This window comes from Pleurodeles waltl, chromosome 4_1 (assembly GCF_031143425.1).
Source record: "Pleurodeles waltl isolate 20211129_DDA chromosome 4_1, aPleWal1.hap1.20221129, whole genome shotgun sequence".
Lineage (NCBI taxonomy): Eukaryota > Metazoa > Chordata > Amphibia > Caudata > Salamandridae > Pleurodeles > Pleurodeles waltl.
The window spans coordinates 28,361,807-28,505,985 of record NC_090442.1 but is presented as its reverse complement, the minus strand read 5'-3'; the positions used below and the strand labels follow the sequence as shown (position 1 = coordinate 28,505,985).

Genomic DNA, 144,179 nt, shown 5'->3' with positions numbered 1-144,179 from the left:
CCTTCTCGACTGTTTTCCTGCTTGTGCATGCTGTGGGGGTAGTCTGCCTCCTCTCTGCACCAGAAGCTCCGAAGAAATCTCCCGTGGGTCGACGGAATCTTCCCCCTGCAACCGCAGGCACCAAAAAGCTGCATCTCCGGTCCCTTGGGTCTCCTCTCAGCACGACGAGCGAGGTCCCTCGAATCCAGCAACACCGTCCAAGTGACCCCCACAGTCCAGTGACTCTTCAGCCCAAGTTTGGTGGAGGTAAGTCCTTGCCTCACCTCGCTGGGCTGCATTGCTGGGAACCGCGACTTTGCAAGCTTCTCCGGCCCCTGTGCACTTCCGGCAGAAATCCTTCGTGCACAGCCAAGCCTGGGTCCACGGCACTCTAACCTGCATTGCACGACTTTCTAAGTTGGTCTCCGGCGACGTGGGACTCCTTTGTGCAACTTCGGCGAGCACCGTTTCACGCATCCTCGTAGTGCCTGTTTCTGGAACTTCTCCGGATGCTACCTGCTTCAGTGAGGGCTCTTTGTCTTGCTCGACGTCCCCTCTCTCTGCAGGTCCAATTTGCGACCTTCTGGTCCCTCCTGGGCCCCAGCAGCGTCCAAAAACGCCAAACGCACGATTTGCGTGTAGCAAGGCTTGTTGGCGTCCATCCGGCGGGAAAACACTTCTGCACGACTCTCCAAGGCGTGGGGGATCCATCCTCCAAAGGGGAAGTCTCTAGCCCTTGTCGTTCCTGCAGTATTCACAGTTCTTCAGCCTAGTAAGAGCTTCTTTGCACCAACCGCTGGCATTTCTTGGGCATCTGCCCATCTCCGAGCTGCTTGTGACTTTTGGACTTGGTCCCCTTGTTCCACAGGTACCTTCAGACAGGAATCCATCGTTGTTGCATTGCTGATTTGTGTTTTCCTTGCATTCTCCCTCTAACACGACTATTTTGTCCTTAGGGGAACTTTAGTGCACTTTGCACTCACTTTTCAGGGTCTTGGGGAGGGTTATTTTTCTAACTCTCACTATTTTCTAATAGTCCCAGCGACCCTCTACAAGGTCACATAGGTTTGGGGTCCATTCGTGGTTCGCATTCCACTTCTGGAGTATATGGTTTGTGTTGCCCCTATCCCTATGTTTCCCCATTGCATCCTATTGTAACTATACATTGTTTGCACTGTTTTCTAAGACTATACTGCATATTTTTGCTATTGTGTATATATATCTTGTGTATATTTCCTATCCTCTCACTGAGGGTACACTCTAAGATACTTTGGCATATTGTCATAAAAATAAAGTACCTTTATTTTTAGTATAACTGTGTATTGTGTTTTCTTATGATATTGTGCATATGACACTAAGTGGTACTGTAGTAGCTTCACACGTCTCCTAGTTCAGCCTAAGCTGCTCTGCTAAGCTACCATTATCTATCAGCCTAAGCTGCTAGACACCCTATACACTAATAAGGGATAACTGGGCCTGGTGCAAGGTGCAAGTACCCCTTGGTACTCACTACAAGCCAGTCCAGCCTCCTACAGTCACTACACAGGTAACACATTCAGGCACACTTATGAGCACTGGGGCCCTGGGTTACCAGGGTCCCAGTGACACATACAACTAAAACAACATATATACAGTGAAAAATGGGGGTAACATGCCAGGCAAGATGGTACTTTCCTACACAACCCCCCCCCAAACGAAGGACAATAAGACTAGCCATGACCTGATGAGTCTTCATTGTCTAAGTGGAAATATCTGGAGAGTCCATCTGCATTGGTGTGGCTACTCCCAGGTGTATGTTCCACTGTATAGTCCATTCCCTGTAGGGATATGGACCACCTCAACAATTTAGGATTTTCACCTTTCATTTGTTTTAGCCAAAGTAGAGGTTTGTGGTCTGTCTGAACAATGAAGTGAGTGCCAAACAGGTATGGCCTCAACTTCTTCAGAGCCCAGACCACAGCAAAGGCCTCCCTCTCAATGGCAGACCAACGCTTTTCTCTAGGGGTCAACCTCCTACTAATAAAAGCAACAGGTTGATCCTGGCCCTCAGAATTAAGTTGTGATAGGACTGCCCCTACTCCTAATTCAGATGCATCAGTTTGGACATAGAATTTTTTAGAGTAACAAGGGCTTTTCAGGACAGGTGCAGAGCACATGGCCTGCTTCAGCTCCTCAAAAGCTTTCTGCCAGTTTGCTGTCCATAATACCTTTTTAGGCATTTTCTTGGATGTGAGGTCATTAAGAGGGGCTGCAATGGAGCCATAGTTCTTAATGAACCTCCTGTAATACCCAGTGAGGCCTAGGAAGGCTCTCACCTGAGTCTGAGTGGTAGGGGGAACCCAATCAATAATTGTTTGGATTTTCCCCTGAAGTGGTGCAATCTGTTCCCCACCAACAAGGTGTCCCAGATAAACCACCTTACCCTGCCCTATCTGGCACTTTGAAGCCTTGATAGTGAGGCCTGCCTTTTGCAGGGCCTCCAAAACTTTCCATAGGTGGACTAGGTGATCATCCCAGCTGGAGCTAAAGACAGCTATATCGTCCAAATATGCTGCACTGAAAGCTTCCAGCCCTTGCAGGACTGTGTTCACCAACCTCTGAAAAGTGGCAGGTGCATTTTTCAAACCAAAAGGCATTACAGTAAACTGGTAATGTCCTCCAATGGTAGAAAATGCAGTCTTAGGTTTAGCATCTTCTGATAATTTGATCTGCCAATACCCTGCAGTCAAATCAAAAGTGCTTAGATACTTGGCAGATGCCAGTGTATCTATGAGCTCATCTGCCCTGGGTATAGGGTGAGCATCAGTTTTGGTTACCAAGTTGAGACCTCTATAGTCTACACAAAACTGCATTTCCTTCTTTCCATCTTTGGAATGGGGTTTTGGTACCAGTACCACAGGAGAAGCCCATGGACTGTCAGAGTGCTCAACTACTCCTAGTTCTAACATTTTCTGGACCTCTTGCTTTATGCAGTCCCTGACATGGTCAGGCTGCCTATAGATCTTGCTTTTGACAGGTAAACTGTCTCCAGTATCTATAGTGGGCTCACACCAAGAAGTGGTACCTGGCACAGTAGAGAAGAGTTCAGAGAATTGATCTAGGAGATTTATGCAATTATCTCTCTGCTCAGCAGTAAGACAATCAGCCAAAACTACACCTTCCACAAGAGCATCTTGTTCTGTGGAAGAGAAGAGATCAGGTAGAGGATCACTGTCTTCTTCCTGTCCCTCATCAGTTGCCATGAGCAGGGTGAGATCAGCCCTGTCATAGTAGGGTTTCAGGCGGTTGACATGGAGCACCCTAAGGGGACTCCTGGCAGTGCCTAAGTCAACTAAATAGGTGACTTCTCCCTTCTTTTCAACAATTGTGTGGGGACCACTCCATTTATCTTGGAGTGCTCTTGGGGCCACAGGCTCCAAGACCCACACTTTCTGCCCTGGTTGGTACTGAACCAAAACAGCCTTCTGATCATGCCATTGCTTCTGGAGCTCTTGGCTGGCCTGAAGGTTTTTACTGGCCTTTTTCATGTACTCAGCCATCCTTGATCTGAGGCCAAGTACATAATCCACAATATCCTGCTTAGGAGCTTTTAAAGGTTGTTCCCAACCCTCCTTTACAAGTGTGAGTGGACCCCTAACAGGGTGTCCAAAAAGAAGTTCAAAGGGGCTGAAGCCCACTCCTTTCTGGGGTACCTCCCTGTAGGCAAAAAGGAGGCATGGTAGAAGGATATCCCATCTCCTGCGGAGTTTTTCAGGGAGACCCATAATCATGCCTTTGAGAGTTTTATTAAATCTCTCCACCAGTCCATTTGTTTGTGGATGATAGGGTGTTGTGAACTTGTACGTTACACCACACTCCTTCCACATGGCCTTTAAGTATGCAGACATGAAATTGCTTCCCCTGTCTGATACTACTTCCTTTGGGAAGCCCACCCTGGAAAATATTCCCAGGAGGGCCTTTGCCACTGCAGGTGCTGTAGTGGTCCTTAAAGGAATAGCTTCAGGATATCTTGTGGCATGGTCCACTACCACCAAGATAAATCTATTGCCTGAAGCAGTAGGAGGGTCAAGGGGGCCAACTATGTCAACCCCTACCCTTTCAAAGGGAACCCCAACCACAGGCAGTGGAATAAGGGGTGCCTTTGGGGTGCCACCTGTCTTGCCACTGGCTTGACAGGTTTCACAGGACTTACAAAATTCCTTTGTGTCCTCAGACATCCTAGGCCAATGAAACAATGGAACCAATCTGTCCCAAGTTTTCATTTGACCCAGGTGTCCAGCTAGGTGAATGTCATGTGCCAGGGTTAGGAGGAACTTTCTGTACTCCTGAGGAATCACTAATCTCCTGGCAGCTCCAGGTTTAGGATCCCTATGCTCAGTGTACAAGAGGTTGTTCTCCCAGTAAACTCTGTGAGAGTCACTGACATCCCCATTAGCCTGCTTGACAGCTTGCTGTCTGAGACCCTCTAATGTGGGACAGGTTTGCTGTGCCACACTCAGCTCCTCTCTGGCAGACCTCTCTTCACCCAAAAGCTCAGCAGTGTCTGCTTCCAGCTCCTCTGGTGTAGGTTCTGCACAGGGAGGGAATTCTTCTTCCTCAGAAGTAGAATCCACTGTAGAGGGAGGGATAGTAGGAAGTGGTTTGCTTCTACTAGCCCTAGCTTTAGGGAGCACTTGGTCCATTGTTCCAGGATCCAAGCTTCCCTGTCCTTTTTGCTTTTTGGCCTGAGCCCTTGTCAAAGCAAAAATATGCCCTGGGATGCCCAGCATTGCTGCATGGGCCTCCAACTCCACATCTGACCAAGCTGATGTCTCCAAATCATTCCCTAATAGACAGTCTACAGGTAAATCTGAAGCTACCACAACTTTCTTTGGACCAGTAACCCCCTCCCCAGTTGAGATTTACAACAGCCATGGGGTGGCTAAGTGTGTTGTTGTGAGCATCGGTTACTTGGTACAGGTGACCAAGTAGGTGTTGTTCAGGGTGGACCAGTTTCTCTATGACCATAGTCACACTGGCACCAGTGTCCCTGTAGGCCTGAACCTCAACACCATTTATTAGGGGTAGCTGCTTGTACTTATCCATATTAAGGGGACAAGCAACTAAGGTGGCTAAATCAATAGCCCCCTCAGAGACTAACACAGCCTCTGTGGCCTCCCTAACAAGGCCAACCCCAACTAAATTACCAAAAGTGAGCCCAGCTACTCCCTTGGATTGGCTATTAGTAGGTTTGCTCCCACCACCACTGCTTTTAGTAGGGACACTAGGTGTAGCAGTAGGGGTTGTAGTGGTAGGAGCATTGGTGCCTTTCTTTGGACACTTGGGATCTGTTGTCCAATGGCCTTTTATTTTACATAAATAGCACCATGGTTTCTTTTCCTTGTTCTGATTAAAAGAGGATTTGGACCCACCACCCCCACCAGAGTGTTTTTGTGGGCCTGATGAAGACTCATTTTTAGATTTGTCCCCACCCTTGTCTGAAGACTTACCATCCTTCTTTTTGTTGCCATCTTTGTCACCCCCTGTATGAACTTTTCTGTTCACTCTTGTTCTGACCCATTTGTCTGCCTTCTTTCCCAATTCTTGGGGAGAGGTCAGATCAGAGTCCAACAAGTACTGGTGCAACAAATCAGACACACAATTATTAAGAATATGCTCTCTCAGGATTAAGTTATACAGGCTGTCATAATCAGTAACTTTACTGCCATGTAACCACCCCTCCAAGGCCTTCACTGAATGGTCAATGAAATCAACCCAGTCTTGTGAAGACTCCTTTTTGGTCTCTCTGAACTTTATCCTGTACTGTTCAGTGGTTAAGCCATAACCATCCAGGAGTGCATTCTTAAGAACTTGGAAATTATTAGCATCATTTTTTTTTACAGTAAGGAGCCTATCCCTACCTTTTCCACTAAATGATAGCCATAGGATAGCAGCCCACTGCCTTTGAGGGACATCCTGTACAACACAGGCCCTCTCAAGTGCAGCAAACCACTTGTTAATGTCATCCCCCTCCTTATAAGGGGGAACTATCTTGTGCAGATTCCTGGAATCATGCTCTTTTGCAGGATGACTATGGGGAATACTGCTGCTGCCACCATGGGTTTCTAAACCCAACTTCTGTCTTTCCTTCTCTAGTTCAAAAGACTGTCTATCCAAATCCAGCTGTTGCTTTTTAAGCTTCAGTCTGGTTTGTTCCACCCTCAACTTATTGAGTTCCCTCTCTAACATTCTGTCATCAGGGTTGGTGGGAGGGACATTCCTAGAAACAGAGGTATGATGGGAATGAACAGAAGGAGACCTGTCCCTTACAGAAGCCACCCTAACAGCTTGGCTGACAGAAACATTACTACCAGTATGGTGAGAATAAATGCTTTTGCTATGATGTGAGACAACACTATTTGTATGGTGTGGCTCATCATCATTACCAACTATGCTAGACTGTCTAGTAATGGGCAGGCTAGGAAGTTTCTTTCCTGAATCTTTTCCTGGGGGAGTCCCTGAATCAGATTGGGAACTATTAGGTACTTTTTCAACAGATGAGGCACCTATGGCCTTATCCTGTTCTCTAAGCATGTTAAGTAACAGTTCCAAGGAAGGATTCTTCCCTACACTCAAACCTCTCTCTATACAGAGACTCCTTGCTCTTTTCCAGCTAAGGTTGTCATATGCAAGTTTGGACAGATCAACATTTTGGCCTGTGCCAGACATTTTTAGAGAGAGTTAAAGTGATAGTAAAAGATAAAAAGTTTGTCAGAGCTTTTAGAAAGACAGAGAAAAAAAACTTTTAAAACTTTTTAGAACTTTTTAGAAAGTTAGAAGTACTTTTCAGCACTTAGAAAAGAGTGAAAAGAGGAAATGCTAAACTTTTTGGCTATGTGTATATACACTGACCTTGTTTTCTATATTTTTCTCTTATGAAAAGTACAATGACAAGAGTGGTAAGTAGTCTCAAAGCACTTATCCCACCACTGCACAACCAATGTAGGAGGCTGGACTGGCTGGTAGTGAGTACCAAGGGGTAGTTGCACCTTGCACCAGGCCCAGTTATCCCTTATTAGTGTATAGGGTGTCTAGCAGCTTAGGCTGATAGATAATGGTAGCTTAGCAGAGCAGCTTAGGCTGAACTAGGAGACGTGTGAAGCTACTACAGTACCACTTAGTGTCATATGCACAATATCATAAGAAAACACAATACACAGTTATACTAAAAATAAAGGTACTTTATTTTTATGACAATATGCCAAAGTATCTTAGAGTGTACCCTCAGTGAGAGGATAGGAAATATACACAAGATATATATACACAATAGCAAAAATATGCAGTATAGTCTTAGAAAACAGTGCAAACAATGTATAGTTACAATAGGATGCAATGGGGAAACATAGGGATAGGGGCAACACAAACCATATACTCCAAAAGTGGAATGCGAACCACGAATGGACCCCAAACCTATGTGACCTTGTAGAGGGTCGCTGGGACTATTAGAAAATAGTGAGAGTTAGAAAAATAACCCTCCCCAAGACCCTGAAAAGTGAGTGCAAAGTGCACTAAAGTTCCCCTAAGGACAAAGAAGTCGTGTTAGAGGAATAATGCAGGAAAGACACAAACCAGCAATGCAACAACTGTGGATTTCCAATCTAGGGTACCTGTGGAACAAGGGGACCAAGTCCAAAAGTCACAAGCAAGTCGGAGATGGGCAGATGCCCAGGAAATGCCAGCTGCGGGTGCAAAGAAGCTTCTACTGGACAGAAGAAGCTGAGGTTTCTGCAGGAACGAAAAGGGCTAGAGACTTCCCCTTTGGTGGACGGATCCCTCTTGCCGTGGAGAGTTGTGCAGAAGTGTTTTCCCGCCAAAAGAACGTCAACAAGCCTTGCTAGCTGCAAATCGTGCGGTTAGCGTTTTTGGACGCTGCTGAGGCCCAGGAGGGACCAGGAGGTCGCAAATTCGACCAGCAGAGAGAGGGGACGTCGAGCAAGACAAGGAGCTCTCTCTGAAGCCGGTAGCACCCGGAGAAGTGCCAGAAACAGGCACTACGAGGATGCGTGAAACGGTGCTCGCCGAAGTTGCACAAAGGAGTCCCACGTCGCCGGAGACCAACTTAGAAAGTCGTGCAATGCAGGTTAGAGTGCCGTGGACCCAGGCTTGGCTGTGCACAAAGGATTTCCGCCGGAAGTGCACAGGGGCCGGAGTAGCTGCAAAGTCGCGGTTCCCAGCAATGCAGCCCAGCGAGGTGAGGCAAGGACTTACCTCCACCAAACTTGGACTGAAGAGTCACTGGACTGTGGGGGTCACTTGGACAGAGTTGCTGGATTCGAGGGACCTCGCTCGTCGTGCTGAGAGGAGACCCAAGGGACCGGTAATGCAGCTTTTTGGTGCCTGCGGTTGCAGGGGGAAGATTCCGTTGACCCACGGGAGATTTCTTCGGAGCTTCTGGTGCAGAGAGGAGGCAGACTACCCCCACAGCATGCACAAGCAGGAAAACAGTCGAGAAGGCGGCAGGATCAGCGTTACAGAGTTGCAGTAGTCGTCTTTGCTACTATGTTGCAGGTTTGCAGGCTTCCAGCGCGGTCAGCAGTCGATTCCTTATCAGAAGGTGAAGAGAGAGATGCAGAGGAACTCGGATGAGCTCTTGCATTCGTTATCTGAAGTTTCCCCAGAGACAGAGACCCTAAATAGCCAGAAAAGAGGGTTTGGCTACCTAGGAGAGAGGATAGGCTAGCAACACCTGAAGGAGCCTATCACAGGGAGTCTCTGACGTCACCTGGTGGCACTGGCCCCTCAGAGCAGTCCAGTGTGCCAGCAGCACCTCTGTTTCCAAGATGGCAGAGGTCTGGAGCACACTGGAGGAGCTCTGGACACCTCCCAAGGGAGGTGCAGGTCAGGGGAGTGGTCACTCCCCTTTCCTTTGTCCAGTTTCGCGCCAGAGCAGGGCTAAGGGGTCCCCTGAACCGGTGTAGACTGGCTTATGCAGAATTGGGCACATCTGTGCCCAACAAAGCATTTCCAGAGGCTGGGGGAGGCTACTCCTCCCCTGCCTTCACACCATTTTCCAAAGAGAGAGGGTGTAACACCCTCTCTCAGAGGAAGTTCTTTGTTCTGCCATCCTGGGCCAGGCCTGGCTGGACCCCAGGAGGGCAGATGCCTGTCTGAGGGGTTGGCAGCAGCAGCAGCTGCAGTGAGACCCCAGGAAGGGCAGTTTGGCAGTACCAGGGTCTGTGCTACAGACCACTGGGATCATGGGATTGTGCCAACTATGCCAGGATGGCATAGAGGGGGCAATTCCATGATCATAGACATGTTACATGGCCATATTCGGAGTTACCATTGTGAAGCTACATATAGGTAGTGACCTATATGTAGTGCACGCGTGTAATGGTGTCCCCGCACTCACAAAGTTCAGGGAATTGGCTCTGAACAATGTGGGAGCACCTTGGCTAGTGCCAGGGTGCCCTCACACTAAGTAACTTTGCACCTAACCTTTACCAGGTAAAGGTTAGACATATGGGTGACTTATAAGTTACTTAAGTGCAGTGTAAAATGGCTGTGAAATAACGTGGACGTTATTTCACTCAGGCTGCAGTGGCAGGCCTGTGTAAGAATTGTCAGAGCTCCCTATGGGTGGCAAAAGAAATGCTGCAGCCCATAGGGATCTCCTGGAACCCCAATACCCTGGGTACCTCAGTACCATATACTAGGGAATTATAAGGGTGTTCCAGTAAGCCAATGTAAATTGGTAAAAATGGTCACTAGCCTGTTAGTGACAATTTGGAAAGAAATGAGAGAGCATAACCACTGAGGTTCTGATTAGCAGAGCCTCAGTGAGACAGTTAGTCACTACACAGGTAACACATTCAGGCACACTTATGAGCACTGGGGCCCTGGGTTACCAGGGTCCCAGTGACACATACAACTAAAACAACATATATACAGTGAAAAATGGGGGTAACATGCCAGGCAAGATGTTACTTTCCTACAGGTGAGCAATTGATCATCTTAGCAATGATATGTTTTTGATGGGGGTTTTAAATATTTCACTGCATTCTTTAAACAGAATCTGCTGGTTCAGTGGCTTCATTCTAGTAAAAATAAGAGCTCGGCAAGTCACAAAATTCATGGGGGGAACCAAGCCGGAGCAGAGCTAAGGGTCACACTTATTTATAAGGCCCAAAGAACGAGCGGAAGCATCAACGGATTCAATGTGTAAGTAATGCGGAGCTAAGGGTCAGACTTAGTTATAAGGCCCAAAGAACGAGCGGATGCATCAACTGATTCAATGTGTAAGTAATGCAGAGCTAAGGGTCACCCTTAGTTATAAGGCCCAAAGGATGAGCGGATGCGTCAACTGATTCAATGTGTAAGTAATGCGGAGTAAAGGGTCAGACTTAGTTATAAGGCCCAAAGAACGAGCAGATGCATCAACTGATCCAATGTGTAAGTAATGCGGAGCTAAGGGTCAGACTTAGTTATAAGGCCCAAAGAACGAGCGGATGCATCAACTGATTCAATGTGTAAATGATTCAGCAAACATTATGTAAAAGCAAGGTATACTCTTTTGGATTAAAAATAGGCTGTTTCCTGAACACCTGTGCTTCACTGTAGGTCAATACATAAACTGCATCAGCATTTGTTAATAGTAATGTGTACATTGTACCAATGGAGTTTCCCATCTCCAGAGCCCTGACAAAACGTCCATGAGTACATGACAATTTGTCATTTGCACTGTAATTATACTGCCAATATTTTTGTATCTGGGACAGTCTTATAGCATGGTAAACTTCATGAAACTGAACTCACTATGTGTAAAATGTTAAAATGTCTATTTTGAACAAGGCTAAATGTGAGATAAGGCAGGATACAATACTTTCTTCACTGAAAAAAACAAAGGTTACAGGGATGTTATACTTAGAAAATAGAATAAAAAAAATCTTAGGATTTGACTGAAAAAACAAATGTTACAGGGCTGTTGTATGGCTGTGGAATAGCTACATAGTTTGTATTTGCTAGAATTTTAACAGTGCACGTTCTTACTGGACTCAGAGGCACAGCCTCCTATATTATGAAAAAAAGCACAAAAAGCAGAGTTTGTTTGAGACATAGGAAGAACAACGTTCTAGATGTGATCTTTGCAGGTGCGTTTGCACAAAAATCAGACCCTCAGACAACCATAACTTTATCACTGCTCATTCTTCACCTGTTCATCGTACTCATAGTTTTATGAGAAACTCTTTGTACTGGGCTCCTTCATTCCACAATAATTTCTATCAAGAATTGTGCCATCATCCTTGATTCTGTCCTTTACCCAATTAGGATTTGGTTGAATGATTCTCTGTAAATAAAAATAGCATTGCTTTTTCCATGTCAGAGATTGGGTGGTAAATATCGTGCACTGCAAGCATTAACCCTGAGAGTTACAGCTCACATTCCGCTGCTTTCATGTCTTGTGCTTTTGGACACTGTTCTCCAGCCTCTGCCACTGAATCATTAATTTGTATGAAAATGACCAAACACCACGATCAGCTGTGATCATTCACCAGCGTGTGCTTGTTAAACTAGTTCTTCTTGCAGGGACTCAGTCGAGGTGTGTTGGGGTTATGGGTTTTATCACTAATCCATAACGTCAGCTGAAAGTACCCTTGTTAGTCCCAGTATTGTTCAGAGTGCTGCCTTTACAGGTAGCAGGAACAGGTGTGCTTGGATATTTGTATTTGCAACTGAATAAAAACCAACAAGGTTTCTTTAATTTTAGTCAACAATGTGCTAGTCTCCCAATGTGCTTCCTGGTATGTCATGTTGTTTTGTTATGAGTGCAGAAGTGAACAATCACTGAGAATAGACACGTTTTATAATTCTACAGGTATCGTTATTTGTGTTTTTTCTTTTCTGCCCAGCCGGTTCTTTTATCAACTGGTATTTGAATGTCTTACATAATTGACATTTTTTCTCTCTGTAATTCCTTCATGTCAAAATAACTGCACTTTTTTGTTCCTTGCTATGTCCTCAGGTGGTTCAATATTATTGTTAATCTTCTTAAGTTCTTTCCAGACTCACTGCACCTCTAGGATTATTTCCATGTGAGTTCAATAAAGGTGTGTGTTCGCTGAGGGCTGTGTAGGATCGAAAATTGACAAAAGCTCTTCACACTTCCAGTGCACTTCTAGGTCTTCCCGCTGTGTGTTTGCTCATGACTTCAGAGAGCTGATAATTGACAAAAGCAATTCGGACATTCATTGCAATGTTTTTGTTTTTCTTCAGTGTGTATTTGCTGATGTACCAATAGGTTTAATAACTGACAAAAGCTATCCACACATTCACTGCACCCGAAAGGCTTTTCCCCAGTGTGTGTCCACTGATGAATCCTTAATGTTGAAAGGTCACTAAAACTATTTTCACATTCATTGCATTTGAATAAAGCTCCTCACACATTCACTGCACTTGAATGGCTTTTCCGCTGTGTGTGTGTTCCTTGATATGTTTGTAGACCTGGTAAACTGAAGCTCTTAGCACATTCAGGGCAATTGAAAGGCTGTTCCCCTATGAATGTACACTGATGAATCCTAATGTTGGCAAGTTCCTAAACCTACCTCCACATTGATCGTAATAGTATTGTTTTTTCCCAGTATGTTTGCTTCATAGTTTTGATAATCAACTGATCCTCTTCACACATTCACTGCACCTTTATGTTTTTCCCCAGTGTGTATTTGTTGATGCTTTTGTAGGCCTGATAAGTGACTGGAGCCCTTCATACAATTCACTGCACTTCACTGTTTTTTCTCCTGTGGGCATTCGCTGATGATTCCTTAATGCTGTAGAGTCACTAAAACTACTGCCACATTCACTACATTGTTAAGGGTTTTCCCCCGTGTGTGTGCGCTGATGTCTATGTAGGTGTGATAACTGACTAAAGCTCTTCACACATTCACTGCACTTGAACGGTTTTTCCCCTGTGTGTGTTCGCTGATGTCTTTTTAGGTTTGATAAGTGACTAAAGCACTTCTCACATTCACTGCAATTGAATGGCTTTTCCCCTGTGTGTGTTCGCTGATGACTTTGTAGGAATGATAATCGACTAAAGCTCTTCACGCATTCACTGCACCTGAATGGATTTTCTCCAGTGTGTGTTCGCTGATGAAACCTTAATGATGAAGAGTGAATAAAAGTGCTGTCACACTCACTGCACTTGAATGGCTTTTCCCCTGTGTGTGTTCGCTGATGAATACTGAGTTGTGAAGAATCACTAAAACTACTTCAACATTCAGTGCAATGATATGGTTTTTCCCCTGTGTGTGTTCGCTGATGTTTTCGTAGGTGTGATAACTGACTAAAGTTCTTTACACATTCACTGCACTTGAATGGTTTTTCCCCGGTGTGTGTTCGTTGATGCTGTTTTAGGAGTGATGATTGACTAAAGCTCTTCATGCATTCACTGCAATTGTATGGTTTTTCCCCTGTGTGTGTTTGCTGATGTCTCTGTAATTCTGGTAATTGACTGATGCTCTTCACACATTCATCGGACTTGAATGTTTTTTTTTCTGTGTAAGTTTGCTGATGGTGCTTCAATTGAGATGAGAAACTAAAGCTCTCGCTAAATGTGGATGATTTGTTTTTCTTGGTTAGTGTCTGTGGGTCCGGTATATATTTGTCTACATCCCAAGACTGTGTTTCCTGATGAGCCATATAGCTCTTGCACGTTTGATTTCTAAATTAGCACTAACATGTAATAGCCATTAAATATGTGCCACACCCATAATATGTATAGAGCATGTTTTAAACGACTGTGCCTTTAGATTTATGGCTATGCACGCTTGTGGGTAACGATTCATCCTTCTTCTGGCCGGTGCCAATTGGAACAGTCTGTTGTATTGTAGACAGCAGAACTCCTCTTCTCTTCTACCCTTCAGTTGTCTGGCTCCACTCGGTTGTGCTTTTCTCTGGTTGCTGTGGTTTGGTCAGAAGGGGTTTACAATACACCTAGAGCACTGAATGATGGCCTATTATCGCTTTAGAAAACAAAGCACTGCTGTAACCACATCATACCGATCCCATGATCAAAGCTGGTGTTGGACACCTGTTTATACAAGAGGTGGTTTGTTATTGTTGTTGTTGCTGCCTTCATTTTCAAGCAGTCATTTCTTTGCCTTGTGCCGTGGAGGTGCACAGCTCAGACTCTTACATCTACGTGCCATGGAGGTGCACAGCTCAGACTCTTACAACCACAGAATTGCCCTTGACGGCTTCTTCCAGGATCAGTTTATGTGCAGGTTCCTCTGTCGCTGACTGCATTGATGTTTTCCTGAATACCGAAGCGCATTGCTGGTGACTGTTTTTTTGCAGATTTATCTTCATTATTCATCATAATTTCATGCATTCAAGGCTTGTTTTCTGCTGGATGTAAAGATATAAAAAACATGTAATTACTAAATGGAAACATAATGGAATGTGAATACAGGATATTTATTTGGTTGTAAATGAAATTTCTTCTTTACCTTTGATGAAACTTAGCAAGGAATACTTCACCATACACAGATATTTAACTAAAAGCTTTGTTGAATATGTCACCTCTTATTAACGTCTGAAAAGGAGGTGATTTACCAGTGTTCACAGAGGATGGATGGATTAAACCCAGATCTGTGACTGGGGGTTAATGTTTGGTTTGTTCCGTACTCCGTCCATCGTCTGTTCTTTTTGCTTTTGTCGCCCTAAGTTGCCCTTCAAAAAACAGGAATTTGATTTCTTGTCTTCTGTTGGTCCTGAAGAGGCCTCGAACTCTTAAGGTCAAAATGCGTCAACCTATCTTTTGTAACAGAGGCATTACTGTAAGATGAATGACGATGCAGATTTCATGAGGGAAGGTCTGAACCAATTAATAGACTTTGCTATTGGTTTCACCTATCCTCCCTTTTTTGCTACGTCCAGATGGACCATAGACTCGAAATATATTTGATGTACCACCTTTTCTAAAAACAATGAATGTTTGGAAAGACAAGGAATGGTTGTATACGTAAGAATGTGCAAATAACAAAAGCATTAGATGTTGCTTTGTCATTGGTTATTCATGTACATGTAATTCTTTTTATAATGTGTTTGTTGTTGTGTCAATTTTATTTATGTGCTAATAAAAGTAAATCAATAACAAGTACACAAGTGATTGAACAGAGAGACATGGGTTGTATCAATTATGTGGTTGAATAATTTGAGATGATAAATTCATAGTAACGCAATCAAATTAAGCACGATTTGCAACCAAGTCATTTGGATATTTTCCTCACACTTTCCACATTACCTGTTTGTGCTAAAACAAAGGAGCAGATCCTTCCATGTGTGGCTACCATTTGCCCTTCAAAGGCGGCTTCCCTGTTGAAGCTTGCCTTTTGGGCGCTCACCTACTCTGGCCATCCTGTCTGGAGGAGGTTACACCTCTTTCCTTGGCAGGTCCTTTGTTCCTCTTCCTAAGAAGGGGAGAAGGCTACCTCGAAGACAGCATCTTTTGTGCATCAATAACCAGCTACTTTATATTATTATATATTCACATTATATTCTACTCGAGCAACCAGTCATTTTCATACAATGATTTGTTTAATAAGTTGAAGTACCATATTTAGTAGTATCATTTGGAAGGTAGCACTGCTGAGTTGTTAGAGTGTAACTCCACACTCGCCAAGGGTGCTACGGGCCTTTCCACAGTGAAACAATCATGTGGAGTTTTTACTGTCAGGACACATAAAGTCCACTTGTATGGATGAAACATGTTGGCTGTCGTTTGCTGTTGATTTCTGGTGTTTTTAAAGACAAAAGGAAAATAAAGTGAAGCACTGGGCATAACTGGGAACTTGAAAAGGACTCTTTTATCTATAGGGTGCGCCTCTAATATGTATTATGTTATGCTTCACAACAAGGTTGCACCTTGGTAGCAGGTGTTTTTTAGCGAGTGCACATGAATCGAAATTATCTGAGTACAAATTTTGAAAATGCAGAAGGGGAGATAAGGAGAAAAGAAACCCCGCATCTCTAAGGGATCAGTCTTAACAAAGATAGAATCTAGAACTTAGATAAGTGGCCCTTTTGAGTTCTGATTTGAGCACTTACAGGGAGAGGGCTGGTCTAATATGAACTGCTACTGGGTCCCTAATCGTCAGGGTACTGCGACATAAGGACCTTTTGAGGGTGGATGTCTTTGTCAAATTAGGGGACTTGATGCAACAACTCTCAACCTAAAGTTCTGTTCTTGCTGGATAGTTCAAGCCTTCTTGAAGGGATGTGTTGGACCCGACATCCTGAGGATGCTCTTCCCCCAACATTTTGCCTACCTCCTCCATTTTTTCTGACCTCGTTTTTGCTGGAATTAGGAATGGTATGACGATTTTCGTTGATCTCCTGGCATATCTAATTTACTTATAAGTCCCTAGTAAAGTGCACCACACGTGCCCAGGGCCCAAAAATTAAATTCTACTACTGGCCCTGCGGTGCTGTTTGTACCACCGACTTAATTAGCCCTTTAACCATGTCTCAGGCCTGCCACTGCAGCCTGTGTGGGCAGTTTTACACTGCCATGTCGACCTGGCAAAATAACCCCTTTGCCTGGCCCAAACCTTCCCTTTTTATACATATAAATCACCCCTAAGGTAGGCCCTTGACAACCCAGAGGGCAGAGTGAAATGTATTTAAAAGGCAGGACATGTAGTTTTATGTTTTACATGTCCTGGTAATGAACCACTCCCAAAGTGTTTTTCACTACTGCAAGGCCTGTCTCTTACATAGGATAACATTGGGATTATCTTATTACCTCTTATAAATGTAATTCGCAATCTGGAAGAGATAAAATGTTCGGGTTTGGTGTCTCTGGGACCACAATTTGAAATCACTTATGGTGAAGTAGGATTTTAAATTGCAATTCTGGACATGCCACTTTTAGAAAGTAGGTGTTTTCTAACTTTAGCCAATTTGTGTCTGCTGCCTTTCTCTCATCACTTTTCTGTGGTGGGTGATAGCTGGGCTTTGTGTACTCCCAGTAGACAACCACACACAATGGAAGCTTAGGTGTGACTTGATGTGCCATCCTGGCAGGATGGGTGGGAGGAGCTGGATCCAGCCTCACATACTCCCGAATAGGCAGCATCCTGTCCCCACACAAAGGGCTGCATAACCCCCTGTAGTAAGTCTGGAGCCAGGGCAGGAAGGGAGGACATCTGTGCACTTAAAATGCCTATCTTTGAAGTCTCCCCCACCTCAAAGGCCCCACTGGGTACAGGTACTGGAACTCTCACACCGCCAACTCACTACTCTTCTAGACCTGTGTATACTCTGCCAGGAAGAAGCACTTCTGCGCCGCTGAAGGACACCTGCTTTGCAGGACTCCTGCCCTGCTGCCTGCTGTAACCCTGCCTGGGTGAGAAGGACTGGACCCACATCACTTGAACCCAGAGTGACCCCATGATCTAGCTGAATAGTCTCCTGATCTGAAGTCTCTGAGACATAAGACTTACAACCACCCTGCTTCTGCACCTGGACTCTGCCATCTGTAAGTCTGCCCTGCCAAGTGGTGCCACGCCAGTCCAGGACCTTTGGAAGTGGGCCTAAGGTGTTTGCTCCACTGCGACCGATGCGTCCTCTGATGTGGGAGCAGAACCGAAGCATCGTTGCTGTTGCGTGAAACAGAACTGGTGCATCATCACCACTGTGTGCGTCGGAACCGATGCAACAGACTTGCATTGTAGCATCTTGAGACCAGCACGACACCTTCAGAACCATACTGTGCAATGTTTTCCTCACATCCCTTGTTGACAGCAGCCTCGACAATGACTCTACAGCTCCGCAACGCAGCCTCAGTGCTAATCGGAACTGATGCATCGCCTCAGCTGCACAACTCATCCTCGACAACGGCCTTCGAATCACAACACTGGTGGCTGATGACTTGAGAAAGTGGTAGGGTGTGAACAAAGTTTTTGATTTTGACTGAGCAAGACAGCAAAGAGAATGAGCTAAATTGCTAGGCCACATATAGGGTGGGCATTACAACAGACTTCCCTTTTAGTTCACTAATCGCTTTGACATCAGACAGGAAGGGTATATGTTTCTAAGTTAAAGGCAATGTTGCTTAGTGGGTACAGCTGCCAACCATGCGACACAAGGAAGCAGTTTTGAATCTCTGCAGATCTCTCTGTGCCAAACAATGGAAGGTGGCCTATACTTTTGGTGACGCGCTCCTCTGCCCTTGGGCAGGGTTTGCTCTATGCAAAACAGCTGTTGCATAAGTGTTTTATCTATTGGTCCATAATCAGTACAATGGCCACTGAAAAGCGTGGGGTAGATTGGTGCACTAAATAAAATGGGTAAGGCACAAGTGACAAGATGGTCGATGGTGGTAGGGCTGGTGGTAAGCTCAACTGAGTTAAGGCAAGCGTGACCTGGTGGTGTATGGTAAGATGTATTAAGTGTTGCTACTGACCATGGATGGTATGCTGTGGGTGGTAGTTGGTGGTTGGGGACTGTGGTGGGGGAGACAGGAGACAAGAGGGTTGCAAGGAGAGCGAAAGTAGAAAACAGTGACTAGGTGACAGGAAGGGAAACCTTGGTATCAGGGTGGAGTTAGATGTGAGAGGGGATGAGAAGAGCCCACATGAGGAAGCAGAGTAATCGACTGTGACACGAGGGTGGTGTAATACAGAGGAGTTCATATGATGAGTAGGAGCTGTCCGAGATGCTGCAATGTATCCACATTCTCAGGAAAAGAAGCCTGGAGACCAGTTGTGTTCAGGTATATGAAGAGCTCAGCTGCGTGGGACTTGATGAGCTGCGAGACTCTGCGTTAAAGAGCTGGGAAGTGCGTCTGAGCAAATTTAGGAGGCGAGGCTAACAAGGAGATGGAGGAGGAAGATGAAAGTATGAAGAGGTGAGAGAAAGTGGTGGGCAGAGTAAGAGGAGGAAGTAGTGAGGTTATCAGTTATGTGCCACTGTCGAGTAGGCTCAGTGTGTGTATAGATCAGGAGTTATGATTTGGTTTCAAACAGCAAGAAGAAAGGAAGAGCAGAAGATTATGGAGTCACCAAAGGAAATGGTAAGTAATTGGTGGTGACAGCAAGAAAGTGAAGGAGAACAAGAAAGTGAACAAGACAAAATGCAAGACAAGAGAGTGGAGAGATTAATAAACGAGGAGACAGCTATGGAGAATGTCAGCAAAGAGAAAAGAGGGAAGTGGGGGAGGGGATTAAGGATGGGCCAGTGGCAGGGAGAGAAAAAAGGAGAGGAAAAAACGGTAGAGGTGTTGTAATTTAGTAGCGATTAGATTAAGCATTAGCAGAAGACATCTTGTATTTAGCAACTATTGTGAACATTTTGCGGAATCCATTTTGTATTCATAGCTGCCATTATCTCTGCCACATGCTGCCATGTGCTCGCCATGTGCTCTGTCCTACTTTCCTGTTAACTACTCTTGAAAATCTGTCTAGTGACAAGTTATATTTAGCATCTCCCACTTTGCACATGCCCAGTAAGGTCTGCAGCTGTTAGTAATTAGTAACCAACAGTAATGTGTCTACTAGCCCTTGAAAACTGTTAGCTACCTGTAATGTGCATTTCCATATGACCTTATACCTATATGTCTTGCTTCTATATTTGTACCACCTTCTTTTAGCCCCTGCGTGGGTATAAAAGGACCATGCTCTCTTAGTTCACTGTGCTACTTCAAACATTACCGAAGGGTGGTGTTTGAACTGTAGTACCACTTCATGAGGTTTAATAAACTTTGTCTTTTATTTCAGTTTCTGTGCCAACTTCTTCCTATATGGTCTGAGGACTTTGTGCAGAGAAGGGCGAACCCCTTGCACTAGTAAGCCTTGCTGAGGCTTACTTTGACAAATTGGCGCCCGAACAGGGACTCATCGGCGACTCGGGCGCCCGACGGATTGGTCGCAACGAAGGATTGGGATCTCGCTGCAGACGATCAATGCCTGAGGAGACCCAAGTCTTGGCAACCACGCCGTTTTTCCCTTCTTTCTGATTTGACCATCCAGGTGGCACCGGTCCTCGACTGAGATCCTTTTTGTTCATTCGTCGTGCAGTGACCATTTGGTTGATTTTAGAACTTGGCAGTTGGAACCTGGACGCCCTGTGATTGGTAAGAGCCGTTTTACGGCACTTGCTGTGGGTTTTGATGCCTTTGTTTCACCACTCACTGTGGCTCTCGTGTTTTGGGTGACTGTAGGAGGCTGGACTGGCTTGTAGTGAGTACCAAGGGGTACTTGCACCTTGCACCAGGCCCAGTTATCCCTTATTAGTGTATAGGGTGTCTAGCAGCTTAGGCTGATAGATAATGGTAGCTTAGCAGAGCAGCTTAGGCTGAACTAGGAGACGTGTGAAGCTACTACAGTACCACTTAGTGTCATATGCACAATATCATAAGAAAACACAATACACAGTTATACTAAAAATAAAGGTACTTTATTTTTATGACAATATGCCAAAGTATCTTAGAGTGTACCCTCAGTGAGAGGATAGGAAATATACACAAGATATATATACACAATATATATATACACAATAGCAAAAATATGCAGTATAGTTCTTAGAAAACAGTGCAAACAATGTATAGTTACAATAGGATGCAATGGGGAAACATAGGGATAGGGGCAACACAAACCATATACTCCAAAAGTGGAATGTGAACCACGAATGGACCCCAAACCTATGTGACCTTGTAGAGGGTCGCTGGGACTATTAGAAAATAGTGAGAGTTAGAAAAATAACCCTCCCCAAGACCCTGAAAAGTGAGTGCAAAGTGCACTAAAGTTCCCCTAAGGACAAAATAGTCGTGTTAGAGGGAAAATGCAAGGAAAACACAAATCAGCAATGCAACAACGATGGATTCCTGACTGAGGGTACCTGTGGAACAAGGGGACCAAGTCCAAAAGTCACAAGCAGCTCGGAGATGGGCAGATGCCCAAGAAATGCCAGTGGTTGGTGCAAAGAAGCTCTTACTAGGCTGAAGAACTGTGAATACTGCAGGAACGACAAGGGCTAGAGACTTCCCCTTTGGAGGATGGATCCCCCACGCTTGGAGAGTCGTGCAGAAGTGTTTTCCCGCCGGATGGACGCCAACAAGCCTTGCTACACGCAAATCATGCGTTTGGCGTTTTTGGACGCTGCTGGGGCCCAGGAGGGACCAGGAGGTCGCAAATTGGACCTGCAGAGAGAGGGGACGTCGAGCAAGACAAAGAGCCCTCACGGAAGCAGGTAGCACCCGGAAAAGTGCCAGAAACAGGCACTACGAGGATGCGTGAAACGGTGCTCGCCGAAGTTGCACAAAGGAGTCCCACGTCGCCGGAGACCAACTTAGAAAGTCGTGCAATGCAGGTTAGAGTGCCGTGGACCCAGGCTTGGCTGTGCACGAAGGATTTCCGCCGGAAGTGCACAGGGGCCGGAGTAGCTTGCAAAGTCGCGGTTCCCAGCAATGCAGCCCAGCGAGGTGAGGCAAGGACTTACCTCCACCAAACTTGGGCTGAAGAGTCACTGGACTGTGGGGGTCACTTGGACGGTGTCGCTGGATTCGAGGGACCTCGCTCGTCGTGCTGAGAGGAGACCCAAGGGACCGGGAATGCAGCTTCTTGGTGCCTGCGGTTGCAGGGGGAAGATTCCGTTGACCCACGGGAGATTTCTTCGGAGCTTCTGGTGCAGAGAGGAGGCAGACTACCCCCACAGCATGCACAAGCAGGAAAACAGTCGAGAAGGCGGCAGGATCAGCGTTACAGAGTTGCAGTAGTCGTCTTTGCTACTATGTTGCAGGTTTGCAGGCTTCCAGCGCGGTCAGCGGTCGATTCCTTATCAGAAGGTGAAGAGGGAGATGCAGAGGAACTCGGCTGAGCTCATGCATTCGTTATCTAAAGTTTCCCCAGAGACAGAGACCCTAAATAGCCAGAAAAGAGGGTTTGGCTACCTAGGAGAGAGGAAAGGCTACTAACACCTGAAGGAGCCTATCACAAGGAGTCTCTGACGTCACCTGGTGGCACTGGCCACTCAGAGCAGTCCAGTGTGCCAGCAGCACCTCTGTTTCCAAGATGGCAGAGGTCTGGAGCACACTGGAGGAGCTCTGGACACCTCCCAGGGGAGGTGCAGGTCAGGGGAGTGGTCACTCCCCTTTTCTTTGTCCAGTTTCGCGCCAGAGCAGGGGCTAAGGGGTCCCTGAACCGGTGTAGACTGGCTTATGCAGAATTGGGCACATCTGTGCCCAAGAAAGCATTTCCAGAGGCTGGGGGAGGCTACTCCTCCCCTGCCTTCACACCATTTTCCAAAGGGAGAGGGTGTCACACCCTCTCTCAGAGGAAGTTCTTTGTTCTGCCATCCTGGGCCAGGCCTGGCTGGACCCCAGGAGGGCAGCTGCCTGTCTGAGGGGTTGGCAGCAGCAGCAGCTGCAGAGAAACCCCAGGAAGGGCAGTTTGGCAGTACCAGGGTCTGTGCTACAGACCACTGGGATCATGGAATTGTACCAACAATGCCAGGATGGCATAGAGGGGGCAATTCCATGATCATAGACATGTTACATGGCCATATTCGGAGTTACCATGGTGAAGCTACATATAGGTAGTGACCTATATGTAGTGCACGCGTGTAATGGTGTCCCCGCACTCACAAAGTTCAGTGAATTGGCTCTGAACAATGTGGGGGCACCTTGGCTAGTGCCAGGGTGCCCTCACACTAAGTAACTTTGCACCTAACCTTTACCAGGTAAAGGTTAGACATATAGGTGACTTATAAGTTACTTAAGTGCAGTGTAAAATGGCTGTGAAATAACGTGGACGTTATTTCACTCAGGCTGCAGTGGCAGGCCTGTGTAAGAATTGTCAGAGCTCCCTATGGGTGGCAAAAGAAATGCTGCAGCCCATAGGGATCTCCTGGAACCCCAATACCCTGGGTACCTCAGTACCATATACTAGGGGATTATAAGGGTGTTCCAGTAAGCCAATGTAAATTGGTAAAAATGGTCACTAGCCTGTTAGTGACAATTTGGAAAGAAATGAGAGAGCATAACCACTGAGGTTCTGATTAGCAGAGCCTCAGTGAGACAGTTAGTCACTACACAGGTAACACATTCAGGCACACTTATGAGCACTGGGGCCCTGGGTTACCAGGGTCCCAGTGACACATACAACTAAAACAACATATATACAGTGAAAAATGGGGGTAACATGCCAGGCAAGATGGTACTTTCCTACAGTGACTAGTCAATTTGTGTCCTTTGAATTGATATATAAATTGCAATTTATATAGGCAGGTAATGAGGAGAATTTTCTCCAATTTAATTTTGATTTTAACAGCACTTTAAGTGCTACTTTGATTATAATACTGCATATTCTGCACTATTTTTGGCATGCCTGTTTTTAGCGCACTTCGTAGGATGTGTTGCTTTTGTAATGGTACCAATTTGAGACTGGAAGAATCGCAACCGGCACCCCCAGAGGGTACGCCCAATAGAGATATGTATGTTAAACATGGTCTTTCTTCTATAAAGTACAGCACATTATGGAATAAATACACTTGTGCGGATCCTGAATTACGTTGGCCTATGCATGGGGCATTTGATTTGCGAAAGATTGAGTATGTGGAACAATGTATGTGTAAGCGAAGGTCTCGGCAAGATATGTTTGACTGTGTACGAATGTGGGAGAAAGAAGTGCGTGGACGAGTGAAGCGTGAGCAAGCCTTGCTTGAGAAAGAGCAGTGGAAGAATGTATATGTGAAAGCATTGGAAATGAGAAAGAAAGAAATAAATGACTTAAAGGAGATAGAAGAGAAAGAACGTAAATTACAGGTAACTGGCCAATACACTGTTCGGCAACCTCTCTATCCTATCCTTAATAAACCGCACAATTATTTTTTGTTCCTAGATCGCCCTCCACCTCCGTATGTCGTTCCTTCAGCCCCTCATGAGTTAGCTGAGGTCTCCGGTTCGGAGCAACAGAAGATACGAGACAGTCGCTCTATGTTGCCTGCTGACCGTGCGTCTGAGCTTAGATCTATTGCTCGTAAAGCAATTCATAGCATTGTCTCTGCTTCTGAACTTTTAGACAACATGAAAGGGTGGACGGAAAAGGAGCAGCTATATTTTACTGAGGCATTTGGCACAGAAGTTATTGAACTATTTCGGAAATATTCTGATGAGTTAGAGCCCGATGATGTAGCAGCTGATCGTAAGCAAATGCGTGATGGTTTTTTTGTTTTCTCCCAGGTGGCTGATGCAATCAGGCGTTTGGTGAAATTATGTGTTGCGGCAGACCGTTTGCGAGAGGAGAAAAGGGCCGTGGACGTAGTTGCACGGACATCTCAGACCGGCGGGGTGTAAGCTTCCATCTTTGGAACAGATAAGACTATGATAGTTCATGCGAAACCAATGCGGGAGGCCGCGCCTTTGTATGTTCCTCCTAAAGGATTGGGTACAAGTGAATATAAAACTTCTGTTGATGCTAAGGGTTATTTTATTTATAATTGGGTGTATACTCCTTGGAATAGGGCAGATGTAATGGCACTTAAAACAGCATTACCTGACCCGCGGAAAAACCCAGCCGCCTTTTATGAGGAAGTTGAGGGAGCAATTAGTTCTTGTACTATGACTTTGGCTGACATTGATTTATTTTTTGGATTGATATTACCAGCAGATATGTGGAGAACTGTTCGTAAAGTTGATGATCGTGTAGTTTTTGGGGCGTCATGGAAAGAATTATAACAGATGGACGGGGATAGGGAACGTGCGAAAAAGCCGTATCAGCTGATTCTAGATCTTCCCGCAGCCATATTAGTTAAGTTAAAAACGATTATTCCCCCTGAAAAGATAGATTGGACTGTTTTAGCGTTGTAAGCAAAAGGCAGATGAATCGGTCTCTGATTTCTTTACACGCCCTGAAGAAGCATTTCATGATTTTAGCGGCCAGTTATTGTCAGATGATATGGGCAGACATTTGTTTGTCGATAAATATGTCGCAAATCTGTTACCAGGAATAGCTAGTCGTCTAAAAGCTAGTGAAAGTTCATGGACTACCTCTACTTCGGGTTCTCTTTTGACTATGGCTAGGAACGTATTATGAACATCAGGAATTAGAAGCAAAAGGTAGCGAGGATAAAAAGATAAAAGAATTAAAGACGAAGGTTATGTTGGCTCAAGCTTATGGTCCGCCTTTTAGAGGTAGTGATAGAGGTGGACTTGGATCTTATGGTTCTTCTTACACTCGTTTGAATTTGTCTGTTGATCAGTGTGCGTATTGTAAGAAATTAGGGCATTGGGCTGCCGATTGTCCAGCACTACGTGTTCAGCAGTGTTCACGTGGTCGGCGACAAATGAGAAATCGCTCAGGATATTCAGGGCCTAGAAGAAGCACGAATGATCATGCTAGGGTTGATGCTAATGTACGAGGGCAGGATGAGTTTAACACTTTTGATAGACGGAACCAATACCAGACGTCTAACTATGTGCAGCCTGATTTCCAAGATTCTGCTTATGCATAGGATTGCCTAGGATAGGGTAAGGAATCAGTTGAAGTTCCAGTAGATCAGAGGGGTACCTATGTTACAGCACATGTTTTGGGTTCTACTGATCAGTTTCTGGTTGATACAGGAGCTACTCGTAGCCCTTTGTCTAAACAATTGGTTCCAAGGGCTCCGCTATCTGGCTTAACCATTACATCGATAGGTTTTGATGAACACCTTCCCCTAGCCCATTGTCACAACCACTTGCATTCCATGTTGATAAATTTACTGCTCCATGTCCGTTTTTGCTTTCTCCAAATACACCAGACAATATTGTGGGTCTTGATATGCTCAAGTATTTCAGGGCTACAATATGATGCTCTCCTGAAGGGGTGCGTGTTATTTTGAATGATAATCATCCTGTGATGGAAAGAGTTTGTCTTGTTAAAGAGGATATTGCATTAGCTTCACTCCCTAGTACTTTGTGGGCTACTTCAGATACTGATGTGGGACAAATGATTATTCCACCGGTACATATTAGTGTCAAGGAGGGAGCTGTATTGCCACGTTTGCCTCAATACAAAATTGCACAGGAGGGCGAAGAAGCACTCACACAAATTGTGCATGATCTTATTGCAGTTGGAGTTGTTGAGCAAGTTCTGTATTATGTTTGTAACAGTCCGATTCTTCCTATTCTGAAAAAGGATACTGATACTAGGATTTACCGATGTAATGATATTTTGTTGGCAGCTGATACCCCTGAGCAATGTGAAAGGTGCACTTTGTCCTTACTTTCTTTTCTTGCTTCACACCATCATAAAGTGTCACAAAAGAAATTGCAATATTGTAGACCAAAGGTAACCTATTTAGGTCACCTTTTGTCTGAGGAGGGCCGGGCACTTACATCAGATCATATTCAAGCAATTTTAGACACACCAGTACCCTCTACTCAGAAAGATGTTCGTGCATTCCTTGGTCTTACTTCTTTTTGTAGGCAATGGATATTAGGGTTTTCACACATTGTCAAACCTTTGCTAGCACTTTTGACTAAAGATACTCCAATGCCCCTCCCATGGACAGGTGAATGTGAGACTGCTTTCCGGCAGCTATGACAAGCCCTTTGTTCAGCACCAGTGTTAGGTACTCCAAATTACACGAAGCCTTTTGCACTTTACGTACATGAGAACGATGGATGTGCATTGTCAGTTTTAGTACAGAAACATGGCGATAAGCAGCGTCCCTGTGCATATTTTTCAGCAGTACTTGATCCTGTCGCTCGAGCGTTGCCTGGGTGTTTTCGTTCAGTTGCAGCAACAGCTGTGTCAATACGTCAGAGTGAAGGGATAGTTTTGTCACATAAGCTGTTGGTGTTAGTACCTCATGCGGTTGATGCTCTTTTAAATCAAACAAAGACGCAACATTTAACTAGCGCTCGCCTGACAGGATATGAATTGACATCGCTGGCTCCTCACATTACACTGAAGAGATGTGCAATACTAAATCCAGCCACTTTGTTGCCATATCCGGTGACTCAGCCTCAGTCACAAGAAACACATGATTGCATATTCCTTACCGAAGAACAGACAAAGGGTTGTATTGATTTGCAAGATACGCCCCTTCCAGATGTAGACGGGGAATTGTGGGTTGATGGATCTTGTTTGAAGTTGCCAGACGGTACGACGTCAGCTGCATATTCAATCACCACAATACACACAGTAGTAGAGACAACTTGTATACCACAGAAGTCAGCTCAAGCAGCTGAACTAATAGCTTTGACACGAGCATGTGAGTTTAGTACTGACTTATGTGTGAACATTTATAGAGACAGCCGCTATGCTTTTAGAATGGCTCATGATTTTGGTTTGCTTTGGAAGGAGAGAGGCTTTCTCACATCCCACGGGATGCAGATAATGCACAGAGAATTAGTGCATAACCTCTTGACTGCACTGACATATCCAAAGAAAATAGCTATTGTGAAATGTAGTGCACACAAGAAAGTGATCGATAAGATAGGGCAAGGTAATGCCCTTGCGGACCGCGTAGCACGTGAGACTGCGATGCAGCGAAGTACTACTTCTATGTATGTAGTGAAGTCACAACCTGAACGTTGGCATAATGATATACAGAAATCTGCTTCTGTGAAAGAACGTGAGCAAGGGTCTGAAGAAGGAGAATTGGATGATGAGGGCTGTTGGTGGAATAAGCAGATGGCAAAATTGAAATTGCCTATAGCTTTTGTACAACCTGTGGTTCAGATGGCACATGGGCTGGCACATGTTGGAGCTTCAACAATAACGAAGTTGCTTACGCAAGTTCCGGAGCATCCAGAAATTTCCAGTACAGCTAAGAGAGTAGTACAGTCTTGTTTGATCTGTTTACAATACAATCCTGGAAAAGGGACACAAACTCCTGCGGGAGGGTTTGCTACACCAACTGCACCTTTCGAAGTTCTACAAATGGATTATATTCAGCTTGAACGCTGCAACAATTTAAAGTATGTCTTGGTGGTGGTATCGTGGTGGTCGTATCTTGCCTTTAGTAAATGGATAGAGGCATACCCCACAAAGGATAATACTGCCATTACCACAGCAAAGGTGCTTTTGAAAGAATTGTTCCCTAGGCTTGGTGTTTGCAGACTTTTATGGAATGATAACAACCTCATTTTGTTGGGGAAGTTATTAAGAGTATCCTGAAAAGATTAGGGATCAAACAGAAGTTCCATGCGGTTTTCCACCCACAATCAGCTGGGTTGGTGGAAAGGTATAATGCTACTTTGAAGCTGAAGTTAGCGAAGATATAGGCTTCCACATCTTTAACTTGGCCGGATGCATTACCGTTGGCATTATTGTCTATTAGGTCAGTGCCACACTCTCGAAAAGGCCTTACCCCCCTATGAAATAGTATTTGGAAGGCCAATGAACATTTGGGGAGTTCCTAAGCCAAATTCTGTATATGATGTACCTTGTGTCCTGATGAATGATTATTTGGCACAGTTAACCGACAATTTGGTTTCTATTCATCAACAGGTTCGAGAAGCACTTCCTGAAAGATCTACATGTGAAGGCCATGAACTCCGACCTGGTGACCAGGTGATGATTAAGTCCTTTGAAAGATCAAGCAAGCAGCTTGGAACCAAGGTGGCGAGGCCCAGAGCAGGTGCTCCTTGCGACCAGGACAGCAGTTCGAGGGATGAACCGAAAGAATTGGGTCCATGGTTCTCACTGCAAGAGAGTGCTACCTACCTTGGTGGAATCTGCTGTACTGACCGATCATCGAGAGATCTTGACTACGGAGAAAGGCCGTGCTATATCACCTCACGAATTTACAGAGTTCTTCTCGGACCATACGATTTCTGGGGTATCGCAATATAATTTGAGACTGACGAAAGAATATGTAGTGCTGAAAAAAACTGGTTGAGCTACCGCCCTGGAATAGTGAAACTGAGAGACAATGTGGCAAGGGGGGGGATCAGCCATGCATTAGAGTAGTGACACCCGTCTTGGCACGTGGTGAAGAAATCAGCGGCTGCCCAGGGATAAGAGCTCCAATGATTGTTTTTAATTCATTTCTGGAAGGGTCGATTATCACTGTTGCTAAAATGAATAACAAAGTGATCATTAGTACTATGGGGTTTGTTGTTCTTTTGGTGGTTATAGCAATAATCACCTGGTTTGTTGAAAAGATGGCTCCTGCTCGTGAGTTTTTTGTTGCCACTACTCCAGTACCAAAGGATCACTATTACTTTACGCTTCCCTATCAGGAGCAGAAGCACCGTCAATCGTACTTCAATAATACTTTAATTCAGATGTTGCATCATACTCATAATGCCACAAATTCTACTAACTGTTGGGTATGTGGAATGATACCTGTGCATCAAAAGAAAGGAGGAACACCTTTCATTCCTCTTTCTTTTTCACACAATGGTTCTTGTCAAGCTTGGTATACGCTTTTGTTTGCATCTGGGAAACGTACAGAGGGCGGACTTCTTTTTCGCCTTAATAAAGTATGCTACCAAGACAAAGATGGGTATCCCCAAGCCAAAGGAACTAAATGGGAAGAGTATCAACCGGACAATGTTTCAATACCATGGGGGTCATTACAACATTGGTGGAAAAAAGCCGCTTACCGCCGTGCAGAAGACCGCCAATACACCGCTGCGGCCGCGGAAATCCGCCACAGCTATTATGACCCACATCTCGGAATCCGCCGAAATTCAGACATCCACACAAGTCCACCACACCAAAGGGCAGTGATAAACTGGCGAAAACAAATCCTCCACCGTCACGCCAACAGAAACACGCCCATGCTATCACGACCCACAAATCCACGCGCTCAAAATACACAAACGTCTCCAAAACACCGCCACATTGGACAATTCGAAATGCACACACCTGATACACACACAAACACCACTCCCACACACCCAACACAATATAAAACACACACCCACATCACCCACAAACCCCTACGACCAAAATTATTGACGAAGGCCAGAGAGACTGCACAGCATAGACAGCCCCACCAGACAGAGGCAAACAACACCATCACCCACACAACATCCACGCACAAAACCCCACACACCACTACACATCACCACACTCATCACCACATACACCACCCCACACATCACCTACACCACCCCATGGCACGGCAAAGACACCTCAGGTTCTCCGAGGAGGAGATCAGGGTCATGGTGGAGGAAATCGTCTGGGTAGAGCCACAGCTATTTGGATCACAGGTGCAGCACACCTCCATAGCTAGGAAGATGAAGCTATGGCGAAGCATAGTGGACAGGGTCAATGCAGTGGGACAGCACCCAAGAAATCGGGACAACATCAGGAAGAGGTGGAACGACCTACGGGGGAAGGTGCGTTCCGTGGTCTCAAGACACAACATCGCGGTACAGCGGACTGGCGGCGGACCCTCACCTCCTCCCCCACAACTAACAACATGGGAGGAGCAAGTCTTGACCATCATGCATCCTGAGGGCCTCGGAGGAGTCGGTGGAGGAATGGACTCTGGTAAGTCAAATCTTAACTATCATATCCCCCACCCTACCTGCATGCTATCACAGACCCCCACCCTCACCCCCTCCCCTCCCCTATCACTCCAACTCCTCACTAATGTACTAATAACACAAACCACCCTCCCAACACCAAGCCCTGCATGACACAACAAAGCATGGACACCCCTCACTAAAGCATGCCCACTGCACATACCCATAACACCCCCCCAACCATCATCACACAAGCCCCCACACAGGAATGCTAGCACTGGGGTACAGGGTCACCCACCCATTGCACACCATGACACACACAGATGCAATAATCATGCTTTTACACCCCTGCAGGACCACTACCCAACGTCACTATACAGGAGGGTCCAGACATCTCTACCCCACCCACAGAAGAGGTCCACAGTGATGACAGCAGCTCTGGACAACTGGATCCAGATGACCAGCCCGGACCATCGTGGGCCTTTGGACAGTCGGTTTCCTTCTCACAGGCACAGCCCACCACAGACCTTCCACCCTCTGGTAACACCAGCACAGCACCCACCCAGCGGGCCCATACCTCCGTCCCCAGGACACGTCAATCAGCTGTGTGTCCACCACTACTGGGAACCCAGGATAACCCACCACCCCAACAACATCAGGGACCTGGGGGCAGTGGTAGTGGGCACATGGTCCAGGGGACGGAGGCCCAGGAACACAGGGGAACTGGGAGGGCTGCTGTGCAACAGGGGGCGGACAGGCCAAGGGAACCCACTCTCCACGAGGCCCTCTCCTCTATCATGGGAGCATACCACCACTCCCAGGAGACGATGGCTGCGGTCCTGGCCAAGTTTCAGGAGACCCAGTGCATGCAGGAGGAACAGTATTTGGGGTTCAGGGAGAAACTCAGAACCATCAGCTCCGCCCTGGGCACCATCGTAGGGGTGCTGAAGGACATACTGAACACCATGAGGGACACCATGGCACTCCAAGGGGCCCCTGACACTAGCATGGACGATGAACTGCCCATCACCTCCGCCGGCGCTAGTGGACAGGACGCCCCACCACAGGACCACCACACCAGCACCCCACCCCCTGCAGACGGAGAACCACCCCGCAAGCGGTCCGTGAGATCCAGGAACAGGACAGAGCACGATGCCAAGACTCCCGCCAAGAAATGAGACCACCCTGATTGTCATCCTACTGTCCCACTTTGTAACCCTGTCCATATTGGAACTGCCCCAGCTCCACTTCCTATGCCCATATGGGCAGTGCACCTGTGAGACTAATAGACTGGACTCTGCCATGGACGTTCCTCCACCATCACCCCTCACCATTTTACCACCCCCTCCAATATTTAGCACTTCAATAAACACCCTTGAAGCACAAAACAATCTGGAGTCAGTCTGTGATTTTAAAAATGTGTATTAGCTATGACAGTGACAAAATCCGTTCTCAAATGTAATGTCAACATACCTATGTCACACATCACAAGTCCATGAAGAATGTAAGCAGATGACACACGTTGGTAACCACACCTGTGAAACCGTAATGGAAATGTACAACTCAGTTACCAAATACTGCTTGAAATTGACAGGCAGTATAGAGGTAGAAGTGTGAAAGTACTTGTAGTAGGCAAGAATGTGTTCTCACCTGTGTGTCACTGGAAATATTGCTGGAAGACTGAGTCCCTGTTGTCAATGTCTTCTTCCTCTGCTTCCTCCTCATTACTGTCCACAGGCTCCACAGCTGCCACAACATCGTCATCTGGACCATCCTCCTGCAGAAAAGGCACCTGGCGTCGCAAAGCAAGACTGTGAAGCATACAGCAGGCGATGATGATCTGGCACACCTTCCTTGGTGAGTAGAATAGGGAACCACCTGTCATATGGGGGCACCTGAACCTGGCCTTCAGGAGGCCGAAGGTGCGTTTGATCACCCTCCTAGTCCGCCCATGGGCCTCATTGTAGCGTTCCTCTGCCCTGGTCCTGGGATTCCTCACTGGGGCCAGTAGCCATGACAGGTTGGGGTAACCAGAGTCACCTAATAGCCACACACGGTGCCTCTAGAGTTGACCCATCACATAAGGGATGCTGCTATTCCGCAGGATGTAGGCGTCATGCACTGAGCCAGGGAACATAGCATTTACCTGGGAGATGTATTGGTCTGCCAAACATACCATCTGTACATTCATCGAATGATAACTCTTGCGGTTCCGGTACACCTGTTCACTCCTGTGGGGGGGGGACCAAAGCCACATGGGTCCCATCTATGATGTTGGGGATATGTCCAAGGGCATAGAAGTCACCGTTAACAGTAGGCAAATCCTCCACCTGAGGGAAAACGATGTAGCTCCTCATGTGTTTCAGCAGGGCAGACAACACTCTGGACAACACGTTGGAAAACATAGGCTGGGACATCCCTGATGCCATGGCCACTGTTGTTTGAAAAGACCCACTTGCAAAGAAATGGAGCACTGATAGCACCTGCACTTGAGGGGGGATCCCTGTGGGATGGCGGATAGCTGACATCAGGTCAGGCTCCAACTGGGTACACAGTTCCTGGATTGTGGCACGGTCAAACCTGTAGGTGATGATTAAATGGCGCTCCTCCATTGTCAACATGTCCGCCAGCGGTCGGTACACCGGAGGATTCCGCCATCTCCTCACATGTCCCAGCTGACGGTGCCTAGGAAGGACAACAGCGACCACAGAGTCAAGCAACTCAGAGGTATGTACCCACAGCTACACAGAACACAAAACATAATCAAAAAAGTTGTCTGTATGTGTGTTGAGTCCAGGCCTAGGTATGTGTGACGCAGTTAAAAATGAAGCCATATGGGCCCCTGAAATGGCGGCTGCCTGACCTCTAAACTGGGACAATGGGATGTGAGGTAACTGTGCTGGTGTTGTACACCGTCGCAGTAGGCGGTCGAAGAACCCTGCGCAATGCTGTATTGGTTAACATTGGACCCTATGGGTCCCAGGAGCCAATGAAAAAGTGCGCGGGTGGTGATGATACGCACCGCCGCGGATGTCACTGCCATTTTCTATCTGTACAATCACTCGATACCTGATCTTCGACAGGAGAGGACCTACACTGCAAGTGCTGCTGTGACCTCGGTCTGGAAGAGACAATGGCTTGTGCGTCTGGGGAAAGGGCCCGTGCCTTCACTGCACAGGAGTTGGAGAAGCTCGTGGACGGGCTCCTCCCCCAGTACACGCTACTCTACGGTCCTCCAGACCAACAGGTGAGTACACAGGGAGCAAGTTGTATGGGCTATGCCTGGGTGGAGAGGGCTGGTTGTAAGAAGGAAGGGGGCAGAGTTCTGCGAGCATGAAGGACTGTGAATGCATGTGCCACATGGCAAGTGTAGGGATGTGGGCCACTCACTTTGACGGTGCAGTTGGTAATGACTTTTCTTCTTCCCCTGTACATGTCATGTAGGTCAGCGCCCACCAGAAGAAGGCTATTTGGCGTGCCATCGCCAAGGACGTCCGGACCCTGGGGGTCCACCAGAGACGGAGCACCCACTGCCGTAAAAGATGGGAGGACATTCGCCGCTGGAGCAACAAGACGTCGGAGGCTCAGCTGGGGATGGCCTCCCAACTTGGGAGGGGTGCCCGTCGCACCATGACCCCCCTGATGTTCCGGATCCTGGCGGTGGCCTACCCTGAGTTGGATGGGCGCTTGAGGGCATCACAGCAGACACAAGGGGGTGAGTACACTCTCATTCAGCGGACTTTGCGCGCAGTGAAGGTGTCTGGGTGGGGGAGGAGGGCTGTGGGTTTCCCTAGACCAGGGCGATTTCCGTAGGCTAGGCCCCTCCGTAATGCAAGCCATGTGCCACTCCACCCCACCTCTATAGAGTGGTAAGTACAGGTATACATGCCCCTGTGTCATCTATGTGTGCTGATGTCCACCATAGCCATGTAGACCATATCCCAGGAACTGCATCAGTAGAGCCCAACAGCGCGGCGTAGTGCAGGGGGCTGCTGTGTCTGTATTGTCCGCCAACGGTAGCAGTAAGCCATGCACTCAACCTGTCTTTCTTTTGTCGTCCCCCCCCTTTTTGTGCTCTCCCTGTTCTTGTGTGCCTCAGCATCATCAGGCAGAGGTACAGTGGCACCGGAGCATGAGGGAGCTGCATCCCACATGGCCATGGAGGGCCACACCACGGACTCTGAATACACCAGTGGGACGGAGGATGAGGGGAGCTTCACGGCGGTCACAGGATCAGCAACCAGCGACACAGACTCGTCCTCCGATGGGAGTTCCTTTGTGGTGGCGGCAAAATCTGTGCCCCCCACTTCTACAGGTACAGCCGCCACCCCCCCCCACCCAGCACTGCCCTCCCAGCAGCACCTCAGCCTTCGCCCCGTGCCCGCTCATCCAGGAGGGTGGGCATCACCTTGGCCCCAGGCACCTCAGCCCCTGCCCCTGTCACCTCTGCTGCCCTCAGTGAGGAGGCCATTGACCTCCTCAGGTCACTCACTGTTGGGCAGCCTACCATTTTGAATGCCATCCAGGGTGTAGAAAGGGAGTTGCAACACACTAATGCATTCCTGGAGGGCATTCATTCTGGTCAGGCTGCCCTTCATCGAACCCTGCAATCTCTGGCCTCAGCACTGATGTCAGCCATTGTCCCTGTCTCTAGCCTCCCCCCTCTAAATTCCTCCACCCAGACCCAATCCCCTGTACCCCAGCTTATCCCAAGCACACCATCAGACCAGCCTGCACACACGTCAACACACAAGGGAAGCTCAGGCAAACATAAGCACCACACATCCCACAGGCACTCACACAAGCATCACACACATACAGACACAGCAACATCCACTGCCTCCACTGTGTCCCCCTCCTCGTCGTCTCCCTCCTCCCTCCCAGTGTCCTCTACACTCCCACCTGCAAGCACTACCACTACAGCCACTAGGTCTCGCACCAGCACACCCACCACCACACCCCGCTCACCTGCACTCACCACCCCCACTACCATTTACACGTCCTCTGTGTCCTCGCTCAGTGTGTTTGTGACGCCCCCTCCCAAAGTACACAAACGCAGGCACACACCCACCCAACATCCATCCACCTCACGACAGCCTCCAGCGCATGCACCTGCACCCAAATCAACAAAGGTTACACCTCCTACAACCACCTCCTCTTCCTCCACTCCCAGACCCCCTCCAGCTACCCGTCCCAGTGTTCGTAAGAAACTTTTCCTGAGCAACCTTGACCTCTTTCCCACCCCCCCCTTCCAATTCATAGGTCCCGTACTAGCACCTCAGCCAAAAAATCGCAGGTACCAGTGGTACCTGTTAGAGGTATGTGGAGTGCACCGAGCACCAGGGCAGCCAGTGTGACACAGAGCCACAGCACAGCCAGTCCCCCCCCTGTGAAGCACCAGACGTTGGACAGTGCCCAACAGGAGAGGGGGACTGTCCACTCAGCTGTGACTCCTCCCAAGGTGGGGAAGGGGCAGAAGAAAGCGCCAAAGTCTGGGAACAGCAGCACGGCGGAGAAGCCCACCATGATCCCCGCTGCCCAGGAGGCCACCGCCAGCCCCATCGTCACTGGCCAGGAGGCCACCGCCAGTGTAAGTGCCCAGGAGGGCAGTCCCATCGTCAGTGGCCAGGAGTCCACCGCCAGAGTCAGTGCCCAGGAGGGCAGCCCCATCGTCAGTGGCCCGGAGGTCACCGCCAGAGTCAGTGCCCAGGAGGGCCCCGGTAGCCACAGCCCCGCTGGGCAATGAGGGAACACCATGGCAAACACCGCTGCACAGGTCAGAGACAGCAAAGTCAAGCACCGCTGAACAGGGCAAGCACCGCTGAACAGGGCAAAGACCGCCATGGCAAGCACCGCTGAACAGGTCAGAGACAGCAAAGTCAAGCACCTCTGAACAGGGCAAAGACCGCCATGGCAAGCACCACTGAACAGGGCAAAGACCGCCATGGCAAGCACCGCTGAACAGGTCAGAGACAGCAAAGTCAAGCACAGCTGAACTGGGCAAAGACCGCTGAACAGGGCAAGCACCGCCAACTCAAGCACGGCTAGCCCTTGTGCGGCAGGGGCAGTGACCGAACTGGGACCGTCACGGGGAGAGTGATGCACTCTGGGCACCAGTCTCCCTCCAGAACCAGTGGAGACATGAATCCACTACCTCAGTCCTTAGCAGGATGAAGCACTCTGGGCACCAGTCCCCCTCAAGAACCAGTGGAGACATGCATCCACTACCTCAGTCCTTGGCAGGATGAAGCACTCTGGGCACCAGTCCCCCTCCAGAATCAGTGGAGAACAGCATCCACTTCGTCTGTCCTTAACAGGATGAAGCACTCTGGGCACCAGTCCCCCTCCAGAACCAGTGGAGACTGTTATCGACTTGAGAGACTGTGGCTTTGCACTCCCCAGGATTGAACAGTGGGCATCCCACCCACTGTAGAGACTTGAGAGACTGTGGCTTTGCACTCCCCAGGATGGTACAGTGGGCAACCCACCCACTGTAGAGACTTGAGAGACTGTGGCTTTGCACTTCCCAGGATGGTACAGTGGGCAAACCACCCACTGTAGAGACTTGAGAGACTGTGGCTTTGCACTCCCCAGGATACATCAATGGGCATGGAGCCCATTGTGGATCTGGCGTGGTGCAGTCATCCAGCTGAGGTGCCCCCCTTCCCTTCCCCCTGAGGTGCCTGTTGTATTTCTATCTGATGCCCCAGCAGTGTTATTTCCATTTTGCTCAGGTATCGTGTGTGGGCCTCGCCCATGCATTTTGGGCCCAGTGGTCCACGGACATTGAATGGTGCATTACCTGCACTACTAATCGTGATGTATATTTCGTTGAATGTGAAATTATATCTGTATATATTTGCTTACTGTATTTTGATATATTACAATGGTTGCACTCATTTCCTTTTGTCTTTGCATTCTTCCGGGGGGTTTTGGGGTTGTTACTATAATGTTTGGATATGCATTGGTGTGTGTGTTGTAGTGGGTGAGGGTCAGGGTGGGGGTGGGGGTGTTGCGTGTGTGTCCCTGACTTTTGCCTCCCCCCTCCCCTATGTCGTAGGTGCAGTACTCACCGTTGTCTTCAGCGCCGGCGTTGATGATGATCGTACAGGAGCAGTAAGACTATCTCAGGGTGTATTTGGAGTTCCGGTTCCATGGTGTCCTCCTTCCTCGTGGAGTGTGTAGAGGTGAGTGTTTTCCCATTGAAATGGCTGTTTCCGCCGTGTTTTTATCCACGGTGAATCCGCCCCGGAAAGGGTGGTGGATTGGTAGGTTGTGATACTGTCCCGCGTGTCTGTTGGTGGTGACCGCCGCGCTGTTTGTCTGTACCGCCTTGGCGGTCGGAGTGTTAAAGTGGTTGTCTTTGTTGGCGGTTTCCGCCACGGTCATAATTCCCTTTTTTTCGCCGGCCTGTTTGCGGTCTTACCGCCGCTTTGACACCGTCCGCCAGGGTTGTAATGACCCCCCATATGTCTTCACAAATATAAGATACTCTGACAAGAAAGAACAATTTGTGATTTCTGTTACAAAAACTAAAGCAGATTTATGTATACGTAGCATTGGGCGAATTCCAATGGGGACAAGCGATTGTACCTTGATTTGAACTATTCAGGGTGTAAATAATAGTAGTTTTACAGCTTCACATAATACATATTTTGTTTGTGGTAACTATGGATATTACCAACTACCTGTTGGGTGGTCAGGTGTGTGTTATGTATCTTTTCTATTACCCCCTGTGTTTTTGGCACCTGCATCATATCACCAAGATTTTAAACTGTTCAATTTATTAAAAATAAATATAAAAGGACAATAAGTACAAACGAGGTAGACCAAACGGACACTAGCCTGCAACAATATGTTGATTTTAATTTAGGGTTGTTCTCCTTTGTGGGTGCTGTGTTAAACAGTAGGAAAGTGAGACGATTGACTAAGGTTGTGGAAGCTGTTACCAATCAGGCAGCTCTGGCACTTGGGAATATTACTGAGGAGCTCCAAATTGCGAGGATTGTAGCGCTCCAAAATCGTATGGTACTAGATGTGATATTAGCTGATCGAGGTGGTGCAAGTCGCATCATCGGTAGTAGTTGCTGCGTTTTCATTCCAGATCACTCACCTTCAGTATATGATGCAATATCTAAATTGCATAAAATTGCTGCAGAAATTCACACAGAGACTGGTACTTGGACTTTTTCTGGATGGTTTTGGGCTCTTGTTTCCGCTTGGGGCTGGAAACTACTGACTATCGTGTGTGTAATGATTGCAATATTTTTCACATGCTGCATCTGTATTCAATGTGGTCCAATGTTCTGCTCCATGTGTATTACTGCTTGTATGCCTACCAAAAGAAATATTACAGAAATGAAAGCACAACACATGTTAGATAAGGAAATAGCTGAAATGATGAGCATAAATATACAAGATGAATATTTAGATTATCCCAGAAAGACGAATGTCTTCAGCTAATGCTCAAAGGGTCGTCTGTTGTAATTTAGTAGCGATTAGATTAAGCATTAGCAGAAGACATCTTGTATTTAGCAACTATTCTGAACATTTCGCGGAATCCATTTTGTATTCATGGCAGCCATTATCTCACCCACATGCTGCCATGTGCTCTGTCCCACCTTCCTGTTAACTACTCTTGAAAATCTGTCTAGGGACAAGTTATATTTAGAATCTCCCACTTTGCACATGCCCAGTAAAGTCTGCAGCTGTTAGTAATTAGTAACCGACAGTAATGTGTCTACTAGTCCTTGAAAACTGTTAGCCCCTCCTACCTGTCAACTATGCATTTCCATATGACCTTATATGTATATAAGTCTTGCTTCTATAATTGTACCACCTTCTTTTAGCCCCTGCGTGGGTATAAAAGGACCATGCTCTCTTAGTTCAGTGTGCTACTTCAAACATTACCGAAGGGTGCTGTTTGAACTGTAGTACCACCTCATGAGGTTTAATAAACTTTGTCTTTTATTTCAGTTTCTGTGCCAACTTCTTCCTATATGGTCTGATGAATTTGTGCAGAGAAGGGCGAACCCCTTGCACTAGTAGGCCTTGCTGAGGCTTACTTCGACAGAGGGGAATACGTGAGAGCTAATAAAAGAATAAGAAAAAAGACAGAAAGAAAGGTCACAGCAAGAGGTTGTTGTATAGGAGAACATGAAAAGGGAGATGAGGAAAGGGATCATTAAAAGTGATGAGATAAAAGCAAGAAAAGGGAGATGAGGAAAGGGATCATGAAACTTTATGAGATAAAAGCAAGAAAAGGGAGATGAGGAAAGGGATCATGAAAAGTGATGAGATAAAAGCAAGAAAAGGGAGATGAGGAAAGGGATCATGAAAAGTGATGAGATAAAAGCAAGAAAAGAGAGATGAGGAAAAGGATCATTAAAGGTGATGAGATAAAAGCAAGAAAAAGGAGATGAGGAAAGGGATCATGAAAAGTGATGAGATAAAAGCAAGAAAAGACATGAGGAAAGGGATCATGAAAAGTGATGAGATAAAAGCAAGAAAAGGGAGATGAGGAAAGGGATCGTGAAAAGTGATGAGATAAAAGCAATAGAGCAGAAAGAGAAGGTGAGAGAAAGGAAATGAGAAAAGGAAGAGGAGAAAAGACCAAAAGCGGAGGAAAGGAAGCTAAGAGAAAATGAGGGCGAGCAAATTAACAGGGGACACAAAATAGAGAAGAGATGAAAAGGAAAGAGGCGAGGAGAAGGTTAGAGAAAGGGGGACAGCAGAAAGAAGGGGGCCAGAGAAGAGGATGGAATGAAAAGATGGGGTGAAGTAAAAAATGTGAAGAAAGAGGACAGCAAACGAAAGGAGAGGCGAAAAAAGGTGAGAGGTACGGTAGAGATTAACAAAATGTGAAGAGTTGTAATGAAGAGGGGAAGACTACAAGGAGGAAAAGAGAGTAAACAATTGGAGAAGAAAATAATATAAAGGAATACAGAAGGGAAGAAAGGAAAGAGCAGAGCGGATGGAGAAGGGGACAGGCAAAGGCAACGAGGGAAAGAAAGAAAGGGGAAAAGATGAGGAGAGGATAGAAAAAGTAAAAGAGGGAACAAAAGAAATCAAGTGTTATAGGAAAGTGAGAGGTAAAAAGACAAGAAAAAAGAAAAAGGACAAAAAAGTAAAGGAAAGAGAGGAAAGCAAGACAGGGAAGAGGAGAAGGAAAAGAGCAAGAAAGACAAAGAGGAAAGGGGAGCCCAATGGCACACCATGGAACATGAAAGAAGAGAACAGAAAAAGGGCAAAATCAACATAAAGGGGGGAAAGGAATAAGTGGAGAGGGAGCAACAAAGGGAAGGAAAGAGCTTGTCGGAGGAAATGTGGACATTTTTGGGATGCCTGAGGCTTTGCAGATATTGTTTAGGAGACACACGCCCCCTAACATGACCTCCGCTGAGGCCTCCTAACCCCCGCACTGTTTGTTTTCCTTGGGGCGCTGTCAGAAAGGTTTTGGGGGGGGTCGAGGAACGCTTCAAATGTTTTCCGTAGCTTCCTGGGAAGTTCCGATCATTTGGACCTAGACTACACTCACTGCCTCCTGTGACAGGTAGCATGACCACAAGGACATGTTTTAAATGTATACTGACACATGTCTGGACAATGTCACGCATAGATGCACTCACATATACATACACTGGTGCAGACTCATAGACACTCACGTAAACAAAAGAGACACCATCCCCCTCATACACACGAGGTGAAACTTACGTGGGGTAGTCCTCAACATGAAAGTCACGATTCCAAACTAGCAACTGCCCAGATTAAAAAAACAGGGCGCCAGAGCAAGGCACACAACCTTATGCCCAATCAGAAGCTCAGATAGGATGAAAGGCTGTCTTTTTCCATTATCGATACTTCTGATGGGGCATAAGGGCGCATGATGGACAGGCCCCAAATTGCCATTATCTGACAAGCTGTCTGACGCTAGTGCAGTATGTCAGATGTGTATTGTGTATGTGTAAGGATGGGCTGTAACAGCCCACGCCTGACACATGCGCAGTACAGCCAAAGGAGCCATATAGTGACACAAGATGATAGTACACTTTTATATGTAAACAAATGATCAGTGAGATCGTTTGTTTTTATGTAAAAGCTGTAACGTGTTAGTAATAAGATGTAGAGCAGTGGCGTAGCGTGGGTTGTCAGCACCCGGGGCAAGGCAAGTAATTTGCGCCCCCTAACCCGGGGCAAGGCAAGTAATTTGCGCCCCCTAACCCGTGGATTTTAGCACTCGAGTCCCCCCCCAGATGTTGCGCACGGTGCGGCCGGCTCCCCCTGCACCCCCCACGCTACGCCATTGATGCAGAGTGAGGCATTTTGGTTTGGGGGGGTCGCCGCCCTTTTGTCCCCTATAAAGGAGCTGCCACTGCACCACACGCCTCGTTGGAACCAACGCATCGCCTCAGCTGAGTGATGCATTTGTGGTTCGGACCAACGCAATGCTCTGCAAACAGGATTTAAAGGTTCTTTCGTTCAGCAGGCCTAGCTGGGTTCCTGTAGCCAACTCATGCTCCATAGCGATCAGCTTGAAAGTTTTGAGTTTGTGCTGGTCCAGGGTGACCAGATATTCCCGGTTGGTGCTTCTTGCCACTAAGCACTATTTTACAGTTTATTCTTTAGAAATTCATAACTCAGTTTCTACTTAATGGATTTTTGTTATTTTGTTCTTGTTTTATATATTAAAGTCAGATCTATTTTTCAAAACTGGTGTGGAATCTTTTTGTGTACTCTTTTGTTTTACTCTTTGAAGTGTTGAACAAATACTTTATGCTTTGCCTCTAGGTTACACCCCAGTCAACCAACAACCCAAGTTCTACCAGGATGGCAATGAGTTGCTCATGAGCTACTGGTAGCTCTCCATCTACTTGTAAGTAGCTCTTCTTTGTGCAGCCAACCTTATAACATTAGAAGCTTTTGTTTGTTTGAATTAATTAATATATCCAAAATTCTAACAAATATGTATAAAAGCCTAAACATGAGTATTTTCAGAACTCTAATGCTGATGTTTGGAAAAAATAGTTGAATTTGCAAAATATATTTAAAGCTGATATGTGAGTTATAAAGTTTCTGGCACTGAGGAGGTGCTTTACTCATGTTACTACCTTGGTGGGAAGGGCATTGCAGATGCCATTAAGTGTGACCTAGTTACAGGCATTCTAAACTGACAAAGCCTTTTTGACATCACAACTGGTACCCCCATCACCGATGTACTGAGGTGATTACTGCTTGTAATCTTGCATGGGATGATCACTAAATGAATCTTGTCTGATACAATCACTATTACAACAATAATAATATTAGTAGCTCAGGATGATTTTCATTGAGCGTAAGTAGTTCTTATTGCAGAGAAGGTTGGAGACCCCTGATTTAGACAGTCAGGGGGTAGAGGATGTGCTGATCACTTACACTGAACAATGAACCCATGACCTGTGTGAGGCGTTTGGATTAGAGAAGGTTACTAGTTAGATTCCAAGCAACAAATCTGCAGTGAATCCCAAACATTCAAACCCTGAAAGCATTTTCAGAACACTATCCTGTGCGTTGCGATGTTCCCATTTTTGTGCTCCGCATTTTTTTCAAGTATGCGTTCATTCATAGATTCATTAATTTTGAATACAGGGTTTGTTTTGTGCAACTAAATTCATATGGTAATTTGTGCATGTAACATCATTAAACATGATATCTGATTCGTTCTAAGATAATGTGCGAAGTGTATTTAACCTGAACGCACAGGCATTTCATCAAAGAGGACATCTTCAGGTTTCAAGGGATAATAAGGCTTGAGATGCAAACATCTCAGTCCTCGAGGCCATGGTCTTGTAGCTCATTAAGACTCAAGCTCTCTAATCTCTGAGTAAGGAATGCCAATAAGAAATGCAAAGCCTTTCACAGCAGCAGATTGACAAAACACCTTCTGAAGTATACATGCCCCTTCCTTCTGACCAACTTGTGTAGGCATTTTTCATGCTGAGCAGGTTTAAATGAGCTACGGCTTTGAACGTTCCATCATATAGTGATTATATCTAAAATCATCAATAACATTGGCATTTTTGCTAATCTACTGTTTTATTGCTGCTGTTTGGATTCATAATATTGGCACCTAGGAATTCATTTTCGTTAAAGCCTTCTCAAATGTAAGTGTGAATTTCTTCTGTGTGGTCACACACGTGGGAAAAGGTCTCGGGAACTCACTTATAAATAATGCAGAGTTTGAGTATCCCTGGGACGCACCCACAAGACCTGACCAATTATGACTAACAGGGAGGCACCTTTCATAATATTGATTACATCCTTCTCATCTAAGGAGTTACCTAGTAAATTTAGGATTTGCTTAATGCTTGATTAGATTAGAAAAAAATACCCATTTCAGTTTCATCAGCTTGAATCAATTTTAGGGGTTCATTGACACAGTAACTCACGAGACAAGTGTACCCCAGGCTGAGGGCATCTTAACTCTATGCAACAAACCCCTTTCAAATATTGTATTTGTGGGGAGAATATTGAACCTGTAGATCGTACAACTAGACATTTCACAACATGCAGAGCTCCTACTGTCCTGATATTTCTGCAAATTATGAACCATTCACAATATTAGAAACCTCTGACCGTTTCCCCGTAGGTTTTCAAGAATATTAAGCATTGCTGAAGGGGGAGTTACCACTTGTAGTGAGAACAGTTAGAATGGTTCCTTAGGCCTTCCAGGCATACTTGGCAGGAATTAGTTGGTTACATCCCTTGTCATAACTACTGCAGTTAACTGCTCCAGAATTAAAACATTTGTAACAGAACTAGTGGCTATCTATAGGGTACTTAAACAATCCATACCACATATTATAGGAACTGGTATGTGAGCTTGCGCAACTGCTATGTGTGAGAAAGTAGCCTCTTTCTAGCAAGGTTACCCCCATTTTTGGCCTGTTTGTCAGTGTGTTTTACTGTGTCAATGGGTTCCTGCTAATCAGGACCCCAGCGCTTCTGCTCTCTCCCCTCTTAAATTGATTGTTGGATATTGTTAACACAGTATTCCACTCATAACTGGCATACTGGTGTACCCTTATAAGTCCCTAGGTGCTATTTACGGTCTCTCTGGGTGTTTCCTCAGATTCAGATTGCAAGACTCCAGCAGGAATCCTCTGCATCCTTTTCTTCATTTTCTTACCGGAGAAACTGCATTTGGACCCTCCAGGAACTCTACAACTGCAACAAAGAAACAAAGATGACTTCTTCAACATTGTATATCCAGCTTCTGCCAGCAACTGCAACTGTTTCCCGGTCATGCATCCTCAGAGAACAGGCTGTCTTCAGCCTGCACGAGAAGAACAAAGGAATCTCCCTTGAAGTGAAGGAGTCACTTCCCTGCTTCAGCAGGCACCCCTCTGCAGCAATGAGTGGTGGCTTGGGTCCCCTCTCCTGATAAAGTGCGTGGATCCAGCATTACGGGGGGTGGACTGAAGTGGTCCCGACAGTCCAGACGTCCAACTGTCCAACTTTGGTGGAGGTAAGAGCTTGCCTCCCCACACAAGACAGTACCCCCGTGCACCACGTGTTTTGCAGTTGCCAAGGCTTGATGGCATCTTTCCACGAACCTCTTCGTGCACTGTGCAGCTCCAGCCCCCAGCACTCTTTCCTGCGACGCACAGCCTCCTGCGTGGTTCTCCAGTGGTGTGGGATCCCTTTGTGTAGTACTGCATGGGCCTCCTTTTGCACCGTCTTTGTCCCCATGCTGTGGGACTCATGTGAGCGCTGTCTGGTCTTCTGAGGGCTCTCTGAGTTGCTGAGAGCCCCCTCTGTCTCCCCCTCCTCGGTAGAGGCCACCAGGTCCCTCTTGCTCCTGGGCAGCGCCATTTTCCGCTAACCGCGAGCTTAGCATGTGCCAAAGCTTGCTGGCGGAATCCAGCAATGCAAACCAGCCTGCACTCATCATCTGCCGTGGGACATTATCTGTACCAACCAGGAACCCGCATCCATCTTCTTGGGTGCAGTACTGACTGTTCTTCTTCACCGGTGGCTCTTCTTTTGCACTTTCATCCGGGTTAGGAGGGGCTCCTGTTCTCCCTGGACTCTTCAGTGCTTCTTGGACGTGGTCCCCGTCTTCCACAGAACTTCAGGTCCAGGAGTCCACTGTTGGTGTCTTGCAGCCTCTTCTGGTTCTTGCATAATCTTCTTTCTCATGTTCTTGTGTGTTCTAGGAAAGTGACTGTGATTTACTCCTGCTTTCCTGGGCGCTGGGGCGGATTCTATTACATAACTTTGGTGTTTTCAAATATTCCCAGCACCCCTCTACACACTACACTTGCCTAGGTGGGAAACTGACTTTCGCATTCCACTTTCTTATTATATGGTTTGTGTTCCCCCTAGGCCCATTTCTAACTATTGTGATTTTCACTACTTGCACTGTTTTTACAGCTATTTCTGCATACTAGTGTATATAATTTGTGTATTACTTTCCTCCTAAGGAGTATAGTCTCTATAGTATTTTTGTCATTTGTGTCACCAAAATAAAGTAACTTTATTTTTGTAACACTGAGCATTTTCTTTCATGTGTGTGAGTACTGTGTGACTACAGTGGTATTGCATGAGCTTTGCATGTCTCCTAGTTAGGCCTTGGCTGCTCATCCACACTACCCCTAGGGAGCCTGGCTTCTAGACACTGTCTACATTTCACTAATAAGGGATAACTGGACCTGGTATAAGGTGTAAGTACCTTAGTGTAGGAAAGTACCATCTTGCCTAGCATGTAACCCCCATTTTTCACTGTATATATGTTGTTTTAGTTGCATGTGTCACTGGGACCCTGCAAGCCAGGGCCCCAGTGCTCATAAGTGTGCCTGAATGGGTTACCTGTGTTATGACTAACTGTCTCACTGAGGCTCTGCTATCCAGAACCTCAGTGGTTATGCTCTCTCATTTCTTTCAAATTGTCACTAACAGGCTAGTGACCAATTTTACCAATTCACATTGGCATACTGGAACACCCTTATAATTCCCTAGTATATGGTACTGAGGTACCCAGGGTATTGGGGTTCCAGGAGATCCCTATGGGCTGCAGCATTTCTTTTGCCACCCATAGGGAGCTCTGACAAATAATACACAGGCCTGCCACTGCAGCCTGAGTGAAATAACGTCCATGTTATTTCACAGCCATTTACCACTGCACTTAAGTAACTTATAAGTCACCTATATGTCTAACCTTTACCTGGTAAAGGTTAGGTGCAAAGTTACTTAGTGTGAGGGCATCCTGTCACTAGCCAAGGTGCCCCCACATTGTTCAGGGCAAATTCCCTGGACTTTGTAAGTGCGGGGACACCATTACACGCGTGCACTACACATAGGTCACTACCTATGTGTAGCTTCACAATGGTAACTCCGAATATGGCCATGTAACATGTCTGTGATCATGGAATTGTCCCCTCTATGCCATCCTGGCATAGTTGGCACAATCCCATGATCCCAGTGGTCTGTAGCACAGACCCTGGTACTGCCAAACTGCCTTTTCAGGGGTTTCACTGCAGCTGCTGCTGCTGCCAACCCCTCAGACAGGTTTCTGCCCTCCTGGGGTCCAGCCAGGCTTGTCCCAGGATGGCAGAACAAAGGACGTCCTCTGAGAGAGGGTGTTACACCCTCTCTCTTTGGAAAATGGTGTGAAGGCAGGGGAGGAGTAGCCTACCCCAGCCTCTGGAAATGCTTTCATGGGCACAGATGGTGCCCATTTCTGCATAAGCCAGTCTACACCGGTTCAGGGACCCCTCAGCCCTGCTCTGGCGCGAAACTGGACAAAGGAAAGGGGAGTGACCACTCCCCTGACCTGCACCTCCCCTGGGAGGTGCCCAGAGCTCCTCCAGTGTGCTCCAGACCTCTGCCATCTTGGAAACAGAGGTGCTGCTGGCACACTGGACTGCTCTGAGTGGCCAGGGCCAGCAGGTGACATCAGAGACTCCTTCTGATAGGCTCCTTCAGGTGTTGCTAGCCTATCTTCTCTCCTAAGTAGCCAAGGGCCAGATGTAGCAAAAATAAAAATTGCGACTCGCATTTTGCGAGTTGATGCGACTCGCAAAATGCGAGTCGCAAATTGGAATGCCAGAAAAAAAAGCGATCCGATTTTGCGACTCGCAGCCGGACTCGCAACGCTGTGTGCGAGTCCGCAGTTTGCGAGGTCGCTGTTTGCGAGTGTGCAAAAACGAACTCGCAATTAGCGAGTGGGTGTCGCAAATTGTGAATACCTTCAAAATTGCTTGCAGATGCAGCAGAACACTCCAGAAAGCATACCAGAACACCCTGGAAACACTTCCTGGCACATGATGATGACATCACAGCCAGGAAGTTAACAAATACACCTGGGAGGAGGGCTCAACAGTGAGCAGTGTCTCTGCCACTCACAGTAGGGTGCTGAGGAGTGGTAGGCACAGCACCATGGACGCAGCAGGGACCAGCCAGGCTGGCAGGAGGGGCAGGAGATCATAGATAACAGCCAGGACAGATTCATGTGGCACATGGCGTTAATGTGCCACATGACTGGTTGGCATTTTCCTGCCCATGGACAATTTCAACTTGTATATAGTTTCTTCATGACATTAATAAAACAGTTATTTTTGTTCCACTTAACAAATGGTTAATAGGTGAGTATGGTGGGAGTTGACATGTACCGTCCAGAATATTGCGTTGCAATGTGGTCCCGTCTCAGTCTGCCTTGATTAGCTAGACTCCAATCCCCATGATGGCGATGTGGTTGTTCTTGCTCTTCATCATCAGGATCTGGGTCTGCAGGGGTGAGAGGTAGCCCACGTCGGGTGGCTATGTTGTGGAGGATGGCGCATGCGACCACAATTTTGAAAGCGGTAATGGGGGTGTATTGGAGGGCGCCTCCGCTGCGGTGGAGGCATCGGAATCTTGCCTTCAGGAGTCCGAAGGTGCGCTCTATGAGGTTCCTGGTCCTCTTAATCGCACTGTTGTATTGCCTCTCTGAATCATTGCTGGGTGTTAAGAATGGAGTCATGATCCATGGCCTTAGAGCATGTGCACTGTCACCTGTCGGGCACAAAAGTACACTGTTAGTAAGTCCAGATAGTCGTGCACAGTGACCTGTGTGTATGTCTGCAAGGTGTATGCAGCTCTACCTAGGAGGTATCCGTCTCCAAACTCCCCACGTTCCAGGCGTTGATGTATCCCACTATGTCTAAAAATGTATGAGTCATGGGTACTGCCTGGAAACTTAGCTACGATGTCCGTGATGACGTAATGGGCATCACAAACAACCTGTATGTTGAGTGAGTGGGTACACTTTCTGTTGCGGAAAATATGTTCCAGATTAGCGGGGGGCATATTTGAATGTGTGTCCCATCTACACATCCAATGACATGGGGGAAGTGGGCAATGCGGTAAAAGTCCAGCTTTGTGCTGTTAATTTCTGCCTCATTCCTTGGTAAGTATATGAACTGAGACCTGTGCGCTACTAAGGCATCTAGGAATGCCCTGAGGAACCTTGACACTGCACTTTGGGATACCCCAACTGCCACGGCAATGACCCCCTGATAGCTCCCTGAGGCCAAGAGGTGCAGTGCGCATAGTACTTGCACATGCGTAGGGATGGCGCAGCCACGCAGAGTCTTGTGTTCTAGCTGTGGTTTTAGTAAATCTATTAATTCTAGAATGGCAGCGCTGCTAAGGCGGTATTTATCATAGATCTCCTCTTCAGTTTGCTGGAAAAGGGTCTGCCTTGTTCTATATATCTTCTCCTGTCTGTGGCCCCTCCTCCTCCTCTGCTGGGCTGCGTAGACTCTCCTCCTCACTGCTATCAGGTATATGTCCGCCATCTTGAGTGACCCAGATGCCTTCTGGGTCTCCTTTTATACTTTGGTAATGGTTACCACCTGCTCTGAGTTAGTGGTAAATGCGACTTGCAAACTGGGCTTTTTGCGACTAGTCGCAATTTGCGAGTTGCAATTGCATAAGGTTTGCGACTCGCAAATTGCGACTTGCAATTTGCGGGTCGCAAAATGGGGTCGCAACGGATGCGACTCGCAAACGGGTCCCATCGCTTTTTGCGAGTCGGAAATGGGCTTTTTGCATCCCATTTCCGATTTTGCACTGTCGCAAATTGCGAATCGGCCCGTTTGCGAGTCGCAAACGTTTGCTACATCTGGCCCCAAATCCTCTTTTCTGGATATTTAGGGTCTCTGCTTTGGGGATTTCCTGAGATAACGAATGCAAGAGCTCATCAGAGTTCCTCTGCATCTCTCTCTTCACCTTCTGCCAAGGAATCGACTGCTGAACGCGCTGGAAGCCTGCAAAACTGCAATAAAGTAGCAAAGACGACTACTGCAACTCTGTAACGCTGATCCTGCCGCCTTCTCGACTGTTTTCCTGGTGGTGCATGCTGTGGGGGTAGTCTGCCTCCTCTCTGCACTAGAAGCTCCGAAGAAATCTCCTGTGGGTCGACGGAATCTTCCCCCTGCTACCGCAGGCACCAAAGAACTGCATCACCGGTCCCCTGGGTCTCCTCTCAGCACGACGAGCGAGGTTCCTTGAATCCAGCAACTGTGTCCAAGTGACTCCCACAGTCCAGTGACTCTTCAGTCCAAGTTTGGTGGAGGTAAGTCCTTGCCTCCCCACGCCAGACTGCATTGCTGGGAACCGCGACTTTTGCAGCTACTCTGGCCTCTGTGCACTTCCGGCGGAAATTCTTTGTGCACAGCCAAGCCTGGGTCCACGGCACTCTAACCTGCATTGCACGACTTTCTAAGTTGTCCTCCGGCGGCGTGGGACTCCTTTGTGCAACTTCGGGTGAGCACCATTTCACTCTTCTTCGTAGTGCCTGTCCCGGCACTTCTGCGGGTGCTGCCTGCTTCTGAGAGGGCTCCTTGTCTTGCTGGGCGCCCCCTCTGTCCCCAGACGCAATTGGCGACATCCTGGTCCCTCCTGGGCCACAGCAGCATCCAAAAACCCTAACTGCTCGATTTGCAGCTAGCAAGGCTTGTTGGCTGTCTTTCGGCGGGAAAACACTTCTGCACGACTCTTCACGACGTGTGACGTCCATCCTCCAAAGCGGAAGTTCCTAGCTCTTGTTGTTCCTGCAGAATCCTCAGCTTCTACTGTCCAGTAGCAGCTTATTTGCACCCACAGCTGGCATTTCCTGGGCATCTGCCCATCTCCGACTTGCTTGTGACTTTTGGACTTGGTCCCCTTGTTCCACAGGTACCCTCGTTTGGAAATCCATTGTTGTTGCATTGCTGGTTTGTGTCTTTCCTGCAGAATTCCCCTATCACGACTTCTGTGCTCTTTGGGGAACTTTAGTGCACTTTGCACTCACTTTTCAGGGTCTTGGGGTGAGCTATTTTTCTAACCCTCACTGTTTTCTTACAGTGCCAGCAACCCTCTACAAGGTCACATAGGTTTGGGGTCCGCTCGTGGTTCGCATTCCACTTTTGGAGTATATGGTTTGTGTTGCCCCTATCCCTATGTGCCCCCATTGCATCCTATTGTAACTATACATTGTTTGCACTGTTTTCTAAGACTATACTGCATATTTTTGGTATTGTGTACATATATCTTGTGTATATTTGCTATCCTCATACTGAGGGTACACTCTGAGATACTTTGGCATATTGTCATAAAAATAAAGTACCTTTATTTTTAGTATATCTGTGTATTGTGTTTTCTTATGATATTGTGCAAGTGATACTAGTGGTACTGTAGGAGCTTCACTCGTCTCCTAGTTCCGCCTAAGCTGCTCTGCTAAGCTACCATTATCTATCAGCCTATGCTGCTAGACACCCTATACACTAATAAGGGATAACTGGGCCTGGTGCAAGGTGTAAGTACCCCTTGGTACTCACTACAGGCCAGTCCAGCCTCCTACATTGGTTGTGCAGCGGTGGGATAAGTGCTTTGAGACTACTTACCACTTTTGTCATTGTACTTTTCATAAGAGAAAAATATACAAAACAAGTTCAGTGTGTGTACACATAACTAAAAAGTTTTGCATTTCCTCTTTTCACTCTTTTCTAAGTGCTGAAAAGTACTTCCAAACTTTCTAAAAGTTCTTAAAAAGTTTAAAAAGTTTTTTTTTCTGTCTTTCTAAAAGTTCTGAAAAACTTTTTCTCTCTTTTTCTATCACTTTAACTCTCTCTAAAAAATGTCTGGCACAGGAAAAATTGTTGATCTGTCCAAACTTGCATATGATCACCTTAGCTGGAAAGGAGCAAGGAGTCTCTGCATAGAGAGAGGTTTGAGTGTAGGGAAGAATCCTTCTTTGGAATTATTGCTTAACATGCTTAAAGAACAAGATAAGGCCAGAAGGGCCCCATCTGTTGAAAAAGTAGCTAATGGTTCCCAATCTGATCCAGGGACTCCCCTAGGAAAAGATTCAGGAAAGAAACTTCCTAGCCTGCCCATTACTAGACTGTCTAGCATAGTTGGTACTGATGTTGAGTCACACCATACAGATGGTGTTGTCTCACATCATAGCAAGAGTATTCCTTCTCACCACAGTAGAAGTGATGTTTCTGTTAACCAAACTGTTAGGGTGCCTTCTGTAAGGGATAGGTCTCCTTCTGTCCATTCTCACCATACTTCTGTTTCAAGGCATGTCCCTCCCACCCACCCTGATGACAGAATGTTAGAAAGGGAGCTCAATAGATTGAGAGTGGAACAAACCAGACTGAAGCTCAAGAAGCAACAGCTGGATTTGGATAGACAGACCTTAGAAGCAGAGAAGGAAAGACAGAAATTGGGTTTAGAAATCCATGGGGGCAGCAGCAGTATTCCCCATAGTCATCCTGCAAAAGAGCATGATTCCAGGAATCTTCACAGGATAGTTCCCCCTTATAAGGAGGGGGATGACATTAACAAGTGGTTTGCTGCACTTGAGAGGGCCTGTGCTGTACAGGATGTCCCTCAAAGGCAGTGGGCTGCTATCCTATGGCTCTCATTTAGTAGAAAAGGTAGGGATAGGCTCCTTACTGTGAAAGAAAGTGAAGCCAATGATTACAAAGTTCTTAAGAATGCACTCCTGGATGGTTATGGCTTACCCACTGAACAATACAGGATAAAGTTCAGAGAGACCAAAAAGGAGTCTTCACAAGACTGGGTTGATTTCATTGACCATTCAGTGAAGGCCTTGGAGGGGTGGTTACATGGCAGTAAAGTTACTGATTATGACAGCCTGTATAACTTGATCCTGAGAGAGCATATTCTTAATAATTGTGTGTCTGATTTGTTGCACCAGTACTTGGTGGACTCTGATCTGACCTCTCCCCAAGAATTGGGAAAGAAGGCAGACAAATGGGTCAGAACAAGGGTGAACAGAAAAGTTCATACAGGGGGTGACAAAGATGGCAATAAGAAGAAGGATGGTAAGTCTTCTGACAAGGGTGGGGACAAATCTAAAAATGAGTCTTCATCAGGCCCACAAAAACACTCTGGTGGGGGTGGTGGGTCCAAATCCTCTTCAAATCAAAACAAAGAAAAGAAACCATGGTGCTATTTATGTAAAATAAAAGGCCATTGGACAACAGATCCCAGTTGTCCAAAGAAAAGCACCAAGCCTCCTACCACTACAACCCCTACTGCTACACCTAGTGTCCCTACTAATAGCAGTGGTGGTGGGAGCAAACCTACTAATAGCCAATCTAAGGGAGTAGCTGGGCTCACCTTTGGTAACTTAGTTGGGGTTGGTCTAATTAGGGAGACCACAGAGGCTGTGTTAGTCTCTGAGGGGGCTATTGATTTAGCCACCTTGGTTGCTTGTCCCCTTAACATGGATTAGTACAAGCAACTACCCCTAATAAATGGTGTTGAGGTTCAGGCCTACAGGGACACAGGTGCCAGTGTCACAATGGTGATAGAGAAACTGGTTCACCCTGAACAACGCAAAAACAACAAGTGATGGACGGAATGCTGAACATTGTCAGACACTCACCCCCAGTCACAGATCTGGGTTTAATCCATCGTTTTTTTGCTCACCATGCCACCCCAGTTTGGACCCAGCCATATGCAAATCAGTCTTGACCCTGTTCCTCATGGGAACAGTCCAGCCCGAACTGCCAAGCCAGGTCCTCACTGGACCGGAAAAAAGCATCCTGGGACCGGTTTCGGGGTATCACCCCTCATCAGCCAGGCTAGCTTGAATCCAGTGGCATGGGAAGCACGGGACCCACGTCTGGGTATACCCTTCCCACTTAGGGCAACAAAGCAAAAACAACAAGTGATGGACGGAATGCTGAACATTGTCAGACACTCACCCCCAGTCACAGATCTGGGTTTAATCCATCGTTTTTTTGCTCACCATGCCACCCCAGTTTGGACCCAGCCATATGCAAATCACTCTTGACCCTGTTCCTCATGGGAACAGTCCAGCCCGAACTGCCAAGCCAGGTCCTCACTGGACCGGAAAAAAGCATCCTGGGACCGGTTTCGGGGTATCACCCCTCATCAGCCAGGCTAGCTTGAATCCAGTGGCATGGGAAGCACGGGACCCACGTCTGGGTATACCTTTCCCACTTAGGGCAACAAAGCAAAAACAACAAGTGTCTGAGTATACCTTTCCCACTTAGGGCAACAAAGCAAAAACAACAAGTGATGGACGGAATGCTGAACACTGTCAGACACTCACCCCCAGTCACAGATCTGGGTTTAATCCATTGTTTTTTTGCTCACCATGCCACCCCAGTTTGGACCCAGCCATATGCAAATCAGTCTTGACCCTGTTCCTCATGGGAACAGTCCAGCCCGAACTGCCAATCCAGGTCCTCACTGGACCGGAAAAAAGCATCCTGGGACCGGTTTCGGGGTATCACCCCTCATCAGCCAGGCTAGCTTGAATCCAGTGGCATGGGAAGCACGGGACCCACGTCTGGGTATACCCTTCCCACTTAGGGCGACAAAGCAAAAACAACAAGAGATGGACGGAATGCTGAACATTGTCAGACACTCACCCCCAGTCACAGATCTGAGTTTAATCCATCGTTTTTTTGCTCACCATGCCACCCCAGTTTGGACCCAGCCATATGCAAATCAGTCTTGACCCTGTTCCTCATGGGAACAGTCCAGCCCGAACTGCCAAGCCAGGTCCTCACTGGACTGGAAAAAAGCATCCTGGGACCGGTTTCGGGGTATCACCCCTCATCAGCCAGGCTAGCTTGAATCCAGTGGCATGGGAAGCACGGAACCCACGTCTGGGTATACCCTTCCCACTTAGGGCGACAAAGCAAAAACAACAAGTGATGGACGGAATGCTGAACATTGTCAGACACTCACCCCCAGTCACAGATCTGGGTTTAATCCATCGTTTTTTTGCTCACCATGCCACCCCAGTTTGGACCCAGCCATATGCAAATCAGTCTTGACCCTGTTCCTCATGGGAACAGTCCAGCCCGAACTGCCAAGCCAGGTCTTCCCTGGACTGGAAACAAGCATCCTGGGACCGGTTTCGGGGTTTCACCCCTCATCAGCCAGGCTAGCTTGAATCCAGTGGCATGGGAAGCACGGGACCCAGGTCTGGGTATACCCTTCCCACTTAGGGCGACATTAACAGCACAAAAGAAAGATGGACGGAGTGCTGACAATGCAAACACTCTCCCCCAGTCACAGATCTGGGTTTAATCCATTGTTTTTTTGCTGCCCATGCCATTCCAGTTTGGACCCAGCCATATGCAAATCAGTCTTGACCCTGTTCCCCATGGGAACAGTCCAGCCCGAACTACCACGCCAGGTCTTCCCTGGACTGGAAACAAGCATCCTGGGACCGGTTTCGGGGTTTCACCCCTCATCAGCCAGGCTAGCTTGAATCCAGTGGCATGGGAAGCACGGGACCCACGTCTGGGCATACCCTTCCCACTTAGGGCGACATTAACAACACAAAAGAATGATGGACGGAGTGCTGACAATGCAAACACTCTCCCCCAGTCACAGATCTGGGTTTAATCCATCGTTTTTTTGCTGCCCATGCCATTCCAGTTTGGACCCAGCCATATGCAAATCAGTCTTGACCCTGTTCTCCATGGGAACAGTCCAGCCCGAACTGCCAGGCCAGGTCTTCCCTGGACTGGAAACAAGCATCCTGGGACCGGTTTCGGGGTTTCACCCCTCATCAGCCAGGCTAGCTTGAATCCAGGGGCATGGGAAGCACGGGACCCACGTCTGGGCATACCCTTCCCACTTAGGGCGACATTAACAACACAAAAGAATGATGGACGGAGTGCTGACGTGGGTCCCGTGCTTCCCATGCCACTGGATTCAAGCTAGCCTGGCTGATGAGGGGTGATACCCCGAAACCAGTCCCAGGATGCTTTTTCCGGTCCAGTGAGGACCTGGCTTGGCAGTTCGGGCTGGACTGTTCCCATGAGGAACAGGGTCAAGACTGATTTGCATATGGCTGGGTCCAAACTGGGGTGGCATGGTGAGCAAAAAAACGATGGATTAAACCCAGATCTGTGACTGGGGGTGAGTGTCTGACAATGTTCAACATTCCGTCCATCACTTGTTGTTTTTGCTTTGTCGCCCTAAGTGGGAAGGGTATACCCAGACGTGGGTCCTGTGCTTCCCATGCCACTGGATTCAAGCTAGCCTGGCTGATGCGGGGTGATACCCTGAAACCGGTCCCAGGATGCTTTTTTCCGGTCCAGTGAGGACCTGGCTTGGCAGTTCGGGCTGGACTGTTCCCATGAGGTACAGGGTCAAGACTGATTTGCATATGGCTGGGTCCAAACTGGGGTGGCATGGTGAGCAAAAAAACAATGGATTAAACCCAGTCCATCATTCTTTTGTGTTGTTAATGTCACCCTGAACAACACCTACTTGGTCACCAGTACCAAGTAACCGATGCTCACAACAACACCCTTAGCCACCCCATGGCTGTTGTAAATCTCAACTGGGGGGGGGTTACTGGCCCAAAGAAAGTTGTGGTTGCCTCAGATTTACCTGTAGACTGTCTATTAGGGAATGATTTAGAGACATCAGCTTGGGCAGAAGTGGAGTTGGAGGCTCATGCAGCAATGCTGGGCATTCCAGGGCATATTTTTGCTTTGACCAGGGCTCAGGCCAAAAAGCAAAAAGGACAGGGTGACTTGGATCCTGGAACAATGGACCAAGTGCTCCCTAAAGCTAGGGCTAGTAGAAGTAAAGCACTACCTACTATCCCTCCCTCTACAGTGGATTCTACTTCTGAGGAAGAAGAATTTCCACCCTGTGCAGAACCTACACCAGAGGAGCTGGAAGCAGACACTGCTGAGCTTTTGGGTGAAGGGGGGCCTGCCAGGGAGGAGCTGAGTGTGGCACAGCAGACCTGTCCCACACTAGAGGGTCTAAGACAGCAAGCTGTCAAACAAGCAAATGGGGATGACAGTGACTCTCACAGAGTTTACTGGGAGGACAATCTTCTGTACACTGAAGCAAGGGATCCAAAACCTGGAGCTGCCAGGAGATTGGTGATTCCTCAGGAGTACAGAAAGTTCCTCCTAACTCTTGCTCACGACATTCCCCTTGCTGGACATTTGGAGCAAATGAAAACTTGGGACAGGCTTGTTCCCTTGTTTCATTGGCCTAGAATGTCTGAGGACACAAAAGATTTTTGTAAGTCCTGTGAAACCTGTCAAGCCAGTGGCAAGACAGGTGGCACCCCAAAGGCACCCCTTATTCCACTACCTGTGGTTGGGGTTCCCTTTGAAAGGGTAGGGGTTGACATAGTTGCCCCCTTGACCCTCCTACTGCTTCAGGCAATAGGTTTATCTTGGTGGTAGTGGACCATGCCACCAGATATCCTGAAGCAATTCCTCTAAGGACCACTACAGCTCCTGCAGTGGCAAAGGCCCTCCTGGGAATATTTTCCAGGGTGGGCTTCCCAAAAGAGGTAGTTTCAGACAGAGGAAGCAATTTCATGTCTGCTTACTTAAAGGCCATGTGGAAGGAGTGTGGGGTGACATACAAATTCACCACACCCTAGCATCCACAAACAAATGGACTGGTGGAGAGATTTAACAAAACTCTCAAAGGCATGATTATGGGACTCCCAGAGAAACTCCGCAGGAGATGGGATATCCTTTTACCATGCCTCCTTTTTGCCTACAGGGAGGTACCCAAGAAAGGAGTGGGCTTCAGCCCCTTTGAACTCCTCTTTGGACACCCTGTTAGGGGTCCACTAACACTTGTCAAGGAGGGTTGGGAACAACCTTTAAAAGCTCCAAAGCAAGATATTGTGGATTATGTACTTGGCCTCAGATCAAGGATGGCTGAGTACATGAAAAAGGCCAGTAAAAACCTTCAGGCCAGCCAAGAGCTCCAGAAGCAATGGCATGACCAGAAGGCTGTTTTGGTTCAGTACCAACCAGGGCAGAAAGTGCGGTCTTGGAGCCTGTGGCCCCAAGAGCACTCCAAGATAAATGGAGTGGACCCCACACAATTGTTGAGAAAAAGGGTGAAGTCACCTACTTAGTTGACTTAGGCACTGCCAGGAGTCCCCTTAGGGTGCTCCATGTCAATCGCCTGAAACCCTACTATGACAGGGCTGATCTCACCCTGCTCATGGCAACTGATGAGGGACAGGAGGAAGACAGTGATCCTCTACCTGATCTCTTCTCTTCCACAGAACAAGATGCTCTAGTGGAAGGTGTAGTTTTGGTTGATTGTCTTACTGCTGAGCAAAAAGACCATTGCATAAATCTTCTGGGTCAGTTTTCTGAACTCTTCTCTACTGTGCCAGGTACCACTTCTTGGTGTGAGCACACTATAGATACTGGAGACAGCTTGCCTGTCAAAAGTAAGATCTATAGGCAGCCTGACCATGTCAGAGACTGCATAAAGCAAGAGATGCAGAAAATGTTAGAACTGGGAGTGGTTGAGCAAACTGAAAGTCCATGGGCTTCTCCTGTGGTACTTGTACCAAAACCTCATTCCAAAGATGGAAAGAAGGAAATGCGGTTTTGTGTTGACTACAGAGGTCTCAACCAGGTAACCAAAACTGATGCTCACCCTATACCCAGGGCAGATGAGCTCATAGATACACTGGCATCTGCCAAGTATCTAAGCACTTTTGATTTGACTGCAAGGTATTGGCAGATCAAATTATCAGAAGATGCTAAAGCTAAAACTGCATTTTCAACCATTGGAGGACATTACCAATTCACAGTAATGCCTTTTGGATTGAAAGAGAAGAGGGTTTGTCTACCTAGGAGAGAGGATAGGCTAGCAACACCTGAAGGAGCCTATCACAAGGAGTCTCTGACATCACCTGGTGGCACTGGCCACTCAGAGCAGTCCAGTGTGCCAGCAGCACCTCTGTTTCCAAGATGGCAGAGGTCTGGAGCACACTGGAGGAGCTCTGGGCACCTCCCAGGGGAGGTACAGGTCAGGGGAGTGGTCACTCCCCTTTCCTTTATCCAGTTTCGCGCCAGAGCAGGGCTAAGGTAAAGGTTAGACATATAGGTGACTTATAAGTTACTTAAGTGCAGTGAAAAATGGCTGTGAAATAACGTGGACGTTATTTCACTCAGGCTGCAGTGGCAGGCCTGTGTAAGATTTGTCAGAGCTCCCTATGGGTGGCAAAAGAAATGCTGCAGCCCATAGGGATCTCCTGGAACCCCAATACCCTGGGTACCTCAGTACCATATACTAGGGAATTATAAGGGTGTTCCAGTATGCCAATGTAAATTGGTAAAATTGGTCACTAGCCTGTTAGTGACAATTTGTAAAGAGAGAGCATAACCACTGAGGTTCTGGTTAGCAGAGCCTCAGTGAGACAGTTAGGCATCACACAGGGAACACATACAATAGGCCACAACCTTATGAGCACTGGGGTCCTGGCTAGCAGGGTCCCAGTGACACATAACAAACATACTGAAAACATAGGGTTTTCACTATGAGCACTGGGCCCTGGTAAGCAGGATACCAGTGAGACAGTGAAAACACCCTGACATACACTCACAAACAGGCCCAAAGTGGGGGTAACAAGGCTAGAAAGAGGCTACTTTCTCACAGTAACCATGTCAAAAAGAGGCCTTTTCTCACAACTAGCCCTGTGAGGGGTTTTAACTAAATGAGGGAATCTGTGCACATCACGCTGTGTTTTACTTACATTGTAAGGAGTGCTAACATAAGAGGAAATCTCTGCACTGCACTGCTTTTTACTACCCTTTAAGGATGCATTGTACCTACATCAGGCTCATGTGGGTGTGGCCTGCTTCAGTTAGGAAACCCTGTTTTCTTCCCCAAGAGACTCCCTTCTTGTTTACGAGCAACAAATGAACAGAAAAAAACCTGTTGTTCTTGTGTTTAACAACTGTGGGTCCTTAGAATGATTCTGGGATTGCTCCCCACTCCTAAGAGAGTGGAAGAGGTAAGAGCATTTATTCTTTACCAAGAAGACTATCTATCTTGGCTTACTGGAGGCTGTGATGGGAAGACTGCAGCAGGCACTGAATATATGAGTAATGCAGATGCTAGTGCTGTAGAAATATCATCATATCATTTCACTGGTTCCCAGGCAAAAAAAATCTCTTTACAATCCTCTGTTTTATTCATCAGGCCTTTTACGAAGCACAGAGGTAGTCCAACGTCCCTGTCAGACAAGTTGGTGGCCCACACTCTTACATGGCATCTGCGATTCAGCCAACAGGGCGTAAATCCTATTTCTTGTTTCTGGAGGACTAGATGTAGGCGGAGGACCTTCAGTGAGCAGGGTCGCCACCTTTGGAATGGGCTACCTTTGGCCCCTGGACTCATGTTTTCCCATTATGAAGTCGGAGCTGCTTCAGGAACAATCTGACAATGTACTTATTCTGTTGATGCACTGTCCTGTTGGCTTGTGCTTTCTCTGTCTGTTTTAAGTCCATGAGTCTGTTCTTGGTCCACTAGTGCCAGGACACCTGTGATCACAGTATGATCGACAGTTAAAGCTTTTCTACAGCTCAAGGGGTCTGGATGAAAAAATAGTGCAGTGCGCACAGATTTCTCATAGTGCACTAAGATGCACTGCAGCATGCACATATTTTTCGGAGTGCATTAGGATGCAGTGTGCACAGATTCCTCTTTGTGCAGTAAGATGCAGTGTAGTGTGCACTGAGTCCTCATAGTGCAGTAAGATGCAGTGCAGTGTGCACAGATTTCTCATAGTACAGTAAGATGTAGAGCAGTGACACAAGCTCACCATAGTGCAGTAAGATGCAGTGACGCATTGCAGATTCCTTATAGTGCAGTAAGATGCAGTGCACAGATTACTCACAGTGCAGTAAGATGCAGTGCAGTGCACAGATTCCTCACAGTGCACTAATATGCAGTGTACAGATTTCTCACAGTGCAGTAAGATGCAATGCAGTGCACAGATTCCTCACAGTGCAGCAAGACACAGTGGTGTGCACATATTCCTCACAGTGCACTAAGACGCAGTCTACAGATCCCTCACAGTGAAGTAAGATGCAGTGCAATGCACAGAATCCTCATAGTGCAGTAGGATGCAGTGCACAGATTCCTCACACTGCAGTAAGATGCAGTGTACAGATCCCTCACAGTGAAGTAAGATGCAGTGCAATGCACAGAATCTTCACAGTGCAGTAAGATGCAGTGCAGTGTGCACAGATTCCTCACAGTGCACTAAGATGCAGTGCAGTGCACAGATTCATCACAGTGCAGTAAGACCAGTGCAGTGCACAGAACCGTCACAGTGCAGTGTGCACAGACTCCTCACATTGTGGTAAAATGCAGTGTAGATTCCTCACAGTGCGGTAAGATATAGTGCATGCAGTGCACAGACTCCTCACAGCGCAGTAAGATGAAATGCAGTGTGCACAGATTCCTCACAGTGCAGTAAGATGCAGTGCAGTGCACATATTCCTCACAGTGCAGTAAGATGCAGTAAAGTGCACATATTCCTCAGTGCAGTCAGATTCAGTGCACAAAGCCTTCAGTGCAGTAAGAAGCAGTGTACCGCACATATTCCTCACAGTACAGTTAGATGCAGTGCACTGCACAGATTCCTCACAGTGCAGTAAGATGCAGTGCACAGATTCCTCACAGTGCAGTAAGATGCAGTGTAATTCACAGATTCCGTACAGTGCAGTTACATGTAGTGCACAGATTCCTCGTAGTGCAGTAAGAAGCAGTGCGGTACACAGATTCCTCACAGTGCAGTAAGATGCAATGCAAAGATCCCTCACAGTGCAGTAAGATTCAGTGCACAGATTCCTCACAGTGCAGTGTGCACAGACTCTTCATTGTGCGGTAAAATGCACTGTACAGATTCCTCACAGTGCAGTAAGATACAGTGCATGCAGTGCACAGACTCCTCACAGAGCAGTAAGATGAAATGCAGTCTGCACAGATTCCTCACAGTGCAGTAAGATAGAGTGCAGTGCACAGATTCCTCACAGTGCAGTAAGATGCAGTGAAGTGCACATATTCCTAAGTGCAGTAAGATGCAGTGCACAGATCATTCAGTGCAGTAAGATGCAGTGCACAGACCCCTCATAGTGCAGTAAGAAGCAGTACACAGATTCCTCACAGTGCACTACACAGATCACTCAGTGCAGTAAGATGCAGTGCACAGATTCCTCACAGTGCAGTAAGATGCAGCGCAGTGCACAGATTCCTCAGTGCAGTAAGATGCAGTGCACAGATTCCTCCCCGTGCAGTAAGATGCAATGCACAGACCCCTCACAGTGCAGTAAGATGCAGTATAGTGTGCACAGATTCCTCACAGTGCAGTAAGATGCAGTGCATAGATTCCTCACAGTGCAGTAAGATGCAGCGCACAGACTCCTCATAGTGCAGTAAGATGCAGTGCACAGACTCCTCACAGTGCAGTAAGATGCAGTGTGTACAGATTCCTCACAGTGCAGTAAGGTGCAGTGCAGCATAAACAGACACCTCACAGTGCAGTAAGATGCAGTGCACAGATTCCTTACAGTGCAGTAAGAAGCAGTGCACAGATTCCTCACAGTGCAGTAAGATGTAGTGCAGTGCACAGATTCCTCATAGTGCAGTAAGATGCAGTGCAGCATGCACAGATTCCTCACAGTGCAGTAAGATGCAGTGCATAGATTCCTCACAGTGCAGTAAGATGCAGTGCACTGATTCCTTACAGTGCAGTAAGATGCAGTGCACAGATTCCTCACATAGCAGTAAGATTCAGTGCAGCATGCACAGATTCCTCAGTGCAGTAAGATGTAGTGCAGTGTGCACAGATCCTTCAGTGCAGTAAGATGCAGTGCACAGATTCCTCCAAGTGCATTAAGATGCAGTGCACTGATCCCTCACAGAGCAGTAAGATACAGCACAGTGCAGATTCCTCACAGTGCAGTAAGGTGCAGTGCACAAATCCTTCACAGTGCCGTAGGGTGCAGTGCACAGATTCCCCACAGTGCAGTGAGATGCAGTGCACAGATCCCCTCTTTAACACAAATGATTACCACAGTCCCCCAGAGGTCCCCGGATAGAAGAGCCCAGCTTAGCCCGGTTCCTGGCAGAGATTTCCTCACAGTGCAGTAAGATGCAGTGCACAGATTCCTCACAGTGCTGTAAGATGCAGTGCAGTGCACAGATACCCTCTTTAACACAAATGATGACCACAATCACCCCCGGGGCTGGAAGGAAAGCCCCCAGAGGTCCCCGGATAGAAGAGCCCAGCTCAGCCCGGCTCCTGGCAGAGATTTCCTCCAGGATTATTCAGTCTATTTCTACAAACACAGCAGAAGGTGCTGACAATCTCCTACCTGAGCAAAAACCTGTGCAGACATTTCCAGGCTCTCTTCTCCTCCTGGGGCTGTGGGGGCAGGGGCAGATTTGGGGTCTGAGATGGCGGGGGCTGTGAGGGTCTGAAGATTAACTGCACTGTGTGAGAAAGTAGCCTCTTTCTAGCCTTGTTACCCCCACTTTAGGCCTGTTTGTGAGTGTATGTCAGGGTGTTTTCACTGTCTCACTGGGATCCTGCCAGCCAGGGCCCAGTGCTCATAGTGAAAACCCTATGTTTTCAGTATGTTTGTTATGTGTCACTGGGACCCTGCTAGTCAGGACCCCAGTGCTCATAAGTTTGTGACCTATAGGTATGTGTTCCCTGTGTGATGCCTAACTGTCTCACTGAGGCCCTGCTAACCAGAACCTCAGTGGTTATGCTCTCTCTTTACAAATTGTCACTAACAGGCTAGTGACCAATTTACCAATTTACATTGGCTTACTGGAACACCCTTATAATTCCCTAGTATATGGTACTGAGGTACCCAGGGTATTGGGGTTCCAGGAGATCCCTATGGGCTGCAGCATTTCTTTTGCCACCCATAGGGAGCTCTGACAATTCTTACACAGGCCTGCCACTGCAGCCTGTGTGAAATAACGTCCACGTTATTTCACAGCCATTTTACACTGCACTTAAGTAACTTATAAGTCACCTATATGTCTAACCTTTACCTGGTAAAGGTTAGGTGCAAAGTTACTTAGTGTGAGGGCACCCTGGCACTAGCCAAGGTGCCCCCACATTGTTCAGGGCCAATTCCCCGGACTTTGTGAGTGCGGGGACACCATTACACGCGTGCACTACATATAGGTCACTACCTATATGTAGCTTCACAATGGCAACTCCTAATATGGCCATGTAACATGTCTATGATCATGGAATTGCCCCCTCTATACCATCCTGGCATAGTTGGCACAATCCCATGATCCCAGTGGTCTGTAGCACAGACCCTGGTACTGACAAACTGCTTTTCCTGGGGTTTCACTGCAGCTGCTGCTGCTGCCAACCCCTCAGACAGGTGTCTGCCCTCCTGGGGTCAAGCCAGGCTTGTCCCAGGATGGCACAACAAAGGACTTCCTCTGAGAGAGGGTGTTACACCCTCTCCCTTTGGAAAATGGTGTGAAGGCAGGGGAGGAGTAGCCTCCCCCAGCCTCTGGAAATGCTTTCATGGGCACATTTGGTGCCCATTTCTGCATAAGCCAGTCTACACCGGTTCAGGGACCCCTTAGCCCTGCTCTGGCGCGAAACTGGACAAAGGAAAGGGGAGTGACCACTCCCCTGACCTGCACCTCCCCTGGGAGGTGTCCAGAGCTCCTCCAGTGTGCTCCACACCTCTGCCATCTTGGAAACAAAGGTGCTGCTGGCACACTGGACTGCTCTGAGTGGCCAGTGCCACCAGGTGACGTCAGAGACTCCTTGTGATAGGCTCCTTCAGGTGTTGCTAGCCTATCCTCTCTCCTAAGTAGCCAAACCCTCTTTTCTGGCTATTTAGGGTCTCTGTCTCTTGGGATTCCTTAGATAACGAATGCAAGAGCTCATCCGAGTTCCTCTGCATCTCTCTCTTCACCTTCTGCCAAGGAATCGACTGCTGACCGCGCTGGAAGCCTGCAAACCTGCAATATAGTAGCAAAGACGACTACTGCAACTCTGTAACGCTGATCCTGCCGCCTTCTCGACTGTTTTCCTGGTGGTGCATGCTGTGGGGGTAGTCTGCCTCCTCTCTGCACTAGAAGCTCTGAAGAAATCTCCCGTGGGTCGACGGAATCGTCCCCCTGCAACCGCAGGCACCAAAAAGCTGCATTACCGGTCCCTTGGGTCTCCTCTCAGCACGACGAGCGAGGTCCCTTGAATCCAGCAACTCTGTCCAAGTGACTCCCACAGTCCAGTGACTCTTCAGTCCAGGTTTGGTAGAGGTAAGTCCTTGCCTCACCTCGCTAGACTGCATTGCTGGAAACCGCGACTTTTGCAGCTACTCCGGCCCCTGTGCACTTCCGGCGGAAATCCTTCGTACAACAGCCAAGCCTGGGTCCACGGCACTCTAACCTGCATTGCACGACTTTCTAAGTTGGTCTCCGGCGACGTGGGACTCCTTTGTGTAACTTCGGGTGATCACCGTTTCACGCATCCTCGTAGTGCCTGTTTCTGGCACTTCACTGGGAGCTACCTGCTGCTAAGAGGGCTCCTTGTCTTGCTCGACGTCCCCTCTACCTCCTGGTCCAATTTGCGACCTCCTGGTCCCTCCTGGGCCGCAGCAGCGTCCACAAACGCTAACCGCACGATTTGCAGCTAGCAAGGCTTGTTGGCGTTCTTTCGGCGGGAAAACACTTCTGCACGACTCTACAAGGGGAGAGCGATCCGTCCTCCAAAGGGGAAGTCTCTAGCCCTTTGCGTTCCTGCAGAAACCGCAGCTTCTTCAGTCCAGTCGAAGCTTCTTTGCACCCGCAGCTGGCATTTCCTGGGCATCTGCCCATCTCCGACTTGCTTGTGACTTTTGGACTTGGTCCCCTTGTTCCACAGGTATCCCAGATTGGAAATCCAGCGTTGTTCCATTGTTGGTTTGTGTCTTTCCTGCCTTATTCCCCTATCACGACTTCTTTGTCCTTTGGGGAACTTTAGTGCACTTTGCACTCACTTTTCAGGGTCTTGGGGTGGGCTATTTTTCTAACCCTCACTATTTTCTAATAGTCCCAGCGACCCTCTACAAGGTCACATAGGTTTGGGGTCCATTCGTGGTTCACATTCCACTTCTGGAGTATATGGTTTGTGTTGCCCCTATCCCTATGTGTCTCCACTGCATCCTATTGTAACTATACATTGTTTGCACTGTTTTCTAAGACTATACTGCATATTTCTGGTATTGCGTATATATATCTTGTGTATATTTCCTATCCTCTCACTGAGGGTACACTCTGAGATACTTTGGCATATTGTCATAAAAATAAAGTACCTTTATTTTTAGTATAACTGTGTATTGTGTTTTCTTATGATATTGTGCATATGACACTAAGTGGTACTGTAGTACCTTCACACGTCTCCTAGTTCAGCCTAAGCTGCTCTGCTAAGCTACCATTATCTATCAACCTAAGCTGCTAGACACCCTATACACTAATAAGGGATAACTGGGCCTGGTGCAAGGTGCAAGTACCCCTAGGTACTCACTACAAGCCAGTCCAGCCTCCTACATTGGTTGTGCAGCGGTGGGATAAGTGCTTTGAGACTACTTACCACTCTTGTCATTGTACTTTTCATAAGAGAAAAATATACAAAACAAGTTCAGTGTATATACACATAACCAAAAAGTTTTGCATTTCCTCTTTTCACTCTTTTCTAAGTGCTGAAAAGTACTTCTAACTTTCTAAAAAGTTCTAAAAAGTTTTAAACGTTTTTTTCTCTGTCTTTCTAAAAGCTCTGACAAACTTTTTTCTCTTTTTCTATCACTTTAACTCTCTCTAAAAATGTCTGGCACAGGCCAAAATGTTGATCTGTCCAAACTTGCATATGATCACCTTAGCTGGAAAGGAGCAAGGAGTCTCTGCATAGAGAGAGGTTTGAGTGTAGGGAAGAATCCTTCCTTGGAATTGTTACTTAACATGCTTAGAGAACAAGATAAGGCAAGAAGTGCCCCATCTGTTGAAAAAGTAGCTAATGGTTCCCAATCTGATCCAGGGACTCCCCCAGGAAAAGATTCAGGAAAGAAACTTCCTAGCCTGCCCATTACTAGACAGTCTAGCATAGTTGGTAATGATGTTGAGTCACACCATGTAGGAGGCTGGACTGGCTTGTAGTGAGTACCAAGGGGTACTTGCACCTTGCACCAGGCCCAGTTATCCCTTATTAGTGTATAGGGTGTCTAGCAGCTTAGGCTGATAGATAATGGTAGCTTAGCAGAGCAGCTTAGGCTGAACTAGGAGACGTGTGAAGCTACTACAGTACCACTTAGTGTCATATGCACAATATCATAAGAAAACACAATACACAGTTATACTAAAAATAAAGGTACTTTATTTTTATGACAATATGCCAAAGTATCTTAGAGTGTACCCTCAGTGAGAGGATAGGAAATATACACAAGATATATATACACAATAGCAAAAATATGCAGTATAGTCTTAGAAAACAGTGCAAACAATGTATAGTTACAATAGGATGCAATGGGGAAACATAGGGATAGGGGCAACACAAACCATATACTCCAAAAGTGGAATGCGAACCACGAATGGACCCCAAACCTATGTGACCTTGTAGAGGGTCGCTGGGACTATTAGAAAATAGTGAGAGTTAGAAAAATAACCCTCCCCAAGACCCTGAAAAGTGAGTGCAAAGTGCACTAAAGTTCCCCTAAGGACAAAGAAGTTGTGTTAGAGGAATAATGCAGGAAAGACACAAACCAGCAATGCAACAACTGTGGATTTCCAATCTAGGGTACCTGTGGAACAAGGGGACCAAGTCCAAAAGTCACAAGCAAGTCGGAGATGGGCAGATGCCCAGGAAATGCCAGCTGCGGGTGCAAAGAAGCTTCTACTGGACAGAAGAAGCTGAGGTTTCTGCAGGAACGAAAAGGGCTAGAGACTTCCCCTTTGGTGGACGGATCCCTCTCGCCTTGGAGAGTCGTGCAGAAGTGTTTTCCCACCGAAAGGACGCCAACAAGCCTTGCTAGTCGCAAATCGTGCGTTTGGCGTTTTTGGACGCTGCTGGGGCCCAGGAGGGACCAGGAGGTCGCAAATTGGACCTGAAGAGAGAGGGGATGTCGAGCAAGACAAAGAGCCCTCACTGAAGCAGGTAGCACCCGGAGAAGTGCCAGAAACAGGCACTACGAGGATGCGTGAAACGGTGCTCGCCGAAGTTGCACAAAGGAGTCCCACGTCGCCGGAGACCAACTTAGAAAGTCGTGCAATGCAGGTTAGAGTGCCGTGGACCCAGGCTTGGCTGTGCACAAAGGATTTCCGCCGGAAGTGCACAGGGGCCGGAGTAGCTGCAAAGTCGCGGTTCCCAGCAATGCAGCCCAGCGAGGTGAGGCAAGGACTTACCTCCACCAAACTTGGACTGAAGAGTCACTGGACTGTGGGGGTCACTTGGACAGAGTCGTTGGATTCGAGGGACCTCGCTCGTCGTGCTGAGAGGAGACCCAAGGGACCGGTAATGCAGCTTTTTGGTGCCTGCGGTTGCAGGGGGAAGATTCCGTCGACCCACAGGAGATTTCTTCTGAGCTTCTGGTGCAGAGAGGAGGCAGACTACCCCCACAGCATGCACAAGCAGGAAAACAGTCGAGAAGGCGGCAGGATCAGCGTTACAGAGATGCAGTAGTCGTCTTTGCTACTATGTTGCAGGTTTGCAGGCTTCCAGCGCGGTCAGCAGTCGATTCCTTATCAGAAGGTGAAGAGAGAGATGCAGAGGAACTCGGATGAGCTCTTGCATTCGTTATCTAAAATTTCCCCAGAGACAGAGACCCTAAATAGCCAGAAAAGAGGGTTTGGCTACTTAGGAGAGAGGATAGGCTACTAACACCTGAAGGAGCCTATCAGCAGGAGTCTCTGACGTCACCTGGTGGCACTGGCCACTCAGAGCAGTCCAGTGTGCCAGCAGCACCTCTGTTTCCAAGATGGCAGAGGTCTGGAGCACACTGGAGGAGCTCTGGACACCTCCCAGGGGAGGTGCAGGTCAGGGGAGTGGTCACTCCCCTTTCCTTTGTCCAGTTTCGCGCCAGAGCAGGGGCTAAGGGGTCCCTGAACCGGTGTAGACTGGCTTATGCAGAATTGGGCACATCTGTGCCCAAGAAAGCATTTCCAGAGGCTGGGGGAGGCTACTCCTCCCCTGCCTTCACACCATTTTCCAAAGGGAGAGGGTGTCACACCCTCTCTCAGAGGAAGTTCTTTGTTCTGCCATCCTGGGCCAGGCCTGGCTGGACCCCAGGAGGGCAGATGCCTGTCTGAGGGGTTGGCAGCAGCAGCAGCTGCAGTGAAACCCCAGGAAGGGCAGTTTGGCGGTACCAGGGTCTGTGCTACAGACCACTGGGATCATGGGATTGTGCCAACTATGCCAGGATGGTATAGAGGGGGCAATTCCATGATCATAGACATGTTACATGGCCATATTCGGAGTTACCATTGTGAAGCTACATATAGGTAGTGACCTATATGTAGTGCACGCGTGTAATGGTGTCCCCGCACTCACAAAGTTCAGGGAATTGGCTCTGAACAATGTGGGGGCACCTTGGCTAGTGCCAGGGTGCCCTCACACTAAGTCACTTTGCACCTAACCTTTACCAGGTAAAGGTTAGACATATAGGTGACTTATAAGTTACTTAAGTGCAGTGTAAAATGGCTGTGAAATAACGTGGACGTTATTTCACTCAGGCTGCAGTGGCAGGCCTGTGTAAGAATTGTCAGAGCTCCCTATGGGTGGCAAAAGAAATGCTGCAGCCCATAGGGATCTCCTGGAACCCCAATACCCTGGGTACACCAGTACCATATACTAGGGAATTATAAGGGTGTTCCAGTAAGCCAATGTAAATTGGTAAAAATGGTCACTAGCCTGTTAGTGACAATTTGGAAAGAAATGAGAGAGCATAACCACTGAGGTTCTGATTAGCAGAGCCTCAGTGAGACAGTTAGTCACTACACAGGTAACACATTCAGGCACACTTATGAGCACTGGGGCCCTGGGTTACCAGGGTCCCAGTGACACATACAACTAAAACAACATATATACAGTGAAAAATGGGGGTAACATGCCAGGCAAGATGGTACTTTCCTACACAACCCCCCCCCCAAACGAAGGACAATAAGACTAGCCATGACCTGATGAGTCTTCATTGTCTAAGTGGAAATATCTGGAGAGTCCATCTGCATTGGAGTGGCTACTCCCAGGTCTATGTTCCACTGTATAGTCCATTCCCTGTAGGGATATGGACCACCTCAACAATTTAGGATTTTCACCTTTCATTTGTTTTAGCCAAAGTAGAGGTTTGTGGTCTGTCTGAACAATGAAGTGAGTGCCAAACAGGTATGGCCTCAACTTCTTCAGAGCCCAGACCACAGCAAAGGCCTCCCTCTCAATGGCAGACCAACGCTTTTCTCTAGGGGTCAACCTTCTACTAATAAAAGCAACAGGTTGATCCTGGCCCTCAGAATTAAGTTGTGATAGGACTGCCCCTACTCCTAATTCAGATGCATCAGTTTGGACATAGAATTTTTTAGAGTAACAAGGGCTTTTCAGGACAGGTGCAGAGCACATGGCCTGCTTCAGCTCCTCAAAAGCTTTCTGACAGTTTGCTGTCCATAATACCTTTTTAGGCATTTTCTTGGATGTGAGGTCATTAAGAGGGGCTGCAATGGAGCCATAGTTCTTAATGAACCTCCTGTAATACCCAGTGAGGCCTAGGAAGGCTCTCACCTGAGTCTGAGTGGTAGGGGGAACCCAATCAATAATTGTTTGGATTTTCCCCTGAAGTGGTGCAATCTGTTCCCCACCAACAAGGTGTCCCAGATAAACCACCTTACCCTGCCCTATCTGGCACTTTGAAGCGTTGATAGTGAGGCCTGCCTTTTGCAGGGCCTCCAAAACTTTCCATAGGTGGACCAGGTGATCATCCCAGCTGGAGCTAAAGACAGCTATATCGTCCAAATATGCTGCACTGAAAGCTTCCAGCCCTTGCAGGACTGTGTTCACCAACCTCTGAAAAGTGGCAGGTGCATTTTTCAAACCAAAAGGCATTACAGTAAACTGGTAATGTCCTCCAATGGTAGAAAATGCAGTCTTAGGTTTAGCATCTTCTGATAATTTGATCTGCCAATACCCTGCAGTCAAATCAAAAGTGCTTAGATACTTGGCAGATGCCAGTGTATCTATAAGCTCATCTGCCATGGGTATAGGGTGAGCATCAGTTTTGGTTACCAAGTTGAGACCTCTATAGTCTACACAAAACCGTATTTTCTTTCTTTCCATCTTTAGAATTGGGTTTTGGTACCAGTACCACAGGAGAAGCCCATGGACTGTCAGAGTGCTCAACCACTCCTAGTTCCAACATTTTCTGGACCTCTTGCTTTATGCAGTCCCTGACATGGTCAGGCTGCCTATAGATCTTACTTTTGACAGGTAAACTGTCTCCAGTATCTATAGTGTGCTCACACCAAGAAGTGGTACCTGGCACAGTAGAGAAGAGTTCAGAGAATTGATCTAGGAGATTTATGCAATTATCTTTCTGCTCAGCAGTAAGACAATCAGCCAAAACTACACCTTCCACAAGAGCATCTTGTTCTGTGGAAGAGAAGAGATCAGGTAGAGGATCACTGTCTTCTTCCTGTCCTTCATCAGTTGCCATGAGCAGGGTGAGATCAGCCCTGTCATAGTAGGGTTTCAGGCGGTTGACATGGAGCACCCTAAGGGGACTCCTGGCAGTGCCTAAGTCAACTAAATAGGTGACTTCTCCCTTCTTTTCAACAATTGTGTGGGGTCCACTCCATTTATCTTGGAGTGCTCTTGGGGCCACAGGCTCCAAGACCCACACTTTCTGCCCTGGTTGGTACTGAACCAAAACAGCCTTCTGATCATGCCATTGCTTCTGGAGCTCTTGGCTGGCCTGAAGGTTTTTACTGACCTTTTTCATGTACTCAGCCATCCTTGATCTGAGGCCAAGTACATAATCCACAATATCCTGCTTAGGAGCTTTTAAAGGTTGTTCCCAACCCTCCTTTACAAGTGTGAGTGGACCCCTAGCAGGGTGTCCAAAAAGAAGTTCAAAGGGGCTGAAGCCCACTCCTTTCTGGGGTACCTCCCTGTAGGCAAAAAAGAGGCATGGTAGAAGGATATCCCATCTCCTGCGGAGTTTTTCAGGGAGACCCATAATCATGCCTTTGAGAGTTTTATTAAATCTCTCCACCAGTCCATTTGTTTGTGGATGATAGGGTGTTGTGAACTTGTACGTTACACCACACTCCTTCCACATGGCCTTTAAGTATGCAGACATGAAATTGCTTCCCTGTCTGATACTACTTCCTTTGGGAAGCCCACCCTGGAAAATATTCCCAGGAGGGCCTTTGCCACTGCAGGAGCTGTAGTGGTCCTTAAAGGAATAGCTTCAGGATATCTTGTGGCATGGTCCACTACCACCAAGATAAATCTATTGCCTGAAGCAGTAGGAGGGTCAAGGGGGCCAACTATGTCAACCCCTACCCTTTCAAAGGGAACCCCAACCACAGGCAGTGGGATAAGGGGTGCCTTTGGGGTGCCACCTGTCTTGCCACTGGCTTGACAGGTTTCACAGGACTTACAAAATTCTTTTGTGTCCTCAGACATTCTAGGCCAATGAAACAGGGGAACAAGCCTGTCCCAAGTTTTCATTTGTCCTAGATGCCCAGCTAAGAGAATGTCATGTGCCAGTGTTAGGAGGAACTTTCTGTACTCCTGAGGAATCACTAATCTCCTGGCAGCTCCAGGTTTAGGATCCCTATGCTCAGTGTACAAGAGGTTGTCCTCCCAGTAAACTCTGTGAGAGTCACTGACATCCCCATTAGCCTGTTTGACAGCTTGCTGTCTGAGACCCTCTAATGTGGGACAGGTTTGCTGTGCCACACTCAGCTCCTCTCTGGCAGGCCCCCCTTCACCCAAAAGCTCAGCAGTGTCTGCTTCCAGCTCCTCTGGTGTAGGTTCTGCACAGGGAGGGAATTCTTCTTCCTCAGAAGTAGAATCCACTGTAGAGGGAGGGATAGTAGGAAGTGGTTTGCTTCTACTAGCCCTAGCTTTAGGGAGCACTTGGTCCATTGTTCCAGGATCCAAGCTTCCCTGTCCTTTTTGCTTTTTGGCCTGAGCCCTTGTCAAAGCAAAAATATGCCCTGGAAGGCCCAGCATTGCTGCATGGGCCTCCAACTCCACATCTGACCAAGCTGATGTCTCCAAATCATTCCCTAGTAGACAGTCTACAGGTAATTCTGAAGCTACCACAACTTTCTTTGGACCAGTTACCCCCCCCCCAGTTGAGATTTACAACAGCCATGGGGTGGCTTTGTGTTATGTTGTGAGCATCGGTTACTTGGTACTGGTGTCCAAGTATGTGTTGTTCAGGGTGCACCAGTTTCTCAATCACCATTGTGACACTGGCACCTGTGTCCCTGTAGGCCTGGACCTCAACACCATTTATTAGGGGTAGTTGCTTGTACTTCTCCAAGTTATGGGGGCAAGCAACCAAAGTGGCTAAATCAATAGCCCCTTCAGAGACTAAAGTAGCCTCTGTGGTCTCCCTAATCAGACCAACCCCACCTAAGTTACCAATAGTGAGCCCAGCTACTCCCTTGGATTGGCTATTAGTAGGTTTGCTCCCACCACCACTGCTATTAGTAGGGACACTAGGTGTAGCAGTAGGGGTTGTAGTGGTAGGAGCAGTGGTGCCTTTCTTTGGACAACTGGGATCTGTTGTCCAATGGCTTTTTATTTTACATAAATAGCACCATGGTTTCTTTTCCTTGTTCTGATTAAAGGAGGATTTGGACCCACCACCCCCACCAGAGTGTTTTTGTGGGCCTGATGAAGACTCATTTTTAGATTTGTCCCCACCCTTGTCTGAAGACTTACCATCCTTCTTTTTGTTGCCATCTTTGTCACCCCCTGTATGAACGTTTCTGTTCACTCTTGTTCTGACCCATTTGTCTGCCTTCTTTCCCAATTCTTGGGGAGAGGTCAGATCAGAGTCCACCAAGTACTAGTGCAACAAATCAGACACACAATTATTAAGAATATGCTCTCTCAGGATTAAGTTATACAGGCTGTCATAATCAGTAACTTTACTGCCATGTAACCACCCCTCCAAGGCCTTTACTGAATGGTCAATGAAATCAACCCAGTCTTGTGAAGACTCCTTTTTGGTCTCTCTGAACTTTATCCTGTACTGTTCAGTGGTTAAGCCATAACCATCCAGGAGTGCATTCTTAAGAACTTGGAAATTATTAGCATCATTTTCTTTCACAGTAAGGAGCCTATCCCTACCTTTTCCACTAAATGATAGCCATAGGACAGCAGCCCACTGCCTTTGAGGGACATCCTGTACAACACAGGCCCTCTCAAGTGCAGCAAACCACTTGTTAATGTCATCCCCCTCCTTATAAGGGGGAACTATCTTGTGCAGATTCCTGGAATCATGCTCTTTTGCAGGATGACTATGGGGAATACTGCTGCTGCCACCATGGGTATCTAAACCCAACTTCTGTCTTTCCTTCTCTAATTCAAAAGACTGTCTATCCAAATCCAGCTGTTGCTTTTTAAGCTTCAGTCTGGTTTGTTCCACCCTCAACTTATTGAGTTCCCTCTCTAACATTCTGTCATCAGGGTTGGTGGGAGGGACATTCCTAGAAACAGAGGTATGATGGGAATGAACAGAAGGAGACCTGTCCCTTACAGAAGCCACCCTAACAGCTTGGTTAACAGAAACATTACTACCAGTATGGTGAGAATAAATGCTTTTGCTATGATGTGAGACAACACTATTTGTATGGTGTGGCTCATCATCATTACCAACTATGCTAGACTGTCTAGTAATGGGCAGGCTAGGAAGTTTCTTTCCTGAATCTTTTCCTGGGGGAGTCCCTGAATCAGATTGAGAACTATTAGGTACTTTTTCAACAGATGAGGCACCTATGGCCTTATCCTGTTCTCTAAGCATGTTAAGTAACAGTTCCAAGGAAGGATTCTTCCCTACACTCAAACCTCTCTCTATACAGAGACTCCTTGCTCTTTTCCAGCTAAGGTTGTCATATGCAAGTTTGGACAGATCAACATTTTGGCCTGTGCCAGACATTTTTAGAGAGAGTTAAAGTGATAGTAAAAGATAAAAAGTTTCTCAGAGCTTTTAGAAAGACAGAGAAAAAAACTTTTAAAACTTTTTAGAAAGTTTAGAAGTACTTTTCAGCACTTAGAAAAGAGTGAAAAGAGGAAATGCCAAACTTTTTGGCTATGTGTATATACACTGACCTTGTTTTGTATATTTTTCTCTTATGAAAAGTACAATGACAAGAGTGGTAAGTAGTCTCAAGCACTTATCCCACCACTGCACAACCAATGTAGGAGGCTGCACTGGCTTGTAGTGAGTACCAAGGGGTACTTGCACCTTGCACCAGGCCCAGTTATCCCTTATTAGTGTATAGGGTGTCTAGCAGCTTAGGCTGATAGATAATGGTAGCTTAGCAGAGCAGCTTAGGCTGAACTAGGAGACGTGTGAAGCTACTACAGTACCACTTAGTGTCATATGCACAATATCATAAGAAAACACAATACACAGTTATACTAAAAATAAAGGTACTTTATTTTTATGACAATATGCCAAAGTATCTTAGAGTGTACCCTCAGTGAGAGGATAGGAAATATACACAAGATATATATACACAATAGCAAAAATATGCAGTATAGTCTTAGAAAACAGTGCAAACAATGTATAGTTACAATAGGATGCAATGGGGAAACATAGGGATAGGGGCAACACAAACCATATACTCCAAAAGTGGAATGCGAACCACGAATGGACCCCAAACCTATGTGACCTTGTAGAGGGTCGCTGGGACTATTAGAAAATAGTGAGAGTTAGAAAAATAACCCTCCCCAAGACCCTGAAAAGTGAGTGCAAAGTGCACTAAAGTTCCCCTAAGGACAAAGAAGTCGTGTTAGAGGAATAATGCAGGAAAGACACAAACCAGCAATGCAACAACTGTGGATTTCCAATCTAGGGTACCTGTGGAACAAGGGGACCAAGTCCAAAAGTCACAAGCAAGTCGGAGATGGGCAGATGCCCAGGAGATGCCAGCTGCGGGTGCAAAGAAGCTTCTACTGGACAGAAGAAGCTGAGGTTTCTGCAGGAACGAAAAGGGCTAGAGACTTCCCCTTTGGTGGACGGATCCCTCTCGCCTTGGAGAGTCGTGCAGAAGTGTTTTCCCGCCGAAAGGACGCCAACAAGCCTTGCTAGTCGCAAATCGTGCGTTTGGCGTTTTTGGACGCTGCTGGGGCCCAGGAGGGACCAGGAGGTCGCAAATTGGACCTGAAGAGAGAGGGGACGTCGAGCAAGACAAAGAGCCCTCACTGAAGCAGGTAGCACCCGGAGAAGTGCCAGAAACAGGCACTACGAGGATGCGTGAAACGGTGCTCGCCGAAGTTGCACAAAGGAGTCCCACGTCGCCAGAGACCAACTTAGAAAGTCGTTCAATGCAGGATAGAGTGCCGTGGACCCAGGCTTGGCTGTGCACAAAGGATTTCCGCCTGAAGTGCACAGGGGCCGGAGTAGCTGCAAAGTCGCGGTTCCCAGCAATGCAGCCCAGCGAGGTGAGGCAAGGACTTACCTCCACCAAACTTGGACTGAAGAGTCACTGGACTGTGGGGGTCACTTGGACAGAGTCGCTGGATTCGAGGGACCTCGCTCGTCGTGCTGAGAGGAGACCCAAGGGACCGGTAATGCAGCTTTTTGGTGCCTGCGGTTGCAGGGGGAAGATTCCGTCGACCCACGGGAGATTTCTTCGGAGCTTCTGGTGCAGAGAGGAGGCAGACTACCCCCACAGCATGCACAAGCAGGAAAACAGTCGAGAAGGCGGCAGGATCAGCGTTACAGAGTTGCAGTAGTCGTCTTTGCTACTATGTTGCAGGTTTGCAGGCTTCCAGCGCGGTCAGCAGTCGATTCCTTATCAGAAGGTGAAGAGAGAGATGCAGAGGAACTCGGATGAGCTCTTGCATTCGTTATCTAAAATTTCCCCAGAGACAGAGACCCTAAATAGCCAGAAAAGAGGGTTTGGCTACTTAGGAGAGAGGATAGGCTACTAACACCTGAAGGAGCCTATCAGCAGGAGTCTCTGACGTCACCTGGTGGCACTGGCCACTCAGAGCAGTCCAGTGTGCCAGCAGCACCTCTGTTTCCAAGATGGCAGAGGTCTGGAGCACACTGGAGGAGCTCTGGACACCTCCCAGGGGAGGTGCAGGTCAGGGGAGTGGTCACTCCCCTTTCCTTTGTCCAGTTTCACGCCAGAGCAGGGGCTAAGGGGTCCCTGAACCGGTGTAGACTGGCTTATGCAGAATTGGGCACATCTGTGCCCAAGAAAGCATTTCCAGAGGCTGGGGGAGGCTACTCCTCCCCTGCCTTCACACCATTTTCCAAAGGGAGAGGGTGTCACACCCTCTCTCAGAGGAAGTTCTTTGTTCTGCCATCCTGGGCCAGGCCTGGCTGGACCCCAGGAGGGCAGATGCCTGTCTGAGGGGTTGGCAGCAGCAGCAGCTGCAGTGAAACCCCAGGAAGGGCAGTTTGGCAGTACCAGGGTCTGTGCTACAGACCACTGGGATCATGGGATTGTGCCAACTATGCCAGGATGGTATAGAGGGGGCAATTCCATGATCATAGACATGTTACATGGCCATATTCGGAGTTACCATTGTGAAGCTACATATAGGTAGTGACCTATATGTAGTGCACGCGTGTAATGGTGTCCCCGCACTCACAAAGTTCAGGGAATTGGCTCTGAACAATGTGGGGGCACCTTGGCTAGTGCCAGGGTGCCCTCACACTAAGTAACTTTGCACCTAACCTTTACCAGGTAACGGTTAGACATATAGGTGACTTATAAGTTACTTAAGTGCAGTGTAAAATGGCTGTGAAATAACGTGGACGTTATTTCACTCAGGCTGCAGTGGCAGGCCTGTGTAAGAATTGTCAGAGCTCCCTATGGGTGGCAATAGAAATGCTGCAGCCCATAGGGATCTCCTGGAACCCCAATACCCTGGGTACCTCAGTACCATATACTAGGGAATTATAAGGGTGTTCCAGTAAGCCAATGTAAATTGGTAAAAATGGTCACTAGACTGTTAGTGACAATTTGGAAAGAAATGAGAGAGCATAACCACTGAGGTTCTGATTAGCAGAGCCTCAGTGAGACAGTTAGTCACTACACAGGTAACACATTCAGGCACACTTATGAGCACTGGGGCCCTGGGTTACCAGGGTCCCAGTGACACATCCAACTAAAACAACATATATACAGTGAAAAATGGGGGTAACATGCCAGGCAAGATGGTACTTTCCTACACACCATACAAATAGTGTTGTCTCACATCATAGCAAAAGCATTTATTCTCACCACAGTGGTACTGATGTTTCTGTTAGCCAAGCTGTTAGGGTGCCCTCTGTAAGGGACAGGTCTCCTTCTGTCCATTCTCACCATACTTCTGTTTCAAGGCATGTCCCTCCCACCCACCCTGATGACAGATTGTTAGAAAGGGAGCTCAATAGATTGAGAGTGGAACAAACCAGACTGAAGCTCAAGAAGCAACAGCTGGATTTGGATAGACAGACTTTAGAAGTAGAGAAGGAGAGACAGAAACTGGGTTTAGAAACCCATGGTGGCAGCAGCAGTATTCCCCATAGTCATCCTGCAAAAGAGCATGATTCCAGGAATCTGCATAAGATAGTTCCCCCTTATAAGGAGGGGGATGACATTAACAAGTGGTTTGCTGCACTTGAGAGGGCCTGTGCTGTACAGGATGTCCCTCAAAGGCAGTGGGCTGCTATCCTATGGCTATCATTTAGTGGAAAAGGTAGGGATAGGCTCCTTACTGTGAAAGAAAGTGAAGCCAATGATTACAAAGTTCTTAAGAATGCACTCCTGGATGGTTATGGCTTAACCACTGAACAATACAGGATAAAGTTCAGAGAGACCAAAAAGGAGTCTTCACAAGACTGGGTTGATTTCATTGACCATTCAGTGAAGGCCTTGGAGGGGTGGTTACATGGCAGTAAAGTTACTGATTATGACAGCCTGTATAACTTGATCCTGAGAGAGCATATTCTTAATAATTGTGTGTCTGATTTGTTGCACCAGTACTTGGTGGACTCTGATCTGACCTCTCCCCAAGAATTGGGAAAGAAGGCAGACAAATGGGTCAGAACAAGGGTGAACAGAAAAGTTCATACAGGGGGTGACAAAGAGAACACTAAGAAGAAAGATGGTGAACAATCTCAAGATAAGCATGGGGATAAGGGTAAAACCAAAGATCCCACTTCAAATCTTAAACACTCTTCAGAGGGTGGGGATAAAACTAAATCTTCCTCTTCTTCTCAACCTGCACACATTAAAAAGCCTTGGTGCTTTGTGTGTAAAAACAGAGGCCATAGGCCAGGGGATAAGTCCTGTCCAGGTAAACCCCCTGAGCCTACCACCACTAATACATCAAGCTCTAGTGCCCCTAGCAGTAGTGGTACTAGTGGTGGGACTGCTGGCAACAGTCAAGCAAAGGGTGTAGTTGGGTTCACTTATGGGTCCATCAGAACAGAACACCGCCACGGCGAATCACAGGACATGATTCGCTGGGCGGTGTTCTGTTGGCGTGGCGGTGGAGGTTGAGCAACCCCCACTTCTCCGCCGCCCGCAAGTTTGGCTGTTGGCGTCTCTCCATCGGAATAACGACGGAAAGCAGCCAACAGTCATAATATGCTGAGCGGCAAACCGCATGCACAGGCGGTCTTCCGCACGGCGGTCCCTCGGCGGTCTTGGAAAAAGACCGCTGAGGTCGTAATGACCCCCTATGCGAGTCACTGACATCCCCATTTTGCTATTTGACAGCTTGCTGTCTGAGACCCTCTAATGTGGGACAGGATTGCTGTGCCACACTCAGCTCCTCCCTGGCAGGCCCCCCTCCACCCAAAAGCTCAGCAGTGTCTGCTGCCAGCTCCTCTGGTGAAGGTTCTGCACAGGGTGGAAATTCTTCTTCCTCAGAAGTTGAATCATCTGTAGAGGGAGGGATAGTGGGTAGGGATTTACCCTTGCTACCCCTAGCTTTAGGGAGCACTTGGTCCATTGTTCCAGGATCCAAGTCACCCTGTCCTTTTTGCTTTTTGGCCTGAGCCCTGGTTAAAACAAAAATATGCCCAGGAATGCCCAGCATTGCTGCATGAGCCTCCAACTCCACTTCTGCCCAAGCTGATGTCTCTAAATCATTTCCTAGTAGAGCGTCTACAGGTAAATCTGAAACAACCACAACTTTCTTTGGACCAGTAACACCCCCCCAGTTGAGATTCACAACAGCCATGGGGTGGATAAGAGTGTTGTTATGAGCGTCTGTCACTTGGTACTGGTGACCAAGTAGGTGTTGTTCAGGGTGTACCAGTTTCTGTATTACCATGGTAACACTGGCACCTGTGTCCCTGTAGGCCTGAACCTCAACACCATTGATGAGGGGAAGTTGCTTGTACTTATCCATATTAAGGGGACAAGCAACCAAGGTGGCCAAATCAATGGCACCTTCAGAGACTAACACATCCTCTGTGGTCTCCCTAACAAGACCAACCCCAACTAAATTACCAAAAGTGAGCCCAGCTACTCCCTTGGATTGGCTATTAGTAGGTTTGCTCCCACCACCACTGCTATTACTAGGGGCACTAGAGGTTGCAGTAGGGGTTGTGGTAGTGGGAGGTTTGATGCTTTTCTTTGGACAACTGGCATCAGTTGTCCAAAGGCCTTTTACTTTACATAAATAGCACCAAGGTTTTTTTACTTGATTAGAAGAGGATTTGGACCCACCACCCCCACCAGAGTGTTTTTGTGGGCCTGATGAAGACTCATTTTTAGATTTGTCCCCACCCTTGTCTGAAGACTTACCATCCTTCTTCTTGCCATCCTTGTCACCCCCTGTATGAACTTTTCTGTTCACTCTTGTTCTGACTTCTTTCCCAATTCTTGGGGAGAGGTCAGATCTGAGTCCACTAGATATTGGTGAACAAATCAGACACACAGTTATTTAGAATATGCTCTCTCAGGATTAGATTGTACAGGCTTTCATAGTCAGAAACTTTACTGCCATGTAACCACCCCTCCAAGGCCTTCACTGAATAGTCAACAAAGTCTACCTAGTCTTGTGAGGACTCTTTTCTGGTTTCTCTGAACTTAATCCTGTATTGTTCAGTGTTTAAGCCAAATCCATCCAAGAGTGCATCCTTCAAAACTGCATAATTATTGGCATCACTTTCTCTAACAGTAAGGAACCTGTCCCTACCCTTTCCATTGAAAGATAGCCATAGGATAGCAGGCCACTGCCTTTGAGGGACCCCCTGTACCATACAGGCCCTCTCAAGTGCAGCAAACCACTTGTTAATGTCATCCCCCTCCTTGTAAGGGGGAACTATCTTGTGCAGATTCCTGGAATCATGCTCTCTCACAGGATTGCTATCAGGAATATTGCTGCTGCCACCATGGGGTCCAAACCCCAACCTCTGTCTCTCCTTCTCCAGATCTAGGGATTCCCTGTCTAGAGCCAGCTGTTGCTGTTTAAGCTTCAGTCTGGTCTCTTCCACTCTCAACTTATTGAATTCCCTTTCTAACAATTTGTCTTGAAGGTCTGTGGGTTGGGAATGCTTGGACACAGAAGAAATATTGGATTCAACAGAGGGAGACGTGCCTCTAACAGATTGCACTCTTAACAACCTGGCCTTTAGGAACAAAAACATCCCTACTATGATGGGAGCTTCTATTACTACCAGCATTGCTAGGTGGTCTTCTAACGGGCAGATTAGGAAGAGAACCCTGTACCACTTCCACAAGGGGCTTCCCTGAGTCTGAGTGTGAGCTATCTACTAACTTTTCTGATGAAGTGCCACCCTGGGCCTTATCATTCTCAATGAGCATGTTAGACAGAAATTCTCTAGAAGGGTTCTTTCCTTCCACTAAACCTCTATCAATGCAGAGACTCCTTAGGCTCTTAAAGTTAAGATTGTCATAAGTTCTATTGACCATTTTAAGAGAAGTTCCTACATCAGACATGATAGAAGAAGGTTTAGAGACAGTGAGAAGAGAGAAAAAGTTTCAGGACTTTTTAAAGAACAGAAAAAAAGAACTTTTTCAAACTTTTGAAACTTTTAGAAAGTTTAGGAGTACTTTTCAGCACTCAGCAGAAAGTGTAAGAGAAGAAAAGCAAACCTTTTTGGTTAGGTGTACATACACTGAACTTGTTTTGTATATTATTCTCTTATGAAAAGTACAAAATGACAAAGTGGTAAGTAGTTGAAAGTACTTATCCCACCGCTGCACGACCAATGTAGGAGGCTGGCCTGGCTTGTAGTGGGTACCAAGGGGTACTTACACTCTGTACCAGGTCCAGTTATCCCTTATTAGTGTAGAATAGGTGTTTCTAGCAGCTTAGGCTGATAGAAGGTAGCTATAGCAGAGCAGCTTAGGCTGAACTAGGAGACATGCAAAGCTCCTACTATACCACTGGTGTCATATGCACAATATCATAAGAAAACACAATACACAGATATACTAAAAATAAAGGTACTTTATTTTTATGACAATATGCCAAAAGTATCTCAGTGAGTACCCTCAGTATAAAGATGACAAATATACACAAGATATATGTACACAATACCAAAAATATGCAGTAATAGCAAAAGGAAGTAATGCAAGCAGTGTAAAGTTACAGTAGATTGCAATAGGAGCACATAGGTATAGGGGCAATACAAACCATATACTCCAAAAGTGGAATGTGAACCACGAATGGACCCCAAACCTATGTGAGCTTGTAGAGGGTCGCTGGGACTGTAAGAAAACAGTGAGGGTTAGAAAAATAGCCCACCCCAAGACCCTGTAAGGTAGGTGTAAAGTGCACCTACAACCCCCAGAGAGCACAGAAGTTGTGATAGGGGGATTCTGCAAGGAAGACCAACACCAGCAATGCAACAACAGTGGATTTCCGGACCTGAGCACCTGTTAGACAAGGGGACCAAGTCCAAGAGTCGCGACAGTGTCGAGAGTGGGCAGATGCCCAGGAAATGCCAGCTGAGGGTTCAAGGAAGCTGCCACCGGATGGAAGAAGCTTTGTGTTCTGCAAGAACAAAGAGGACTAGGAACTTCCCCTTTGGAGGATGGATGTCCCACGTTGTGAAGAAGCTTGCAGAGGTATTCCCACGCAGAAAGACCGCAAACAAACCTTGCTAGCTGCAAGGGTCGCAGTTAGGGTTTTTGGATGCTGCTGTGGCCCAGGAGGGACCAGGATGTCGCCACTTGGATGAGGAGACAGAGGGGGCGCCCAGCAAGTCAAGGAGCCCACACAGAAGCAGGCAGCACTCGCAGAAGTACCGGAACAGGCACTACAAAGAGGAGTGAACCAGAGCTCACCCGAAGACACAAAAGGGAGTCCCACGACGCCAGAGGACAACTCAGGAAGTTGTGCACTGCAGGTTAGAGTGTCGGTGACCCAGGCTTGGCTGTGCACGGAGGAAATCCTGGAAGAGTGCACAGGAGCCGGAGCAGCTGCAAATCACGCGGTACCCAGCAATGCAGTCTAGCGTGGGGAGGCAAGGACTTACCTCCACCAAACTTGGACTGAAGAGTCACCGGACTGTGGGAGTCACTTGGACAGAGTTGCTGAGTTCCAGGGACCACGCTCGTTGTGCTGAGAGGGGACCCGGAGGACCGGTGATGCAGTCTTTTGTTGCCTGCGGTTGCAGGGGGAAGATTCCGTCGACCCACGGGAGATTTCTTCAGAGCTCCTAGTGCAGAGAGGAGGCAGGCTACCCCCAGAGCATGCACCACCAGGAAACAGTCGAGAAGGCAGCAGGATCAGCGATACAAGGTTGCAGTAGTCGTCTTTGCTACTTTGTTGCTATTTTCCAGGCGTCCTGAGCAGTCAGCGGTCGATCCTTTGGCAGAAGGTGAAGAGAGAGATGCAGAGGAACTCTGATGAGCTCTTGCATTCGTTATCTAAAGAATTCCCCAAAGCAGAGACCCTAAATAGCCAGAAAAGGAGGTTTGGCTACTTAGGAAGGAGGATAGGCTAGCAACACAGGTAAGAGCCTATCAGGAGGAGTCTCTGACGTCACCTGCTGGCACTGGCCACTCAGAGTAGTCCAGTGTGCCAGCAGCACCTCTGTTTCCAAGATGGCAGAGGTCTGGAGCACACTGGAGGAGCTCTGGGCACCTCCCCTGGGAGGTGCAGGTCAGGGGAGTGGTCACTCCACTTTCCTTTGTCCAGTTTCGCGCCAGAGCAGGGCTGGGGGATCCCTGAACCGGTGTAGACTGGCTTATGTAGAGATGGGCACCATTTGTGCCCATCAAAGCATTTCCAGAGGCTGGGGGAGGATACTCCTCCCCAGCCCTGACACCTTTTTCCAAAGGGAGAGGGTGTAACACCCTCTCTCTGAGGACGTCCTCTGTTCTGCCTTCCTGGGCCAGGCCTGGCTGGACCACAGGAGGGCACTAGCCAAGGTGCCCCCACATCGTTCAGGGCAAAATCCCCGGACTTGTGAGTACGGGGACACCATTACAGACGTGCACTATACATAGGTCACTACCTATGTGTAGCATCACAATGGTAACTCCGAACATGGCCATGTAACATGTCTAAGATCATGGAATTGTCTCCCCAATGCCATTGTGGCATTGGGGAGACAATTCCATGATCCCCTGAGTCTCTAGCACAGACCCGGGTACTGCCAAACTGCCTTTCCCGGGGTTTCACTGCAGCTGCTGCTGCTGCCAACCCCTCAGACAGGTGTCTGCCCTCCTGTGGTCCAGCCAGGACTGGCCCTGGAAGGCAGAACAAAGGACTTCCTCAGAGAGAGGGTGTTACGCCCTCTCCCTTTGGAAAAAGGTGTCAGGGCTGGGGAGGAGTAGCCTCCCCCAGCCTCTGGAAATGCTTTGATGGGCACAGATGGTGCCCATCTCTGCATAAGCCAGTCTGCACCGGTTCAGGAATCCCCAGCCCTGCTCTGGCATACCGAGACACAAGTACCGGTGATACTTCCATGAGCAGCAGGTGCAGTGCACTGGGGCACAAGTACTGGTGATACTTAGGAGTAGGTGCAGTGCACCGGGGCACAAGTACTGCTGATACTTACATGAGCAGCAGGTGCAGTGCACCAGGACACAAGTACTGGTGCTACTTATATGAGCAGCAGGTGCAGTGCACCGGGACACAAGTACTGGTGATACTTGCATGAGCAGTAGGTGCAGTGCACCAGGACACAAGTACTGGTGATACATGAGCAGCAGGTGAAGTGCACAGGGACACAAGTACTGGTGATGCTAACACGAGCAGTAGGTGCAGTGCACCGGGACACAAGTACTGGCGATGTTAACATGAGCAGCAGGTGCAGTGCACCGGGACACAAGTACTGGCGATGTTAACATGAGTAGCAGGTACAGTGCGCCGGGACACAAGTACTGTTGATACTTACATGAGCGTCAGGTGCAGCGCACCAGGACACAAGTACTGGTGATACATGAGCAACAGGTGCAGTACATCGGGACACAAGTACTGGTGGCACTTACCTGAGCAGCAGGTGGGTGCAGTGCACAGGGAAACAAGTACTGGTTATAGATGAGCAGCATGTGCAGTACACCGGGACACAAGTACTTGTGATACTTACATGAGCAGTAGGAGCAGTGCACAGGGACACAAGTACTGGTGATACTAAGACGAGCAGCAGGTGCAGCGCACCGAAACCAAGTACTGATGATACGTGAGCGGCAGGTGCAGTACACCGGGGCACAAGTACTGGTGCTACTTACATGAGGAGCAGGTGCAGTATACCGAGACACAAGTAACGTGATACTTCCATGAGCAGCAGGTGCACTGTGCACCGGGACACAAGTACTGGTGATACTTACATGAGCAGCAGGTGCAGTGCACCGGGACACAATACTGGTGATACATGAGCAGCAGGTGCAGTGCACCAGGACACAAGTACTGGTGATACATGAGCAGCAGGTGCAGTGCACTGAGACACAAGTACTGGTGATACTTACATGAGCAGCAGGTGCAGTGCACCGGGACACAAGTACTGATGATGTTAACATGAGCAGCAGGTGCAGTGCACCGGGACACAAGTACTGGTGATACATGAGCAATAGGTGCAGTGCACCAGGACACAAGTACTGGTGATACATGAGCAGCAGGTGCAGTGCACTGGAACCAAGTACTGGTGATACCGTGGAGGGGCCTTGGCTGCTCCGGCAGCTACTGCGCATGCGCGGGAGAGAAGTGCCGTTTCTGACTGCGCACGCCCAGAAGAGAAGTGCCGTGTGCTACTGCGCGAGCCCGGGATAGATCCTTCGTGCCTTACTGCACGTGCCCGGGAGGAAGGTGTCCTGTCTTACCACGTATGTCAAGAAGTGTAGTGTCTTAACCGCGCACCCTCATGAGCTAAGTGCCGTGTCTATAGTACGCATGCCCATTAGATAAGTGGCGTCTCTACTGCGTAGGCCCATGATATTTGTGTCTTTGCGGCGCATGCGCGAGAGATAAGTGTACTCGCTGGTAAGATCTTGTGTGCCAGGAGAACTCCGCCGCTGATCCGAAGGTTCTCATAGACAAAACATAAACCTCACCGGAAGTGGCTGGACAGTACTGTTTGGCACATGCGCAGACTGCCCACAGGCATCCGACGTTATCAGGAACTACTCTCGCACATGCGCAGACTGCACCAGTTACCGAGTGGAGACACTACTCTCCCGCACATGCGCAGACTGCCCGAGTCGCCGAGGACGAAAAGGAGTCTTTGTTTGTGCCTCGTCGGAAACTGAAAAGGTAACAAGGGGCCCGGAATTCTGTTATTTCACCTGCGTTTCGTGTCAGAGACACAAATACCAGTCCCCAGCCCCCTCCACAGCTTCAGGCCGAGACAGACAGGACTGAAGGGAGCTCTGGGGGTGATGCAGCCGGGCCCCCCAAAAGAGGCAGAAACTCATTAAAAGAGAAAGAAGCAAAACCCTACACAAAGCAAACAATCTGTACTGCCTCTCACTCACTACCCTCCTGCACTGTCACTCAATCCCTACACTCCCTCTCACTCACTCCCCTCCTGCACTGTCACTCACTCCCTCTCTTCCTGCACTGTCACTCCCTTCCTGCGCTGTCACTCACTCCCTGCACTCCCTCTCACTCACTCCCCTCCGGCACTGTCACTCACTCCCTACACTCCCTCTCACTCACTCCCCTCCTGCACTGTCACTCAATCCCTACACTCCCTCTCACTCACTCCCCTCCCGCACTGTCACTCACTCCCTGCACTCCCTCTCACTCACTCCCCTCCTGCACTGTCACTCACTCTCACTCACTCCCTGCACTGCCTCTCACTCGCTCCCCTCCTGCACTGTCACTCACTCCCTGCACTCCCTCTTACTCCCTTCCTGCATTGTCACTCCCTCTTACTCACTGTTTGCACTGCCTCTCACTCCCTTCCTGTACTGTCAATCACTCACTGCACTGCCTCTCACTCACTCACTCCACCTCCATTCACTCCTTGCACTGCCTCTCACTCACTCCCCTCCTGCACTGCCACTCACTCCCTGCACTCCCTCTCACTCACTATTCCATTGCCCCTCACCCACTCCCTGCACCTCCACTCACCCTCTGCACTGCCTCACACTCACTGTTTGCACTTCCTCTCACTCCCTCCCTCTCACTCATTATTTCCATTGCGTCTCACTTCCTTCCTGCACTGTCATTCCCTCCCTCTCACTCACTGTTTGCACTGCCTCTCACTCACTTCCTTACTGCACCGTCACTCACTCCCTGCACTGCCTCTCACTCATTGTTTGCACTGTCTCTCACTCACTACCTGCACTGCCTCTGACTCACTCACTCCTGCACCTCCACTCACTCCCTTCACTGCCTCACACTCACTCCCCTCCTCCACTGTCCTTCACTCCCTGCACTGCCTGTTGCTCACTTCCTGCACTGTCACTGACTCCCTGCACTGCCTCTCACTCATTGTTTGCACTGCCTCTCACTCACTTCCTGCACTGCCTTACTCATTGTTTGCACTGCCTCTCACTCACTCCCTTCCTGCACTGTCACTCACTCCCCGCCTCTTAACCTTTTCCTGCAGTGCCACTGAAACCTCTTCCTTAGAGGAAGCATTTCTATTCTGTCCCCCATGATCTCCATGGATGCTTGTAGTGCTTTGTTTATCCCACTATGTTACTCATTTATGTACACAGTTTGATGTGCTCCCAAATTGATCTTCCTGTGTCGTTATCTTAGGTCTCCCTAGAGACAACTTGCTGTTCTTGTGAACTTTAGGTATAAGGTAAAACAGACAGTTTTGGTTAATATGTCTTCAGGAATCTGAGTTCATCATAGCTAATGTGTCCTTGATCTCTTCATTCCACTAAATCATTAGGGAAATCTTGTTTTTCCTTCAGATAATATGCCTTCGCATCTTTTTTATAGCACTCAGTATTTGAAAGTTGACTATATGATTCCTGCATATACAGCTCAGTTGGCTGTAGCACTGCATTGCCACCTTTGTCATGCACCTATGACACAATCTTTGTTATCTCTCAATTTAGTGCTGGTCTGTTTATGATTACCCACGGCACTGTTGAGATGTGGCCAATCTCTTCCTGGTTGTTTTTATTTGCAAACTGCAAAGTTCTCTAATCACTGTTTCTTAAAACACATCTATGCTATCGGGTGAAATAATGAGTACAAAGAGTGGTCCAGTGTTTTGCTTTTCACTAATGACCGAGCTGACAGAAATCGCTGAAATGCACTTCTCCGTTCAAAGAAGACATTTATTATTTCACCATGAGGTTCCTAAAAGGAGATTAGCATGTTGAAAGCACACGTTTAAAAGTAGTCACAGCAATGAAAGGAAAATATACCAAAATGATTCTCCACTGCAATATACATAGCAAATATATGTAATGCAAAGCAAATAATGAATTAAAAATGCATCACCGTAGGGCCTGCCAGATTATTCATCTTTCTCATGCCATTAAGACAATGACCCCGTTTGACTGAGAAAGAGATCTGTACCCTCCCGGGAAAGATATCAGGTATCTGACATTTAGAATCCTGATTGAGGCTACTCACACTCTCACTATCGCACTGGGTCTTTTTATATCTTAAAAAACAAAAGGAGCTTTCTGGAAAACCCCCTCATTTCGCAATCGAAACATGCTGGCTCGTTTAGGTCAGAGTTTAAAGAAACAGGTTAGAACTGGCCAGTTTCCCAAGGTGTCTCTCCCAAGCCAAAGCCGTTCCCTGCTGTACCATAAACACCAGTCTAGTACATCCTTAGCATGCTGACTGACTAACTCCTCCTTATTATGTACTAGCTCTTCGGTGAGAAAGAGCACGAAAACAAGACAGATTGCACAGTTTACAATGTGGAAAATCACGGGCAGCTTTAACATGGCAGTGTCTAATGCTACGATAAAGTCAATAGGCAGAATGAATCTAAAGCTAAACTGAATACAGAATGTAGTCTGTAACTGGTGAACACTGGACAGCTAATCCAGGTGCAAAGTGGTGCAACACAAGGTCAGTGGTCAAAACACACATTTCACTACATCCAGGTCTAAATGTGGTACCTCCTTCTTCAGTAATTTATATAGTCTCACTCTGACTATAATTTTTTCAGTAATACTCCCAGTGCTGCTTGCACTTTTATTCTCCAGTTCCAATAATTCTTTCATTAAGTCTAAATCTGATTTCAGCAAATTCTGTATCCAGTATTGGTGGAGTCTCAGTATTTTACACAAATTACTAACATTGTTTTTATAAACTTTCATTAGCTCGAGTTCCTAATATATTTATACAGATCTATTTTAGTCTGAATATAAGAAAATTCTGACTTTTCACAAAATGATAGTCCCAGAGTTAGTACCTTTATTTCTGAGCGTTCATCATCAATTATAAATTATGGAACTCTTGTTCTATTTCTGTGGATGCAGGGTGTGTGCCAGTGAGAATGATGTTGAGCGAAGTTGTCTGTTGCGTTGGTGGCTGAGTGAAGTTGTATGGTGGGATGGTGAAAGTAGAGCTGTTGATTAAGGTATACAGGTGCCATGTTGTGTAGTGACTTCAGTGCATCTGTGAGAAGTTTGAACTGGCATCACTTCTGGATGGGAAGCCAGTGGAACTGTCTGAGGTGGCGTGGTGTGGGTTCGGTGCAGGAGGTCGAGTATGAGTCTGGTGGTGGCATTTTGGATGGTTTGAAGTCTGTGTAGAAGATGGGATGGGATACTAGCGTAGAGTGTGTTGCCATAGTCCAATCTGCTTGTGATTAGTGCAAACATGATGGTATGTCTGGTGCCCAGTGGGAGGCACTTGAAGTTTTTACATAACATGAAGAGGATGTGGAAACATGAGGAGATGACGGTGCTGATAAGGGACTTCATGGTGGGGTTGGTGTCGAAGATGAGGCCTAGGTTCCTAGCTTAGTCAGTTGGGGTGTGTGGGGTCCACGTTCAGGGGGAGTCACCAGGTGGAGTCCTAAGGTGAGCTTTTATTCCTGAGGATCAGCACTTCAGTTTTGTTGCTGTTAAACTTGATGCAGTTTTGTTTCATCCAATTGCCCACGTTGATCATGCATTGTTTGAAGATTGTCTTGGTGCTGATGGTGTCATCTGAAAGATGAAAGGGAAATAATGAGCTGGGTGTCATCAGCATAGGAGATTATATTGATTCCATGGGATCTGATGATGTTAGCCAGAGGAGTCTCGTACCTGTTGAAAAGTGCCGGGCTGAGTGATGACCCCTGTGGGACTCTGCAAATGAGGTCTTTGGGTTCTGATGTGAACAGTGTGATCTTGACTTATTGAGTTCTTATAGAGAGGAAGGAGGCTATCGATTTCAGAGTTGGTCTGTGTATTCCTGCTGCATGTAGTGTGGTGATGAGTGTGTGGTGGTAGTTTGTTTTAAGGATGACAGAGAGTTCAAAGAGGATAAAGGCGGCTAGGGTTGGTGAATTCCTTGGCAATGGTAAAAAGTTCCTTCTGGTTATTTGAGCTGTATTCGATTCTCAGGGTCAGAGTCTTTTCTTGGTCTATATCAATTGATGTTTTTAGCGTCTAAGAGCAGCCTTGTAGGTGTTTCTATTTATGGTACCTTGTGTAGTTCTCCTTTTCCTTTCAAGTCAGCATTGTACCAGCTAGCCTTTTACTTGGATCATTTGGATTTGGGTTTTTCAGGGGCACTTTGGGTACTGGCGCAGGCGGTTATCCAGTGGATGAAGTTGTTTGTGTTGTTGGTGGAGTCTGGGTAGTTTAGTTGGAGGTTGGTGAGCCATTCCATTACTGTAACTTTATTTCAGCTGCACTGTAGGGTACTGTAGGGGTGGTTGGTTGCCCTGCCATGTGGTAGTGGACGATGGAGTGATCCGTCCATGTGAGTGGAGTGATGTGGCTGACTTTAACCTTGTCGCTGGAGAAGAAGTAGGGGTCCAGGGTGTGTCTGGAGTACATTAGGGCCATCGCAATGAAACTTAATTTTCTTTAACCATTTTTATTCGTTTTTAACAAGAAGAGCTGGCAAAAACCCTAAAACATGCAAGTTAGTAGGTTTGCAGACTCAAAGGCCATTCCAAAAGGGCATTGCCTAACACTATTTCCATCCCTAGTTTGTAGATCTGCAGACAGGTGTGCAAAATAAGGGAATTGCTGGAATTCAAGCTCTACTATAGTAGGAACCCTGGCATAACCATAGAGGAAAATATCATTATTTTAAGAGATTGCTGCCAAAATGTGTCACTGGACTACATGGCACTAAAGGGACATGTGGCTCTGTCTACAGGATAAGTAGATTTATGAAGCAACCTGTCCCATGGACAAGTAAATATTTCATTAAATTCCACACCCCTACCACATCTATTCTATCAATAAACACACTAACCCAAGGAATAGCTGAAACACAGCTGGGTATCAACACAGCCTTTCAAGACTTCTATAAAATGCTGTACACCAGAGGTCTTCAAACTGGGGGGTGGGCCCCCCTTGGGGGGCCCCAAGTGATCTCAGGGGGTGCGCCAAACTCTGGCCGAAAGAAATATTATACAGATAACATGCCTTTGTTTTAAGCAGAAGCATGTTATTGCAGTTTTAAAAAGGTAACAGTACTTAACTGCAATGTTTAAATAGGTTTAAACCTATTTAAACATTGCCATCTTCCTACAATAATAGTGAAAAATTCTGAGGGGGGGGCCCAATGATTTTTATTTTTCAACTGGGGGGGGCGCAGCATTAAAAAGTTTGAAGACCACTGCTGTAAACCCTTCGATGCCTCCTGACCCAGCAGATTTTGCCTCTTTCTTCCACCAGGTGGCATTGCCTTGGGTGCCTGCAGATGATCCAGAGGCCCTTAGCGCCCCTATCTCAGCAACCCATGGAGCTCACTTTGTAATGACCATTGTCACTGCTAAACACTAAATATAAAATCCTAAGTAAAATCCTAGTGCGTAGGCTGCTCCCATTGCTCCTGAGGTTATTGTAAACCGATCCATGTGGCGGCATTCCCTGACATAACACCTTCCTACATATCTATAGTTTATTTCATATAATGGATGTCGCTCAAGAACACTACCTATTTGCTAGCTGACTGTCCCTGGATATCCGTCAGGCCTTTGATACCCTGGGATGGGACTTCAAGATAGTTGAGCTGGCCAGATATGCAATACACCAGCTCACTGTAGGAAAGTACCATCTTGCCTGGCATGTTACCCCCATATTTCACTGTATATATGTTATTTTAGTCTATGTGTCACTGGGACCCTGACAGGCAGGGCCCCAGTGCTCATAAGTATGTTCCCTGTATGTGTTCCGTGTGTGATGCCTAACTGTCTCACTGAGGCTCTGCTAACCAGAACCTCAGTGGTTATGCTCTCTCTGCTTTCCAGATTTGTCACTGACAGGCTAGTGACTAAATTTACCAATTCCCATTGGCATACTGGTACACCCATATATGGTACTGAGGTACCCAGGGTATTGGGGTTCCAGGAGATCCCTATGGGCTGCAGCATTTCTTTTGCCACCCATAGGGAGCTCTGACAATTCTTACACAGGCCTGCTCCTGCAGCCTGCGTGAAATAACGTCCACGTTATTTCACAGCCATTTACCACTGCACATAAGTAACTTATAAGTCACCTATCTGTCTAACCTTCACCTGGTGAAGGTTGGGTGGCAAGTTACTTAGTGTGTGGGCACCCTGGCAATAGCCAAGGGGCCCCCACATCGTTCAGGGCAAATTCCCTGGACTTTCTGAGTGCGGGACACAATTACACTCGTGCACTATACATAGGTCACTACCTATGTATAGCGTCACAATGGTAACTCTGAACATGGCCATGTAACATGTGTAAGATCATGGAATTGTCACCACAATATCCTTCTGGTATTAGGGTGACAATTCCATGATCCCCCGGGTCTCTAGCACAGAACCCGGGTACTGCCAAACTGCCTTTCCGGGATCTCCACTGCAGCTGCTGCTGCTGCCAACCCCTCAGACAGGTTTCTGCCCTCCTGGGGTCCAGGCAGCCCTGGCCCAGGAAGGCAGAACAAAGGATTTCCTCTGAGAGAGGGTGTTACACCCTTTCCCTTTGAAAATAGATGTGAAGGGCTGGGGAGGAGCAGCCTCCCCCAGCCTCTATAAATGCTTTGATGGGCACAGATGGTGCCCATCTCTGCATAAGCCAGTCTACACCGGTTCAGGGATCCCCCAGCCCTGCTCTGGTGCGGAACTGGACAAAGGAAAGGGGAGGGACCACTCCCCTGACCACTACCTCCCAGGGGAGGTCCCCAGAGCTCCTCCAGTGTGTCCCAGACCTCTGCCATCTTGGAAACAGAGGTGTCTGTGGCACACTGGACTGCTCTGAGTGGCCTGTGCCAGCAGGTGACGTCAGAGGCTCCTTCTCATAGGCTCTTACCTCTCTTGGTAGCCAATCCTCCTTCCTTGGTAGCCAAACCTCCTTTTCTGGCTATTTAGGGTCTCTGCTTTGGGGAATTCTTCAGATAACGAATGCAAGAGCTCACCAGAGTTCCTCTGCATCTCCCTCTTCACCTTCTACCAAGGATCGACCGCTGACTGCTCCAGGACGCCTGCAAAACCGCAACAAAGTAGCAAGATGACTACCAGCAACACTGTAGCGCCTAATCCTGCCGGCTTTCTCGACTGTTTCCTGGTGGTGCATGCTCTGGGGGTAGCCTGCCTTCACCCTGCACCAGAAGCTCTGAAGAAATCTCCCGTGGGTTGACGGAATCTCCCCCCTGCTAACGCAGGCACCAAAAGACTGCATCACTGGTCCTCTGGGTCCCCTCTCATCCTGACGAGCGTGGTCCCTGGAACACAGCAACTCTGTCCAAGTGACTCCCACAGTCCAGTGACTCTTCAGTCCAAGTTTGGTGGAGGTAAGTCCTTGCCTCCCCACGCTAGACTGCAAAGCTATGTACTCCGTGATTTGCAGCTGCTCCAGCTCCTGTGCACTCTTCCAGGATTTCCTTTGTGCACAGCCTAGCCTGGGTCCCCAGCACTCCGTCCTGCAGTGCACAACCTTCTGAGTTGTCCTCCGACATCTTGGGACTCCCTTTTGTAACTTCACATGGACTCTGGTTCACTCTTCTTCCAAGTGCCTGTTGGGGTACTTCTGCGGGTGCTGCCTGCTTCTGTGAGGGCTCTCTGAGTTGCTGAGCGTCCCCTCTGTCTCCTCCTCCAAAAGGTGACATCCTGGTCCTTCCTGGCCCTCAGCAGCACCCAAAAACCTCTACCGCGACCCTTGCAGCTAGCAAGGTTTGTTTGCGGTCTTTCTGCGTGGGAACACCTCTGCAAGCTTCATCGCGACGTGGGACATCCGTCTTCCAAAGGAGAAGTCCCCTAGTCCTCTTCTTTCTGGCAGAACCCCAAGTTTCTTCCAACCGGAGGCAGCTTCATTGCACCTTCATCCGGGGTTTCCTGGGCTCCTGCCCCCCCGGACACTGTTGCGACTATTAGACTTGGTCCCCTTGCCTTGCAGGTCCTCAGGTCCGGAAATCTGTTGTCAGTGCACTGCTGGTGTTTGTTCTTCCTGCAGAATCCCCCTATCACAACTATTGTGCTCTCTGGGGGTAGTAGGTGCACTTTACTCCTACTTTTCAGGGTCTTGGGGTGGGGAATTTTTCTAACCCTCACTGTTTTCTTACAGTCCCAGCGACCCTCTACAAGCTCACATAGGTCTGGAGTCCATTTGTGGTCCGCATTCCACTTTTGGAGTATATGGTTTGTGTTGCCCCTATACCTATGTTCTCCTATTGCCACCTATTGTAATTCTACACTGTTTGCATTACTTTCCTTGCTCTTACTTACCTGATTTGGGTTTGTGTACATATAACTTGTGTATATTACTTACCTTCTTACTGAGGGTACTCACCGAGATACTTGTGGCATAGTGTCATAAAAATAAAGTACCTTTATTTTTAGTAACTCTGTGTATTGTGTTTTCTTATGATATTTTGCATATGATATAAGTGGTATAGTAGGAGCTTTGCATGTCTCCTAGTTCAGCCTAAGATGCTTTGCCATTGCTACCTTCTATCATTCTAAGCTGCTAGAAACACCTCTTCTACACTAATAAGGGATAACTGGACCTGGCACAAGGTGTAAGTACCTTTGGTACCCACTACAAGCCAGGCCAGCCTCCTATATTGGTTGTGCAGCAGTGGGATAAGTACTTGTAACTACTTACCATTTTGTCATTTTGTACTTTTCATAAGAGAATCATATACCAAACAGTTCAGTGTACGTACACTTAACCAAAAAAGTTTGCTTTTCTTCTCTAAAACTTTTTACAAAGTTCTGAAAAGTTTCTTAAAACTTCTAAAAGTTAGAAGAAGTTTTCTAAAGTTCTGAAACTTTTTCTCTCTTCTCACTATCTCTAAACCTTTTGCTATCATGTCTGTGGTAGATTCTGCTCCCAAAACTGTCAATGCTACTTATGACATTTTGAATTACAAGAGCTTAAGGAGTCTCTGCCTAGATAGAGGTTTAGTTATAGGAAAGAACCCTACAAAAGAGTTTCTGTTCAACATGCATATTGTAGATTATGAGAACCAAGCTGGTCCATCAAATGAGAGTTTAGAACATGTAGAAACTTCCCAGTCTGATTCAGGAGAGTTCCCTGAGAAGGGTGGAGAGGGTTCTGAACAGGATCTGCCCCCCAGCAGGACACCCAGTAATGTTGGTAGTAATGGAGGTTCCCATCACAGTAGGGCATCCTTTATTCCTAGAGGCCAAGTTACCAGGGTCCAGAAGGTTAGGGACAGGTCCCCCTCTGAAGTTTCCCATTTGTCATCTGTGTCAAAGCATTACCAACCCACCCACCCTGAGGATAACTTGTTAGAAAGGGAACTCAAAAAGTTGAGGGTTGAAGAGACCAGACTGAAGCTTAAGCAGCAACAGCTGGCCTTAGATAGGTAATCCCTAGACATTGAGAAGGAAAGACAGAGGTTGGGGTTAGGACCCGATGGTGGCAGCAGCAGTATTCCTGAAAGTAATCCTGTTAGAGAGCATGATTCCAGGAATCTGCACAAGATAGTCCCCCCTTACAAGGAGGGGGATGACATCAACAAGTGGTTTGCTGCACTTGAGAGGGCCTGTGTGGTACAGGGGGTCCCTCAAAGGCAGTGGGCTGTTATTTTGTGGCTATCTTTCACTGGAAAGGGTAGGGATAGGCTCCTTACTATTAGGGAAAGTGAAGCTAACAATTTCACAGTATTGAAGGATGCACTCTTGGATGGATTTGGCTTAACCACTGAACAATACAGGATTAAGTTCAGAGACACCAGAAAAGAGTCCTCTCAAGACTGGACAGATTTTGTGGACTGTTCAGTGAAGGACTTGGAAGGGTGCTTACATGGCAGTAAGGTATCTGACTATGAAAGCCTGTATAATCTTATTCTGAGAGAGCATATTCTGAATAACTGTGTGTCTGACTTGTTGCACCAATACCTAGTGGACTCGGATCTGACCTCTCCCCAAGAATTAAAAAAGAAGGCAGACAAGTGGGTCAGAACAAGGGTGAACAGAAAAGTTCATACAGGGGGTGACAAAGATGGCAAGAAGGATGATAAGTCTTCTGACAAGGATGGGGACAAAAGTAAGCATACTGAGTCTTCATCAGGCCCACAAAAATCCTCTGGTGGGTCCAAATCCTCTTCCAATAATCAACCTAAAAAGCCTTGGTGTTATTTGTGTAAAGTCAAAGGCCATTGGGCAACTGATTCCAGTTGTCCAAAGAAAAACTCCAAACCTCCCACTACCACAACCCCTGCTGCAAATTCTAGTGCCCCTAGTAATAGCAGTGGTTGTGGGAAACCTACTAATAGCCAATCCAAGGGTGTAGCTGGGCTCACTATTGGCAATGTAGTTGGGGTTGGTCTTGTTAGGGAGACTACAGAGGCTGTTTTAGTCTCTGAAGGTGCCATTGATTTGGTCACCTTGGTTGCTTGTCCCCTGAACATGGATAAGTACCAGCAACTTCCCCTAATAAATGGTGTTGAGGTTCAGGCCTACAGGGACACAGGTGCCAGTGTTACTATGGTCATAGAGAAACTGGTCCACCCTGAACAAAACTTATTTGGTCAGCAGTACCAAGTGACAGACGCTCATAACAACACTCTTAGCCACCCCAATGGCCTTTGACTTTACACAAATAACACCACAGCTTTTTAACTTGATTTGAAGAGGATTTGGACCCACCACCCCCACCAGAGGATTGTTGTGGGCCTGATGAAGACTCAGGGGGTGATTCTGATTCTGGCGGGCGGCAGAGGCCGCCCGCCAGAATTCCGCCCCCATTATACCGCTCCGCGGTCAGAAGACCGCGGAGGGTATTATGAGTTTTTCCCTGGGCTGGCGGGCGGTCTCCAAAAGACCGCCCGCCAGCCCAGGGAAAAACTCCCTTCCCACGAGGATGCCGGCTCGTAATCGAGCCGGCGGAGTGGGAAGGTGCGACGGGTGCAGTGGCACCCGTCGCGTATTTCAGTGTCTGCAAGGCAGACACTGAAATACTTTGCGGGCCCTCTTACGGGGGCCCCGCGACCCCCCCTACCGCCATCCTGTTCATGGCGGCTTTCCCGCCATGAACAGGATGGCGGTAGGGGGGGTCAGAATCCTCATGGCTGCGGAGCGCGCTCCGCAGCCATGGAGGATTCAAACGAGCAGCGGAAAGTCAGCGGGAGACCGCTGACTTTCCGCTTCTGACCGCGGCTGAACCGCCGCGGTCAGAATGCTCGTTGGAGCACCGCCAGCCTGTTGGCGGTGCTCCCGTGGGGTCAGAATGACCCCCTCAGTGTTAGTTTTGTCCCCACCCTTGTCAGAAGACTTACCATCTTTCTTCTTGCCATCCTTGTCACCCCCTGTATGAACGTTTCTGTTCACTCTTGTTCTGACCCATTTTTCTGCCTTCTTTCCCAGTTCTTGGGGAGAGGTCAGATCTGAGTCCACTAGATATTGGTGTAACAAATCAGACACCCAGTTATTCAGAATATGCTCTCTCAGAATAAGATTATACAGGCTTTCATAGTCAGAAACTTTACTGCCATGTAACCACCCCTCCAAGGCCTTCACTGAACAGTCAACAAAATCTATCCAGTCTTGTGAGGACTCTTTTCCGGTGTCTCTGAACTTAATCCGGTATTTTTCAGTGGTTTAGCCAAATCCATCCAAGAGTGCATCCTTCAAAACTGCAAAATTGTTCGCATCACTTTCTCTAACAGTAAGGAGCCTATCCCTACCCTTTCCATTGAAAGATAGCCACAATATAGCAGCCCACTGTCTTTGAGGGACCCCCTGTACCATACAGGCTCTCTCAAGTGCAGCAAACCACTTGTTGATGTCATCCCCCTCCTTGTAAGGGGGAACTATCTTGTGCAGATTCCTGGAATCATGCTCTCTAACAGGATTACTATCAGGAATACTGCTGCTGCCACCATGGGGTCCTAACCCCAATCTCTGTCTCTCCTTCTCCAGGTCTAGGGATTCCCTGTCTAGAGCCAGCTGTTGCTGTTTAAGCTTCAGTCTGGTCTCTTCCACTCTCAACTTTTGAGTTCTCTTTCTAACATGTTGTCTTCAGAGTGGGTGGGTTGGGAATGCTTGGACACAGAGGATAAATTGGAAACAACAGAGGGAGATCTGTCCCTAACTGCTTGGAGTCTAACAACCTGGCCTCTAGGAATAAAAACATCCCTACTATGATGGGAGCTCCTATTACTACCAGCATTGCTAGGTGGTCTGCTAAGGGGCAGATTTGGAACAGAATCCTCCCCACCTCCCTCAAGGAGTTCCCCTGAGTCAGAATGGGAGCCATCTATTAACTTCTCATTTGAAGTGCCTGCTTGGGACTCATCATTCACAATGAGCATGTTATATAGAAACTCTCTTGTAGGGTTCTTTCCTATCATTAAACCTCTATCTAAGCAGAGACTCCATAGGCTCTTGAAATTTAAATTGTCATAGGTAGTATTGACCATTTTAAGAGCAGCCCCTACATCAGACATGATAGAAGAAGGTTTAGAGACAGTGAGAAGAAAGAAAAAGTTTCAGGACTTTTTAAAGAACAGAGAAACAAAAACTTTTTCAAACTTTTTGGAAACTTTTAGAAGTTTTAGAGTACTTTTCAGCACTTAGTAGAAAGTGGAATAGGAGAAAAGCAAAACTTTTTGGTTAAGTGTACATACACTGAACTTGTTTTGTATATTATTCTCTTATGAAAAGTACACAATGACAAAGTGGTAAGTACTTACAAGTACTTATCCTACCGCTGCACAACCAATGTAGGAGGCTGGCCTGGCTTGTAGTGGGTACCAGAGGTACTTACACCTTGTGCCAGGTCCAGTTATACCTTATTAGTGTAGAAGAGGTGTTTCTAGCAGCTTAGGCTGATAGAAGGTAGTTATGGCAAAGTAGCTTACGCTGAACTAGGAGACATGTAAAGCTCCTACTATACCACTGGTGTCATATGCACAATATCGTAAGAAAACACGATACACAGATATACTAAAAATAAAGGTACTTTATTTTTATGACAATATGCCAAAAGTATCTCAGTAAGTACCCTCAGTATGAGGATAAGTTATATACACAAGATATATGTACACAAACCAAAATTATGCAGGTAATAGCAAGAAAAGTAATGCAAGCAGTGTAAAGTTACAATAGATTGCAATAGGAGAACATAGGTATAGGGGCAACACAAACCATATACTCCAAAAGTGGAATGCGAACCACGAATGGACCCCAAACCTATGTGAGCTTGTAGAGGGTCACTGGGACTGTAAGAAAACAGTGAGGGTTAGAAAAATAGCCCACCCCAAGACCCTGAATGGTAGGTGTAAAGTGCACCTACTACCCCCAGAGAGCAGAGAAGTAGTGATAGGGGGATTCTGCAGGAAGAACAAACACCAGCAATGCAACAACAGTGGATTTCCGGACCTGAGTACCTGTAAGACAAGGGGACCAAGTCCAAGAGTCGCGACAGTGTCGAGAGTGGGCAGGAGCCCAAGAAGTGCCAGCTGAGGGTTCAAGGAAGATGCCACCTGTTGGAAGAAGCTTGGTGTTCTGCAAGAACGAAGAGGACAAGGAACTTCCCCTTTGGAGGATGGATGTCCCACCTCGTGAAGAATTTTGCAGAGGTGTTCCCACGCAGAAAGACCGCAAACAAGCCTTTCTAGCTGCAAGGGTCGCGGTTAAGGTTTTTGGAGGCTGCTGTGGCCCAGGAGGGACCAGGATGTCGCCACTTGGATGAGGAGACAGAGGGGGCGCCCAGCAAGACAGGGAGCCCTCACAGAAGCAGGCAGCACTCGCAGAAGTACCTGAACAGGCACTTACAAGAAAAGTGAACTGGAGTCCACCCGAAGTCACAAAAGGGAGTCCCACAACGCCGGAGGACAACTCAGAAGGTTGTGCACTGCAGGTTAGAGTGTCGGGGACCCAGGCTTGGGTGTGCACGAAGGAAATCCTGGAAGAGTGCACAGGAGCCGGAGCAGCTGCACATCACGCGGTACCCAGCAATGCAGTCTAGAGTGGGGAGGCAAGGACTTACCTCCACCAAACTTGGACTGAAGAGTCACTGGACTGTGGAAGTCACTTGGACAGAGTTGCTGAGTTCCAGGGACCACGCTCGTCGTGCTGAGAGGGGACCAAGAGGACCAGTGATGCAGTCTTTTGTTGCCTGCGGTTGCAGGGGGAAGAGTCCGTCGAGTGGAAGCGTCCTGAGCAGTCAGCAGTCGATCATTTGGCAGAAGGTGAAGAGGGAGATGCAGAGGAACTCTGGTGAGCTCTTGCATTCGTTATCTGAAGAATTCCCCAAAGCAGAGACCCTAAATAGCCAGAAAAGGAGGTTTGGCTACCTAGGAAGGAATATTGGCTACCCAGAGAGGTAAGAGCCTATCAGAAGGAGCCTCTGACATCACCTGCTTGCACTGGCCACGCAGAGCAGTCCAGTGTGCCACAGACACCTCTGTTTCCAAGATGGCAGAGGTCTGGGACACACTGGAGGAGCTCTGGGCACCTCGACTGGGAGGTGCAGGTCAGGGGAGTGGTCACTCCCCTTTCCTTTGTCCAGTTTCGCGCCAGAGCAGGGCTGGGGGATCCCTGAACCGGTGTAGACTGGCTTATGCAGAGATGGGCAGCATCTGTGCCCATCAAAGCATTTCCGGAGGCTGGGGGAGGCTACTCCTCCCCAGCCTTCACACCTATTTCCAAAGAGAGAGGGTGTTACACCCTCTCTCAGAGGAAATCCTTTGTTCTGCCGTCCTGGGCCAGGGCTGCCTGGACCCCAGGAGGGCAGAAACCTGTCTGAGGGGTTGGCAGCAGCTGCAGTGGAGACCCCGGAAAGGCAGTTTGGCAGTACCCGGGTTCTGTGCTAGAGACCCGGGGGATCATGGAATTTTCCCCCCAATGCCAGAATGGCATTGGGGTGACAATTCCATGATCTTAGACATGTTACATGGCCATGGTCGGAGTTACCATTGTGACACTGTACATAGGTAGTGACCTGTGTACAGTGCACGCGTGTAATGGTGTCCCCGCACTCACAAATTCCGGGGAATTGACCCTGAACGATGTGGGGGCACCTTGGCTAGTGCCAAGGTGCCCACACACTAAGTAACATTGCACCCAACCTTCCCCAGGTGAAGGTTAGACATATAGGTGACTTATAAGTTACTTAAGTGCAGTGGTAAATGGCTGTGAAATACCGTGGACGTTATTTCACTCAGGCTGCACTGGCAGGCCTGTGTAAGAATTGTCAGAGCTCCCTATGGGTGGCAAAAGAAATGCTGCAGCCCATAGGAATCTCCTGGAACCCCAACACCCTGGGTACCTCAGTACCATGTACTAGGGAATTATATGGGTGTACCAGTATGCCAGTGTGAATTGGTAAATTTAGTCTCTGGCCTGTTAGTGACAAATTTGTAAAGCAGAGAGAGCATTACCACTGAGGTTCTGGTTAGCAGAGCCTCAGTGAGACAGTTAGGCATCACACAGGGAACACATACAGGGCACATACTTATGAGCACTGGGGCCCTGCCTGGCAGGGTCCCAGTGACACATAGACTAAAACAACATATATACAGTGAAATATGGGGGTAACATGCCAGGCAAGATGGTACTTTCCTACAATAAGAGCCACAGATAGTTCCAAGGAAAAACAAAATATGTATCTTTAAGCCAACACATCAGCTTACGTGGACCTGGGTCAGTAGTTGAAGAGGCAAACGAGTCCGATAGACCATCGTTGTTGTTGGCAAAGTTCCCAGAGGCAGTTAGTGCAAAAGGTGTTGCCGTATTCAAATGGAGGAGTTGGTGTTTCTCGCAGTGGTACACTGTAGATAGCACCATCCTCCACGTCCGTAATCATGGTGACTCGATCAAATTTTTCTAAGTTATTTGTTGTCAGTGGAACTAATGCAAGATCATCATCCACCCTCCCCAAGATCAGAGAGGCAACAGTGTTGGTATAGATAACTTGAAGCGGAACATCTTCCCCAGTAGTGAGAGGGATTCAGGAACTACTGGACGTTCCTCTTGGTCTGCTGTGCAGAATCGGCCACATGTTGTAACTTGACATTGTCAATGGAGACAAAGCGATTTTCTTTGGCACCTGGCAACGGTGGTAAAATAACAGTTCTCGTTCCGTGTATCCCCAACACAGGGACTGGTGCTCGATAAGAGGGGCCAACTTCTTTTTTCACTGCGACCTTTTCACGCACAAGAGCCCCAACTCTGGGAATCCAGCCAGTAGGTGTTACTGGCACATCCTTAATTCCTGTGGAGGCAGCACTTTTAGAAGAGTTATCTTCACGGAACTGTTGTAATTCCTGCAAAACAGTGACACGATCATTTATGTCAAAAGGCGTTTCCGCTGCCTCCACACCAGGACTATCAAGATCCGGAACAAACATTTGTGTTCCGAACAGGCACTCATATGAAGTACGACCCCCCAGGGACCTTCTAGGCAGGTTATTCAGTGTTCTCTGAACTCCATACAGGTGGGTTAGCCAACTACGACCTTACCTAAGACTCTGGCTGTTAAGGAGTGCTTTAAATCGCGGTTTAATCGCTCAACGACAGAATTTCCCTCAGGATGAAATGGAGACGAGAACTGGAGCTGGACCCCAACAAAGCCATGGTGGGCCTGAATGCCCTTGAGGCAAAAACAGGGCCCTGGTCCGAATGGAATGCTGCAACTGTATATGTACCGACAAAGACACACAAATCTTTAATAACAGTTCGAGCGTCAGCCGAGCGATGTGGCCACACCCACCCAAATCTGGAGCAAGAATCAACAGCGACTAGTATATATTTGTATGCACTATCCGATGTAAGTGGTCCGCAATGATCCAAGTACACACATTGTAATGGTCTGTTGGATATTAAGAGGGGTGTCTACGGCGGGCGCTTAGCTGTTGAAACTTTAATTTGTTGAAAGATGTCACAACAAAGGACATACTGCTTAGTCTCTTTATAGAGACCAGGCCACCAGTAACGGGCCTGTAATAGTGAAATTGTGGCGGCCACGCCAGGATGTGCAGATGCCACTCCCTCATGTGCTGCATTAATCAATTGTGGTCTTACAACTTTATTGGGGATCTCGCGTATGCCTACACTAGGTATTTTAACCTCAGCGTTGAGCATACTTCCCATGAAGTATTGATATTTATTAGGAAATCCTTTAGGATAGGGCATGCCATCAACCGTAGCTTTTATGGCAGCCAGAATCTCTGTGTCTGGTTTGGAACTCGAACGAGTCACTGCGGCCACAGTGGCAACTGCCACTGCCAACTTTGTGGCTTCATCAGCCAAAGTATTCCCAGCAACGTGTATTCCAACACGCTGGTGTCCAAGAGCATGTACAACATGGGCTTTGGGCATCGTCTCCTTCAGGTCTGCTACCTTCCCCCACAGTAGTCTCTGTTTTATGGTGTTGCCTTTTGAATCTCTGAACCCCTTCAAGCGCCAGTAATGTAGGTATTCATTAAAAGACTGGACACAATACGAATCACAAACAATCAGTGTGAACTTTGTCGGATCTGTATGTTCTAATGCCATCAATAGAGCTTACAGCTCAGCCAATTGTGCCGTACAATCCCCTAAGGATTGTGTATAAGTATGTTGGGGCAGAATTTCTCCCCCTCCATATGGCTGCTCACTACTGCACATGCAGCAGAATATTGGTGTTTTGTTCCCACCGCCAGTTGCGCAGAGCCATCGGTGTACATGACTACTTGATATTGATCAATAGGCAACGTGTCAGAGGGAACAGGATATTCAACTTCATATTGCAGAAATTCTTGAGTTTGTAATTTTGGGTCGAAAATGTAATCTACATCAGTGGCTATCAAAGACGTAGCCCACTGTATCCATCGCGGGCGCAGTGCTTTTGCACTCGGAACGCTAGCTTTTGTAACAGCCTCCAGGCCTGGAATTGGGGAAACGACAATAATGTGTTTACCCTAGGCAAGAGGTCGTTCTTTAATAACAGCCATCTGTACAGCAGTGAGTATTTTCTCTATGGGTGCAAATCGTTGTTCAGCAGCCGAATACAAGTGGGACTTGTATCCAATTGGGACTGTCTCACCTTCATTAAATGTTACATACGTAAACCCAATGGCCCCAGCTATCACCCTGATGACCAAATGCGTCTTGTTCTCCCATGTATGTAAATGTTTTGCAGCTAGGAGATCTGCTTGTAACGCCCGAAGAGTATGTGTATGTTCAATTGTCCCGAATTTGCTTGAAAAATCAGGACGGATTAATTTGTATAAAGGTTTTATGCGTGTAGCATAATCAGCAATGTATGTTGTGCCAAAATTTAAAAAGCCCAACAATGATTGGAGTTTCTTAATCGTATTAGGTGGTTGCAATTGTGCACACTTTTCAAAAAATTGTGGCACTAGGCTCTTACCTTAATTTGAAAGCTCATATCCCAGGAATATGCCGCTGAGGAAGGCAATTTTAGATTTTTTGCAGTTAAATTTGTAGCCAATTTTGGCAAACCCCACAACAATGCGGGCTACCAGTGTTAAATGTTGTAGTAACTCGTCATCTGTGAGATATATATCATCTACATATGACAATGCTTCAGGGTCCAACTCGTGTAAAATTGCCGTCACACGAGCCACAAACAGACCCGGGCTATTCTTATACCCCTGAGGCAAACAACAGAATTTTTTCTGGGAGCCTAATGCGCTAAAGCTTGTGATATCCCTGCTTTCGGGTGCTATATTCTGGCAGAAGAATCCATTCGAGATTTCTAAAGTCGTTTTATATTTTTTCCGCACAATGTTATACACCGGTGCGGCGCTATGTGAATTTTGTATAGCGTATGTACGTGTACGTCCGTTCAGATGTCTGTAGTCTAACACTATTCTATATGAATGGTCCGGTTTAGCTACAGGGAATAAGGGATTATTCATCGGTGAGACACAGGTTTCAATTACCCCCTGGTATTCCAGTTGTGTAAGTATTTCTCTCACTGGTGCCCTTGCTTCATGTTTTATGGGATACTGCGGTTGTGGCTGAGGTTCGCCTTTAATCGGAATTACATGATATGGAGAATCCCTATCCCACCCTACGTGATTTCTATGTAAGGCAGGTGCTTGTGCTAGAGCCCATTTGATGCAATAGGACTCTGCAAGTTCCCCTGGAACAGGTGGTGAATAACCTTCTCCCCAACTGGGCAGGTGCGGACAAAGTCAGACGGCCATTCCTGTTCAGCCTGAAAAATTTCATATATCTTGACTACACAATCCCAAAATATTGCTTGTATCGTGCGTTCAATGTCTCCTTCCAATAGTAAAGTCATTGTATACACCCTATCGGGTTCAGAGACACGCATATCTGCTGTTTCAACTTGTATGAAGTCATCAATTGCTTTCACCTCCAGATGCTCTAGAAGATTCCGGCGAACTATTGTGACCTCTGCCGCGCTGTCTAGCAGTGCTAGTGCCCATGTCTTGTTCTTCAAGAGAACTCTCTTCCTGTGTGGCATGTCTAACTGAGACTGCCGCCACCTTTTTCTTTTTAAACTGTTGTTTTTGTTGTATCGGTTTCTCTTCCTTCTTGACAGAAACCTCCGAAAAGCGTTACGATTCCTGTCTTGGTTTCACGTACTCTGTTCTCCGCTCTGACCGCCCACCTCTCTCCTTTCTCTTTTCCAATGAGTCCTGAAAGGAACGAGATTGCCGTATATCAGTGAATTGATATCTATCAGGCGTTTTCAGGTTATCTCTATTTCTGAGATTATACCTATTCTGCGGGGTCTCCGTACGTGGAGATTCTCCCCTTTCTTTTTTAGGTGCCTGTTGTTTTTTCTCCCAGCGCTTCTTATTACCCTCAGGTTGCTGTTTAGCATTGTCTTTACAAATTTTTCCTTGAAACTGTGGTTTTTGCGGTCTAGCCCCTAAGCTATATCGACCGATACTGGAATATGTTTCCGCTATTATTTTTGGCAATTCCCGCTCTTGATCTAGTTGCGGGACGTCACAAAGACGCATACGCACTGCAAGTGCAACTGCCTCCCCTTTAAGATTACTTAGTATTATTGAAGAAACCGTGACAAAGTTGCCCATCAGTTGCATTCCTAAATCTAAGGCTGGGGCAGCCCCGTATTCATCCGAAATTTGTTTAAGCACTTCCGGTAGGTTGGCCAAGGTCGGTGTACCGTGTGCCGTTGTATAGAGCACGGCAAACACTGTGCCTCATGTATTACAATGTTCCACTGTGGGAACCATGCCAAATGGTAAACGCATAGGTAATATTCTAGGTCTGTCCTGAGGTCCCATATGGGGAAATACCGCCTCCAGCGTATTAATTTTCTGTGCCAGCCAAAATTGAGTTCCTCCCGTTTTGCTGGAACTTTACCCATGATAGAGTGTACAGTCACCGGGTTTATACCTGGTGTAACTGCATGTGGTTGTGCTGGAGCAGCATGCGCTCGGTTTGTATTTAGTGTCTGCATCACAAATTGTACTAAGCGTCTATATGTAGCCGTTAAGTCTGTATATAAACGACGAACTTCAGCCACCGGCATATTTGCAACCGCAGGATGTGGTGTATATGTGGCCAATAAAGGCCAGGTCGGACCATCATTACTCAGTGGACCTAACCTTACTGGCAATATTGTATGGGGTAGGGTGCCATCAAGCCAATTATTATGTTCTTGATAAGAAAGAGTTATCTCTATGTATACGTACGCCCTGTACTGGCCAGGCGCGTTCGCAACCGTATATGTGTGAAATGTATTTGTATTCCCATCAGCTGCTGGAAATGTGACCCAGGAGTAGAAAAGTTCTGTCCTATAGGCTGCGTGGGCGGCCACCACAAACGTGACTGGACCACCCTGGATCGTAAGACCATGTGCAAGCAAATGTGCTGTGAGCGGCTGTCTCATATTAAGATCTATTTGTATTACCTGGGGATTCGCCATTAGAAAAACAACAATGGTTCAGAGAAGGCACACCAAGATGGGGTCTTTCCTTTTAAGGCTCAAGCTTGAACAACCATCCGCTATAATTAGGGTTACCTATATCGCGGTGGTGGAAGTCCTCAGTGCCACGGACGTCTCCGTTAAAGGAACTGAGGGATCATTATAATATATGAGACCGAGAGAGACTGGTGGACCCGAAAATTAGAGCCAGACCAATCGTTGGCGGCGCCATGTCGCGTAGGCTCTCATTATCCAAATGAGACTACTGGATTTTTGGGCGGGAAGATCGTTCACAGTGTGGGGGACTAAGTCTAACCTATGGCGAAGGACCTTTGTCACCCCAAATCCGGGTTGAGCTCCGGCTAACTAGCAGTGCCTTATCTCTCCCAAAGGGAAGAGACAATTGGGCAGTCGAGCGCATGACATCTTAGTGCTTCCCAGGGAAGTCGTGGTCACTCAGGTCCCAACCAGTTCTCTCATACACAGTGTGGTCTCATATATAAATGACAAAGGCAGTTTAAGTTTTAAAGATTGGTTTATTAAAACTACTGCATTTTAGATAACAAGGCGTGAGCCCCAATAACCAGAACCATACAACACAGTAGGATTGAAATAGTAACGAGGAGAGTGAAACATAAGAATAATGCTATCATAGTGCAACTAGATTACGTTCTCTCTCTAAGTTCTATTTTGAGCACAGCATGTTAAGCTCTAAGCCTGCCTTTCAGGTTCCCCCGGGAGGACATCGACCCTCATACCTGAGCAAAGGCCTGTGATCGGGATCAGCATCTGCAGCAGGGCAGTCAGCATCTAGTTGTGGGTTCCTGGTCGGAATCTCCCTCTTACGTGTACCAGGACTAGGAAGTGTTTTTATAACTAACACGCCAGTGTTCTAAGAAACGTCCCTACGTAACAATGTGTACTTTCTACGAACCCTAAAGACTTCGGGCCAGATGTAGCAAGCAATTTTGCCCATTCTTTATCTATGGGAAAATGTGTTCATACATATGACCCTAAACTTCTACCACGTCTATCGGCAATGTACCAGACTGTATCCTTGACTGAAGCACAGAGCGAGCAAGAATGTATTGTTTGAGAACTTCAGTGCTGAAGTAAGCTAAACAGTGTGATAGAAGAAAATAAAACAAGACCGAGAAACTGGTTATTGTAAAATAACAGTGTGAGGCTAAATAAAATGCATCTAGGGCAAAGTGCACAGAGGCCTAATACTTTAAGCAAACGCGCAGAAAGCTACATTAAAAATGGCTACACTACAGTGCTTGTACCAAAGCCTCACACAAAAGATGGAAAAAGGGAGATGAGGTTTTCTGTAGACTACAGAGGTCTCAATCAGGTAACAAAAACTGATACTCACCCTATACCCAGGGCAGATGAGATCATTAATACACTGGCATCTGCCAAGTATCTTAGCACTTTTGATTTTATTGCAGGGTATTGGCAGATCAAATTGGCAGAAGATGCTAAACCTAAGATGCATTTTCAACTATAGGAGGGCACTACCAATTTACAGTGATTCCCTTTGGTTTGAAAAATGCACCTGCCACTTTTCAGAGGTTGGTGAACACAGTCCTGCAAGGGTTGGAGGCTTTCAGTGCAGCATATCTTGATGATATTGCTGTCTTTAGCTCAACCTGGGATGAGCACCTGGTCCACCTTTGGAAAGTTTTGGAGGCCCTGCAAAAGGCAGGCCTCACTATCAAGGCCTCAAAGTGCCAGATAGGGCAGGGTAAGGTGGTTTATCTGGGACACCTGGTAGGTGGAGAACAGATTGCACCACTACAGGGGAAAATCCAGACAATCATGGATTGGGTTCCCCCTACAACTCATACCCAGGTGAGAGCCTTCTTAGGCCTCACAGGGTATTTCAGGAGGTTCATTAAAAACTATGGCTCCATAGCAGCCCCTCTTAATGATCTCACAAGTAAGAAAATGCCTAAAAAGGTATTATGGACAGCTAGCTGTCAGAAAGCTTTTGAGGAGCTCAAACAGGCCATGTGCTCTGCACCTGTCCTAAAAAGCCCATGTTACTCCAAGAAATTCATTGTTCAAACTGATGCATCTGAATTAGGGGTAGGGGCAGTCTTATCACAACTGAATTCTGAGGGCCAGGATCAACCAGTTGCTTTTATCAGTAGAAGGTTGACCCCTAGAGAAAAGCGTTGGTCTGCCATACAGAGGCAGACCTTTGCTGCGGTCTGGTCACTAAAAAAGTTGAGGCCATACCTGTTTGGCACTCACTTTATTGTTCAGACAGACCACAAACCTCTACTTTGGCTAAAACAAATGTAAGGTGAAAACCCTAAATTGTTGAGGTGGTCCATATCTCTACAGGAAATTGACTATACAGTGGAACATAGACCTGGGAGTACCCACTCCAATGCAGATGGACTCTCCAGATATTTCCACTTAAACAATGAACAATGAACAGCTACCTTCTATCAGTCTAAGCTGCTAGAAACACCTCTTCTACACTAATAAGGGATAACTGAACCTTGCACAAGGTGTAAGTACCTTTGGTACCCACTACAAGCCAGGCCAGCCTCCTACACTTACCTACAGTGGGTGCAACTGTTATACACAGCACCCAAGGCCAGGGCTTGGACAGGGCCTTATATCTCTGACTCGCGGGTATCCCCCTTATCCTGACTAGAAAAAGGGTCCCTACAGGGTGAAAACCGACTGCCAACTAGAGACCCCATTTCTAACATTGGCTGTCAGGGGTGAGGATAGGACTTGCACTTGGCTTACAGTGATTGGTGTACACTACCACCATCTCGCAGACCACTATGTGCCGCATACAGATTTTTTGGTTTTCAAATTTATTTCTTTGATCTGTTTTTGATGTTGAGTTCAAGCGAACCCCAACAACATTATGGCCCTCATTCCGACCCTGGCGGTTTCAAACCGCCAGGGTGGAGGACCGCGGGAGCACCGCCGACAGGCCGGCGGTGCTCCAATGGGCATTCCGACCGCGGCGGTAAAGCCGTGGTCGGACCGGCAACACTGGCGGTCTCCCGCCAGTGTACCGCCGCCCATTGGAATCCTCCAAGGCGGCGCAGCTAGCTGCGCCGCCGAGGGGATTCCGACCCCCCCTACCGCCATCCAGTTCCCGGCGGTCCGCCCGCCGGGAACCGGATGGCGGTAGGGGGGGTCGCGGGGCCCCTGGGGGCCCCTGCAGTGCCCATGCCTCTGCCATGCTCTGGCATGGGCACTGCAGGGGCCTCCGTAAGAGGGCCCCTAAATGTATTTCACTGTCTGCATTGCAGACAGTGAAATACGCGACGGGTGCCACTGCACCCGTCGCACCTTCCCACTCCGCCGGCTCGATTACGAGCCGGCGTCCTCGTGGGAAGGTAGTTTTCCCCTGGGCTGGCGGGCGGCCTTTTGGCGGTCGCCCGCCAGCCCAGGGGAAAACTCTGAATACCCGCCGCGGTCTTCCGACCGCGGTGCGGTATTCACGACGCGCAACTTTGGCGGGCGGCCTCTGCCGCCCGCCAAGGTTGTAATGAGGGCCTATGTCTCAATCAAGAGCATCTTCAGTTCCATCCCAGGATATGATTTTTGAGGAGGATAGGTTGGAAACCTATACTGTAGAAGAGCTGAAAGCAGTTTGTAAAAACCTCAAAGTTCAGGTCAGAGGCCTCACCAAAAGGTAGGAGCCACAAAAGACGCTGAGGGCATGGGCAGCCACCAGAGCTGCCAGTGGGCAGTCTGAGGATCCAAATGGAGATTTTTCTGACACAAATTCTAGTTAAGATGTACTGAGGGTGCAGGAGCTGCCAGGGGGGAGGTACCCCCTGTGCCAAGCAGCATTGGTGGATCAAAAGGCCTGACTCCAGAGGAGTTGCAGGACAGCAGAGAAGCCAGGAGGCACCAGATTGAGTTGGAGAGATTAAACATGGAGGCTCATAGGGAGCAGTGAACCATGGAGGAAAGAAAGATGCTTTTGGACCATGAGCTCAGAGTGAAAGAGCTGGGTGTGAGGAGCAGGTCCAGTCAGAATGGTGGCAGCAGTTCATCAGTGCAGTCAGACAGAATTGTGCACATTCCTAAAAACGTAGTGAGAGAGTACAAGAAGGGAGATTACATTCAGAGGTGGTTTGCTAGCTTTTGGTAAGGGGGTACAACCTCACCTACGCTGACATGAAGGAGGCCCTTCTCACTCGGTATGGTCTCACTCCTGACAAGTACAGGGATCAGTTTAGGCAGAGTAAGAAAACCGAAGCTGAATCCCAGACCTGGTTAGAATGTGTATATTTGTTTTGCAGAGCACTGGATGGTTGGATGAAGGGCAGTAATGTGACAGATTTTCAGGGGCTGTATAACTTAATTGCGTGGGAGCATTTGTCTAGTCTGTGTTTTGCAGAGCTGCGCCAACACTTGACTGATATTAAGCGGACTGACCCCAGGAAGCTTGCTATGGAGGCGGACTGCTGTGTGAGTACCAGAGTCCACAAAAAGATATATGGGAAAGATTCTGAAAAAGGTGGGCAGGGTTCCCAGCAACAGAGTAGGGGGGAACAAGGTAAACAAAAGGAGTTTCCCAAAGGGCCACAATCTACTATCCCGGGTAGGAAATCTCACCCCCAAGGAGATAAGAAACCATGGGCCTCTTCAGGCAAGCCTGCAGAGGCAGCGCTTTGCTTATGACCAGGAGGATCACATGAAGAGAGATCCCAAATGTCCCAAGTGGACACCACCACCCAGTGGTGGGCAGACCAAGGGGTTGACCAGTGTAGCGCTTGGAGAGGAGGTGGTCCCAGGTGGTGTGGGGATCCCACAAGGGACGGCGAGATGGTCCAAACAAACCTAATACCTGATAACACTAAGAAATACAGGCAGTGGGTGACCATCAATGGGCAGAGAGTAGAAGCTCTCAGAGACACTTGAGCCAATGTGACCATGGTCCAGTGTCACCTGGTGTCTGAAGAGCACATGGTTCCTGGTGTATTCCACCAAGTTGTTGCAGTGGACAAGTCGGAGCGCCAATGTAAGGTGGCGCAGGTTCCCTTTGAGTGGGGCAGGATCTCAGGTTCCTTGAGGGTGGCTGTGAGTCCTACCATGCCAGTTGACTGTCTGCTAGGCAACGGCCTGGAGGCTTCCACCTGCAAGGAGGTGGAGCTCAGGTTGCACTTGGGGATGTTGGGGTTGCCAGAGTGGGCATGCCTGACCACTCTGTCCATGGCAGCCAGTCAGTGTGATCAGACAGACCTGGAGCCTGAAACAGTGCCCCAGGTGACCACCAAGAGAAAGGGCAAGGGGCATGGGAAACCCACCCCAGAAGGTCCCACGGTCTGGGAGGAGGCTGACCTCGAGGGGGAAGCCCCAGCACCTACAGGGGAGCAAGTGGCTGAACTGGGAGACCTAGCTGAGCTGACCCACTGGCAGCAAGCGCGGGGTCCCATTAGAAAGGAGTTCTGCACAGAGCAGAAGGTGTGCCCTACTCTCATGGGTCTTAGGCAGCAGGCCAAAGACCAGGACCCTGGTGCTGAGCCCAAGGATCACCTGATATACAGGGAGAATAATCTTCTGTATAGCCATCCTAAGATTGCTGAACTTGGGCAGCCCGTGTGCTGGTGGTACCCCAGCTCTTCAGAGCCTTCTTACCGGGTTTGGCTCATGATATGCCTTTGGCAGTACATTTGGGGCAAGGCAAGACCTTTGCCAGGCTTGTTACCCACTTTCATTGGCCTCAAATGTGAAAACATTGAGATGTGTTCTGTGGATCCTGCCAGACTTGCCAAGCGAGTGGCAAAAGTGGAGGGAAATGTAAGCCCCCTCCAACCATTTCCTGTTGTGAGCACCCCTTTTGCATAGTGGGGCCTCTGGACCCCAAGACAGCCCTAGGCAACAGGTTTATCCTGGTCTTGGTGGACCATGGTACCCAGTACCCGGAACCTATCCCTCTGAGAACAGTGACAGTGCCCGTTGTGGCCAAGGCACTGATGGGGATATTTAGCTGCATGAGTTTCCCCAAGGAGGTGGTATCTGAGCGGGGTACCAACTTTATGTCCCTGAACATAAAGACCATGTGAAAGGAATGTGGAGTGAACTACAAATTCACCGCTCCTTAACGCCCCCAAAGTAACAGGTTGGTTGAAAGATTCAAACACACCCTGAAAGGCATGATTGGGGGTCTGTAAGACTCCATGAGACGTAAGTGGGACTTCCTCTTACCATGCCTTCTCTTTGCCTACCAGGATGTACCAAAGAAGGGGGTTGGCTGTTGTATGGGCACCCGGTCAAGGGACCTCTGAGTCTGGTGAAAGAGGGCTGGAAGCAAGCTCCTAGGAAGCCACCCCAGGATGTATTTAGTTACATGCTAGCCTTCCGAAACCAGACCGCCCGCTTCAGGAAGCTCGCACAAGAAAACCGCGAGGCAAGCCAGGACGACATGAAACACTGGTATGACCAGAATACCACTCTCGTTGAGTTTCAGCCTGGCCAAAAAGTGTGGGTCAGGGCCCCCGTAGAGTCTTGTGCTCTGCAGGACAGGTGGTCAGGGCCATTTGAGGTGAAGGAGTGCAAGAGTGACGTCACCTACTTGGTGGACTTGCAGGCTCCTAGGAACCCCTTGAGGGTTCTACATGTGAACCGCCTCAAACCTCACTTTGAGAAGTCCAAGTTAACCATGCTTCTGGCTACAGATGATGGGGCAGAAGAGGATAGTGAACCTCTCCCTGACCTCCTGTCTGCCAAGGAGCAAGATGGGTCAGTAGAAGGCGTAGTCCTCTCCCCTTCTCTGACTCTAGAACAGCAGAGTGAGTGTCGCCAGTTACTGAAACACTTTGTCACTCTATTCACACTCACTCCTGGTGTCATCCTTCTATGCTTGTATGATGTGGACACTGGGGACAGCCTGCCTGTGAAAAACAAAGTTTACAGGTTGGCTCATAGAGTTAAGGCCAGCATCAAGGAAGATGATGAATTTAGGGGTGATTGAGCCCTTGGTCCAGCCCATTGGTCTTGGTACCCAAGCCTGCTGCACCTGGTGCCACACCAGAACTTCAGTTCTGTGTGGACTACCAGGTGCTCAATGCTGTCACCAAAACAGACGCCCACCCCTTCCCCAGAGCTGATGAGCTCATAGATCGGTTGAGGGCAGCCAAGTTCCTCAGCACATTTGATTTAACGTCTGGGTACTGGCAGATTGCCTTAACCGAGGGGGCCAAGAAGAGGTCAGCATTCTCTACAACAGAGGGGTACTTCCAGTTCTGGGTCATGCCCTTTCAGAGGACGGCCAATCAGGTCCTGGCTGGGCTTGAAAACTTCAGTGCCACCTACCTTGACGACATTGCTGTTTTCAGCTCCAGTTGGGAGGACCACCTGCACCACCTCTGGGAAGTGTTGAAGGCGCTGCAAGCTGCAGGCCTCACTATCAAGGCCAGTTAGCGCCAGATAGGGCAGGGGTCGGTGGTGTTCTTAGGACACCAGGTAGAAGGTGTCCGGGTGGCACCCCTACAACCCAAAATTGATGCCATTCGGGCTTTGACACCCCCCAAGAACCAGATAGAGGTGAGAGTCTTCTTAGGCCTCACCGGAGGTTTGCCAAGGAATATGGCACCAGTGTTGCCCCCTTGACAGAGCTGACGTCTAAGCAGCAGCCTAGACAGGTGATCTGGACTGAGGCGTGCCAGACCCCATTTGACACCCTGAAGGATGCCATGTGAACAGCGCCCGTCCTCCAGCCTCTAACGTCTCTAACGTCTCCAAGGAGTTTGTGGTACAGACAGATGCTTCTGAGCATGGTGTGGGAGCAGTAATTTCACTCTCTAGACCAGCCTGTAGTCTTCCTTAGCAGGAGACTACTCCCCAGGGAACAGAAGTGGCGTGCAATTGAAAGGGAAGCTGTGGTCTGGACACTGAAGAAGCTAAGATCCTACTTGTTTGGGTTTCACTTCCGCGTTCAGACCGACCACAGGTCCACAGATCCCTCAGATGGATAATGCAGATAAGGGGTGAGAACCCAAAACTGCTGAGGTGGTCCATTTCCCTACAGGGGATGGACTTTACGGTGGAACACCACCCTGGCACAGAACACGCCAACACTGATAGTCTGTCCATATTCTTCTGCCTTAGTGAGGAGGACTCCCTAGAGGTTGAGTAGTTCCCCCTACTCTCAGCTGGAGGGACATGTGTTTGACCTGGCAGCTTTTTGGCGGTCTCCTCTGTCTTTTTGCCTTCTGACCTGGTTTTATGGTGTACTGGACTCTGTTTTTGCTGGTTTATTGTCTCTGCGCACTGTACCACTGCTAATCAGTGGTAAAGTGCATGTGCTCCCCATATAAGTTGTACTGTGGATTTGGTACTAATAAGTCCCTAGTGAAGTGCACTAGAGGTGCCCAGGGCCTGTAAATCAAATGCTACTAGTGGGCCTGCAGCACTGGTTGTGCCACCCACTTTGGTTGCCCTGTAAACATGTCTCAGACCTGCCACTGCAGTGTCTGTGTTTGCAGTTTTCAGGTGCTAATTCGACTTGGCAAGTGTACACCGGTGGCAACCTAGTGGTGTCAGTGGTCCGACCGTGGCGGCTCTGCCACGGTTGTAATGTGACTGCCGGACTGGTACGAGCGTGGAGGTCTGACCACCACTGCGGGCCTGGCAATCCTAGGACCACAATCAATCAATCAATCAATCAGGAATTTGTAAAGTACACTACTCACCCGTAAGGGTCTCAAGGCGCTGATGAGGGTGGGGGAGAAGGGGGGGGAGGTGCTGCTACTCCTCGAACAGCCAGGTCTTGAGAAGTTTCCTGAAGGTAAGGAGGTCTTTGGTCTGGCGCAGGTGGGTAGTAAGTGTTTCACGTTTTGGGGGCGAGGTGCGAGAATGATCTACCGCCGGTTGTAGTTCTGCTGACGCCTGGGACGGTTGTGAGGGCAAGGTCAGCAGAGCAGAGATGTTGGTCGGGTTATGACCGCTAGAGTCATAATAAAGGCCATTGTGTGTAATAAAAAAACTGAAGGGGCCTAACAATTAGTTAACCTTGTTGAGCTTTAACTATCACAGTTACCCTATTTTTCCAGTTTGTAAGAAAAATTAATTGATGTACTCCTTGGAGAGAACCATAGGCCTGATTTTTGATTCCTGAGCCTCTGAATGTACTGTATGATCTTCACACTCTCATTAAACTTTGATACAATCATCACTTATTACATGAAATTACCAAAACCCTTTTAAAACATGTTAACATTCTAAAGAAACCACAATCAAAGCATCAATGTAAAAACAAAGTAGAGCGTAAGAAGGAAAGTATATAATCTGCCCATCTTGGAAGTCGTTAGACTCGTCTGGAATGAATGTAAATGGCTGGAACTCTTCATCATTATACAGCAAAGAAACAAGAAAAGCCTTTAGGAGACAGTAAATACTAGAGATTGAAATATTTAAACTATAAAAACCTTTCATGTAAAACCACATACTTGGGTAAACTGATTGGCAAAGGTTTTCAATTCGCATTGTTTAGATGTTAATTTCCCTTCACATGTACGTGCGCTGGATGTAGAAACTCTTGCACATGCGCACATAGATACTGCTGAAGTCAGAACGGCTCCTGCCCTTACTAGCCATCCGGTAGATCGGTTTCAAGCTTGCCCCAAGGTTTTAGACAAAAGTTTAATTATGTTCCTCAAAAATACTTTCTCTTCAGAACTTATTCTAGATTCTTGGTGTGACCCTTTGATAGATCGATATTTAAAAAGGAAGATCAAAAACAGATGAAAAACTATGGCCTCGTAGCCCGTCTTGGTAGTGATGCTCAAATCTTTACTAAAATTGTATGAACCTAAAGAATGGTTAAAGCCACTTGGATTCTCCCCTTTTCGCAATGACGTACCCCGCCACTGACAATATATTGACTTTTGCAGTGCTGCAATGTAAATACACAAAACTCATTAAGGATGAGAAACTGTATACATGCTTTAAAGACTATTTGGCTGTATTCAATAAGGTGCTTGAGTTAAGCTTTGACAGAAACTACACAGCTGAGATATTTCTCGTTCATTGTTAATACTTCTTACAGATCACAATATTGACACCTGGCAATGGGTACGAGTAGGGCTGAACGATTAACTGACCAAACATATTTACTCTATTTGTGGTGCAAAGCAGCAATTTATTCTTGCTTCATTTTTCGGCCTCTATTCTTCTGATTTGTCCAACACTCTGAAAAAAGTTGCACATTCTCTCCGTAGGTGAAGGACAAAGACATAAGAAGGTTAATGTACTGTTTGATAGGTCTTGTGAGTAAGATCAACCGGAAGAGTGTAACAAACTGAATGATTTGACAGATAATTTAACCAAAACTAATACTTTTGTGTTTGGTTCTTGATTTTCTTTTACATTCAAGTGTTTTCTGCAAACTTCATCTTTCATACATACCAGCTCTGATACTTACCCAGCAGTGCCTCGAGCAGGGTGGATCCCTCCAGCCTGACCTCGAGTAGGGTGGATGCCTCCAGCCTGACCTCGAGTAGGGTAGATTTCTTCAGCCTGACCTCAAGTAGGGTGGATCCCTCCAGCCTGACCTCGAGTAGGGTGGATGCTCCAGCCTGAACTTGAGGAGCGTGGATCCTTCCCAGCTCTTGACATGTGCTAGTTATTTTGTTGCAGTGTTTTAAGCTGGTAGTTGAACTATTGCTGAGAGAGCTCCTAGAGCTGGGGTGGGAGGTTGGTGGGAGGTAAACGGGACTGGTACAGTGAGTTCTGCACACAAATAATGTAGAGCATTAATTCAGTGTGAGGATCTGAGTGTACTATATAATAGGTCTAGGTAGCTGTATTGTGAAGTACACTCCCAGGGAGCTTTGGGAAAGAACAGTTTTGTTTACTTCACCTCTAGTTCAACCCTGGGCAGCTGTGGCAGGGAGCAGTAAGGCACAGTAAACAAACTAAGTGTAAAGCATTTAACCACATGTTATATAGCGAAATAAGAAAATCACACACCAATAGACACAGCAACAATTTATAACAATAGAGTGTATTTTTATTAATTTTTTGAGTCTTTGATCATTAAAATCATCCAGAATGTTCTGGAGTTAGAGATTTTAGAATGTTTAAATACTTTTAAGTGCAACCACAAACAAGCATTGGCAAACATAAAGTAGGAAAACTTTTGGGAGGTCTGGAAAACTTAGAGTGTTCTGGCCCGGCTTGGGTGACCAAATCCGACAGGGACGAGCACCAGATGGCTAGAAAGGATACTTTGCACAGTTGGCTGCCCTCCAGGGCAATTTTTAAAGCAAGTTTCCAACTTTGAACACGACCGCCATAGGAAACAACCGAGTATTCCTGATGCTAGGTACAGCCAAGATGCTCACAAGGATGCTCAATTTGTGGTCTGGTCAGTTGGGGTGTCTCTGTGGTTCTTCAGTCCATGGGTGATGTGGGGGCAAACCTGGTCACGTTGATCAACGTCCCTCGAAGTCCTTTCTTTTGCAGTAGTTGCACAGGTGCTGCTGTACTACTGGGGCAATACACCGTAGTTGGAGGCAAAACATTTGGCGGGGGCTTGTCCCCTTGTAATCCAACAAATCTGGTCACTGATAGCTCTCCTGGGTCTAGCAGTCTTTGTTCTATCTCTGATTCCTTTGTTGGTGCGCCCGGGGACAGGTAGTAGGGAAACTTCCACAGAGGCTACCAATTTGTCTATTTGGGCCCTTCCAATTCTTGTGTCCCTGATGTCAGTTTAAGGACCAGCCACCTGATCCTTGGAGTCACTGGAGTTGGTGAAGTTTGGAAATCAAGTTTTCCAGAGGTCAAGAGCCACAGGCAGGATCCCAGCTCACTAGGTCAAAAGTGCAGCAGATGCAGTCCTTTCAGCGGTGCAGCTTCTCTTTGCACAATCGAAAGCCAGCAGGATAAGCCTTCTCCTGTCCTTTCTTCTTTTCCAGTGGTGAACTAAGGGTAAGGATGCCAGGGTTGCCCATTTTATCTCAGAAACATGCCTTTAGAGGACCAAGCGATTACTGGCCAATGGGCTATTGGGTCCCCTCCTCTCTGTTGATGCAGTTCCTGTGATGTGTGGCACCATGCTATCCCAGAAGTGCCCCTTCTTTCCCCTTCCAAAATGGCATGACCATTCCTTGGTTTTGAGGAGCAGGTTACCCATCCTCTGGGTGTGGCTACCGGTGGGCTACATGCCCATATCAAATCTGGTTCTAACAATGGTATCCCCCTCTTGGCCCTGTCTCCTAAATGTCTGCAGAAATAAAAGGCATACTGCTCAGGAGTGTTGTTCCCAGCAACTCTTCAAAGGTGCTTCGCCTGAAGCTCAACTTTTACGCTAACACCCTTTGCACCCTTCCTGGGGAGGAGGTCACACCTCGCTCCATGGCTAAATCCCTTTGTTCCCAGGTAAGGGAGTCATTCACACATCTCCCCAGGCGGCCAGTTTAAATGGCCGTTTTGAGGCCACTATACTAGCTGCAGTGCAAGGTAGCAACTTTTTAAAAGTTGCATAAAATTAATAGTGACATTAAATCTGATCTGACAATCAATCGGATTTAATTTCACCATTAATTTGATGCCTTACTTGACCTGGTTAGGTGGCTCCCTTCAGGAATTAGACGTGTTTAAGGGTAAACCATTTAACCCTGTGTTAGCTAATGGGGCTTCTAATTTTCCCCAGCAAAATGACAATTTGGAAGTGTTGCTGGAAAGATATATAAAAACATATGCTTCATTCACAAATATATTGCTCCCTGCCATATGACTTTGTAGCCCTGCTTTAAAAGAGTCTGACACTGCCCTTTCAAGTATTCAGTGGCACCCCGAAGTGTCTCTCATGATTTGTGCACGCAGTCTGGCACAAACAGTGCTGCGGTCCTGTGTGGACACTCTGCCTTTTATGTCTTGGGTACCATATATTAGGGACTTATAAGTAAGGCAGTGCTTGTCAATTGGGGGGTAGCCAAAGAAACATACTTTTGTATAGGGTTAATCACTGGCCCCGAGGTATGGTAAGCAGGCCTCAGTGAACTTTTAAAGTAAAAAAACAAGCAGCATCAGTTCCAAAAAGTGGTGGTGAACATGCAAAAGGATGCATTTCCTTACATTTAGATTTTAGTAATCTGAAAAGGGTGGCATATAGCATTACAAATAATGAATCATATGTTTACTTAAAGCTGAAACTGAGAACACAGGGGCTTGGCAAGACAGGATGGAGTATTGTGACTTAATTATCATGTGATGATGTGTTTTTCTGTTCTCTCTTCTTCCTTTCACAGGCACTTGAATATCAGAATGGGGAGAAGACCAGCTCCAGGAAAAAAAAGAAAAGTACAGTGTTCACCTGAACCCGTAAGAGTCACACTTCCATCTTCTCCTGTCCATAATGTTTCAGCTTCAAGATCCAAAAATAATGCTGAGAGGAACCATCAGCTGGAGCCGCTATCTGGGAACCTTCCCAATGTGATCCTTTTATCTATGCTAGAGAAGTTGGATGCCAAATTGGATAACTTTCAGAATACCCTAGAGGATTTACCGTCTAGGGTCGCTGGGCTTATGGAGCAAATATGGATAGCACGGGATCAATATCACCTTGACAATGGTAGTGTGTCTTTGGAGGTGGTCAGTCCGGTGACGATTGGAGAATATTCTTTCAGTAGGTCCCCTCCGGTCCCTCTTTCAGTCAGGGCAAGGGAGCAGAACCAATACCTTCAACCTACACCCCCGTACGGGTGTGAACCACAGCAGAGCCAGCTCCTCAAACCCATGTCTCCGGATGGCCGTGAACCACAGCAGAACTGTACTGTCTCCAGGTGGCCTCCCGATATTCCAGTCATCCCAGGTGAGCCAAGCCTTGGTCTTCTGCCAGTGACTGATGATGAACAGGAATCACAGCAGGACCAGTACATACAACTAGTGATCCCAGATGTACACAAACCAGAGGAACACTTGAAGAAGGAACCATTGTATGCAGACAGTTGGGACCCACAACAGAACTTCTTCATTCAGCCATCAATTCACGAAGAGCATGGGCCACAGCAAAACAACTGCAGACAGCCAGTGCTCCCAGATGAGAAGGAACCTGATGAACAAGAGCTGTTGTGGTTTGATCGCGAGGGTCCACAGCAAAACCACTGCATACATCCAGTATTTCAAGAGGACCAGAATCTACAGCACAACGCATCCCTGCAGCAGGTGCTCTCTGCACATGAACAACATCAGAGCTGCAAGACGGAGCCAATGCACCCTGAAAACCCCGATCAGCAGTATGACCTACAACAACCATGTACTGATGCGCATGGCCTGTCTGTACGCTCATCATTCTTGGCAGAGAATACTGCTGATAGGGGTGAAGCTATCACCACAGATCCATCAGAGAGAGGACATATGGAATCAGATGTATTGCTGTCCAAAGACATTCCAGGTATTTGTTTTGTTACAAGTGGGTACTAAACTGTGTAGTTCTGAAGGAATTTAACATAAAATTCTCCCAAGTGGATGTTTCCAGATTTTTAGTAACACCTGAAGTGGGCTGAATCTGAGTTGTGTGGAGTGGTATCTTTGGGGGGCCGTGATTTGGGTGGACCCTCACAATTTATGAATACACCTGAAGTGGTTCTGTACCTGGTATCTCCTCTATTTCCACAATGGAGCTGTTCCATACTCTTCAGAACTAGGCGGAGAATTGGGACTCTGCATATGAAAAATAATGAGCATTCTGGTCTATGCATAATAGTTCACATTCTGGTCTCAGGAGCTCTGAGGAATTAGTGGGAGAATCTGGGATTTCACCCCAAGCACCTTCGTACTCCTCGTCCTTTAAGTGTTAGATGCAAGTGAGATGTTAATTACTGAGAGTAAAAGACAGCGTCCTTTTTTCTTGCTAGTGCATACTAAACATATTAAAGATGGCTCAGGAGGGGAGGGGAGGAAGACCGTGTGTAGAGGAGAAGGTGATGTGTAGGTCAGGCTTGGTCTGTAGTGATGGAATGGATAGGGCAAGGGCCATGGCATCTACAGTTTTTTCTTAAACATTGACTGTTTTACTGTACTTTGTAAGGACATGTGTGTAGAACTGGTGGACCTGCAGGTCAGAGAGGGCCGGTTTTGTACTGTTTCATGTAGAACAACATATCAGTTCAAGGGGGTTTGAAGATTCATTAGGGTCTGTGATGCTGTAGTCTGTAGGCTTATGCACAAAGTATAAGGTGGTCTGAAGGTCCAGCTTGTTTAGTTGTATTGTAGTATACAGGCATTTGCTAACATTTATTATATCTGAAATGGGCACCATTATAATGCCCCTGCTGTGCCTGCAGGTATATATCCCTTTACATTTCTGTCACTTTTTCCCACCACTAAGTCCCCAATATCAGCAATACCAGTAACTCTGCTGCGGGGTGGTTGAAGGTAATGGTGATTTTTCTGAGATATGTGGAATTACTGGGGAAATATGACATCTGCTTCCCCCGATAATTCTAGAGTAGGATGATTTCTGAAGAAATTGTTCGCTCTATGACCATGTCTGTGCGAACAATAGCTTTGCAAATTCACATGCATTTCTTAGAGTCGATTCATATTTTCGCCATCTTTAGATGGCTAATGTATCTTGGCGCCTGTGTAGACTATCCAATGTACATTACGTTGAATGCACTAAATGGTGCAGTACCCTGTGTTAGGATAATCCCAAAGCATAGTCCTCCACTTTGATATCTGCCACCAAAGAACCTCAGATACACTCACTGACTACTCTGTTCATCCTCTCTGCTTGCCCATTACTCTGTGGGTGATAAAGACTAGTACATTTATGGCTGATAACAGTTCCACCAAAAAACAAAAAAACTCCATCTCCCTCAAGACAAATTGTATAACTTTTTCCAGTACCAATTCACCGAAAACCCACTTTGGCACATACAAACCTCACTTCCAACCACCTTGGCATGTAGTCCACAAGCACAATGGCAAATTTCTGATGCACATGAAGCATCTGAAACAGATCCAAAAAATCAGTGCAATTATCTTGGACTGGCTGCTTGCAACCAACCCAAGTGCTGTTAATTAGATACAAATCAAAAAGGACGCTCAGTGAGGTGCAACACATACGTATCTGATGCATTGTGAATTTAATATAACACTAGCACAAGCACATATATTGGCAATGATAGTTAAACAGTATATATTTATATATATATTTATACATAGAGTGTTTTTTATTCAATGATGGTTATAGTTAGAGGTAGATCATAAGCTGGCTACAATAAGTCATGATGCAGTGAATTGAAGTAATTCTGTCACTGAGACTAACAAAGGAGAATCCAGCCTTTCAACCTAGATACTGACCCCAATGGCCAAAATAGCCTCAGAATAATATATAAGCACTAAGTACACCACTAGCACAATAGTAGTGAAACACACAGAGGGTCATTATGAGTTTGATGGATTGAACATACTCTGCAAGAAAGTTTAGAGATCTTTGTAGCCTGACCTTATTGCAGCTGAACAGTACCAGATTGTCTGCGTAAAGTAGGTGTGTCAATGAGCACCCTCCCAGGTGGGGGGGGGTGAACGTTTCCAGCATCCAGAGCAGGTGTTAGGTCTGCCATAAATATATTGGACAGATGAGAGCGAGTACACAGCTTTGTTTCAGGCCAAGGGTTGTAGAGATTTTCCTTGAAAGCCTTGTGCCATCGCCCATCTTTATCCATACCCATGTGTCTAAGTATAGAGCAATTATTGCGTTGAGAAGGGGGGCCTGAAGGCCCCATTGCATAAGCTTGCTTCAGAGCAGATATCTGTTCACTCGATTAAAGGCGGCTTTGAAATCGATGAAGCCAAGATCTAGTTTCCTATGCCGCCCTTTACTCTGCTCTACCAGGAGGGAAGTTATTAAGATATTCGTCGTAGTACCCACTCCTTTCCTGAAGCCTGTTTGTTTGATGGGGATGATTTTATATTTTTGAGACCATGTTGTTAGTGCAGCAAGGAGCAGGTAGGCGTAGGTCTTTGCCTCAATGTTAATAAGGGCGATTAACCTGTAGTCCCCCGGATTAGCTCTATTGCCACCCTTGAAGATTGTATTGATTATAGAGCCTCGCCAGCTCTCAGGGATGCCTCCTCCTAAACTTGCTTCTAGGTATTAAGGAGGTTAGCACTTCTGAAAAGAAGACTGTTTCTTCCCTAAAAATGACTTGCGGAAGGCCATTTGGGCCCGGGGCTCCTTCCCAGTTGGCCTTAAGGAGTGCTCGGTAAGTCCTATCACACGACTGGGTGAGTTTGATCATCTCCCCGCTGTCCAGTGAGATGTTTTCTGTGTCGGGTGTCCATGCTGGTAGTTGCGGGGTGTTTCTCCTGGGGTTGTGCTTTGCTGTAAAGATTGTCTTAACGTGACTTACCCAGGCCTTTTCCGGGATGTTTGAGTTGTTAATTGAGTTTCCTCTCATATTTAGATTATTGGTAATACTCCAGAATTCCCTGTGATTTTTCCCTTTAGCGGCATGTGTTATTTTTAGTCAAAAGGAGCTCGTGACTTTGTCCTTGTCTTTATGTATTTGTCTTTTGTGCGCTTTCTTTGAGTTCTTCAGTTGTTCCCAGAGTAGCAGGTTGCCTAGGCATGCCTTCAGAAGTCTTGCAAGCTTCCTTTGAGCTTTTTTGAGGAGTTGAGCTTGTTTTGAGAGGTGGGCCGGAGTGACTCGACAAGTTGGCTGTGATGGGTTGTGATGGGAATAATGGTCCTGTATTTTCACGTGGAAGTCCTTCCAGGCATCCATTATGTGTTCGTGGATTTTAAGGTTCTCCAGCATCTTCAATTTTGCGGATAAAGATAAGGCTTCTATTGTGGCAGATGACCAGTGTAGTCTCTTCAAGCTCGTTGACTTTATTGGCCCCATTTGTGGTAGGGCAGGTTCGTGAACAGACAAGGAGGACCTTAGGGTCAGGATTTGATACGAATGGTTACTGGAAATGGTATATTTTATTTGAAATTGCTGTACTAATGGGATCAGGGGTAGCGTGACTAGGGTGTAGTCTAGAATAGACCGTGAATTAGGGCCGTGGAAGGTGTGGTTCGGGGGGGGGGTCACCAGTGAGCTTCTCGTTTAATACCCATAATTTGAGGTATTCCAGTTGTGAGAAAGTAGCCTCTTTCTAGCCTTGTTACCCCCACTTTTGGCCTGTTTGTGAGTATATGTCAGGGTTTTTTCACTGTCTCACTGGGATCCTGCTAGCCAGGGCCCAGTGCTCATAGTGAACACCCTATGTTGTCAGTATGTTTGATATGTGTCACTGGGACCCTGCTAGCCAGGACCACAGTGCTCATAAGTTTGTGGCCTATATGTGTTCCCTGTGTGATGCCTAACTGTCTCACTGAGGCTCTGCTAACCAGAACCTCAGTGGTTATGCTCTCTCTGCTTTACAAATTTGTCACTAACAGGCTGGTGACTAAATTTACCAATTCACATTGGCATACTGGTACACCCATATAATTCCCTAGTATATGGTACTGAGGTACCCAGGGTATTGGGGTTCCAGGAGATCCCTATGGGCTGCAGCATTTCTTTTGCCACCCATAGGGAGCTCTGACAATTCTTACACAGGCCTGCCACTGTAGCCTGCGTGAAATAACGTCCACGTTATTTCACAGCCATTTACCACTGCACTTAAGTAACTTATAAGTCACCTATATGTCTAACCTTCACCTGGTGAAGGTTGGGTGCAAAGTTACTTAGTGTGTGGGCACCCTGGCACTAGCCAAGTTGCCCCCACATCGTTCAGGGCAAATTCCCCGGACTTTGTGAGAGCGTGGACACCAATACACGCGTGCACTGTACATAGGTCACTTCCTATGTACAGCGTCACAATGGTAACTCCGAACATGGCCATGTAACATGTCTAAGATCATGGAATTGTCACCCCAATGCCATTCTGGCATTGGCGGGACAATTCTATGATCCCCCAGGTCTCCAGCACAGCACCTGGGTACTGCCAAACTGCCTTTCTGGGGTCTCCACTGCAGCTGCTGCTGCTGCCAACCCCTCAGACAGGTTTCTGCCCTCCTGGGGTCCAGGCAGCCCTGGCCAAGGAAGGCAGAACAAAGGACTTCCTCTGAGAGAGGGTGTAACACCCTCTCCCTTTGGAAATAGGTGTGAGGGCTGGGGGAGGAGTAGCCTCCCCCAGCCCCTGGAAATGCTTTGATTGGCACAGATGGTGCCCATCTCTGCATAAGCCAGTCTACACCGGTTCAGGGATCCCCCAGCCCTGCTCTGGCGCGAAACTGGACAAAGGAAAGGGGAGTGACCACTCCCCTGACCTGCACCTCCCAGGGGAGGTGCCCAGAGCTCCTCCAGTGTGTCCCAGACCTCTGCCATCTTGGAAACAGGGGTGTTTGTGGCACACTGGACTGCTCTGAGTGGCCAGTGCCAGCAGGTGACATCAGAGGCTCCTTCTGATAGGCTCTTACCTCTCTTGGTAGCCAATCCTCCTTCCTAGGTAGACAAACCTCCTTTTCTGGCTATTTAGGGTCTCTGCTTTGGGGAATTCTTCAGATAACGAATGCAAGAGCTCATCAGAGTTCCCCTGCATCTCCCTCTTCACCTTCTACCAAAGGATCGACCGCTGACTGCTCAAGACGCCTGCAAAACTGCAACAAAGTAGCAAGACGATTACTAGCAACCTTGTATCGCTTCATCCTGCCGGCTTTCTCGACTGTTTCCAGGTGGTGCATGCTCTGGGGGTAGCATGCCTCCTCCCTGCACCAGGAGCTCTGAAGAAATCTCCAGTGGGTGGACGGAATCTTCCCCCTGCAACTGCAGGCACCAAAAGACAGCATCACTGGTCCTCTGGGTCCCCCTCAGCATGACGAGCGTGGTCCCTGTAACTCAGCAACTCTGTCCAAGTGACTCCCACAGTCCAGTGACTCTTCAGTCCCAGTTTGGTGGAGGTAAGTCCTTGCCTCCCCACGCTAGACTGCATTGCTGGGTACCGCGTGATTTGCAGCTGCTCCGGCTCCTGTGCACTCTTTCAGGATTTCCTTCGTGCACAGTCAAGCCTGGGTCCCCGATACTCTAACCTGCAGTGCACAACCTTCTGAGTTGTCCTCCAGCGTCGTGGGACTCCCTTTTGTGACTTTGCGTGGTCTCCGGTTCACTCTTATTCCAAGTGCCTGTTCAGGTACTTCTGTGGGTGCTGCCTGCTTCTTTGAGGGCTCCCTGACTTGCTGGGCGCCCCCTCTATCTCCTCCTCCAAGTGGCGACATCCTGGTCCCTCCTGGGCCACAGCAGCACCCAAAAACCTCTACTGCGACCCTTGCAGCTAGCAAGGCTTGTTTGCGGTCTTTCTGCGTGGGAACACCTCTGCAAGCTTCATCGCGACGTGGGACATCCGTCTTCCAACGGAGAAGTCACTAGCTCTCTTCTTTCTTGCAGAACTCCATGCTTCTTCCATCCGGTGGCAGCTTTCGTGCACCTTCAGCTGGCACTTTCTGGGCTCCTGCCCACTCTCAACACTCTTGCGACTATTGGACTTGGTCCCCTTGTCTAACAGGTACTCAGGTCCGGAAATCCACTGTTGTTGCATTGCTGATGTTTGTTTTACCTGCAGAATCTCCCTATCACGACTTCTGTGCTCTCTGGGGGTAGTAGGTGCACTTTACACCTACATTTCAGGGTCTTGGGGTGGTCTTTTTTTCTAACCCTCGCTGTTTTCTTACAGCCCCAGCGACCCTCTACAAGCTCACATAGGTTTGGGGTCCATTCGTGGTTCGCATTCCACTTTTGGAGTATATGGTTTGTTTTGCCCCTATACCTATGTGCTCCTATTGCAATCTACTGTAATTTTACACTGCTTGCATTACTTTTCTTGCTATTACCTGCATAATTTTGGTTTGTGTACATATATCTTGTGTATATAACTTATCCTCATACTGAGGGTACTCACTGAGATACTTTTTGGCATATTGTCATAAAAATAAAGTACCTTTATTTTAAGTACTACTGTGTATTGTGTTTTCGTATGACATTGTGCATATGACACCAGTGGTATAGTAGGAGCTTTACATGTCTCCTAGTTCAGCCTAAGCTGCTTTGCCATAGCTACCATCTATCAGCCTAAACTGCTAGAAACACCTCTTCTACACTAATAAGGGATCACAGTTTCTGTCACACCTAGTGGCATTGGCCTTGCCACACTGGCTGCTTGTCCCCTTACAATGGATAAGTACAGGTAGACAGTTTAAATAAATGGTGTTGAGGCCCAGGCCTACAGGGACACAGGTGCCAGTATCACTTTGGTGACTGAAAACCTAGTGCCTCCTGAACAACACATCATTGGACAACAGTACAAGTTAATTGATGTCCATAACTCCACTAAGTTTCTTCCCTTAGCTATAGTTCAGCTTAGTTGGGGTGGAGTTACTGGTCCTAAGCAGGTGGTAGTGTCATCTAGCTTACCTGTAGACTGTCTCTTAGGTAATGACCTAGAGACCTCAGGTTGGGCTGAGGTAGAGTTTTATACCCATGCAGCCATGCTGGGTATCCCTGAGGAATTGCTCCCTCTAATTTCTACTGAAATGAAAAAGCAAAGGAGAGAAATAGGCCTGAAAACTCAGGATCCCTCTCCAACAACAGGTAAAAAGGGTATCAAAGTATCCCCTACCCACTCTGCCATTCAGGATAGCATTCCTGTGGTTGGAGAAACCTCTCCTGGGTTGGCACCTGTACCAAGGGAACCATCAGCTGGCACAGCTGTACTCCCTGAGGTAGCAATACCTCTCTGTGGGATCACTAATATTGGTGAGAAAAAGTCCACCATTGTAGTTAACATGGAGCATCCTTCCAACCCTCCCAGAGAAACTTTAGTGCAGCAACCCTGCACTACCTCAAAACACTTAGGACAGCACCCCTGCCCTAGTGTGGATCTCATACGACAGCATACCTGCCCTGCTCCAAAACAGGAGAAACAGCATCCCTGTTCTCTGTTACTGCCATATGGACATCGTTTTTGCCCAGCTATGGCTTTACTGAGACAGAATCCCTGTTTGGCATTCTCATCACTAGAAATAGGTGCAGTGGACAATTCCCACTGTTCAAAACTAAAACTTACTGATAGGAACTCTGAAAATATATCTTCACATTGTTGGTTAGCTAAAAAACTTCAAACAGGGTGGTTTATATCCCCACAGGGAAGTAACCATATAGTGGATGATAAAGGGAGTAACCAGTCTATTGCAGAGCTACTCTCCACTTATCACCACTTAGACAATAAAGACTCAACTGGCCAAGGTTAGCCTTATTGTCCTTCAATTGGGGGGGGGGGGTGTTAGAAAGTAGCCTCTTTTTAGCCTTGTTACCCCCACTTTTGGCCCGTTTGTGATTATATGTCAGGGTGTTTTCACTGTCTCACTGGGATCCCGCTAGCCAGTGCCCAGTGCTCATAGTGAAGACCCTATGTTGTCAGTATGTGTGTTATGTGTCACTGGGACCCTGCTAGCCAGGACCGCAGTGCTCATAAGTTTGTGGCCTATATGTGTTCCCTGTGTGATGCCTAACTGTCTCACTGAGGCTCTCCTAACCAGAACCTCAGTGGTTATGCTCTCTCTGCTTTCCAAATTTGTCACTAACAGGCTAGTGACTAACTTTACCAATTCACTTTGGCATACTGTGTAGGAGGCTGGGCTGGCTTGTAGTGGGTACCAAGGGGTACTTACACTTTTCACCAGGCCCAGGTATCCCTTATTAGTGTAGAGGGGTGTCTAGCAGCTTAGGCTGATAGAAAAGGTAGCTTAGCAGAGCAGCTTAGGCTGAACTAGGAGACGAGTGAAGCTCCTACAGTACCACTAGTGTCATATGCACAATATCATAAGAAAGCACAATACACAGATACACTAAAAATAAAGGTACTTTATTTTTATGACAATATGCCAAAGTATCTCAGTGAGTACCCTCAGTATGAGGATAGCAAATATACACACGATATATGTACACAATACCAAAATATGCAGTAATAGCAATAGAAAACAGTGCAAACAATGTATAGTCACAATAGAATGCAATGGGGGCACATAGGGATAGGGGCAACACAAACCATATACTCTAGAAGTGGAATGTGAACCACGAATGGACCCCAAACCTATGTGACCTTGTAGAGGGTCGCTGGGACTGTAAGAAAACAGTGAGAGTTAGAAAAATAGCCCACCCCAAGACCCTGAAAAGTGGGTGCAAAGTGCACCTAAGTTCCCCAAAGAGCACAGAAGTCGTGATACTTCTAGCTCTCTTCTTTCTTGCAGAACTCCAAGCTTCTTCCATCCGGTGGCAGCTTCCTTGCACCCTCAGCTGGCATTACACTGTCGCGACTATTGGACTTGGTCCCCTTGTCTAACAGGTACTCAAGTCCGGAAATCCACTGTTTTTGCATTGCTGGTGTTTGTTCTTCCTGCAGAATCCCCCTATCACGACTTCTGTGCTCTCTGTGGGTAGTAGGTGCACTTTACACCTACCTTTCAGGGTCTTGGGTGGGCTATTTTTCTAACCCTCACTGTTTTCTTACAGTCCCAGCGACCCTCTACAAGCTCACATAGGTTTGGGGTCCATTAGTGGTTCGCACTCCACTTTTGGAGTATATGGTTTGTGTTGCCCCTATACCTATGTGCTCCTATGGCAATCTACTGTAATTTTACACTGCTTGCATTACTTTTCTTGCTATTACCTGCATAATTTTGGTTTGTGTACATATATCTTGTGTATATAACTTATCCTCATACTAAGGGTACTCACTGAGATACTTTTGGCATATTGTCATAAAAATAAAGTACCTTTATTTTTAGTACTTCTGTGTATTGTGTTTTCGTATGACATTGTGCATATGACACCAGTGCAGGGATGTGGAATTCCTATCGCCCGACGCCCGGGACATCTTGTTTGGGGTCAAGGGCAACAAGTTTTTATGTTTACTTTGTCCTTGGGACAAGTAGGTCCAACCCTCTGCAGCACAAACCCTTTGGCTGCCTGTTTACAGAGAGTGGAACTCTCTGCAGTTGAGGTAATGTGTGTTCGATGGCATCTGTCGCTGTAGATACACATGTTCTGCAATAGCTCGCCATCTGGTGTTGGGTCGGAGTGTTCCAAGTTGTTTTTCTTCGAAGAAGTGTTTTCGAGTCACGGGACTGAGTGACTCCTCCTTCTGTGCTCATTGCGCATGGGCGTCGACTCCATCTTCGATTGTTTTCTTTCCGCCATCGGGTTCGGACGTGTTCCTGTCGCTCCGAGTTTCGGAACAGAAAGATAGCTGAAAACTGAAGATTTTCGACGGTATCGTTGCGATCCGGTTCGAGATAAACACACACGACGACGCATTGAACATCGAAGCGCTTCGGTGCCCTTCGGGGTAGATTTCGGCACACCGTCGGGGCCTAGTCGGCCCGACCGCGTGGAGAACAACGCCGATGGAACGGACCCCGTTTCGATTCTGCCCCGAATGCCACAACAAATATCCTTATACGGACCAACACTCGGTCTGTAACCTGTGCCTGTCACCCGAGCACAGCGAAGAATCCTGTGAGGCCTGTCGGGCGTTCCGGTCCCGAAAAACTCTGCGCGACCGTCGAGCGAGAAGACTGCAGATGGCGTCCACGCCAAAGGAGCATCGACAGTTCGAGACAGAAGAGGAACAGGAGGAATCCTTTTCCATCCAGGATTCAGACTCCAACGAACTCGACAATACAAAAACTGTGAGTAAGACGTCGAGATCAGAACTTAAAAAAGGCAAAAAGGCCCAGGGGACGCCACTGCCAACCGGCCATGGCTCAACCCAAATTACCGGTGACCAACAATCGGCACCGAAAAAGGCCCATTCAGTGTCGAGATCGTCCGACTCCGGTCGAGACACCGGCACGCAGCCTCCTCGGGACCGAGAGAGTGCTAAAGAGAAGCATCGACACCGAGAGTTCGGTGTCGACACGGATCGACGCCGAAACAGTGGCGCCGAAGACCATAGGGGCCAAGATTTTTCGGCACAAAAGAAGAGGAAGGTTACCTCGGAGCCGAAAAGACAAACAACAGGGTTTTCGGAGCCGAAAAAAGCACCAACAGACCCAGTTTCAGGCTCCTATACTGAAGAGCATTCTATGTCTTCACAAATGAAAAAACACAGATTCGAACAGGAACTGCAATCCACTGAGGTGGATCACACGCAAAAGCGTATCTTTATTCAGCAGGGGACAGGGAAGATCAGTACCCTTCCACCTGTCAAAAGAAAGAGAACACTTCAGTTTATAGCACTAGAGGCTCCTCAGCAACAAACAGCAAAGAAGGTAACACCTCCTCCCTCGCCTCCACCTGTAACTCCGGCTTCGCCAACTTACACCCCGTCACATTCGCCAGCTCACACCGCCATGAGCCACGATGACCAAGATCAAGACGCGTGGGACTTGTACGATGCACCAGTGTCTGATAACAGCCCAGACACATACCCAACTAGGCCATCACCACCTGAGGACAGCACAGCCTATTCACAAGTGGTGGCTAGAGCAGCACAGTTCCATAATGTGGAACTACACTCTGAACAAGTAGAGGATGACTTTTTATTTAACACCCTCTCCTCCACCCACAGCTCCTACCAAAGCCTGCCTATGCTCCCAGGCATGCTACGCCATGCAAAGGAGATCTTCAAGGAACCAGTTAAAAGTAGGGCAGTAACGCCTAGAGTGGACAAAAAGTATAAGGCGCCTCCTACGGACCCTGTATTCATCACCTCTCAGCTGCCACCAGACTCTGTGGTGGTAGGGGCTGCCAGAAAACAGGCAAATTCACACACTTCTGGGGATGCACCTCCCCCAGATAAAGAAAGCAGAAAGTTCGATGCAGCCGGGAAGAGGGTCGCTGTCCAAGCAGCAAACCAGTGGCGCATCGCAAACTCACAAGCGCTGCTAGCGCGATACGACAGAGCCCACTGGGATGAGATGCAGCATCTCATTGAACATCTCCCAAAAGATCTACAAAAAAGAGCAAAACAGGTTGTTGAGGAGGGTCAAAACATTTCCAACAATCAAATACGCTCCTCTATGGATGCAGCAGACACAGCCGCAAGGACCATTAATACGTCGGTTACCATCCGTAGGCACGCATGGCTCAGAACGTCTGGATTCAAGCCAGAAATTCAGCAGGCAGTACTTAACATGCCAGTAAACGAAAAACTTCTGTTCGGTCCGGAGGTCGACACAGCCATAGAAAAGCTCAAAAAGGACACTGACACTGCCAAGGCCATGGGCGCACTCTACTCCCCGCAGAGCAGAGGATCTTATACCACCTTCCGCAAAACACCTTTTAGAGGAGGGTTTCGGGGTCAGGCCACACAAGCTAGTACCTCACAGTCCGCACCGTCCACCTACCAGGGACAGTACAGGGGAGGCTTTCGGGGCCAGTATAGAGGAGGGCAATTCCCTAGGAATAGAGGAAGATTTCAAAGCCCCAAAACCACTACCAACAAGCAGTGACTCACACGTCACTCACCCCCCCACACAACACCAGTGGGGGGAAGGATAAGTCAATATTACGAAGCATGGGAGGAAATAACTACAGACACATGGGTCCTAGCAATTATCCAACATGGTTATTGCATAGAATTCCTGCAATTCCCTCCAGACATACCACCAAAATCACAAAATTTATCAAAACACCATTCACAGCTTCTAGAGATAGAAGTTCAAGCACTACTGCAAAAAAATGCAATAGAATTAGTACCAAGCACACAAATAAACACAGGAGTTTATTCACTGTACTTTTTGATACCAAAAAAGGACAAAACACTGAGACCAATTCTAGACCTCAGAGTAGTAAACACATTCATCAAATCAGACCACTTTCACATGGTCACACTACAAGAAGTGTTACCATTGCTCAAAAAACACAACTACATGACAACCCTAGACCTCAAAGACGCATATTTCCATATACCAATACATCAATCACACAGAAAATATCTAAGGTTTGTATTCAAAGGAATACATTACCAATTCAAAGTATTGCCTTTTGGTTTAACAACCGCTCCAAGAGTATTCACAAAATGCCTAGCAGTAGTCGCTGCACACATCAGAAGGCAGCAAATACATATATTCCCGTATCTAGACGACTGGCTAATCAAAACCACTTCGCTCACACAATGCTCAAACCACACAAATCAAGTCATACAAACCCTCTACAAACTAGGGTTCACCGTCAACTTTGCAAAATCCAACATTCAGCCAAGCAAAGTACAGCAATATCTAGGAGCCATAATAGACACGACAAAAGGAGTAGCAACGCCAACTCCACAAAGAATTCACAATTTCAACAGAGTCATTCAACACGTCTCCAAATCAGACAATACAAGCAAGAACAATACTACAGCTCCTAGGCATGATGTCCTCATGCATAGCCATTGTCCCAAACGCAAGACTGCACATGAGGCCCTTACAACAGTGCCTAGCCTCACAGTGGTCTCAAGCACAGGGTCACCTTCTAGATCTGGTGTTAATAGACCGCCAAACTTACCTCTCGCTTCTATGGTGGAACAGTATAAATTTAAACAAAGGGCGGCCTTTCCAAGACCCAGTGCCACAGTACGTAATAACAACAGATGCTTCCATGACAGGGTGGGGAGCACATCTCAATCAACACAACATAAGAGGACAATGGAACATACATCAAACAAAACTGCATATAAATCATCTAGAATTATTAGCAGTTTTTCAAGCACTAAAAGCTTTCCAACCAATCATAATCCACAAATAGATCCTTGTCAAAACAGACAACATGACAACGATGTATTATCTAAACAAACAAGGAGGAACACAGTCAACGCAGTTAAGCTTATTAGCTCAAAACATATGGAAGTGGGCAATCCACCATCAAATTCGTCTAGTAGCACAGTTTATTCCAGGGATCCAGAATCAACTGGCAGACAATCTCTCTCGAGATCACCAGCAAGTCCACGAATGGGAAATCCACCCACAAATTCTGAACACCTACTTCACACTCTGGGGAACACCTCAAATAGACTTATTTGCAACAAAAGAGAACGCAAAATGCCAAAACTTCGCGTCCAGATACCCACACAAGCAATCCCAAGGCAATGCCCTATGGATGAACTGGTCAGGAATATTTGCTTACGCTTTTCCTCCTCTCCCTCTCCTTCCTTATCTAGTAAACAAATTGAGTCAAAACAAACTCAAACTCATTTTAATAGCACCAACGTGGGCAAGACAACCCTGGTACACAACACTGCTAGATCTCTCTGTAGTACCCCACATCAAATTGCCCAACAAACCAGATCTGTTAACGCAACACAACCAACAGATCAGACACCCAGATCCAGCATCGCTGAATCTAGCAATCTGGCTCCTGAAATCCTAGAATTCGGACACTTACAACTTAGCCAAGAGTGTATGGAAGTCATAAAGCAGGCCAGAAGGCCATCCACTAGACACTGCTACGCAAGTAAGTGGAAAAGATTTGTTTGTTACTGCCATCATAATCAGATACAACCACTACACGCAACTCCAAAACATATAGTAAATTACTTGCTCCATTTACAAAAAGCAAAGCTAGCCTTCTCTTCTATTAAAATACACCTTGCAGCAATATCTGCATACCTGCAGACTACCTATTCAACTTCCTTGTATAGGATACCAGTCATCAAAGCATTCATAGAAGGTCTTAAAAGAATTATACCACCAAGAACACCACCTGTTCCTTCATGGAACCTAAACATGGTCCTAACAAGACTCATGGGCCCACCTTTCGAACCCATGCACTCTTGCGGAATACAATTCCTAACCTGGAAAGTTGCCTTTCTCATCGCCATTACATCTCTACGAAGAGTAAGTGAAATTCAAGCGTTCACAACACAAGAACCTTTTATACAAATACATAAAAATAAGGTCGTCCTACGACCTAATCCTAAATTTTTACCAAAAGTTATTTCACCGTTCCATCTAAATCAAACGGTAGAACTACCAGTTTTTTTCCCACAGCCAGATTCTGTGGCTGAAAGAGCACTACATACATTAGATGTCAAAAGAGCATTAATGTACTACATTGACAGAACAAAGAACATCAGAAAGACTAAACAGCTATTTATTGCATTCCAAAAACCTCATGCAGGTAACCCAATATCAAAACAAGGTATAGCCAGATGGATAGTTAAATGCATCCAAATCTGCTACCTTAAAGCAAAAAGACAACTGCCCATTACTCCCAGGGCACATTCAACAAGGAAAAAAGGTGCTTCAATGGCCTTTTTAGGAAACATCCCAATGCATGAAATATGTAAGGCAGCCACATGGTCTACGCCTCACACATTCACCAAACACTACTGTATAGATGTGCTATCCGCACAACAAGCTACAGTAGGTCAAGCTGTATTAAGAACTCTATTTCAGACAACTTCTACTCCTACAGGCTAAACCACCGCTTATGGGGAATTAACTGCTTACTAGTCTATGCAGAACATGTGTATCTACAGCGACAGATGCCATCGAACTGAAAATGTAACTTACCCAGTGTACATCTGTTCGTGGCATCAGTCGCTGAGATTCACATGTGCCCACCCACCTCCCCGGAAGCCTGTAGCAGTTCAGAAGTTACCTTCAATTTTGTACATTTGTATATATATTATTTAAACCTTTAGTAGGTACATACTTACACATTTCATTGCGCGGGCACTATTACTATAGTACAACTCCTACCTCACCCTCTGCGGGGAAAACAATCGAAGATGGAGTCGACGCCCATGCGCAATGAGCACAGAAGGAGGAGTCACTCGGTCCCGTGACTCGAAAACACTTCTTCGAAGAAAAACAACTTGTAACACTCCGACCCAACACCAGATGGCGAGCTATTGCAGAACATGTGAATCTCAGCGACTGATGCCACGAACAGATGTACACTGGGTAAGTGACATTTTCATTCCAAAAGATAATGCTGTTCGAACTTGTATTTATGGTTCATTATTTGAAAGCCTTGATTATTAGGGTGAGTGCTGTAAATAAATGTTTTAAGGTCACATTTCACTACTGACGTTGGTTCCAGTACAAAAAAAAACAGCTGTGTATACACATGTTTGAAAACTTTAGGCTATGAGGCTAAGTATAATGCTCCCAGAATGCTCTCTGATTAGATGCAACTGAAGTGTCATTTAGTAAAATGTGTTGATGCATGCTAGTATTTCCCAAAAATATTTCTAATGGAAAATCAGTGTAACCATTTTCAACACGAATATGGGAAGCATGAAAATAAACAAACACTGACAAAGCCAACTGATCTGACATATTTTTATAAGTCTTTTAGTTTCATCAATGCGTGTCTTGTTTTGACCTGGCTTTTGTAACACTTTATTGTTGTGGGAGCTACCAGGCCCTCAACATTGTAACAAACACTGCCAAAAGAAAACCCCAATTTTTTTTAACTCTAAAAGCACACGTTGCCACCAGTGGCATAACAAAGGCCCTGCAGCCGCCCTCCAGTGGGCCCCTTTAGCACAGCACATGCCCTGAGTGAGTCTGGAGAGGGGGCTCCTCCATGTTCTTTGCAAAGGGGCACCCTCCAGTTTCGTTACGTCACTGATTGCCACTGTAGTTCCTGACACTGAACAAAACTACTTTGTGTGCCAATATGCTCCTTGTGGAAGAGCAGAATGCAATCACTCACAGTAAAGCCAGCCAAAAGAGAGAGAAATAGAAGTTTTTATTAAACAAAATGTCTTTGTTAACACCAGACCTAATTAGGGACCAAGACCCACATGTAGGTAGCTTTTTGCATGTCACAAACAGCGACTTTCGCTGTTTGCGACGTGCAAAAAGCACATTGCGATGCACAAACCCAGTTTTGCGATTCAGTAACCTGGTTACCGAATCGCAAAACGGGTTTGCGAGTCACAATTAGGAAGGGGTGTTCCCTTCTTAATTGCGACTCGCAGTGCAATGTAGGATTGTTTTGTGACCGCGAACGCGGGCGCAAACCAATCGCAGTTTGCACCCATTTCAAATGGGTGCTAACACTTTCGCAAAAGGGAAGGGGTCCCCATGGGACCCCTTCCCCATTGTGAATGTCACTGTAAACATTTTTTCAGAGCAGGCAGTGGTCCTGTGGACCACTGCCTGCTCTGAAAAAATGAAACAAAAACGTTTCATTTTTCGTTTTTGTAATGCATCTCGTTTTCCTTTAAGGAAGCAGTCACAGACATGGTGGTCTGCTGTCTCCAGCAGGCCACCATCCCTGTGAGGGCCGCTATTCGCAAGGGGGTCGCAAATTGCGACCCACCTCATGATTATTCACTAGGTGGGCATTTGCGAAGCCCTTGCGAATCACAGATGTTGTCAGGGACACCATCCTACATTCGGATTTGCGACTCGCAATTTGCGGGTCGCAAATCTGAACCTACCTACATGTGGCCCCAAATTCTTAAAGAAAGTCACAAAAGTGCACCCATGGTATACGTCGTACCCCTATAAAATATTTGTGAACTGTATTTTAGCATGGGTAAATACGCATGTGTAGATTTGCTCATGTGAAAATCTATTGAGCATCTGCAAGTTCATTTTCCCACCGGCCACTTTCTTCCCAACCCTGGAAGAAGTTCTAATTCTGCCATTGTCAGGAGTAATTGTCCAACCTTTCTTATTATGGGAAAATATTAGAGAGAAGCTGGTGAAAATCTTTAAAACATGCAGGTTAGTAGGTTTGCAGACTCAAAGGCATTCCAGCCCTGGAACTATTGCTTACTGCTTCCTCCAGCCCCAGTATGCAGAAAGGTGGCAAAATAAGGAAATTGCTACAGTAGGGATTGAAACTGCAAGTATTCAAGCCCTATTATGGTAGTAGCCTGGCATAATCAGAGAGGCTATTATCAGAGCTCTTACATAATGAGATTGCTGCCATAATTTGTCGCCACACTACATGGCACCAAAGGGACAAGTAGATCTTTTTACAGGACAAGTAGATTTGAGAAGCAACCTGTCCCCTGGACAAGTAGATATTTTAATAAATTCCACACCCCTGTTGTTTAGGTTTTCCCTTGACACCAGCTAGTGCTGAAAACACATAGAGACTACGGAACTGCCCAGTTGTATCTGGAGTTAATTGTGAGCAACAAAGGCAAACTGTGGAGTCGGTAATAAAAAGACAGTGAATGTTAGAGGGGTGGCTCAGCCCAGCCTCCACTGGGCTCTGACGAGCCTGGATGGCCTGTCCTTGTCCCAGGCTTCGGCTGCGTGCCTCCAACGCTGCAGGACAGTGAAAAGTGCTGTTTATAGCTCAGGCTCTTCTTGTCTTAGTCATCTGGGGCACCGTTTAGGATCCTGGGATAGGTAGTCCCTGATGCTGGCGTTGGTCTGTGTGATCTCATGAGTGAATGTTAGGTTCAGATCATGTTTAGTCAGTCTCTGGATGACGCTTTCAGCTATTTCCTACGTTCTTCCCACATTATTTTGTGATGTCAAGCAGCAAACGATTGGTTACAGGTAGTAGGTTTCCCCTTCTTTCCTAGATATTAGTCCACCTTTCACGTATTATAGCAGTGTATTTGTTTCAAGAAATATTTCTTGTGTGTAACTTTCAGTGTTGTTTTCACTCCACAGCACCGCAGTCTCAGAGAGAAAGTCTGAATGGTAAAGAGATACAGCACGCTTCTGCTGGAAGGAAGAACTTTGCTCACAAAATGAATGAAAAGAAACACCAAAGGTCACACAAGAGTGAGAGTTCTAACAATGATGCACTTCTAGGGCCCAAAAGAAAACAGAGCGGCCTAGGAGCGTATCCGTGTGCTGAGTGTACGAAGACATTTACTGGAAAGACGCATCTTTTACTGCACGAAAAAACACACACAGGACTAAGACAGTGTCCCTACCCTGAGCAGGAAACCAGGTCTGCTGACGAGGCAACTCTTATACACCATGAAATAACTCACAAAGGAGTGAGGCCCTTTCAATGCTATATCTGTGAGAAAAGCTTTACTCAGAAGGGAAATCTTAAAATACATCACAGAACACATACAGGAGAGAAGCCTTATCAGTGCAGTCTGTGTTTTATGAGGTTTGCTCATGAGAGAAGCCTTGTATACCATCACACTATACACACAAGGGTGAAGCCTTATCACTGCCCTGTGTGTGGCAAGGGCTTTGACCGCAAGGAACGCATTGCAGGGCATCAAAGAACACACCCAGGAGAGAAGCCTTATCAGTGCAGTGTGTGTGCAAAGAGGTTTAATCATAAGAGAACCCTTGCACACCATCAAATCACACACAGAAGGCCTTTTCACTGCAGTGTGTGTCGCAAGAGCTTTGATTGTAAAGAACGACTTTTAGGACATCAGAGAATACACACAGGAAAACGCTATGTTGCTGCACAGGGTATGAAAAAAGGTTTAAAAAAAAGGCGGCTCCTCAGCAACATCAAGTAACACATAAAAGACAGAAGCCTTTCCAAAGCACGGCCAAAACAGCATCATTTTAAAAAAGAAAGCTGATCTTTTACGTTATCTAAGAATGTATAGATGAAATTAGGCCATCTACAGCATCTAAGGATCCATCAGGGCTGGGGTTCTCACTTTCTCAGAGTAGAGACTGTGCAGTCCCTCCGATGTGAGGCAATCAAGTGTGTAGATAGTACCTTCACTGTGTTTTTAGAGTAGTCCAACTGTTACAAGTACAGTTTGCACCATTGATGTTTCCGAAGACAACTTATGGAGTTTAATAGAGTAATTGTTTTGGACGCACATTCGTCGCTTGGATTTTGGTATTCACTGAGCTTATTGTTTGGATTAATATAGACTGATTACTCTGGGCCCTATGCCATCAGTGAGTGCACAAGGCTTTCCTTCAAACCTTTAGGTTTAAGCAACTGTTCTAGTGTATGGAGTCATGAAGCATACTGGTGAAGGTTGTCTCCTCTCCCATTCCCCCTCTGCCACCCACAAAAAAGATCCAGCCACATTCATCTGTGGCCTTGAAGCATGGAACCTACAGATACCCGGTATTAGGCCTTGTGTGAGGCTGCTCTGGAGTCACGCAGACACCGGTGTCCAGCTCACCACCCACAGCTGGGCGTGTGTGAGGCTGCTCTGGAGTCACGCAGACACCGGTGTCCAACTCACCACCCACAGCTGGGCGTGTGTGGGGCTGCTCTGGAGTCACGCAGACACCGGTGTCAAGCTCACCACCCACAGCTGGGCGTGTGTGGGGCTGCTCTGGAGTCACGCAGACACCGGTGTCCAGCTCACCACCCACAGCTGGGCGTGTGTGGGGCTGCTCTGGAGTCACGCAGACACCGGTGTCCAGCTCACCACCCACAGCTGGGCGTGTGTGAGGCTGCTCTGGAGTCACGCAGACACCGGTGTCCAGCTCACCACCCACAGCTGGGCGTGTGTGAGGCTGCTCTGGAGTCACGCAGACACCGGTGTCCAGCTCACCACCCACAGCTGGGCGTGTGTGAGGCTGCTCTGGAGTCACGCAGACACCGGTGTCCAGCTCACCACCCACAGCTGGGCGTGTGTGGGGCTGCTCTGGAGTCACGCAGACACCCGTGTCCAGCTCACCACCCACAGCTGGGCGTGTGTGGGGCTGCTCTGGAGTCACGCAGAGACCGGTGTCCAGCTCACCACCCACAGCTGGGCGTGTGTGAGGCTGCTCTGGAGTCACGCAGAGACCGGTGTCCAGCTCACCACCCACAGCTGGGCGTGTGTGAGGCTGCTCTGGAGTCACGCAGACACCGGTGTCCAGCTCACCACCCACAGCTGGGCGTGTGTGGGGCTGCTCTGGAGTCACGCAGACACCGGTGTCCAGCTCACCACCCACAGCTGGGCGTGTGTGAGGCTGCTCTGGAGTCACGCAGACACCAGTGTCCAGCTCACCACCCACAGCTGGGCGTGTGTGAGGCTGCTCTGGAGTCACGCAGACACCAGTGTCCAACTCACCACCCACAGCTGGGCGTGTGTGGGGCTGCTCTGGAGTCACGCAGACACCAGTGTCCAGCTCACCACCCACAGCTGGGCGTGTGTGAGGCTGCTCTTGAGTCACGCAGACACCAGTGTCCAGCTCACCACCCACAGCTGGGCGTGTGTGAGGCTGCTCTGGAGTCACGCAGACACCAGTGTCCAGCTCACCACCCACAGCTGGGCGTGTGTGGGGAGGGGCTGTTGCTTGTAGCAAGACCTGGATCTGAAGCTGTAGTGGATCCTATTAGTTTTTATCGGGAATCAGGAGTTCAGTTTAGCCTTTAGGCTTGCAGGTCTGTGTCCCGTCACCTAGTGACTTTTAACCTATGTGGGCTGCTCTGTTTTAGCACCTTTATTTAATTATTTCTTCAAACATGGCTGCCATGTTTATAGTGAGGACGATGTTTATAGTACACATTATCAGTGCTACTTCGTAAAGACGTCCTTATCAGTGTCAGAAGAAGTTACGTAGGTATTCACATTAGGTACTTTCCTACTTATGTGCGACAGTCACCAGAATGTGCTTTTCAAGGAATTGTTTATAGAATTGCCATCCACGTATTCCTTCTTATCTGTTGTTTGAGAACACACCTGCGTCAGGGGTCCCACCAGATCTGTATAAATACATCTCACACAGACAAGGCCATCAGAGGGATTCCTACCGATGCCATCAACGCTATCTATGCTACACGTTGCTTTGATGCAGACCCAGCCTTCGTGTCCTCACGGAGTCTGATCTAGAAACCTCATTCCAAGGTAATGAGGGTTGGGGGCGCTTTCCATGGACATGGCAGTGGCAGGTTAGGTTTATCATACCTAGCTCTCTTCTAGGTTAGGGGTTAGGTTTTCCATGCTAGGGTACTAGGCCTATTTCACAACTATTCATACTTCATGTAATTGCAAGATGGTGGGGATTTTGTGTTCATGACTCTCGTTTTTACCATTCTGTTCCTTGCATTGTTCATTATCCTAATTATTGCATCTCATGCACTCTATAGCAGTTCGCAGTATTGTTGAAATAAAACCTATTGTAAACTTCACTGCATCTCCTTCATTGCCTGTGTGTGAATGAGACTTATTGCTCATATCAGAAAACAATAATCTCCATTTAACCACAACCTCCCCGAGATGTCGTCTTATTGAGTCCAAGCGTAAAGGTTGGTGCAAATCACCTTTTACTGTCATGTGTTTGGTGAGGTAATGCTTGTGAGCTGGGAGGGTTGGGACGACAGTTGTGACTTGTTGTAGGATAGGCATGGTCGCCTACAAACAAAAAAGTGCTGTCAACCTTAAACCAGCAGTCTTGCCTAGAGCAAGAGGCAAACTACGACACAGAAAAGTCAAAGAAAAAGGATGTAAGAGTAACAGGAAAAAACATGTGAAATGTGGCCATTGGAATGAGTCATAAGGAAGCAGCCCCATAAGTGAAACAAAAGAA

General features: G+C 47.3%; 1 protein-coding gene and 1 pseudogene across 1 annotated transcript; one reads left to right on the top strand and one right to left on the bottom strand.

Moving 5' to 3' along the window:
- Nucleotides 1-12,431: 12,431 nt before the first annotated feature.
- On the bottom strand, nt 12,432-13,653 carry LOC138286946 (zinc finger protein 79-like; annotated as a pseudogene).
- Nucleotides 13,654-86,465: 72,812 nt separating this feature from the next.
- Nucleotides 86,466-143,781, top strand: LOC138287302 (zinc finger protein interacting with ribonucleoprotein K-like). The gene is made up of 3 exons (XM_069227655.1): nt 86,466-86,669; nt 121,069-122,213; nt 140,388-143,781. Exons 2-3 carry the CDS (start codon nt 121,085-121,087, stop codon nt 141,206-141,208), a joined length of 1,950 nt encoding a protein of 649 aa, XP_069083756.1. The 5' UTR covers nt 86,466-86,669; nt 121,069-121,084; the 3' UTR covers nt 141,209-143,781.
- Nucleotides 143,782-144,179: the final 398 nt, after the last annotated feature.

What these genes read in the sequence shown, in the direction of transcription:
- LOC138287302 (XM_069227655.1), top strand. Translation starts at nt 121,085, where the DNA reads ATGGGGAGAAGACCAGCTCCAGGAAAAAAAAGAAAAGTACAGTGTTCA. An exon ending in GCTGTCCAAAGACATTCCAG is followed by an intron (nt 122,214 to 140,387) that starts GTATTTGTTTTG and finishes TTCACTCCACAG; the next exon opens with CACCGCAGTCTCAGAGAGAA.